Source organism: Lygodium microphyllum, chromosome 7 (assembly GCF_053477565.2).
Source record: "Lygodium microphyllum isolate KBCC chromosome 7, Lygodium_microphyllum_v1.1.10, whole genome shotgun sequence".
Classification (NCBI taxonomy): domain Eukaryota; kingdom Viridiplantae; phylum Streptophyta; class Polypodiopsida; order Schizaeales; family Lygodiaceae; genus Lygodium; species Lygodium microphyllum.
This window is the reverse complement of record NC_141141.1, coordinates 153,326,912-153,471,090: the sequence shown is the minus strand read 5'-3', so window position 1 is coordinate 153,471,090 and position 144,179 is coordinate 153,326,912. Positions and strand designations below refer to the sequence as shown.

Here is a 144,179-nt window from a genome sequence, read left to right as displayed (position 1 = left end):
TGAGAACCAGTCTGGGTATAGGCTAAAATGCCTAAGGACAGATAATGGGGGTGAGTATGTCTCACGTGATTTTATGTGATGAGAGGGGTATTAAGCGTCAGTTGACCACCCCCTACACCCCCCGCCCCCAGAATGGTTTGGTTGAGCAGATGAATAGTACCATCCAGGAGCGTGTACGCAGTATGCTTAGCCATGCAGGCCTACCATAGAGCTTTTGGGATGAGGCAGTTAGTACAGCTGTGCATGTCATAAATAGATCACCTTCTAGTGGTTTGGATTTTCAGGTTGCAGAGGAGGTATGGATTGGAAAACCCCCCTCTTATGCGCATCTCCGTGTCTTTGGATGTGAGGCATTTTGCCATGCGCCCAGGAACAAGAGAAGTAAGCTGAATCCCAAGAGTGTCAAATGAATTTTCCTTGGTTATGGGGATGTAGGCGAGATGGGTTACCATCTCTGGGATCTGCAGGTGCGGAAAGTCATCCGCAGTCATGATGTAGTCTTCCATGAAGATAAAATGCATAGGCAGAGTTGTTGAGATCCGCAGGGTCATATTTTAGGAGGAGCCGAGAGCTCCCCCACAGCCAGTTGGACAGTCTACAGCTGCAACAATAAATGCTCATTGTCAGGGTGTTGGACAGGTAGTTGGGCAGGCAGCAGAGCCTGTCGTGAGACGGTCTACTAGAGACAGACGTCCACTAGATAGATTTCAGCCCTTGATGCATTATGTCTTGGTTACAAATGCAGGAGAGCCTTTCACTTATGATGAGGCTATGCATAGGGGTGACAGTTAATCCTGGGAGAGGGCTATGTAGTCCGAGATAGACTCCCTGCATAAGAATGACACTTGGGATTTGGTTTCCTTGCCTATGGGCAAGAAGGCTTTGCCATGCAAGTGGGTGTACAAGCTAAAGAGTATCCCTGGACACCCCAAGCCGGCATACAAGGCTAGATTGGTAGCAAAGGGTTTTAAGTAGGAGCATGGTGTGGACTTTGATGAGGTCTTTTCTCCTGTGGTTAAGATGACCACCCTGCGCTTAGTCTTTGGCTTTGGTTGCTCAGCTTGACTTGGATTTATACCAGATGGATGTCAAGACGGCTTTCTTACATGGGGACTTGCATGATGAGATTTATATGGAGCAGCCTAAGGGCTTTGCAGAACTTGGCAGGCAGCACCTAGTGTGCAAATTGAAGAAAAGTCTTTATGGCTTGAAATAGGCACCTAGGGAGTGGTATTATAAGTTTGATGCCTTTATGCAGTCACAGGGCTACAGCCGGAGTGCTATGGATCCATGTCTTTACAGAAGAAAGTCCGTGATGGTTCTTCATTGATTTTGGTACTCTATGTGGATGATATGCTGATAGCAGGGAAATCTCATGATGAGCTAGATGCTCTTAAGGCTTAGCTCAAGAAGAGCTTTGAGATGAAAGATCTGGAACATGCCACTCACATACTTGGTATGCGCATTAGACGCAACAGGCATTAGGGACTCCTCTACTTGTCATAGAGGGAGTACATTCATAAAGTCCTTGAGCGCTTCCGCATGCAGGACGTAAAGCCTATTGGCTGCCCATTGCCTTCTTATGTGAAGGTATCACAGGCTGATTGTCCGCAGACAGATGAGCAGAGGGCCGAGATGGCCAAGATTCCCTATGCATCCGCAGTGGGCGGTCTTATGTATGCCATGATAGCCATTCGTCCAGATATTGCCTTTGCAATTGGTGTTGTGGCATGCTATATGGCTACACCTAGCAAGAAGCATTGGGATGCCGTGAAGGGTATCATGAGGTACTTGAAGGACGCTGCAGATATGTGCATATGCTATGGCAGCTAGGATACAGGAGTCGTGGGGTACACAGACTCTGATTATGCAGGACATGCAGATAGTAGGAAGTCCACTTCCGGCTATGTATTCACCTATGTTGGAGGTGTTATTTCTTGGATGTCCAGGGTGTAGAAATGTACGGCCCTTTCTACTACAAAGGTTGAGTATGTTGCAAGCCATTGAGGCTTGCAAGGAGGCCATTTGGTTGGGTCGTTTAGTTGTTTAACTTGGTATTGATGCTATCCCTACACTGCATTCGGATTCTATGAGTGCTATTCAGTTAGCCAAGAATCGGTCTTTCATGCGAAGACGAAAAACATTGAGGTGAGGTATCACTTCATACGTGGGGTCGTTGAGGACAAGTCTGTTGATCTTGTCAAGATCTCGATTGACCAGAATCCTGCAGATCTACTCACGAAAAGCCTCTCTATAGAGCGCTTTGCCTTCCTCAGGAGGTTGATGGGCGTGGGATGAGATGATGTCTTTCCTCATCCTGTTGTACATGTGTACATGTTGTACTATCTTTTTTCTTTTTCTTTTCACTCCTCACTGGGGTAGATTCACCTTTAAGTGGGAGGTTGTTGGAGGTAAAGGCGCCTCTGTCTAGCCGCCCATGTATTACTCCACTGACAGTCACTGCCACTACACATTGTAGGTGGCGGGCACCCGTCACCGTCACTTTATTCTTTATTCTTTTAGTGACAGTTTGAATAAAGGAAGGCCTGGTCACACGTTGTGACTATTCGAGTTCCCATTTCTAGTCTCTCCCTTTCTTGCTCTTGCTCTCCCGCCATAGCTCTTGAGTCCAACCTTCGATCTATCGCTCCCTTTCATCTCTTTCCTCTTTTTTTAAGATCTTGTTTATTCGTGAGAGACTTTTTAAGTTCTTTGTGGTTTCGTGATTAATGAGAGAGCTATACACATAGATTTTGTGTGCTTTGTCTCCCTGGTTTTCTATACAGTTTATGCCATGGGAGGGCTGCCTTCAAGTAGACTTGAAAGAGTGTGAAAATGATGGGATTTTTAAGCTTGAGGTTAAAGAAGGTATGGAGGATTAGGGTTTGCAGATAGGGACCTAGTTTTTTACTGATTTTAACTCATAGAGATGATTATTTGGGGAACCCACCGAGTGGGAGAGAGCTTATGCATGACTCTTCAGTGGCCCCATGGTAATCATCACGATCGTGACCTGCACGCAACACGACAACAATACAAATAGCAATGTGCGTAGATAAGCCAACGAGCTTTAATTTCTACAATGCTAGCCTCTAGAGTGCTCAATGTTGAGGTTTAAGGTAATAGGAAGTTTCCCTATGCGTAGATCAAGAGGTCCACAGAAGGAAGTTCAGTGAGATATGCCTAAATTTGAGAGATATGAAAGCTCCAAGCAGGGTAGGTGTAGGTTGGGCTATGGCTGCCATGAAGGAATAAATGTAGATGAAGTTGAAAATGAAGTTAACCACTTGGATTGAGCTGGATAGAGATGAAGAGGAGCTGAGAAAAGATCTTTCAGAGCCGAGCCATGCCCACCATGGCTCTAATACCATGTTGAAATGCATGGATCTAAGTATGGCTATGGTGGCTTGAACACATAGAGTGAACTCATGAAGACATAGAGATGAAGATAGAATGTCACACAAGTGAATTAGGTTCCAAGATTCAGACTTGGACTCATAAACACAATCTTGTGTATGTAGACAATGACACAGACACTTGAGTGGAAGGACAAAAGTACTATGACATTGCATTCAAAATGAAAGGAAAGTACAATGCTTTATAGCTTTAGGATAGGTCCACCTTTCTGCTTTGTGCTTATGGGATTTTGGATAGCTTGTATATCCTTTACCCAAACTACTCCTTACAAAGAGCTACACTAGGTGCGATTGCCTAAATCTCAACACCCCTTCTCAATCACAACCTAAAAGACACAAAGTGTGTAGAGGCTTTAGTGAGTCACCACTTGTAAAGTGTGGGCACACCATAAACATAGAAAACACCAAAGGCTGTAGTAGAAAAGGCTAAGTGTGGGAACAAAAAACATGGTGGACATCTAGAGGAGGCTGTAACAGGGGCCTCACAAAGTGTACAGAGGCTGTAATGCTAGGTTACGTGAGGAGTTTATAAAGCTTATGACAAAAGCATTAGGGCAAGGTTTGTACAAGGCTTCAAAAAATTCTATCAGAAAATTGGGAATAGAAGGATTGGTGAGGCTTGTCCTTTTGCTCATGACGGTCTTCTTCTTCTTCTTCCTTTGCTTCATGGTCTTCTTCTTCTTCCACCACTGCAAGATAGGCCTTTTGAGACCTCTTTTTGGCATGATAGAACTTCTTTGTATGTCCAATCTTTTTGTACAAGTCACAAATTAGTTGGTTCCTTTTGCCTTTGTTCCTATTACTAACATACAACAGCTGTCCATCTTTTGCAGTTTCTTCTTTTCCTTTAATCTTCTTTTCTTCTTCTAATAAAGAGGCCTTAATGTCAACCAATTTAGGGTTTGGCATGTTGATTAAGGTGGTTGAGAAATTGTCATGATTTGAAGGCAAACTTTTTAACGAGATACCAATACATATATCTTCATCCATTTTCAGAATTATTCCAGCAAGGTCAGGGATTGAGCAGACATATGTCTAAAGAATTCAATTAGCAATCCATACTTAGAAGACTTTGAATGGGCACCAAAAAATGTGTTCAATCTATCCCATGTATCATGGGATGTGTCATAGGCATCCACATGATGGATGTAGCTGTCATCCAACTCAAGATTTATGATGACTTGAGCCTTGTCATTATTTTTTTTCCAGATTGGTGCAAGGGTAGCATCCTGGGGCTTCTTTTCTTGTCCATTGGTTTATGCAAGTTTGCCAGGTGTGAAACACGACTCCTTTGAAGTGACATGTCGAAGACTCTTTGCCCATGTTGGAGTGACTGGAATAGCAGCTAATCAATACTAAAAATTCTCAAAAATGAGTTGACTTTGGTTCTATCAAGAGACACAAGTAATGGCAGTGATAAATAGTGCCAAGAGAGATACTAATTGAACAAGATTGATGAGCTTGAATCCTTTAAATCATCACAAATCTTCCCCTCCTTGCTAGTTTGATGCCCAAGTGTTTGTTGGGAACTAAGTAGGAACTCAGATCAAAGTGACAGGAACTCTAGTAGACTTGGAAGAGTGAGAAAATGATGGGATTTTTAAGCTTGAGGTTAAAGAAGGTACGGAGGATTAGGGTTTGCAGATCGGGACATGGTTTTTTTAATGATTTTAACTCATAGAGGTGATTATTTGGCTAAGTGGGAGAGAGATTAGGTATGGCTCTTCAGTGGCCCCTTGGTAATCATCACAATCGCAACACCTGCACGTAGCACGACAGTAGTACAAATAACAAGATACGTAGATCAGCCAACGAGCTTTAATTTCTACAATGCTAGCCTCTAAAGTGCTCAATGTTGAGGTTTAAGGTAATAGGAAGTTGCCCTATGCGTAGATCAAGAGGTCCATAGAAGGAAGTTCAGTGAGATATGCCTAAATTTGAGAGATATGAAAGCTCCAAGCAGGGTAGGTGTAGGTTGGGCTATGGCTGCCATGAAGGAATAAATGTAGATGAAGTTGAAAATGAAGTCAACCACTTGGATTGAGCTGGATAGAGATGAAGAGGAGCTGAGAAAAGAGCTTTCAGAGCCGAGCCATGCCCACCATGGCTCTAATACCATGTTGAAATGCATGGATCTAAGCATGGCTATGGTGGCTTGAACACACAGAGTGAACTCATGAAGACATAGAGATGAAGATAGAATGTCACACAAGTGAATTAGGTTCCAAGATTCAGACTTGGACTCATAAACACAATCTTGTGTATGTAGACAATGACACAGATACTTGAGTGGAAGGACAAAAGTACTATGACATTGCATTCAAAATGAAAGGAAAGTACAATGCTTTTTTTATAGCTTCAGGATAGATCCACTTTTCTGCGTTGTGCTTATGGGATTCTCGATAGCCTGCATATCCTTTGCCCAAACTGCTCCATACATAGAGGCTACACTAGGTGTGATTGCCTAAATCTCAATAGCTTTGAGCTTGTTAAGAGCTTCCCAAGGCTTAGTTGAGCCTTGCTGTGAGTGCTTATTGAGATGAGGAGCATCCATTTAATCTATTTTTGAGTGGATATAGAGCATGTTGTAGATGTCATGGACAACTTTGGCAGCTTGGCAGCACTATCATATTTTGATCATAACTTTTGCATATGGTATCAGATTTAGGCATTCTATAGCTAGAAATGAAGAGCACGACGAGAGCTACAAATCAGAGTATTCACAAAGGTGATTCAATCAAGTTTTCTATTTCTATTTCACATAGAATAGAATTGTTCTAGTTTGAACAGTAAATAATAAATTGTGTATGCATGTTTGATGCTTCGAGGATGCTATTTTGGTGTCCGAGTTGTATGGTTATACTTTTGGGCTGATTTGAGTATACATTTGGCTCAATTTTCTCGGAGATTTCATTGTTGTGATAATATGGTTGAATATAATTTATTTGGAAAAAGCATGTATGTCTTGTTACTTAATGCTTTCCAAGCTTGTTATTGATGCCTGAATGTTCGGTTGACACTTGAGGGGATGCTTGACACATGTCTTAGAATGCTTTTGGGCTTTGATTGATCTCACATTCACTTAGTTTTGATTGTCATATCCCTACTATTCATAGTGGATATCAAGCAAGTATTTGATAAAGATTATGTTCATTATGCTTTGAAGCTACTCGGGTACCACATATTGAATGTATTGACACTTTGGTTGTCATATATAGCTATGGGTACATTTAGGACCATGATCCTAAGCTAAGATTGGAGCTTGGATGCTTTGACATTGGCTGCCATTCCTATCCTTGGATGCTACGGCTAGAGTTTTGTGGACTACTTGGGTTCTATGCCTCCAGATGTATGCTCTATGGATCTTGGATACTTGGATGTCATTCACGTGATGTTTTGAGCTTTGCTTGCTCATTTGGCATTCGACTTTTGTTGCAGTGGGAGGTACTTGGCTTTATGTACTGAGCCACATTGGCACTTTGATAAACTACAAAGCATTTGGTTTATGTAGTTGAGCTTGAGCTTATCACACAGTGAGACAATGGGATTCATTGTGACATGTACATGCTCTCTTAATATTTATTGGATGCAGTTATCCTATCGTGGGCTAATTTGATCTCTTGGCTTTGACCTAACGTATTTATGTTTATCAGGGTGTTGTCAATAATATTTATTATACATTGGGGTTATGTATTGAGCTTTGCACAGTGGGTTATGCATTTGGTAGTTCTCTTCATTTACCCTTGAGACCTCTACCATGTGTATGACGTCTATGCCTATTGCGTGTTTATTTTGTGACACACTATAGTTGTGATAGCCTTTTTAACTTCTTTCTTCTTAGTTTCTCACAATTGGTTATTGGCATATTGCTCCAATTTATTACAACAGTATGTCATTTTAGTTTTATGCATTCTATTTGAGGGTAGTCACTTGGACTTGATAGTCTTTTACTTATAGGTTGTTGTCAGCTCATTACTTTGGCAATATCTCCTATCTCCCACTTAATTTATGAGTGGTTTTGGTGCTGATTTGCAAGGTATTACAGTAACCTGTCTTGCCCTTCTATGTACTTTCTTGGTCTCATTATGGCTAGTGGTTCTTGCGACAATGCTATCTTCAATATTGAGAAATTGGATGGGACTAACTATAGCTATTGGAAGACCCATATATGATAGGTTTTAGTGCATAAATTGCATGTTAGACAATCTAAAATGGGGGTGCCAAACCCAAAAATATTGTGGCTAAGGATTGGGATGAACTAGATGAGTTATGCAAGTTCACAATCATTTTATCATTCTCTAAGTAGGTTTACTACAATGTTGTAAACTGAAAATCAGACTATATATATGAGCTTTGGACACAAATTAAGAATCTTTATGAGAAGCAAAGTCCTACATCTCAAATGTACTGGCTAAAATAGAAGATGGACCTTCACATGAAGGAAGGGACTTCTATGTCTGCACACTTGAATGCATTTAACTCCATCATCATCCATTTAGCTTTGCACAAGATTGGATTCAAGGATACTTTGCATCCTTTGTTTCTGCTTGATACTCTACCTGAGTCGTGGGTCACTTTCTATATGGCTCTCTATGCTAAGGATGTGAAATTGCAAGATGTTGAGAGTCCCCTCTTGATAGAAGAGGTGAGTAGAAAGAATGTGGATGCTTCCCATACATCACATCATGCATTGACTATGAGAAGCTGATAGGATGGAAATGGCCATGGTAGAGACTCTAACAGGTCACCGTCTAGGACATGCGGATGGTCTCACAGTACGTTGCATGGTTGTAAGTCTGGTCTTACTTGTCATTATTATCGAAAAGCAGGTCATATTCAGCCACAATGCCATAAAATACATGAAGACAAGCGCAAGGAAAAGGAAAAGGGTAAAGTATAGGAGACAAAAATGATGATTGTAGCATTGTGCCTAGTAAGTCTAGTGTCAAGTTTGAGGAGATTAATGTGGTCTAGCATGATATATATGATGATCTTATCTTGGGAGCTTGTTCTTTGGATGCTTCACAGCTAACTAATGCTTTGTCAAGGTATACACAATATTGGTTGATAGATTCATGGTCCCTTTCATGTGACCCCTCCTAAAGAGTGGTTTCACTCCTATCACAGTATGACTAGATCTGTCCATTCGAGTAATGACCTGGCATTAGAGATCATTGGTATTGGTGATGTTGAGCTGCATTTTCATTCAGGCACCATGTTCACTCTTCATAATGTACATCATGTACCAGCTCTCATGAAGATCTACCGTGAGAGTGAAAAAGAGATGTCAACTATGACGACTATGATGGCTATGATGACTATGACGGCTATGCCGACTATTTCCCATTCTTGCCTCTTTACGGCCCGAATTGAGGTGGCTAAGTGATTTAACCCTTTCTCTCTAATGTGATATTGACTCCTAAGAAGCAATTGCTTTGTTGCTTTAAGAGATTATCAAGTTGTTCAAACACCAAATCTTGTTGGTTTGCTTGGGTAAGGATTAGAAGTCCGTCATTTTCTAGGGAAAGGGGAATACCTATCCTCTTTTGCTAGAGATCCTCTATCAAGTATGCAAGAAGAACTATTTCGTGAGAGGCTAATATACAGGAGGAGAGCAACCCCCCGTGATACCAATTCCCCCCGGACTTCCTGTCTAGTTCTTCTTCTACCCTCCCGTAGTATGGCAGTACACGGGAGGGTAGATAGATCCTTTCTCTCTTGTTTAACTACAACTAAAATAGAGCAAGCTCTTGAAGAATGGGATGGCGTAAAACCTTTGTAGATAAGAATCTTTTTCAGACTCGTCTAAATCCATACAAAAATCCATCACTTGTTCTCGTATGGCTCTGATCTCTACTAGCACCTTGGATGTTGCAGGTTATGTTGTCTCTTTTGGTGATTCCTATGAGAGATTTCACATGGGAATCTTGTTATTACATGTGGTGGTGTTAAGTCTAGTACCCTCTATCCTTTTCTTGTATCTGGGGGTCAGTTGACCATGTTTTGATTGTGGCTGCAGTTCCACGTGTATCTCTTTGGAATCATCGCCTTGGGGACATGTCTTTGAAAGGAATGAAAATGGTTATGAGTTTGCAATATCTTGTGCCTCTAGACTATAAGTGTTTTGAGACTTGTGATCATTGTTTATATGGTAGGCATACACATAGTACATGTATAAAAGTCTATCATGAACGCATGGGTGAGATTTTGGCTTTTGTTCATTCGGATGCATTTGGACCCATGCCCTGTCAGCATCTAGACTATAAGTGTTTTGAGTCTTGTGATGATTGTTTATATGGTAGGCAAACACATAGTACACGTATAAAAGTCTAGCATGAACACATGGGTGAGATTTTGGCTTTTGTTCATTCAGATGTATCTGGACCCATGCCCTGTCAATCACTAGGTGGTGGGAACTTCTTTGTCACATTCGTTGATGATTACTCACATAAGGTTTGGGCTTTTCCTATTAAGTAGAAATCAGATGTCTTGTTGTCTGCCTTTCACGTTGGCTTGCTCTTGTTGAGAACCACTTTGGGTATAGGCTGAAATGCCTAAGGTCAAATAATGGGGGTGAATATGTCTCAAAAGCTTTTGAGAAATTTTGTGATGAGCGGGGTATTAAGCATCACTTGACCACCTCCTATACCCCTCCCTAGAATGGTATTGTTGAATGCATGAATAAGATGATTTAAGAGAGAGTCTGTAGTATGCTTAGCTAGACATGCTTACCCTAGCACTTTTGGGCTGAGGTAGTTACTACTACCATACACTTGATTAATAGGTCCCCTTGCAATGCTATTGATTGCTAGGTTTCAGAGAAGGTGTGGACTGGGAAACCTCCCTTCTATGCTCATGTGTGCATCTTTGGATGTGATGCATTTTGCCATGTTTCCAAGGACAAGCACAATAAGCTAAATCATAAGTTCGTGAAATGTATCTTTCCTGGTTAGGGCATACATGCGAGATGGACTATTGCTTATGGGATCTGCAAGCTCACAAGGTTATCCGTAGTCATGATGTTGTTGTCCATGAGGAAAATATGTATAAGTAGATTGAGCAGGTGGTTGAGGTACGCATGGTGATCTTTTAGGAGGAGCATTGTGCTCCCATACGGCCAGCTAGATAGCTTGCAGCAACAACTAATGCTCCAGTGGCATAGACCTTGCATATTGTGTAGGATCAGCTTGCTTTGAGATACTCTACTAGAGCTAGCCTAAGCGCTTCACACCCTCCATGGATTATGTTATGGTAACAGATGTAGCTAAGCCTCTCTCTTATAATGAGGCCATAAAAAAAGATGATAGTCACTTATAGGATAGGGGTATGTAATCAGAGTTTGACTCCTTACAAAATAACCATATGTGGAATTTGGTTTCTTTGTCTAGTGGTAAAAAGACGCTGCCATACAAGTGGGTATACAAGTTGAAAAGTGTCCTTAGATGCCCCAAGCCTGCTTATAAGACCAGATTGGTAGCTAAAGGTTTCAAGCAGGAATATGGTGTTGACTTTGACAAGTCTTTTCTCCTATGGTCAAATGACGACCCTACACTTAGTACTAGCATTGGTTGCTCAACTAGATGTGGATCTTTATCAGATGGATATAAAGATAGATTTTCTACATGGAGACGTGCATGATGAGATCTATATGTAGCAACCTAAGGGCTTTGGAAAAAAAGACATGGAGGAACACCTAGTATGCAAGTTGAGAAAGAGCCTTTATGGCCTTAAGCATGCACCTAGGAAGGAGGAATGATACCATAAGTTTGATGGTTTTATGCATTCAGAGGGATGTAGCTGTTGGAGTAAAAGGTCCTTGGGCCTGCCCGTGTGTAGTGACCACCCATATTCTTTATTCATATATATATGAAAGTGCAATAAGGCTATCATAACATTGTTGACAACACCTACATTGTGTGTGCTCTTCTCTCCTGCGTCTCCTGCATTCCTTTCAACTGGTATCAGAGTAGGTCCTCTGCGAGCGCTTCTCGGCCTTCCTCGGCATCTACACGAGGTATGAGAGCTTGCTTCTCACTCAGTTCTCAGCCATTCTTTGACATGAACAACAGGGTTTCATGAAGAAGCAGCCATAGCTTCCATCATTGAAGCTTGTTCTCTTCACCTCTTGCTTGGACTTGTCCTAGGCTTGTGTAGGCCTTCATCGGGTTCTTGCTTATTCCCTACCCACCCTACTTTGGCCCCTTAAGTATAGCAGCATACTCATGTTTTATTTGCGCATGTTTGCAAAATGGCTCAAAAATCACTATTTTTGTCATATCTTGGGCATTCAAAACCCAATTCAGGCAAGGTAAGAGTCGAAGTTGGGGTTTTGGCACGCTCCGGACACGATGGTGATGTTGAATTTTTCAAATTTTGATGACAAAATATTCTGCAACAGATTTCAGGTCTGAGATAACATGTATTTGTATGCCTATGCCTTATATGATGCTTCTATTGATGTCTATTGATACCAGATCACTTGTGGATGTTATGCCTCTTATGTGAGACACATTTGGAGCTGATTTAGCTCAGCCATTGACTGTTTTGAATAGTCCTAGATTTATCCAAAACATGGCAGCCACCTGTTACTTCAATTTTATGCTTATAGCTCTTGGCATTTGATGCCCGATCATGCCCGATTGGTGGCTATACATACGGGAATGTATGCCTATGTTTTGCCTATGGATTTGAGCTTGGATTGAGCACTAATTTGCTCAGTTTACATAGGTTATTTATTGCTAGAAACTTCAGGGCTAAAGCTATTTATGCTATAGTTGGGTTATGCCTATTGGTCATGAGGTGCTCCCGGCTACTCGGTATGATATCATGATGTATTTGGACTATGCCACATGTCTTGTTTATGCTCCGGAATGCTTTTGAGCAGACTTGTCATGTTACTCTGCATAGAGCTTGGTTCTCTTCTTACAGGGAGTTTGACAGATGTATTTCTTTGGGCCTTAAGCAGGATTGTCATGTTATTGGTACATGGGATATACAATTGGCTTTGCCAAATGGATCTTCTCTTATGCTTCGTGATGTCTTGCATATACCTATGCTCAGTAAGAGCTTGATCTCTGTTAGTCAGTTGCATGGTGCAAGATATTATGTCTCTCTTGGGGATACTTCATGGAAAATCCATTGTGGTTGCTTGGTATTGGCTAGCGGTGCTAGATATGGCAGTGATTATGTAGTGCATGTCTCTCATGTGGGAGATTCTATGGTTGCAGTTACACAGATACCACATGCATTGTTATGGCATTGTCACCTAGGCCATGTACGACACACTGAGATGGATGCTTTATGTGATATGGGCTTATTGCCTGCTCTTCCCCATGCTACTTGCCCTCATTGTACTCATGGTCTATGCAGAGCCTCTTTGGCTTATGGCGATCATGTGAGGCATTCTCCTCTAGATCTAGTCCATGTTGTAGTATATGGATCTTTCAATGTAGGAGTCACACACACAATGGCTCTTCTCTCCCATAGAGTGTTTTGCCTTCTTTAGGAAATTGATTGGCATTGGATGAGATGATGTCTTTTCTCATCTTGTTGTACTTATGTATATTTATAATTTGTTACTTTTTCTTATTCTCTTCTCACTAGGGACACATTCAACTTTAAGTGGGAGGTTGTTGGGGGTAAAGGAACTTGTGCCTAGCCTCTTGTGTATTACTACATTGACAGTACCCACATACCTGTACACTACATGTGGCGGGTGCCCATCACTATCACTTCATTCTTTATTATTTTAGTAACATTTGAATAGAAGGTCAGACACACATTGTGACTATTGGAGTTTCCACATCTTCTCTCTCTCTCTCTCTCTCTCTCTCTCTCTCTCTCTCTCTCTCTCTCTCTCTCTCTCTCTCCTTCCACCATAGCTCTTACTTTCACTCACGCACTTCCACTTTGGGCTCACTCCCTTCATTGGGTATATGTCCTTGAAAGGAATAAAAGTCTTGACTCGTTTGCAATATCTTCCACCCTTGGATTATTCATGTTTTGATACATGTGTTCATTTTTTATATGGCAATCAAACTTGTAATACACATAAGAGGTCTAGTTCTATGTGCATGGATAAGCCTTTGGCTCTTGTTTACTCACATATTCATGGTACCATGCCCTCTCAATTATTGGATGGTGCTAAATATAAAATTTATCATGTTTCTTGATCATTGTTTGTGTAAAGTTTGGGCCTATCCAAATTAACCACAAGTTATAAGTGTTATCCATTTTTCAATTCTTCCTATGATTAATAAGAACAAGTTTGGATATAAGTTGAAACACCTATTATTTGACAATGGGGGAAAATATGTCTCATGTGCTTTTGAGTAGGTTTGTGATGATGAGAGGAATATTAAGTGTCAATTGACCATCCCTTATACCCCACCCCAAAATGGTGTTGCAGAGTGCATGAGAAGGACTATTTAGGATAGAGTTCACAGTATGCATAGTCAAGGAAGCTTACCACAATATTTTTGGGTTAAGGTAGTTACTATTGCAATTCATTTGATTAATAGATCCCCATGCATCACTACTCTTGGTAGTATTTTGGAGAGGAGATATGGTTTGATAAACTTTCCTTACATGCACACTGCGAGCTCTTGCTAGTATTTAGGTGGGATTGCTGATGCATAAAAGCAAGATACTAGCAAAAATGAGACACTAATCATATCAAAGTATCCTCAGAAGCATGTGCTTTAGCAAATTGTAGATAAGAATTGGAACATTGCGCTGAAGTGTCCCAAGAACCAAGAATGATAGATCAATTAAACATTGGTCCTATCAAAGAATCATGTAACGTCCACACTGTCGTTGATAGAGGATATCACTGTTATACCCAAGAGTATCGATAACCGATTAGGGAGGAAGATTAATATAATTTGATAGAGATGGTAAAGAGATAATAGGAGAATAGTGAAGAGGGGGTTAAGATAAATCATAGAATGAAGGTGGAAAATAAGGAAATGAAAGTATGAATTTCTGAAGGGATTCTACAGAAAAAACAAAAGGAATAGGTTGAACAACAAAAGTAGTTTCAATAGGAGTAGGTGAGGATATAGAATAAGCAATAAATGGGCATGTAGTAAAAACTAGAATGTGAGGGGAAATAACAAGGGTAAAAGATAAAAGAGGGATACTATTTGGATTAGATTGGCGAATGGAAATTACAACGGTAGTTGATAGGAGATTAAGGAATATGATGAGATATCATGAGGATCATAAGGATAAATGGAACAATGAAAATCAAAGGATGTGAAGAAATCTTCATTAAATAAAGGATTGTTAGCAATATGGTTTAACAGTTGGGATCTCAAGGGTTGAACATTAGACTTGTGAAATACACTTTGTCGGATGGCGAGGCTCCAGAACATCATCTTCCAAAGGAGGATGCCAAGCATAGCCTTTACACCATAATGTTTGCTAATGATAAGTCTTCCAGCCATCAACCAAATTCATTTAAGCTGAATGGACATACATAACTGCCTGTAAAATCACATCTCCTACATAAAAGTTCATATCCTCCTCATCAGGAATATGCAAATCTCTTGAGAGATACATAAGAGATAAGAGTTGAGTTTCATGAGAGATCAAGTCATCTACAAGTATGTCAAATATTTCTTTTAGTAAATTTGACCACATATTTTTCCACCCATCCTTTGGAGGTTCTAAATCCACATTGCTCAAAGAGATACACAACGCAAAGTGTTGCTACTAATTCTGACTCCAAAAAGATGATGGAGGTGACGCCAACTCAGCATAGTGGGCAAAATCCTCCTGAACACAATTCATGCGCTGATAAATGCATTCTACCGTTGCAGAAAATTCATCACACAATTTAGCCTTTTGGTGCAAATGGTCTAGTTCTTCTTTACACAACAAAGAATACATCATGGGAGCTGGAGGAGGGATAGAAAGAGTGGCAACTTTCTAATTAAGTTCATCACAATAAACTTCTTCTGCGACTCTATAGTCTCTTGAGAATGTTGCAATTGGCCCTCACAAACACCAAGCTTGTGAGCTGATTCAATCATTTCCTCAAGGGCAGCATCCTTCTCTTTACTTAAGGACACATTTGCTTCCTCTAAAGTAGCAACGTTAGCTTCTAACTCTTTAATCATGGCATGCAGGGAATCCATCAAAGTCATAGCTACAGTCATTTGGGTATGGATGCCACTTAAAGCAGTCTTTTCTGAGGATAAATCTACAACAATAGCTTTACTAAGCTAACTCGTCAAAGAATCCACCTTATCGTGCAAGGAAGTATACACTCCTGTATAAATGGTCTGAAGACATGAAGTCATGGAAGTCTCCAAAGAATTTTGAACACTCAAAACTAGCTGTGACAGCATAGATATAGAAAGGACTGTTTGTAATAACGAAGAAGGAATCTGTGGATCCAATTGTCCTTCCCTTTGTGCAGCAAAAATATTGGTACATGACATGAACGAGGGAAGGGAGATACCAGACACCTGAGGGATCAGAACCTGTGTACCATAGGGGTTGGAACAGGTAGAGGATCAGAAGGACCTTGTATGGGGCACTTCCTACGAATGAATTTGGTAGGGGGTTCATCTGCTAGATCAGAATGGACTTCCATAGGAGGAGAAGGAACATGTGGAGGAGACTGTTGTGGAAGGGGAATAGGATTAGGCACTGGAATGCCACATGGGGGAGGTAACAAAACTAAATGATTTTTTGCGGGAAAACTCCATAGGACACATTACTAAGTTGACCTTTCGTGACTCGCTCAAAATGTTGATCCATCTTAGCCAATAGAAAGGTTGTCCAGTTAAGTTTAACCCCTTCCAAGGTTCTGACAAAGGCTGTGAAGAGTTCTCTGGACAAACACTTTGAAGCATGCTTTCCCGATATGAATCCATCCTGGAGGAATTGCCATAAATTTTTCCATAATGGAGAGGTAATATGTGCCATCGATACTCCTGAACTAGTAATAACTTTATGTGCTACCAACGGAGTAGAGGTTTCCTTTTGTAACAAGGCAAGGATCTCCGTGGTGGATAATAATTGATTGCCATTGGGCAGCACTAGAAAAGCTACAAAAGCAAGAAGAGGGCTTCATTGACAATAACAGGAGTTAGGCATAACCGACGGCAGCCATAAACCAAGCCTGATTACTTCTTGTAAGTTTCCAGGAAAGAATGACAAAGCTTTACATCCACTGGAGGGAACTTCAAGGCCACAAAAAGATGAAGGCCATCTTTGTGGATACATTCACCATCCAGAAGAAGGGAATAGTCATGGATCGATAACATTCAACATCCAAAAGAAGGGAATAGTCATGGACCGATAACATTCAACATCCAAAAGAAGATGCCATTTAGACCAGATTAGAGTATACACACACACACACAAAACTAGGAAAAGAGGAAGGATTTATGCAAAACCCACATATAACACCACTAAGATAAATAATAGGGGAAAGAAAAATAGCAATAACAACACATTGACAAACTTCCCCAAGTATTTCACATCCTATGAAAAATTTGACATGACCTACGCACATATGCGACCTAAAGCTTCATGCAAGGCAGACAATCACACACCTTGAAACTGTGTATCAGACACTCAAAAGAAAATAAAAGTCTGTGCATTCCGTATCCCAGACAGAATACACAAATCAAGACTAAACCACTATAGACTATGACCATCAATAAATATAGATAGACAAGATCTTATCTTTAACCAAGAAAAATCCCAATCCTCGTAAATGTAAGGTGTATACCTAGGGTGCAGTGAAGTGGGTGAGTGAAAAGTACACAATTTATTTTATTAGATGATCAATTAAGCTTAGTTCATTATTAAATTAATTTGTTAATGCATGGTGAGTCGTTTGCGTAGCCCAACCCCATGACTTGACTGGACTAGGGATCTCTACAAATGCAATTCATTTTTAGAAATTACATGATCTTTGGCACAAAGCGCATGCATGTATGACTTTGGCAAGTTCATTATTAATTACATATTAATTGTGTATATAGCATGTGTGCATGTACACATGTGAATGGATTTTAAGTTACCAAATTAAGTGAGTTATGGTGCAATTGTGCTCGTGCAACAGCGGGGTTCCTTTTATAACTTAACATCCAGTTCATTTTAATTTAAAATTTAGGATGTGCATTCTGTTAATTTTGTGGGTGCAACGGTCGGTGGTTTTTACTACAATTACTTGTGTGTGATGATGCATGTGAAGGAGGAAAATAAGAAAAACTTGGCGGTATGTGGACATCCGCAAGGTATGTCATGCAAAATCCCACTTGTAAAAAATCCAAAATACAGGAAAATCCTTATACACAACCAACAAGGTGACCAAGGAGCAGTCGGCCTCCTGGCATTTACAAAAACCACATCCTAATATAAAAATGAACTGGGACAAAAGAGGGTTTGACATTTAGGTAATTATGTGTTAGGTTTGCGTGTTTTATTTTGTTTTTTAAATAAAAAGATTTAAGTGTGTATTTTAAGTTGGATTTGGTTTTTTTGTCTTTAAAAAAAAAAGGGTATCTGTTTGTTTGTTTGGTTTTGATGAATAAATAAGGATGACTACTCACATGGCAACAAATATGAGAAATATAAAAAGAAATACGATTGATATGTTTCAAGGCATAAAAACAAACATTTTTTAGGGGAAATTTTCACAATGGCTTATTATTGAAGTTGTTTACTTTTCAAATAAATCATTTCAAATATATTTACTAATTTTTATGTAATTGTAACAAGGCATAATCATAATGAAAATGTAATTGTAATTTCCTTTAAAAATTTGATTTTTAAAAGAACTTTCAAATTTTTAGAAAATTTATATGACATAATGAAGGTTTGCGAATTTTTGTCCTTTTTGTTTAATAATATAATAATTACTTATTTACTATTGGCATTTTTCGTTAATATAAAATATTCTAAAATTTTCAAAAAATTACAAAAATTTATGTTTTTAAATAATGTTTTACATTTTAATTGATTTTTTATGATTTTTAAACAAAATTTTAAAGTGTTTATGGTTTGTTTTTGAAAATTAAAAAGGTCAAAAATATGTTACCTGATCACAAACTACATGGACTATGTGTGAACAGCTGCAAGCTCATCGCCATGCAAACAAAACCACACACGTGTCCTCGCCTGTGAACGAGCGCGATCCCAAAAACGCATAACGAGGTCCAAAACCCCACACGCAAACAAGACCTAAGGAGGCACATGCACACAAGATGGTAGGAAGGATGGTCACACACACGAAAGGGGGAAAGATATGTGGGAGCCAAAAACAAAAGGAAAAAAATAGGAGAAAATTTGGTGTGATTGGGGTGTGTGTTGATTTTTTTGTTAAAAATAAAAATAAAATCGTGTTTGTTTTTGTGGGGTTGGTTTGCTTGTATTAAATTTTAGTATTGTGTGTTTTGTTTTTTGTGTTTTTTTTTTTGTTTTTAAAAAGTTTTTTTGACGTGTGGAAAATGGAAGGAAAAGTATATTGGTGTCTTAAAAAAAAAAAATCTAGGGTTGTGATTTTTTAAATAAAAAAAATGGAGAGGGGAGAGTGGTATTTAGTAATGGTTATTATTATGGTAGGTGTCGTTTTAATTTTTTTTAAAAAAGGGTGGGTACCTTTACAAGCTAGGTGGACATGGTCAATGGGTGGAGAGGGTGGTTGGGGCAGGTAGGGTAGGGGAGGGTGGTGCTGGGCGGGTGGAAGGGGTGTGGTTGAAGCATGCCAGGTGGGAGGTACGTGCAGACGGCAACGACCATTGCGGGTAGGGCGCCCAAGGCATTGAGCGGCGACGACCGAGGGTGGCATCCAACAGGGAGGGTGGGCAATGACCACTGCGGTGGGGCGGGGGGGGGGGGGGGCGAGGGAAGGGCCGATGGAGAAGGAGGGAAAAGGAAGAGGGAGAGAGGAGAAGGGAGATGCAAGGGGAGAGAAAGAGAGGGGAAGGAGGAGATGGGGGAGGGAAGGGGATGGTTGGGGGGGGAGGGTGGGAAGGAGGGGATGGGGGTGGGGGGCACGTGGGTGGGGGGGGGGGGGGGGGGGGGTGGAAATAGGGTAGGGTTAAAAAAAAAAAAGATCATCATCCCCTATTGTCCCGCACGTGGGCGTAGAGCAAGGGTAAAAAAAATTTGCGTTCCTGGGATTGAGAGGGCTTGTGGGCACACGCACGACAGAGGACGGCATGACGAACGTGGCGACGCACCTAAGAAGCCGATGGAGATGTTTGTGCACAAACACGCATAATATCAAAACGAAAATTCATAGGAAAAATAATTCCAAAAAATTCGATCGCCAAAATGAAACAGAAAAAGAAGAAAAAGTATCCAAAATGACGTGCCAGACAGGCTCTCGGATGAGAACACAGTTCCAATAGGGATAGGACTCATTCACATGGAAAGAACAAAAAAAACACACCTAAAACGAGGAATAAAAATTAATATAGAGAGATCCGTCGTGTGAAACCCGGCCAGGTGAAAACAAAAAAGGTTGAGCAATGAGGATTCAGACAAGATGGGTAAGGTAGAACGCAGTTCCGGGGGTGGCAAAGTGCATTCACATGAAAAAAACAACAAAACACACATGAAAAAGAGGTAAAACATTAATAGAAGAAAATTCGTGCATCGAAGTAGAGCACCACAAAAGGAAAATATGTCAAGGGAAAGAGGTGGGATAGGGCTGTCAAATCAAAACGCAATTTCGAGGCTATTAGGGGGCGTTCACATGGAAAAAATTAGAAAAAAGGAGCACAAAACACATAAAAAGTAATAAATTAAAATCAATGGGCCAAAACAAGAGGTACAAAAAGGAAAAAGTATGCAAGGGAGCAAGCCTGATGGGCTCAATAAATTAGAATTGAATTTTGAGGTGGTTTAGGTAGGTTCGCATGGAAAAACGGTAAAAAATGCACACGAGATTTCTCAAAAATATGAAAAATTTAATAATGGGTAAATCATACATCAAAATGAAGGGCAGCAAAAATAAAGAATCTCAAAGGAAAGATGTAGGTTAAGTCTGTATCAACATAGTGCTATTCTGAAGTGATAAAGATGCGTTTGCATAGAAACATGTGAAATTTACTGAAAATTCGTTAAAAATTAATAACTCATGATCCGTGGCTCCGAATAGAGGGTGATAAAAAGGAAATGTAGCTTGTTCAAAAGGACAAACAGGATATGAGGTCAGATTTAACTTTTGGTGTACATAGAGTGCATTCACATGAAAAAATGATAAAACAAAGGAGAAAGGCAAATGATCAAGAAACAACCCAAGACGGGTTTAAAAGAGGATGAGTGGGTGGGGAAGGGACCCCTTTAAGGCCAGATCAGGACTTGGTATGCTTAAATTTTCCAATAGGAATGTGTCCATGAGGGTATACAAAGCGAACATGCAGGGATGCGTCTCCACACTTAAGACCTTAATAAATTAGATTTACAACGCAATAGGGTCTTAACACAAGATCATAACCCATACACATACATCCCCACACTTAAAACATGACTGACTCTTACAATCAAAAGGGGTGGGGTTAGAAAAACTCTACCCGATTTTTGCAGATAATTGAGGAAAACCATCGATGTTGCATGAAGGATCATAGTCGTCGTGGCAGGAGGCACCAGGGCTTGCCACAACAAAATCGTCTAGCATGGCAAGGACCATGCAGTAGCACCACCTAGAGAGGTAGCTTTGTTGATGAAGTGTTGGTTAGGTTGTGAATGGCGAGGTATACAATACTCAATCTCGACAATCACTCATGTTGAACTGATAGATCAGTTGCTCACCCCATGGCACATGTCACTCAAAGAACAATGATTGAAATCCATGGCTTGCATCCAGTTTAGAAATAAAAAATGGGAATGGTTCAGAGGGAGTATACCAATGTGCACAGTTGATGGTGCATTAGTGTGTCCCAACCCATTTGGCATAGGTACAAGAAGAAAGGCCAAGGAGCCTTATCGTGCAATGCGCCAAAGAGAATGAGTTGTAGGGTGATGGCAGAGGAGGCATGTCCCGTGTGTGCATAGGGAAACGAAAATGCACCTGTCTCCAAGTGTCGAAACATCCCTCAACCTCACCTCTCAGTTAATAAAATGGGAAATCCATCACACTCAGTCCCCCCCTCTATCTCATGTTCTATTGATGATTTCAGGGGGGCAACCAACTTTCTCATATCTCATTGATTGAATCCTGACAGATACTTGTACAAATGTTGTATGCCTTCTGTGCAATTGATGGTGCAACAGTGTATCTCACCCTGTGCCAGCATACGGTGCGAGAAGGAAGGCTAGGAAGCCTTATAGTGCCATGCACAATAACAATTTTGTGCTTTGTGCTTTGAGAGATCCATCGTGTGCATGCAACACTCCATTCACACATCTCACCTCTCTGTTGGATAGAAAAGCCAAGGACTGGTTACTCACCCCACCCTCTGTCTCACGCTCTGTTGATGATTGTAGAGGGCAACCTATACTCACATCCCCATTCGATTAGGATGAAATCTCTCATCACTCTAGGTTTGTCGATAAAGGTTGACTTTAGCTATGGTTAGCTGTGGTGATGATGTCATCGGAGTATTGGTTGATGAAGAGGCATACCCAAGAAGGTAGCCAACAAGTTTGGTACTTTGATTTCATATTGGAAATATTGTCTGTTGGGGGAAGCAAAAGCACTGATAGGGTTACAAGATTTAGCGTAACAATGGAAGCAGCTCAAAAACTTCTTCTGGAAGAGTTTTGCTAGTGATTCAATTGTCTTGGACTGTGGGGTGTTACCACCTTTTCCACAGCCAACGTCCCGTCCAAGGGTGTGTGCCACCTTTTCTTGGAACGAGGCATATTATGACGCATAATTTCTTCCATTTCTCCCATAACAGTTTTGTTTCTTTTTCTTTTTCTTTTCTTTTCTTTTGCCCTATTCTCGAGGGTGTTTCTACCTTTTCTTGAAGAATAGGTCGGCATGACAGGGTTTGAAGTCCTTTTCTTCCATGACTGATATATATATATATATATATATATATATATATATATATATATATATATATATATATATATATATATATATATACACTTTATTTTTCTTCTTTTGAAAGGGGAGAATGGTAGGAATGCCATGTATCAGAACCATCCTCGCCACGTCTGCTGCATCAAACAGAAAGGAAGACAAGGAGGGGGAAAAGGTAGCTGTGAGGGGCTAACAGAATAAAGCCACATCATCACGATCAGCAAGAGGGCTATTAGGAGCATTAGGTAAAGCCATATTGAGTGTTATGTAAGGAATGAGGAGCTATTGACAATGCTTCTCAGGATCCCTAGGGAGGGTAATACATGTTAAGGCGATAGCCATTAATCAAGAAGGGATCACCTGAAGCATTGATAGTCTAGACTTGGACAGGAGTCATTAGGGTTGATAGCAAGTACCTTATAGGGGCCCATCCATCGTTGTTGACGCTTGCCTGGAAACTTGCCAAATTGCGAATCATAGGCTAAGACTAAGTCACCTTTCTTGAACTCCTTCAGCTGCTTGATGAAGCTATTATGATAGGCCTTTCTGTGAGCTTGCATGGCTTCCATGCACTGTAGGGCCATCCAACACATCTTCAGAATACTTTCAACACTATTTGCCTTCCTTGTACAAAGCACTATTCCAATCTCTTCTCCTCCAACACATCTTCAGAATACTTTATCTTTGCCTTCCTTGTACAAAGCACCACCTAATAGGGTGTAGGGGTTGATTCTAACAGAAGCTTCTTCTTCTCATAGCTAGAGATACCAGGGGGGTACTGTTGGGTTGCCAAGAGGTTGGCTATGTCTATGTACCATGGGGTTACAATTTCGATTAGAAATAGGGAAGCATCAAGAAGGCCTCGAGGATCATCTTGGTCTTCCTCACTCATTGCTCTCAGGGATTTGGGACAGATGATCAACCAAAACATGGGAACGACCAGATTTAGTAACCACTTCAAAGTCGAACTCCTAAAACAAAAGGAGCCATTTCATCATTCTTCCCTTCACATCAGCCTTATTCATCACATGAAGGACATGGCCTTATGGTCCACATAAAATTTGAAGTGTGTCGACAATAGGTAATGTTAGAATTTCTCTAAGGCAAACACCATTGCTAGGAACTCAAGCTCTGTCACTATATAGTTCCTTCCTCTATCAGTTACTTTCCAGTTGGCATACTAGATAGGTTGATCTAACTTTGAGGGTCCCTTTTTGGCCTAAGATTGCACCTAGGCCTTCAACAAATGCATTAGTGTGCACATGGAACTCCTTCATCCAATCAAGAGACTACTTGATGGGTGCCTCAATTAGGCATTGTTTCAGGGTATTGAATGCCTTGTCACAATCTGCGGTCCATGTGAAATCTGCTTTTCTTAGGAGCTTATCCAAGGGAGCTGCCTTTATTGCAAAGTGTGCAATGAACCTTCTATAATAGCTCACATTGCCAAGAAAGCTCCTCAACTGTTTGAGGTTGGTTGGCATTGTTAAGGCTGTGATCTTCTCAATCTTTGTAGGATCTGTTGCTATTCCTTGTGCAGATACAATATGGCCCAAAAGAACTCCTAATTAATGAGACTCCAATGACGCATTTGTTGGGATTGAGAGAGATCCCATACTCTCGACATTTATCAAAACACTGTTCTAGGTGTCCCCAACACTCACGAATTAGGCTATGGACACATAAGTCATCTAGGTATACCTCAATGAAGTCATGCAGATGGTTTTGGAATGCGTCCATCATCACTCATTGGAAGGTAGCAGGGGCATTACAGAGCCCAAACGACATCACTCTGTAAGCATAGGTTCCCCATTCTATTGTGAAGGTTATTTTGGATTGATCTTCTTCTGCGATCTGGACTTGATTATATCTGTTGAATCCATCCAAGAAGAAATAAAGTTCATGGCTTGCCACTATATCCAACAGTTGGTCTATGAAAGGAATAGGAAAATGATCGTTCTTAGTCTCGGAATTCAACTTTCGGAAGTCCACACATATTCGCAGCTTTCCATTCTTCTTGGATCCACACATATTCACAGCTTTCCATTCTTCTTTTGGGTACTACCACGATGGGTGAAACCCATTTACTATTGGCCACTAGATAGATGAACTCAGCTTCAAGGAGCTTTAGCAATTCAGCCTTCACTAGGGTAGATTAATTTGGATTCATGCACCTCTATCTTTGCCTCACCAACTTGGCATCAGACTCTAACTCAATGAGATGTTGGCACATTGTGGGATCAATCCCCTTCAGATCTTTGTACGACCATGCAAACACATCCAAGTTCTCCTTCAACGGGTCACACAGGACCAATAGCTCTTTTTCTGGAAGATTTATACCTACCTTCAAGTGACATTCAGTACCCTTAGTATCTATGAAAGTTAATTGCTTTTCACATTCCACTTCTTGGATGAATGTCCCACAGACGGCTTCTAGGTAGAGATCTAACTCCTTCAAGGGAGCAGTCTTCTCCTATGATGATCCATTGGAACCAACTTCCTCTTTCAGTGGAGACTTGTCTTGCTTCTTATGTTCTACTTTGCTTATATAACATAATGAAAAATTTATGTGGCTAACCTTTATTAGCTTTGCCTCCTCTTTAACAATTTCTCCCATAGATCTTACATATTCCACATTACCATTTGCCTAACAAGGTTTCAACCCCTCTTTCTTTCCCTTCTTAATCTTTATGTCCACATAGCCAACCCTCAATGCCCTTTTAAAGAACAAATAATGATACCAATTTAAAGTGACACATAACAGTATCAAAGAAACAAAAAGCTAAAAACATCCAACCTAAGCACATATTCTACAATTTTAAAACACACCCTTGTGATACCTATCACTCGCAATCACAATGCAAACCCTTTTGCAAGGGGATAACTAGGTTTAAAAAAATTATCCTCATAGCTAACAATGCTAACAAAACTTCTAGTGTGTTGGGAGCTACATGATGGGATAATCTTTCTTTCCCCATTGGACACAAAAGTTGTGCTCATGATCCCTTCTTGAAGATAGAACCCTATCTTTCGGAGAATATAATTTTTTTTTAGTGTGGGAGTATAATGGAGGCAGGAGTTCCCTTACTCTAGTGGTCATGGATTTGGAGTCCCATACCCTACCATGGCTGGGCCTTGTAATCGAAGTAGTTTCACTAACAATTTTGGAAGTGTTTTGTGTTAGACAGTGGTTCTTCTTTGAAAAGGTTCACAAGGACACTTCACATTTCACTGTGGGAGGAAATGATGATACCAAAAGAAGCACAAAAATAGTGCACAAAAATGTCCATGCATATATCACAATTTCATCTTTTGTAAAGGGAGTAATATTTATATTGTTGCAAAATCACTAAAATACACCCTTACACATGAGGGGGCCACATCCACATCCATCATTAATAAATGATATGCATAAAAGTGTACGTGCATGCATTTGTAAAAGGTTCTCCTTTGGAACTGCAGGTTCTCCTTTCTTTGCATGTGTTATTGCAACAATCTCCAATTCCACCAAATTGGAAGCAAGTTCTATGTGGCCTTCTCCTTTGCATCGACTGCATAAGGGCTTGTAGTCCATAGTTCTTTTAGGATTTGGACAGTTTGGTGAGATATGACCCTTTTCTCCACATCTATAATACTCAACCTTTGATCTCTGGCCACCACTAGACTGTCATCCTCTGAAACTTTAAGAGGGAAACCTCCTTGGACCGAAATTAGGGCCGAACTCCCTAGGCTTTAGTCCAACATCTTGCGTTGTCATTTTGGATTCCAGCAAGTTGAATCTTGCTTCTTCATATTTCTTCCTTCTTTCGTGCATCTCCTTAAGAGAACAAATATCCTCTGTATGGTTCTTTCTCAAATAGTATGAACATAAGGCTCCAGAAATGGTTGGTTTTCGTGTACATTCAGTGGTTAAATGCCCCGCTTGATGGCACTTTTCACACCATGTGTAAAATAGCTAATTCTCACAACAAGAAAAATAATTGGAAATACAAAAAATACACCATAGGCCGAGAATCATAGATCAATGTTGCAACATGAATACTCACCTCATGTCAAGGTGGGACATGGTATGCACCCCATGATCTTGGTGGCTAAGAGTATACACCCTCTTAGATAGTGAGAAGAAGGAAACCTCAAATCATGTATTCTTCAAAATGACAAAAGATCCTTCACATGTTACATCTCCACCTTTTATACTTAACCCTAGACTAAGACATTTATACTTTATTACACTTAACCCTAGCCTACCCTAGACTAAGGCATTTATGCTTTATTACAAGCTATCCTGGGGGCTAAAAGAGCTTTGTTCTCAAAGCTGAAATAGGAAAAATTAACAAGGATGATTACAAGGATAGCTTAAAGCATTTGGGATCATGTTGAAATAAATCTCTATGTTGATGAAGAGGAAAGAAGTAAATGAAGAATAACCATGTACATAGAATAGACTGGTATAAGTTGTCAAAAATAGAATGTAGTACAAAATTGGTCATATCTTGAGCTAGAAGTGGTCGATTTTCACTTACAATATATAGAAACGTAGAGGACAACATGTAGTATTGAGTCATGCCTTCAAACTCAAATTTTGATAGAAGATAAGACAATTACTTTCTGATAGGAAATTATTACAGCAAGATATTTATTTCCCTATTCATGAATTGTCCTCTTGTAGAAGCCATGGAAATTGTTCCAAATATTATGCTTGTTGCCAAGAAGATTCTTCAATAGGAAAATCCTTCCATTTGGCAAGATATTCCACAAGAATGTGGTTCCTTAGAACCTTCTTCTGCTTTTGCCAATAATCTTTTTAGGCTGATAGATGATCAAGCCATCATCACCCAAGGGAGGTAGTTCTTCAAGAACTTGTATTTGAGTACCAACATACTTTTTGAGCTGAGACACATGAAAGACATTATGGATTCTTGTGTTTGAAGGTAAATCTAGTTGATATGCAAGATCCCCAACTTGTTTGACAATGCAATAAGGACCATAAAACCTATGATCAAGTTTGTCATGTCCTCCTTTAAGAGAAGCATAACAAGACTTGGGAACCTTCAAAAATACCTATTTATCTTCATCAAAATCCACATGTCTTGTTTTCTCATCTGCATAAGCCTAGGCTCATTGTCTCTTGAGCTTTCCGAATATTGTCCTTGCATTGCTTCATAAGAGTCTCCATATTTTCCAACTCCTCATGAGCTTGCGGATTCACCTCTTCATGAAACAATGCGGAGGGTACTTGCACTTTGTAGCCATATAAAGCTTTAAAAGGAGTTAGTCCAATGCTCATATGATAAGTATTATTGTAGCAGAACTCCGCAAGATGAAGCCAATGGTCCCATGCATTTTGTATGTCATGGGAAAAGCATCAGAAGTAGACTTCTAACCATTTGTTAACTCTTTAGGTTTGCCCATCCGTTTGTGGATGGTATGCCGTACTAGGAGTAAAGAGTCCCCATTGAAGAGAATAAAATCCTCCAAAAGCTGCCCATAAACTTAGTTTCGCAATCGGACACAATCTTCATTAGCATACCATGAAGCTTAAAAATACATTCCATCAATTGTTCAATCACTTGCTTTGTTGTAAATTGAGCATTGGTAGGGATGAAATGGTCTGATTTAGTCAACTCTTCTACCACCATATAAATGCTATTCCACCCATGCTTTGTTGTAGGTAATCCCACAATAAAATCCATCATAATATCAATCCACTTGCCTTGAGGAATAGGGAGTGGCTAAAGTAAGTCATCGGCGGGTAGAAGAGAGGAGTTCTTATTTTGTTGACATGGAAGACATTGCATATCATAATCCTTGACGTCCCTCCAAAGGCGAAGGGTGCATCTCATGCAAGATAATGTCTTTGAAAGTATCAAGCAGACTCTACCATGACACCATAAAAGACCATTGTGCCATTTGAAATGTATTGCTAAATGATATTTAACACATTTTTTATCTTAGAGAAGATTACTGGTTGGCAATCCTTGCAGCATGGGGTCAAAATGATAAGAATTTTACAGGTTATGAAGAGGAATTGTTAGCAAGTCTTGACGTTGAGGGAAAGAATTTTCAAGACAACTCAGTAGCCTTACATTCATGTATTAATCAGATCATGGAATATGAAAAGGGGGAGATACCTACAGAGGAAGAGTTCTTACAAATTCAGCTTAGACTTGGTATTGATAATATGGGGTATGAAGAGAAATTGAAGTCTCCATTAGAGGAGAAACCAAAAAGTTCAATAGATCTTTATGATGATAGTCTTCTTGAAGAAGATAAAAACCTTAAGGTATGAAAGATAATTCTAAGATATCCCAATATTCAACATACGCAACTCTTTTGAAAGTATGGAGTCTTCAAAAGGTTCATGAAACAATTGATTCTCATCATTGCCAAGTCGTACACTATGAGCATTACCAACACTAACACCTTCATCTCGTTGGTCTTGATTACAAGCTTCATTGATGTTATTTTGATCATTGACATACTCTCTAATATCCTCTTGAATGGTTTCTATTAGAATATCAAGCTCCTTTTACTCTTCAGTCAATCTATCTTAATATGTATGACCGACATTAGCTAGATACAGTTGTACATGTGTGTAACATCCAATAAGTCGGTGTAGTCAGTGACTTAACCACAGTTAGTCTTGGTTAGTCATACCTATGTGTGTAAGTCTCTTTCAGTTAATATGATGGAAGAATAATAGAAGACGAACAACAATGAGATGAGGCTCATCTTCCGCTCCACTCTGTCTCTCTCCCTCTCGTCCGACATCAGAGCTTGAACACCTGAAGCCTGAAGGCTTGGTAGTGGCCATTTGACATCAAGACATCAGATCTGAAGAAAACGTCATCCAAGGAGACTATGCCTGCAGCCCGTTTTTTTGTAGAAGCTATATCGTGCTATAGAAATCATTTTTGGAGAAACGGCCCATCATTCTTGCCCATTTCGACGTGGTCTACAACTTTGAAAAAGATTTTTTTTTCAAATTCCTCACAGATTTTGAGATATTCAGCACAGACATGTGCAAACTGGCTGTTTACTGTAGTAAACAGTAGGTGATTCCAGGGCATTGGTGGCTTTCATTCTAATAAAATATATGCCCTTATTATCATGCATTTGAGCATGATATTGGAGTGTTAAATGCTCAATTTTGGAGCTTATTTGCAGGTTGGAAACAGTGAACTGGTTGCTATCTTGAATTTGGAAACAATATAAGTACACTGTTGAAGTATCTGTGATGCTTATCTGCTAGTGACAAATGCTTGGATCATACCACTTGAGTGGTAGATGTTTTTTGGGATATTGTGAGTGCTGAAAGTCCAAATTTTGGACTGATTTTTTGTTGGTTATACTAGGGTATTGACAGGTTATCGTCTGCAGGAAGGATACCTATCAACTTCACTTGACATACATGCAATATATTCTGACCGGTTGGACATATATCAACTCCTGCATAGAGTGGCAACTGAATGAGATGTTTTGGGGCTGATTTGAGTTCTGAATATTTTTGTTTTAACAGAGAAAATATTGTTGGTTATAGGAGTGGGCTGGCTGTATTTGGTACTACTACTTGCATACAGTACAAACATTGATACTTGTATGGACATAGTTTGTTGCTGGGATGTTTTGCCACTACCATAGAATGTTTTGAACTGATTTGAGCTTGGTTTATGCTTAGTTGATTGTGTTTTTTCATTGTTGGAATACAGTTTATAGCGAGCAGGTTGTCAAGAAACTGTCTTGAATAGTAGGAAACTGGTCCTGAACTGTACGAAAAGGAGTCAAATACTTATAGGTTGTATACATCAATGAATACCTAAGCTACAACTATGGCAAATGCTAAAGGCACTGACAATATCACTCAAATTGTGGGAGAAAAGCTGGACAACAAAAAATTTGCTTCATGGAAGTTCTGTATATGAAGAATTTTTTGGTTGGCAAAGGTTTTTGGGACTTATATATAGGTGACGAGGCTGAACCCGAAATGCATGAAAGGAATCTGACAAATGATCAGAAAAGGACTCATAAGCTATGGACTGAGAGAGTATACAAGGTGTTACATTGGTTTTCCTTATGTATATCAGATACTATGGTTATATAGATTAGTGGATGCAGTTCTCCAAAGGATGCATGGGACATACTCATGAAGAATTATGGAAATGTAACACATGCAAGAAAGATTCAACTAAAGCAACCGTTCAATAACATGTCTAGGAATGGTAAAAGAATTCAAGCCTATACTACAGAGATAAAAAACATAGCAGATCAGCTTGCCACCATTGGATCTTCAATGTGTTAGGATGATATGATTGCAGTGACATTGAATGGACTTGGCAAAGAGTATAAAGCTTTTGATATGTCTATTTCTGTGAGAGCTGAATCCCCTGATTGCTTTGCTACTACATGAGGAAGTTAAGCTTGGGCTGAATACATGTTCTAGTACGTCTCAAAGTAGAGACACTGTTCTTTACTCTAGCCAGCGTGGTAGAGGCGGCAGATGCCGTGGCTCTTTCCAGGTCAAGGAGACACTCAAAACACTTATGGACAACATCAACAGAATGCCTGGCATGGCACAAATACACAAGGCTAGCATGGATTTGGTGGCTTTAGAGGCAAGGGGAGATCACCCCATGGTAGGGGTGGTGGATCTAGTTCATGGCAGTCAAATGATTAGTCAAACAGAGATAAGGACTGTCATTACTGCGGCAGATATGGACACATTGCAAAGGATTGTTACAAGAAGCACATAGATATGAAGGCAAAGGGCAAACAATATGGACACTATGCATCTTCTAGCGATGCTCATGATGAGCAGATTGACAGATTGTTTGCCATGTAGCATGTGTCTAAGAATGCATCTAGGCAGAACAGAGATGAGAGATGGTACATTGATTCAGGGGCTTCAAATCATATGACACCCCATGGAGAATGGTTTGATGGGATGGTTGCAGGTTCACATGGTCATGTGTGTATCGGGGATGACACCCAACATGACATTTAGCACACAAGCATTGTTCCGTTGTTGATGCCTGATGGCATGTAACATCCCCCGTGTACTCCTGTGCCTTCCCCATGAAAACGACCCCCTGATCAGCACGCCCCCTGGCCGTGTTCAAGGAGAAACCCCCCCTTAATTTATTTATTTTTTGAAAAATTTTTATCCCTTTCTCTCTCCCCGTCGACAGCACGTCGAGGAGAGAGAGAGAGGGAGTGAAGTGAGAGAAGGGGGGCATGCAGCCCCCCAGATGGCACGTGGCACTGTCCTCCCCCCCATATACCTCCCTCCCTCCCCCATTATAAGGTGGACAACACAGCCTTCCCCCTCCCTCGGCAAGTAGCGAGTTCCCCCCTCCCCTCCTCCGTCTGGAGTACAGCGGGCCCCCCCTGGCCGTGTTCAGGGAGAAACCCCCCCTTTTCTCCATCATCAGCAATGACCCCCCCCCCCCCCCCCCCCCGGATCAGCGCGCGGAGGGAAAGAGAAGAAGAGGGAGAGAGAGGGAGAAGAAGAGAAGAAGAAGAAGAAGAGGAAGGGAGAGAAAGAAGGAGAAGAAGAGGGAGAGAGGAGAAGAAGGAGAGGGAGAGCGAGGAGGAGAAGAAGGGAAGAAGAAGAAAAAGGAGGAGAAAAATGAGAGGGAGAGAGAGGAGGAGAAGAAGGGAAGAAGAAGAAGAGGAAGAGAGAGAGGAGAAGAAGAGAATAAGGATAAGAAGAAGAAGAAGGAAAGGAAGAGAGAGGAGAAGAAGAAGAAGAAGAAGAAGAGAGAGAAAGAGAAGGAGAAGAAGAAGAAGAAGAAGGAAAGGGAGAGAGAGGAGAAGAAGAAGAAGAAGAAGAAGAGAGAGAAAGAGAGAGGAAAAGAAGAAAAGAGAGAGAAAGAGAAGGAGAAGAAGAAGGAGAAGAAGAAGAAGAGGGAGAGAGAGGAGGAGAAGAAGGGAAGAAGAAGAAGAGGAAGAGAGAGAGGAGAAGAAGAGAAGAAAAAGAAGGAGAAGAAGGAGAGGGTGAGAAAGAAGAGAACTTGAGAAATCAGAAGGCCAAGCACGAAGACTCTTTCGCGGCCATTGAGAAATCAAGGGCTCACAATGTTACGCGGATGCATGGGACCGGAAGTCCGTGGATGGCTCGTGACTCCTAGCAAGAGGACATTGACTACCCACTCGAAAAGGGTGTCCTCTAACCCTCCCACTATTCTTATTGCTTATTGTTCATGGTTTTTCTTCCATACTTAAAGTGCATGATTATGAAAAATCAGGTGCATGAGTTGCATGAAATATTGACTAGCCTAGTGCATGAAATATTGCTGCATGAAATATTGCAAATACAGGATGATTGCATGGGAGTCAAGTGGACAAATAGAATGGATTCTGCATGGATTGATGCACATGAAATGATAAGGTTTTCATAAAATTTTACATAAAATGATAGACCTTTGCGTAGAGCAATGCTTAAATTAACCAATAAAAATCATGATTTGCATCTGCATAAAAATTAAACACATGAAATGTTAGTTTCCGTTCATAAGATGCAATTGCACTGATGGATAGAAACCTAGACTTTCATATACGCAAATCACATGAGATCCCTTGCATTAGGAATAAGTATTCGTTGCCATGAATAAAGAGAGTTAAACGTCAATTAGGATGTACTAATATATTAAACGCACCATGTGCATGATGGGTAAGTTTGATTGGAGAATTATGCATAGTACTGCACTAAGAGAGATGGAAGGGACGCATGCATCTAGACTGTATCCTGAAGGCCTAGGTGAAAAGTCTTGTGTTGCCAAGTGTGTCAACTTTACTTGGTTAGAGAGAGATGAGTAAAGATCTGGAAGAGTAAAAGGCCTTTGGATGGGTTGTGAATAAGGCTTGTCCGTTGCCTTGGTTGACCAGTCAATGCTTTGAGTTAGGACTAAGTTACCACAAGGAAACGCCCAAGGGAAAGAGAGCTTCAAAAGAAGTTAAGAAGTCAAGTATAATTGCCTGCCAATTGTTTTATTGATCTTGCTATAGACTATCGCAAATGGATACGCTCCTAGCTTAATAGAAGCTGGTGACCTAACTCTAAATGGATTGTTGACCCAAGTTATGCTTGGTTGTTTGAAAAGGGTATCTCCAAGTGAATATCGACTGGTTGTGTTGATAGGAGGAGAGAATCTTACTAAGGATTGGTGGATCATAAGCAAGGTGATTGCTTGATGTCGTTTTGGATGAATATCCAAGTGATTATATTTTCATGGCAGGAACTGTAAGGATAAATTGCCATGGGAACAAAAGGGATGTTTTCCCTAGTAAATGAATCTACGTCGGGAATGTGGACCGAACCCATCGCGAGAGGTCTCTCAGTGGAAATTACTTGGTGTAGGAGGATGCTTAGGTGCCAAGGGGGCTCTCGCCGTAAATTCCAATGCCTCCGGACCCTGCACAAGTGTTCTATGTGACTCGAGATGGGATCTCAAGGCCTTGATACTAGTTACAAGGCAGAATCTTGGTAGGATAAACCTTCGGGTTTTTATTGCTGAGAGACGGAAGGATTTTTTTGCGGAGCTAGAAAGGGACACTTAATTCTCCTGTATGGACGGGAGGCAAACATTAATCTGAAGATAAGTTAAGGAAGTGTTTGATCTTGTTATCTTGTCTTCGTGCCTGTGCCCTAAATTACGTAAAGGAACCTGTGATTAACAGGTTAATGAAGGAAGCTGCTTTTATGTGTCAAACATAATGTGGTAGGTAATTAGATAACTAAAACAACCCCCGAGGGAAGCGTGGTGGATGTGACCAATGGGTCTATCCTATGGAAGGGTGGTCTCGATTAACCGAGAACTTTCCTAAAAGGAAATGTTAACGAGAATTGTTAGGAAAAGTCGGACAATGACCTTAGACAATGTTGGTTAGAACCCTTATTCATACCATTTTAGGGGACCAGAATGGGACTATGCCCTACGGGTAGAGAGGTCAAGTGATGCATCCCTCTCGTTTCCCATTCTCTTTGAACCAAATGCGGTATGAGTCTGCTTGGGTCCAGTTGCATCTGCGCAAACTGAAGCAGTTGTAGACCAATGCTAGAAGACTATTAGGAAGACCCAACTACGAGGAACTCGGACTTTAGGTTGATCCTAATGGGAATGGCCGGATACTTCCGTTGCGTGGTAGAATCGGGAAGACCTAGATTGCAAACCCTGTGACATTCCTTGCGAGTGCCAGGCGGTGCTTTCTAGACTCTCTTCTCAATGGGCTACTAAGACGTGTCCCTCAAGTGGATACGTTATAGTTGGTATTAGAGCAAAACTTCATACTGATACATGATTGATTAATGTTCGGTTCATAGGCATATCCTAAACAGAAATAACCTAAGTGGTATGGCTTGATTGTCAGGCACCTTCTGCACCCACGAATGATCACAAGTAAGGAACCAAAGGAAAATCTAGATAGGTGCAGGAAGCAAAATGATGCAGCATGTGTATGAGTTGCAATTGGCTCATCATTGCATCTTGCGAGTGGTGGTTGGGCCTCCTTTGAGATAGACTTTGTAAGTGTATTTCTCCAACTTACATTTGTTCTAGATTTATATTATAATTTTTTTCCAATAATTTATCCATTTTCTCTAATATTTATTGTGTTGGTATGGGGAAACTAGTATAATGACCAAACTGGAGAAAGAGTATGTGACATGTTATGAAATTGTGGCACTATTGGGTAGGCTACAAGCACATGGAGGAGATATATGCTCGCATTTTATGTTCTCTTCAAGATTTCCTATAATCCCTATCTCTTTCTTGTGGCAGCATTGGGAAACGAAAGGATTATGGGAGGATGGGAGCCTTGATTAGGGATATTACATTTTTTTCTTTACATACAGACATACATTCAATTGTACCATTAGTTAGAATTGGTAGTTTCAATTACTACATAGATTTACTTATATCACTTGTATTCTTGTCATTGGAAATTAAGCCTATTCAATTGTTATTCTTGTGTCACTTCTACCTTCAAAATGCTTTCATTGGAGGGTTAATACTATGTTCATTGTTTTATACAAAGCCTAAGTACTTCCTTTGTTATGATAAGTCAAATTTGTTTGTATATTTTGATGGGTTTAATACATAGTTATATAGTATTCCATATATGATAAGATAGAAAACATGAATACTAGGGACATGGCCCTTATAGGGTCTTATCCCTATATTTTTTTGTGTATAAGCATTAGTATATGTATTAGTATAAAAACCCTATATCCGTCAGAATATGCATTGAAAATTTCTATACACATGCTAAAAGGAGAAACAGTAAATTTTTTATTGGCGCATATTCCAGTGCATATACCAATGGACATGCCAATGTACTCATATTGATGCTTTTACTAGCAATTATTCCATTAGGGTTGATGCCTAATATTAGAAACAAAATTGCATGTTTTTCATCTTAAATATCATCAATATCCCCTCATCCCTTGTAGTGGAAATATATCACCATACTTCCAAGTGTAGTATGTAAGTTTCATGTGCATGTTACTTTCTATAGTATAATATTTATAATGGATGCATCGATGGCTTGGGTTGCTCTTCTCAATCTTCAAATATTTTAAGGGTGTTATCAAGGTACTAATTTTTCCTTCACATGCATCATAACTTAAAACATAACTTGCATATGTCAATTCTCCCTAAATTAACATGAATTATTTGCTAATTTTAACATTTCAATAATCAACTTGTGTGAGGACTTAGCATGCACATACACAAAGATAGAGCTTACTATTATATGACTATCAATGAACATACACTTTTTCAAAATATTATTATTCTAAGAGGATGATATACCTTTATGTTGAATTTTAATCAACATGTACTCCCTCTTCATATTTGTGTGTTGTTTTGTAGTCTATGTCAGTCTTTACAAAGATTGGTTATCATACTTGCTATTCTTTTAGAGTCTCTTTCAAAGGCACTATGGCTAATTACACATCCAATGTGGTGTGACATATCCTATGCTAGTATCCCGCTTTGCAGCATCCTTTAGTGCATTTTATTGTTTGGTGTGGGAGCCACCATATCCTATGCTAGCCATTCATTTTGTAGGATCATTTAGTATACTATGGTTAATTACATCATCCAATGCAATAGTGTTCAGATTTGAGTGTGTTTCATCATAGAAGATCCATGTTAGTGTGTCACAGAATAAAAAATGAGTATAATTTAATAGCTATTTGTTAAACAAATATGCATACAAGTATTATTTATATGTCTTGAACACCATAATGCAAAAATAAGAAAAAGAAGATCAAGTAATCTTGACACATTGGTCCCAAACCAAATCTTAAAAGACTATGGTAATAAATATCATACTATAGAAAAAGGTAAAATAGGTATATAGTTTTAGGATTAACTAATAAGAAAATGTATTTCAAAGTCAACTTCGATTATAAATTCAAAAAGTAAGTTCAAAGTTACCACATTTAACCAAAGAAACGTGCCCAAATAGTATTTTTCATTCAAATAGAGTGATGAAATGTTTGTGGATGTATATTTTATTGCAATTCAAAGTGGATTCCCACATACTTTTGTCAATAACAACATATATTTTAAATGAAGATAAAGTAAGCCATGCACTATCAATTTAATAGAGATGATTCCTCAATACTTTTCAAAAATGAAAAATAAACAAATGAGCTTATTCATATCTATAGGCATACAAGCACACCCCTTTGGCCTATTCAAGGAGAAAAAAGTAGACTACTACACTAGATCACATAGTTGAAAAAGGAAGCTTTTCTACACTTAAGGATATCTTAATCAAGTGATTCTAAGAAGTTGGCCATGGGGATAACCTTTTAGCCATGCTCACGAATGCAAAGCAAGGAGAAGTAGCTAGTAACTTTAGCTCAAACTGAGATAGCTTGAGGTGATTAGAGTTGACTACTTGCATTAGAAAAGGAGTAGGGGCAAGTAGAACATTGCATCCATAAATCTATGCTAAATCAATAGGAGTGAAAGGGATTTTGGCCTCTCTGAGATTGCTAGTCTTAAGTGGCCAAGTTTGACTTGATGAAGTTGGTTGAGAGCTCTCATCTAGTATAGATTTGGGCCATTGGGCTTATGTGAGAGCTAGCTCATATTCCTCACACAAAGGCATATATATATATATATATATATCTAGCTAGAGCATTAGTTAGTTAAAGCCTTACTTTGATCTACAATAATTTTTTTGAAGATGCTAAATTCTATTTGGATGCCTCTTGATATATTTATAACAACTTAAGAAGCACCCAATTAAGTAGCAAAATCAAAGATATGGGATGCGTTCGATTATAGATAAACATGTTATTTGAGCATCCAATATAAAATAAATTATGTATCCTAAGGTTAATAGAAATAAATAGATTTGGTTAGGTAATGATGTAGGGTCCATAATGCTGAGGACTCTATTTCTCATTCTTATCAAGTGATAGAGAGCTATACTTAGATTAGAAGTTAAGGAAGACCACGTCTCCTTCCTTTAACATGCATTGATAACTTCTTTATGCAATATTATACCTTTTTCCAATTTAATAGCTTTATGAATTTCTTGGAGCTAGTAATCCATATGGTTCCACTTTAAGTGTTGGATCAAAAAAGTTAAAGGTTGATAGATAGTTTTGGCCATAGAGGGTAAGGGAGCCATTTGTGTTGATTTGTTGGAAAGCATAGTTATATAAAATCTCCACTAGGAACTAAATGTTGTCCAAAATTAAGGTTCCTTCATGTAGATTCAAAAACTTTATTCTATCCCTTTATGTATGATAGATTAGAGTTAGCGCTAAACCATTATGGATGAGTCCCAATATATTATTAAAAGGTTGTTCAAAAGTTTGAGATGAACTTTAGGTCCTTGTTGTTTACTTTTCTTATGGAAATATGTGCAAACAAAAACTTTCTTTAGGGGAACCAAGATAATGTCAATATTTTTGAAGTTCTTATTACTTAAAACTCATAATGCCACTTTGGTTAGTCAATCCACCACCACAATTGCAACAACCTTGAATCAAGGGTGGGCTACAATGACACCCATATTCCTACTTTTCAAGTTTATTTGTACAATATAAAATGGAAAAATTTTCATACGAGTTTGACTTTGTGTGCCTAATCCTTTGACATGAAACACATTGAGTGATATCCTACTAGTCCATCTTTAGAGAAAACCAAAAGAAAGTTTGGCCGATTTCATTAGGAATTTAAGATAATTGGGTTCTCTACAATAGTGGGGTTTTAGATCTATGGAACATGAGTATAAGCAAATACTATTGACTAAAGTTTCAATTCTCCTCTTCAAAGGTTAGAATGACTAAAACTTAAATAATTTCTTAAAATATTTGCTAATGTCTTCTTTAGGCATTACAAAAGTACCTTATTAGATATTGAACAAAATTGATATTTTCTTTTACATCTCCAAATTTAGTGAGTAAATGCTAATAGTCAATCAACTTGATTGTCAAGTCATTCCTCTCAGTGATCTTGAACTCTTGGATTTCATGGTCAAGATCGATATGTTGGGTATGATCATGAAATGCAATTGGTCAATTCAACGTATCCAACACTTAGATGTAATATCAAAATATTGTCATTGTTGCAAATGAAAGTCTAGCATGAGATATTTTATTAGCTCTAAAATAATGTGGCATTTTCATATTGTAAGAGCAGAGTATCTTTTATGTAGGCGAATTGAGGTCAAGTGGGGTTCCAATTGCAATTTAAGGTCCCACAAATTGTGTGTTTAAAATATGCTACATTAGATTGCACCAAGTTCTAAGTTTTATCACTACATGCATGCTTGGCCATGGTCAAAGACTGGATGAGGGAGGTGTCTACTGGTTGGATGGCATTGAGTAGGCTTATGGTTTACTAGGGTTACATGTGGCACGAGATTTTGTGACATGGTGGCTTTAGTTGTTTGCCTTGAAGGTGTTTGCCTAGTATAGATCCATGTGCCAAAAGGTGTAAGATGGCCCATTAGGAATTGGCATATTAGCAAGGCACATGGTCATGTGAATAATTTGACAGGATTGATTTGTCTAGTAGTGGAGCTCCCACCACTATTGTACCTTGACCACCTAGCTAAGGGATATGATTGAAACCTATAGGATACATGCCTAATAGTTTGGTACCTTGATGTGGTGAATTATGGAATAGATGAGTGTGTGTATGCATCAGAAGAAGTTTGAACTGTGGAATGGATGGGATGGATGGGAACTAAACTTGTGTGATTTAATGATGAAGAAGCATAGGAAGAAAAATCATTAGAATGAGCATGTGACATAGGGACACTGCCTAGCCTTCTACATATATAATCACCTCAGGATTACTATATATTCACCTTCAATGTCAAAATACATTTACCTTGGTGGAAGCCTTTCTATTTGAGGGAGACTTGCCTCTTTCATATTGGAAATAGATTGAGGGTAGCAATCGCTTATAGCCAATGAAATCGTACATGAGGAAGATTTCTTCAATGAAGATGTATGGGACTCTTGGAAATAGACTGAGGGTAGAAATCCCTTAGAGCCAATGAAATAGGCTATGAGGAAAAATGATTGAAGATGAGTGGCATATCTTTTCATGCATTTTGGAATGCTAAGCTTTCAAGATAGTCACAATATCCTCTTTATAATAGCTTCAAATCACGTGCCATGTAAAGAAATGACATTGATTGTTGCAAAGACTGGTGTGGGATAAATTGGGATGCCCACAACATACTCTTTTATAGGGGTTTTGGAAATTTTTCCTATTGCTCAAAATAATCCTTTTATTCTTGGAAAATATCTCATTGCTATTTTGGTGCTACTTTAAGGAGTATAAATTAGATTAATGCACACTAATTTGAGTCAACATTAGGCATTATTACTTTTGTCTTGGTTAATGTACTTGACTGATGATTTGGTAAAATTTGAGAATTTGTAGGCCTCGAGCATGATTTAGATACAATCTCTTGCAAAACCATTTTGCACTTTTATTATCCTTCATTTTTCATCATTGTCAAGTATTAATTCTTAAGCGTCATTTAGACACCATGTGAAGAGTTGGGGTCTCTCATGGTGTCTATTGATAGCTCTAAAGCATTTACTACACACTATCAGCTTGTCCTTCAAGGAGGACATTGTAGAGGGCACCATTGAGTATGATCATCTTCTAAACATAGAATTGGAGGCAAATATCACTTGGCTATATCTTTCCTTATAGCTTGGATGCATAGGCAAAGACTCCTTCTAGTCCTCCCATGGTGCACACATATGCATGACGTTTTTGTAATCCATACATGATTGGATGATCAATGCAACACTATTTCAAATGTACCCACATAGTCATCACTTGACCTTCACATCAAGAGACTCATGTAGTCTACAGCACAAGGCCCCACTACCACTATATAGAGCGACCCTTAGAGGTATGAGTCATATCTACTTTTATTCCTTGCTACTTTGGGCAAGGTTTCTTAACTTACTAAATATTGCAATTTTATTATAGGAAAAATACAAGGGCACCTACCATCCCACCTACTACAATTGATCATACCCCCTATCACACTTGCATTGGGGATCTTGGAAATATATATGACATTGACATTGAGGGCAATGTAGTTCCCATTTCAAGTGGTGATATCTTTCAATGGTGCCTTGGGGATTTAGTAGACCTGTATATATATCTTGTACGTAAGCCTTGGGAGTGAGCATTAGTGTTTAAGACATCATGTCTGCAACTATTGCTCACTTCGGATCTTTAAGAATCTTATCTTGGATTTCAATATAAGGACCAAGGTGAGATGAACAAGAAGTATGTGCTTATGCAACTAGAGTGAGAGTTTGGGAGAAAATGGAGGCATCATGCCCTATTGTAGGAGATTGCTACAATTTTATGCCATCATTAGCATAATAATGCATACTAAAAACAATTATTGGTTCAATAAAGTTAAATTTCTTGTTCCATGGTTCTTCTGGTTCCTAGGATAGAATGGGTTATGTGTTATTTTTTGCTAGGAAAATATAAGCTATGAGCTGTGTAGTAGGCGTGTGAATCCTACACTCCATGAACCCTAAATTCTAAATCAAAAGAACCTAATATTCATAATGCAAAATAGTATGTAGAAGAACACAAAATTTGAAAAATAGAATACAATACTTGAATAGGACACCATATACATGAGCATACAAGCCATGAATAGAACACAAGAATACTATAAACATTAGAACACAAGCATGGGGATGGGAATGAGTAGCTAGTAGAAGATAATTATTAGAGCATAACATTGACCATATAATTAATAGGTGTTCTAAAATAATTTTACTTTGTAAAGATGAAGACAACATCCTTGAGATAATATCCAAGCAAGTAAAATCGAGAGCCTAAAGTTTATACCAAAATATTTACAATATGTCCTCAATATCCTTCTTTGCATCATAGAGTTTCTCTTCAGTTATGAACCCATCTAGTCTAAGATTCATAGGAGAATTGTTTTATTGTTCAGGGTCTGTAGAAAAATCAAGTTTGAAGTGAGAGGGAAGCAATTGTGGGATGAGAGGTAGAAGCTATGGAGCATGAGAGGGTTGAGAGAGAGAGAAAAACATAAGAGAGCTTAGTTGGTACAATGAATGGTCCCCTTAGTTGATACATTCTGTAATTATAAAAGGGTACTCACCCCTTGTATGCAATTCTCCTTTACCCAACAACCTCCCACTTAAAGGCAAATGTGCCTTTATGGGAGTATAAGAAGAAAGTACATATACTATCCAATCCCTATCAACATTCTATAGTGTGCAAAGTGCTCAAAAGGTAAACTCTTCATGAGAAGATTTGTAGGGTTATTATCTATATGGACCTTGATAAGCTCAAGGTTCTTGTCCTCAAATGCCTCCCTAATGAAGCGATCCTTCACCTCAATGTGCTTTGTCTTTGCATAAAAGATATGATTCTATGCCAATTAAATGGCACTTTGACTATCATTGTGAAATGTAAGCATCTCTTCTGCAATGTCCAAGTCTCCCATTAGATGAGTCAACCATGTAGTGTCCTTGCAAACCTCAATGGCTACAACATACTCAACCTCAATGGTACATAAAGTTTTACATGGCTAAAATATATAAACCCAAGAGACTAAATCATGTATGAAAGGGAAGACAAAACATGATAGTAGACCTCTTAGAGTCTCCCTACAAAATCAACATCTACATATCCAAGAACAAATGTATCTCACAATACTCTGTTTTAGCTCCTAATGCTTCTTGCTATGCTTTTCTATACACCTAGTAACCACTTTTATTGCATAGGCAATGTCTAGATGTGTAGTAACCATGGTGAACATCAAGATGCTAACTCTAGATGTATAAGAAACGTTGGCTATTTCAATCTTCTACTAATCTAACTTTGGGTTTTCCTCTTGTCTAAGTTTCAAATATGGAGGCAATGAAACAATGATTGCCTTTCCTCTCTCCATTTGAAATGCTTCAATATCTTCCCAATGTATTCCCTCTAAGATAAATGGAGTATCTTTTTGCCTCTATTCTATATAATGCACATGCCGACCAACATTCCCTAAGTCCTTCATGTCAAAGATCTCATGCAACCATTTCTTTAGGACATCCACATATGTGACTAACTTCCCAGCAAATCAATAAGTCATCCACATGGAGAATTGAAATCATAAGGCTACAATCCATAGCTTTCCTAGTGTATAGACACTGATAAGTCTCACTTCTAGTGTACCCCTCAGACTACATGAAGGCATTGAATATATGATATAATTCTATGAGAGCCTATTTCAAACCATATAAGCGCTTATATAGCTTACACACCAACGATTCCTTACCTTCCACAACAAACCTATCATGTTGTTGAATATAAAGATCCTCGTGCAAGTCTCCATGCAAGAAAGTTGTCCATCTAAACAAGCTCAATGTCTTGGCAACCAATGCAAGGATTGTATGACTAATCTTGATCAGGAGAAGACAATGGTGGTTGTAGTAAACTACTAGGCTTTTGAGTGTTGTTCTCATTTATTAACATCAAAGACAATTCCCATTGCGATCATCACCAATTGATTGATTGTCATTAATGAAAGAGAGCTAAACTACCCTTACACTCATAGAGACTATCAGCATGATTAAACTCACAGTAGTATGAAGAATAATAATCAACAAGTTGAACTCCTCCATTACATGGTATAATGACAAAGCCAAGAAAGTCCACCATCACTTTAAAGAATGGAATGAAATTTTTGAAAATTTTAATGTAGGTCTTGAAGACGCCTAAATGACTCTAGCCATAGGTGAAGAGTGCATTTCTTCCATATCTTTTGCTCAAAAGTTGAAGTGTGGGGCATAATCAGCTTGCTATGTAGCCCATTCTTAAGTTGGTAATGGGAGTTATCTTTAAGAAAACTATGTTGTAATTTTTGAAATATGTGAGTATAGTCTTCATCCAATAGATAGGCTTCTTGTTACTCCCCAATTAAATAATTATGTAGCTCCATGATAGAAGAAACTTTACATGCAGTCATTCTGAAAAGTGAATCTAAAACCATATTATCATTGTCTTGTATGAGAGATTTAAAAGTCATAATTTTATAGTATAGCCACCTATCTTATTTTCTTTGGAGTAAGATTTTTTTGGGAGAGAAAATACTTGAGGATTCTATCACTCTTAACTCTAAAATAACTACCATAAAGATGGTGATACCACTTTTTCAAAGCATGAAGAATGGCGATAATTTGTTGATCATTGACATTTATTTGCATCTCTTTATCACTCAACTTATAACTCTCAAAGGTTATGACACCATGTCTTATAGTAGGACAACACCAATTCATCTTCCACTTGCATCACATTGGATAGTGAACTCCTTGGAAAAGTTGGCAAAAACCAACATAGAGGTTGAAGTAAGCAACTCCTTGAGCTCATTGAAGTTCTTATTTGCAATAGCATCCCTCATGAATACTTGTTTCTTCATCCTATCAATAAGTGGTAATGTAATTGTAGCATATATTGAACAAACCTTCTATAGAATTAATATAGCTGAAGGACACCCCTAAGAGGAGTTATGTTTATTAGTGTAAGCCAATCCTTAAGGCATTTGATCTTCTTTGGATCAGCCCTTGAGACACCCTCATCACTTATTGTGTCCCATTGTTTGTATAACAAAGCATTTGGTTTTCTTGGCAAAGAATTGAGGTTTTCAAAAAAAAAAAAGTTTCTTGTATGCATGAGATGCTCGTCCATAAACTTACTATAAATAAGTATATTGTCAAAGAAAACCAACACCAACTTGAAGGATCATGTTTATGAGACTTTAAAATATGGCATGGATATGTAATGAAGCATTCAACCAGGAAAAGAAATCTAACTAAAACTGAAATAGACATAAAATAACAAAGAACTATTGCACCAAGACATCTTGCCATGTATTAATGATGAGAGTTCCAAAAATACATGACAGACATGGCTAATGCTTCATCTAGCAAGAAGGAAGCTAACATTAAGAAAGTGAATAGTAAAATTTTGTGAATGTATAACGTGTCCGCTTGTCCACATGTGGGACACGTCTTAGCAGCCCATTGGGAAGAGAGTCTAGGAAGCACCACCTGGCACTCGCAAGGAATGTCATAGGGTTTGCGATCTAGGTCTTCCCGAGTCTGCCCCGAAGCGAAAGTATCCGGCCGTTCCCACTTAGAACTGACCTGAAGTCATGGTTTTTTTCCTATCAGCCAAGTCTCTAGGAAGTAGCTAACGTCGAGCTCCAGATGAACCACCTTGCATAGGAACAACAGAGTCGAATGGGATTTATGATGCACTTGGTTCATGGAGAATGGAAAACAAGAGGGATGCGAAGCTTAACCTTTCTGCCCATAAGGCATAGTCCCATTCCGTTCCCCTAAAACAGCATAAATCAGGATTCTAACTCTATTGACTCTAGGTCTTCACAGTTTTGTTATCATGTCTTTTGAGAACAATTCCCAACTAACCGGGACCACCCTTCCGTAGGATGGACCCAAGTCACGTCCACCGCACTTTCCTCGGGTTGCTTAGTTATCTAATTACCTACCACATTATGTTTGACATGCAAAGACAGCTTCCTTAATTAACCAATTTAAGCACAGGTTCCTTCACGTAACTTAGGCACTGACATTAAAAAAAACAATGTCAAGCAAGTTCCTTTTTCAAATATTTGATCTTTATTTATCATAGTCTTGGAATACATCAAGTATCTTGGCCCAAGGCTATCCCAGCAATCATCAGGATTGCTGCTCCAAGTTTCGCCCGTAGGCTAGTACATGGGCCTCGAGATCCCATCTCAAGTCACGTCAGTCTCTTGTGCGGGATTCGAAGGCAAGGAATTTACAGCCAGAGCCTCCCCTGGCACCTAAGCGTCCTCTCGCTCCAAGCAGCACCCACAGAGAGACCTCTCACGAGGTAGGTTCGGTCCATGTACCCGGCATAGCTAACAACCCCATTGGATAGGGCTAGGCAAGTAGTCGGAGGTAACTGAACGTGCCTCTCCCTCCAGGCTATTAACCTGAAGCATTAAGTGTTTGGCCTTGAATTAGTTCCTTGAGCAAAGAAGTTTAAACAATGTACCTAGGTGTACAATCACGATCATTTCTGTGGTCGTTCGTACGACCAGCTGCTAAGGTGTGATTCCTTCTTTCCGAATACTCCCAGCATTCGATCCTGGATTGTTCGCGACTTGGCAAGATTCCAAGGGCTTGGCAAGCTAGGTTGCTTGTTTACACTTTTTCCTTGGGTTAGGGTTTATACCCTGCCGACCCCAATTATCATTACCTTAGGTCTCCTTGTACTATAGTCAAATAGATCTTGGGTAACCCCGTCATCCTTGGTTGGTCAATTTGCTTCTTAGCCAAATCAATCCAAGGCATAGGCCTTGATTGATAATCCAACCTAGAGTTTAACCTATCGATTTATCTTGGACTAGGGAAATGTCCTTGTTCCATAGTCTAAGGTCGTAACGATAGTTTGCAAGCAACTCGCTTGGTCACTTAACATCCTTTGTTTGTCGATATTACTAGTATTCGTGTCCTAAGGCCTAGTACCCTCTCTTACTCGCAACATAGAACGATCTAAGTACGAGAATGCTGGATTAATTCTGTACCGTAATACTAAGTAACATATTAACTTAGCTTAACCTATCTTTTCATATTGAATGTAACTATCATTTCATGGGTATTGCATCCTATATGCTTTTCATCAAATAAAATATAACCCTTTTTCTTTTCATACATTTACTTATGCATGCAAGTTATGCTATGTAAATTTACAATGCTATAAAAACATAATCTTTTATTTTCCCATGCAAGTCATGCAAATAAGTATGCAGTTGCTTATGAAAATTCTAAATAAAATATAACTCTTTTATTCCTCTCTATAGCAACTAAAACATCCTTCTATGAATTAACCTATTTACGGTCATCACAAGGGATTTTTATTGCACAAATGCATTGTACACAACATAATTCATTCTTTCCAACGTAAATTACCCAATGCAAACCTTTCAATGCACAAGAACATCACAATTTATATTTAACCTATATGCGAGATGAAACTAGGACATTATTGCATAAGTGCATCTTTTAACACATGAACCATATATTGAAAAATGCAACAACCTGAACATCCGTAGGAGGGGTATTATCGATTCTTTCGCTTCGGGTGGGTTCTCCTACACTTGCTCCCGTGCGTGCTCCTCTTGTGTGGCGCTTTGGGGCCATCACAATTGGGATTTGGGAATAAGTCAGGCCGGCGGAGGGTGTGCTGAAATTTTCTGCAAGTTGGCAAACCTCCCTTCCCGCAAGGAAACTCCCTTCACAAACAAACTATGTCCTTTACGTGATCCGCGGGTGAAGCACCCTTAAGGAGCTTTTTGAGGAAGCTTCTTTAGCTTCTTTCTTTCTGTCAGTTGTTGGCCTGACAGTGACTCCTCCTCCTCAATCGTGCTGGAAAGACAAAGATGTTGGCAATGACGATATGGGGGCGGCAATCGGATGGCCTGGCATTGTGTAGGCGGATCGGGGGGGGGGGGGGGGGGGGGTGTGTGGCATTGCGTGTCAGGCGGAGCAAGGGGGGTGGCACTGAAGATGACCTCCAGGGGGGAGGGGGGCTCCCCTTATATAGTGGGGAGGGGGTGGTTCATTGGGGGGGGGGGGGGGGGGAGAGACGACCGTTTGATAGGCCGCCACCCCTACACCTTGGGGGGTGCATGCCCCCTCTCCCACTCTACTCCCTCTCTGTCTCTCTCTCTCTCCCCGACATGCTGTCGACAGGGGGAGAGAGAGAGGTAAAAAATTTTGAACTAAATTTAAAATTAAAAAAAAACCGGGGGGGGGGAGGTTCTTATGGGTGAATGTTACAGAATGAGCCAAAAGATGTCTTCTCTTATCCTCTTGCCTTCTTTATCCTAACTCCTCATCTCCAAAGTTAAGGGTACATTTACATAGGCAAGGGCTGAATTTACAAGGGCCGAAAATTACAAGGTATGGAACTAGCATGATTCCAAAGTACAAAAATATCAAGGTATTTTCTTTTATGACAAACCATCCCATCCTAAGATGGTTTTGTCCTCAAAACCAAGGAAAAATGGACCAAAGCCAAGACAAGGATGATAGTAATCATGTCCATGTAGCTGCGATATGATAGGAAAGCACTTTCCATATAAGAGAGACCTTTATGTATACCAAACTGTGAGTAAACTGGCTGCTGTCCAAACAGGGCTGATTTACAAAAACTGTCATAACTTTTGATAGAGTGGTCCAAATGACACATATGAAGTATAGAAATGAAGTATACAATCCTTACTATCACCTCATAACGTCAAAATCAATTTTTGATAAAGTCAGGACAGTTTTATTGCCAACAATAATATCTCACAGCAAGCTGTTCCACAATCTGTCATGTATCATCCTGCAATAACCAAGGAAAATCATTCACATAAGTGGATGGTTGCCAAGAAGATTCCTCTATAGGTAAGCTCTTCCACTTAATAAGGTAATCAGTAAGAGTACGATTTTTGAGCACTTTTTCTCTCTTTCCAATAATACTTTCAGGTTCATATATGACAAGTCATGCTTCATCCATTGGTGGCAACTCTTCCAATACCTGCACATCAGGTCCAACATACTTCTTAAGATGTGAAACATGAAATAAATCATGTATTCTAGTGGAAGAAGGTAGCTGGAGCTTATAAGCAAGCTCTCCAACTTTGTCCACTACCAAATATGGTCCATAAAATCTGTGAGCAAGCTTATTGTTCCCACCCTTCAATGAAGCATAGTGTGTCTTGGGCACTTTAAGAAACAGCCAATCTCCAACTTTGAAGTCCAAATGTCTTCTCTTCTCATTGGCATAGGCTTTCATTACTTCTTGTGCTTTCCTTATGTTGTCCTTGCATTGTCTCATGAGCGTCTCCATCCTTTCCAACTCTTCCTTTGCTTGGGGGTTGATATTTTCATGAAACAAAACTGATGGGATTTGGACTTTGTGCCCGTAAAGTGCTTCAAATGGTGACATACCTATGCTCATGTGATACGGGTTGTTATAGAAAAATTCAACAAGGTGGATCCAACAATCCCATAAAGCTTGTGTGTCATGACAATAATGCCTAAGGTACACTTCCACCCAGTGATTGACTCTCTCCGTTTGCCCATCGGTTTGGGGGTGATATACTGTACTAGGAGTGAGAAAAGTACCCATAGAAGAGAATATACTTCTCCAAATGTTGCCCATGAATTTTGTATCTCTATTAGATACTATTCTCATTGGCATACCATGCAGCTTGAACACACCTTCCATAAATTGCTCAGCCACTTGTCTTGCTAAATATTGTATTTTGGTTGGAATAAAGTGGGCTGATTTAGTCAATCTGTCAACAACCACATAGATACTATTCCATCCATGACTAGTAGTAGGTAATCCCGTTATAAATTCCATGGAAATGTCAATCCATTTGCCCATAGGAATAGGCAAAGGCTAAAGGAGTCCGGTTGGTAATAAAGTGGAGTCCTTATTTTGTTGGCACTCTAAACACTTGGATACATACTCCTTGACGTCCTTCCATAAACCCTTCTAATAAAAACTTTTATGGACCTTGTCAAAGGTCTTGAAAAGACCCAAATGACCAGCCATTGGTGATGAGCGCATCTCATGGAACACTTTCAACTTGAATTTACTGTTAGGAACCAAGTACACTTTTACCCTTAAACCATAAGAGTCCATTATGCACTGTGAAATTTGGAAATTCTTCATCATGTTCTTGCTGTAATTTCTGTAAAATCTAGACAACATGCTCATCCAGCACATATTCTTCTTGGATGTCATTTATCCAATCCTCATAAATTGTAGACACTATAGATAAATTGCATGCCCACATTCTAGATAACCCATGAGCCACAACGTTATCCTTTCCAGCCATGTATGCTATTTCAAAATCATATGACTGCAAGGTAGCCAGCCATCTCTTTTGCTTGGGAGAAAGGTTGGGTTGTGAGAGAAAATACGTCAACACCCTATGATCGCTTTTGACTTTAAAATGTGTTCCATCGAGATAATGATGCCATTTCTTGATCGCATGTAGAATAGCAAGCATCTCTTGCTCTCATACACATGCATCTCCCTCTCTTTATCATCGAATTTTCTGCTCTCAAATGCAATGACACCATGCTCTTGAACCAAAACATCCCCTAAACCTCTACCACTAGCATCTTGTAACGTGTCCGCTTGACTACTTGTGGGACACATCTTATAAGCCCATCGGGAGGGGAGTCTAGAAAGCGCCACCTGGCACTCACAAGGAATGTCACAGGGTTTGCAATCTAGGTCTTCTTGAGTCTATCCCGAAGCGGAAGTATCTGGCCATTCCCACTTAGGACCGACCTGAAGTCAGGGTTTCTTTCCTATCATCCAAGTCTCTAGGAAGTAGCTAGCATCGAGCTCCAAATGACCCACTTTGAGTAGGAATAACAGAGTCGAAGCAGATTTATGCTGCACTTGGTTCATGGAGAATGGGAAACGAGAGGGATGTGAAGCTCAACCTCCCTACCCATAAGGCATAGTCCCATTCCATTCCCCTAAAACAGCATAAATCGAGATTCTAACTCAACCGACTCTAGGTACTCACAGTATCGTTATCACGTCTTTTAAGAAAAGTTCCCAGCTACCACCCTTTCATAGAACGGACCCAAGTCACGTCCACCGCACTTTCCTCGGGTTGCTTAGTTGTCTAATTACCTACCACATTATGTTTGACATGAAAAAGTAGCTTTCTTAATTAATCAATTTAAACACAGGTTCCTTCACGCAACTTAGGCACTGACATAAAAAAAAACAATGTCAAGCAAGTTCCTTTTCCAAAATATTTGACCTTTATTTATTATAGTCTTGGAATACATCAAGTATCTTGCCCGAAGGCTATCCCAGCAATCATCAGGATTGCTGCTCCAAGTTTTGCTCGTAGACTAGTACACGGGCCTCAAGATGCCCATCTCGAGTCACGTCGGCCTCTTATGCGGGATTCAAAGGTAAGGAATTTACGGCCAGAGCCTCCCCTGGCACCCAAGTGTCCTCTCGCTCCAAGCAGCACCCATGGAAAGACCTATCGCTGCAGATTCGGTCCATGTACCCGGTGCGGCTAACAACCCCCTTGGATAGGGCCAGGTGGCTAGTCGGAGGTAACTGAACCTGCCTCTCCCTCCAGGCTATTAACCTGAAGCATTAAGTGTTTGGCCTTGAATTAGTTCCTTGAGCAAAGAAGTTCAAACAATGTACATAAGTGTACAATCACGATCATTTCAGAGGTCGTTCATACAACCAACTGCTAAGGTGTGATTTCTTCTTTCCGAATACTCCCAGCATTCGATCCTGGATCATTCGCGACTTGGAGATATTCCAAGGGCTTGGCAAGCTAGGTTGCTTGTTTCCCCTTTTTCTTTGGGTTAGGGTTTGTAGGTAGTTTAAGATCTCAAGTAGTCTAAGCTAAGGGCAAACAATCCATAGTGTCCTACTTGATTGAGGAGTCTCTTTCAAGTCGAGAGGCCTACATGGTGAGAAGAACCACAAAAAAAGTGTGCCTTCAAGATAGTCCCAAACAAATATGGGTAAGGAAGAATAGAGATCATATGAGAGCATACATGTTGGTTATGTACCCAGAAGAGATGAACTCCCTTCAATTAGTTATTGACTCCTCCTAGGTCTTCTTTTCCTTCTTCAGTGTGAACAACAACTAGCCTACTACTTCACTCTTCTCCTCTCCTCTCTCTCCTCTCTATACTCCTCTTGTGTGCAATTTTAATTTGTGCAATTGGGCCGTCAATTTGTGGTTGAAGGATCTATTCAATGACATTGATATTAGAGTAGAGGTTTAATTGGTGGAGTCATCATTATTAGTCCATGGGTTCCATACATGCATAAGAATCATCATCATCAAAAATTCATTCTTTTATCTATCAATTCAAGTCTTTATCCCTCACTTTGTGGTTCCAAACTTCTCTCTCATATTTAACTTAGAATTGCACTCCTCTTCCCAAGACAAACAAACATCCTTTACATTCATAAAATCAAAGGCTTATCTCTAGCCTAGTAATTAAGTTTATATGGGGGGGGGGGGGGGGATTGATTGCATATCTATCCACATAGAAGGGAGAGGTATAAAGTCCCTTTCAATTTTAAAAATATTTTTTTTAAGTGAGAGCAACCAATGTAGATGTACTCTATGTGATTTATCCAAATAGGGAGGGGTTTATCATTTTCAAACCCTTCCCTACAACCATCAATACTCGTGCCATCAAACTATTTCTAAATACACAACCTTTCACATAGAGGGTGCAGGAATTATAAGTACCGTGTGAAGCGATTTAAAACTTTCCCGAACATTCCTATGATCTTTTTAAAACAAAGCGTTCAATCATAGTAAATTTTCAATACAATTAAGACTACCCTATGTGAGTTTATACTTATTGTACCCATATCATGCGGAAATGAAGAAGGTGAATTTGATGGAACCTGAACTTCCGTAGGAGGGGTATTATCGGCTTTCATGCTTTGGGTGGGGACTCCTACATGTGCCCCTCTTACTCCCGCGTGTGCTCCTCTCGTGTGGTGCTTTCGGGCCATCGCAATCGGGGCTTGGGCAGGTGGAGGGTGTGCTGAAATTCCCTGCAACTGGCAATCCTTCCCTCCCGCAAGGAAACTCCCTTCGTGGACGAATTGCATCCTCCCGTGGTCTACGGCTGAAACACCCCCTAGGAAGCTTTTTTTTTTAAAAAGCTTCTTGGAAGCTTCTTCTTTTTTTTTCTTCTTGTCTCTGACAGGGGTCATGCTGGGAAAAGAGATGGAGGAAGGCAAAAAATGATGATGATGATGAGGGGGGCGGTGTCTTGGTAGCCTGGCGGCGATGCTGATCACAGGGGGGGCTACGTCCGAGCCCACGAGGGGTGGGGCTCTCCTTTATAGTGGGGAGGGGGTGGTATATGAGGAGGGGAGATGGCCGTTTAACAGCCGCCACCCCTCCACCTGGGGGGATGCATACCCCCTCTCACTCTCTTAACTCCCTCTCTCTCTCTCTCTCTCTCCCCGACATGCTGTCGGCGGGGAGAGAGAGAGAGAGAGAGTTTAAAAAATTTTAAAAAAAGGGGGGGGGGGGGGGGTTCTCATGGGGGCAGCACGGGGGGGAGATATCACACATCTGCATAAATGGTAAAAGTCTTGGAAAAATCAGGGAAAACTAGTATTGGTGCTAAAACAAGCAATTGCTTCAGCTCATTAAAGCTCTTGTCAGTGATTTCGTCCCAAAAGAATGCCTCTTTTTTTAGTTGATTGGTAAGAGGAGCTGCAACATGAGCATAATTCTTCATAAACCTACTGTAAAAAGATGATAACACAAGAAAACCTCTTAAAGAAGTAGCATTAGCTGGGGTAGGCCATTCTTTGACGCATTGCACCTTCTTAGGATCCACTTTGATTCCATCTTCTCCCACTATATGACCCAAGTATTCAACTTCCTTTGTCATTAATGAACACTTAGTTGCCTTAGCAAATAGTTTGTGCTTCCTCAATATATCGAAGACTTCTTTTACATGCTGTAAATGGTCCTCTTTGCTTATCGAAATGTCATCAAAGAACACCAAAACTGTTCAAAATAACAAGGGCTGAAGTATCTTATTCATAAGAGATTGGAATGTGGCTGGAGCATTGGATAAAGCAAAAGGCATAACCATGAATTGATAGAGGTCTCTTTCCGTCCTAAAGGCTGTTTTAAACTCATCCCCTTCCTTCATGCGCATTTGATGATACCACGATCTCAAGTCAATCTTGGCGAACACCTTAGCATCCTTCAATTCATCTAGGAGGTCATCTATTCTAGGTATTGGATACCTATTCTTGATAGTGACCTTGTTAAGATCGCGGTAGTCGATACACATGCAAAAAGAGCCATCTTTCTTCTTTATAAGAAGGATCGGAGAGGCAAAAGGTGATTGGCTTGCCTTGATGAGACCCATTTCTAATAGTTATTTCACTTGGCACTCTACCTCTTCCCTTCCTACTTTGGAGAGGTGATATGGTGGTTTGTTAATAGGCTTGGTGTTGGGCAGCAAGTCTATAGGATCATCCACTTCTCTTTTGCGAGGAAGAGAAGTAGATGGCTGAAAAATATCATCATAATCCTTCAGATACTTGCAAAGACATGGGTCTATGTCATTGGTAGGAGGAGAGAATCCTCATCAATTTTCAAAAGAAGAATAGTGAACATGCATGCCTTTGCATTTATCTCCTTTTTTATCTTCTTGGGGCTGATCACCTCCATTTTCTTCTTCTCAACACCATGTAGAATTACCTGCTGTCCACACCATTGAAATTCCATTTCCATCTTGTTAAGATCCATAGTAAATCTGCCCAAAGATTTCAACCAATTGCAGCCAAGTATAATGTCAATGGGACCCATTTCTAATGCGATCAAACTCACTGATGTAGTGCACAATGGAGATAGAACAATAGGAACATTTGGGCAGCATTGATTACTATTTTCAAAGTCTCCATTTTCCACTTGGATCTTTAGGGAAGAAGGCATATCATGTGTACTCAATTTCAACCCATTGAGTGATTTGGAATTAATAAAGCATGTGTGCTGCCCGTATCAATGAGTATGTGAGCGGTCCTTCCATTGATTTGGCCTTTGAGGCATAGGGTATTGTCCCCTCTTGAACCACTCCATGCGCCATTTGATATGGAACATAGCGAGGGATGTAAACCAATCCAAGAATCATCCATATAATGACCGTCTAGATCAAAAGGAAAGCCATCCATTGGCTCATAAAACTCGTCATGGATACTCTCTTCATTTTTATGGATCTCTTCTTGAGTAGTAGAGCCTTCAAGCTATGCTAGACTTCCCTCAATAGGTTAAGCATCAGAATCATCTTCAAAAATCATACTAACCTTCAAATTCTTAGCCTTACACTTGGACTTATGGTCAGGTGACCATTTCTCCCCGCACTTGAAGCATAGCCCTTTGGCATACATTTCTTTGAGCTTGTCATTAGACACATGCTTGCCTTGGATAGGGGCTAAAATTTTGGCACTAATATCAGTCCATTTTCCATCAAACTTATTTTCAGCATTAGATCTAAAATTATTGCTCTGCTTTGGTCCATAAACAGTGGGGAAAGTTGGTATCTTGCTGTAGGTATTGTTGTGAACATTTATTGGCTTCCCACCATTCTGAAAATCAATCCTTACATGCCCATGATGGCTTGATGTCTTTGGGAACTGTGTACGCTAAAATAAATGCCATGTTTTTGGCTAAAAACTCTTGTATTTCTGCCCATAATTCTCAACCAATTGAATGGCAGCTTGCAAAGATGTAGGCTTCATGGCTCCAACTTCGGATGATAAGGTAGACTCCAAACCAAATATATACTTATTCAATTTGGCACTATCGGAGACTCCATGAACATACATTGAGAGGTTTAAAAGCTGATTTGAATACTCTCTAACCGAGAGACCACATTGCTCAAGGGCATACTATTTCTTTTCCAAGCGCTCTTTTTCAATGGGAGAGATGAAGACTTCAATCATAGCCTTCTTTAGTGCTTCCCAAAATAAGAAGTCATGCCCAATTCTTGTCATATATCTCCACCAAGTATGTGCATAGCCTTCTAAATGAAGGGCTGCAAACTTCACTTTGGCATTTTCGGGCCTTGGATAAAGGGAAAAGTACATCTCCAATTTATCAAACCACTCCTCCAACTCCGTGGGTTAAGGATTCTCTCCTTTGAAATTTGAGATGAAAATTTTCTCTTTATACTCTCTCTCATATTGAGGTGGCTGCCCATTGTGGTGCTGCTGTCCATTATGGTGTTGTTGTCCAAAAGAGTTACCAAATGAGCCTTGCCTAGGGATTTCATTATTCCAAGTTCCTTGTGCATATGGGGTTTGCTGTCCATACTGCATACCATAATCTTGTGGCTGGAAATAATGTCCTTGAGGCTAAAAATGAGTGTTACCCATATTGGAAGGTTGCCCATGGTACCCTTGATGTTGTCCATGCATAGGAGTATTAAATGGTGGTTGATGCCCACTATTTTGTTGAGGCCAACCATGATTGGATAAAGGGCTTGGCCTATTAGGCTGAACTTGAGTATAAGGATTGTGTTGTTGCTGTCCATAGGAGTTTGGGGCTGAATTCGCATGCCCTTGTTCATGCCCACCAATATTTAGTTGAGGATAGAATTGTTTATAAAATGGATTGCAACAGTGGATGTCCTCTTCATGCCTAGAGCTTGCTTGAACCCTATCGTGTGGATCTTGTCCATGTGGCTGAGAATAGGCCTTTGATTGATGGGGCTGAGGCAGAAATGAAGTGGGCTGTATAAAATCTTTAGCCTTTGATGATTCCCCAATCTCAAATTGTCCTATCATTGTCATTACAGATACTTGCCATGCATTTACCATCAAACACAAGCACTTGGAATAATCATCCAAACCACAATCCAACGATCACTTGATTGTAAAAGCATTTAGCATGTTGTTCAATTAACCAACAAAACAATGGTATTTTTTTCCAAGCATTGCAAGAATAGATGCAATAACATTTCCATTACACATTTTCTCTCCCCCTTGGGACCTAAGAGTAAAATTTACTTAACATTTAGTTCTTTCGGCTAAGGCATATGCTAAGGGTTCAAATATTGTACACGACATAAGTCCTATCATTTCAATGTGAATTAATCAATCTAGCAAGAGCATTTATGCCTCTTCTCCAAATGGAATTTATCTTTTAGCCTTTTCCTACTATGTAGCATTTTATCTTGGCTTTATCATCCTTTATTCTAAGACAAGGAGTCGTGTGTCATTGATGTAAAGTTCACATAATCTCTCCCATGTATGTACCGTATATGTGCTTTGGAGTAGAGGGTTTGGGTTGCTCTTCAGTCAAAGGAGGGTTTGGAACATTGCGACCAGCTGTAGGCAACCTATTTTCACTAAATATAGCCACTAACTTGTCAATACCCATCCTCATACCATCAAAGCCTGATTTCATCTCTTTAATATCATTTGAGAGTTGTTGTAGGCTGTTAGAGTTCATGGAAGCATGGGACATCTCAAATCCTTTCATTGGTTGATTGATAGGAGAATGAGTGGAGCTTACATCAACCTCTTCATTCTCATAATGCCTGTGGTATATAGCTTCTTGAGGGGTTTCATGTTCATGCTCATGTTGGTATTCTCTTAGCTCTTCATTGATGGTCTCCAAAATAGGATCATTTTTCTTCTTCCTTGCCATGAGCCTATCCTGTATATACAGCAGAAGAAAAACTCAAATATCTTGAGTTCTAGTGCTCCGAATAACAAACTCTTTGGCTCTGATTGAAGCTTGAGAAGTCCGATTTCTAACGAATTATCAAGTGTTGAAAGTAGTTGAGTACAGAAAATTCTATAAACAGTTTATTGTAGCTGTCTGGAAATTCATGCAACATGTGAATGCTCTGTTTTGATCATTTAATGACTTGTACCTTCAATTTTCATGCATGTACCAACTATGTAGACAACTCCATACATTGCCAAAGCTGAAAATACCCTCTGCAATAACCAAAATGATTGAATAATCCACTGTAGACTGCAAGATTAATGGGACCTTGTTTGTATACCCTGTCCCAAAACCTCAATGTTGATCCAATGTCAAAAATACCATGTTGAAAAGTGAATTCTTGTTCCCTTGAGTGGTACCTACACCTGAACTTTAAATGCATGGGATCCGAGACTTGAGGGGTGTGCAAATTTCCCTCTCAGGCCGGTTTGTGCTCCCTTTCAGGGTCCTTATCAGTAGGGGAGGGTCACCTCTCTTTTGTCCTACCAACTCGCCCAGCATCCACTTTTTCTCGTGGGTATATACATGGCAGTTCAATGCTAGGCTCTAAAAATCAGCATGAAATGCATGAAATGAAAAGAATTTGATTGCCCCTTTTATGATATGCAAGAACTTGAATGGAATAGGCTAAAATTGAAATGGGGATAGGTAAGGGATAACCTCAGCAGTGACTCATTGCTTAGCAATTCTTATTCCACTTACCATTGGGTAAAATTTTACTCATTAAATGAAACAAAAAGAGCAAACAATTCAATATCAGGGTTAGGTAAATGAAATGAGAATTTGAGGCACTTGGAAGTGACTATTTCAGTGAATAAGAGTGATTATGCAATGATTAATCACTAAAATAGCTCTATGGATTTCCCATGAAATGCATTTGATAGAATGGATGGGGTTCTTTATCATTTTAATCCCTCTTTCATCGATTGTACTTAGCTCAGTAAGAGGATTTAAAGAGAGATTAAAAATGATTAGAGTACCTCTTAAGCTGGTAGGAGAAGAGTGTTGTTGTTGATGAAGGAATCTCCCACAAATAGAACTTGGCTTCATCAAATAGAGCTTGACTTCAGCTTCTATTAATCCAAGAAATCCCCATCTTAGCTTTCCAATGCTAATATCTAGCTTCTTGATCAAGAATTTTCATGAAGAGTGCTCCCATGAACCATTGGACCCAAAATTTGATGAAGAAGGCTTGAATAGAGATGCCACTTGAGTTGAAGATGTTGATTACTCTTAATTGTATGAAGTAGGCTTCAAAGAAACTTCAAAATTTGAAAGAGAATCCAATAATTCCCTTCCTTCAAATGACATTTGCTTCCCCTTCCATGAATCCTTCAAGGATCCACTCCATTATTTCACAATGGTGGAAAATCCATACGATGTTGGTACTATCCTTTGTGTAGAGGCTTCAAGAAGTGAAATTGACCAAAAGCCCCATGATCTTGATAAGAAATTTGTGAAAATAAGCTTGTTGTCCAAAACTGTCAATAACAGGGTTCCACGGGAGAGAGAAGAGTCCACAATAGAGAGAAATGTTGCCAAAGCTTGAAGGAGATCACTTGCCAAGTGCTATAGAGCATGAATCATAAGCAACTTGAGCTCCATAGCTCATCTTTAGCAAGAAATAGGCAAGAATATGCAACAGGCGCAATTCACGCTGATGCCTACTGTTGTGCTCCTGGACAAAAATGAAGCATATGGTGCCATTCCACCATTCCATTGAAAGCTTGAGGGATGGAGGAGGACAAGGCTATGAAGTCCTTTTGCATGATAGAAGTCACGGGCAAGAGATTTTTCTCAGCCTTTGGCCATGGATTCTTGAGAGAAGCTTGAAGGAAAAAAAGGAAGAAACCTCTGTTCTTGAAAAGTAACTCAAGTTTGAACCAAACTAAGTCTTGTAACCTTCGTTTTGTCCAACTTACCCCAATTTTTGGTCCAAAACTTGGTCAGGAGTTGCCAAATTGGTTGGAGCCCGCCATTGTCCACTAGTTCATGCCAAGAACCTCCATCTTAGTCATGGTTTGTAAGAGTTCTCCATGTCAGAACACGGTTATGGAAGAACTAACTCTTATGACTGAATTTAACTGCGGTTTTCACTCCCTAGTCATTGCAATTAAATCTATTGCATGAAAATGACTTCTTACATGATCTAAGCTAAAGCTCTTATACCAATATAATGAAACATTCAACCAGGAAAAGAAATCTAACTAAAACTGAAATAGACATAAAATAACAAAGAACTATTGCACCAAGACATCTTGCCATGTATTAATGTTGAGAGTTCCAAAAATACATGACAGCCATGGCTGATGCTTCATCTAGAAAGAAGGAAGCTAACATCAAGAAAGTGAATAGTAAAATTTTGTGAATGAGCCAAAATATGTCTTCTCTTAGCCTCTTGTCTTCTTTATCCTAACTCCTCATCTCCAAAGTTAAGGGTACATTTACATAGACAAGGGCTGAATTTACAAGGGCTGGAAATTACAAGGTATGGAATTAGCATGATTCCAATGTACAAAAATATCAAGGTATTTTCTTTTATGATAGGATATCAGTTAACCCAAAAGTCATAGTCAAGAAACAATAAAGGCCACAATCAATCCTAAAGGTTGTTGAATTTATCACCCTCTCATATCCTTATTTGATAATAGCTAGATGTAAAGGCTATTTCAACTTCATCACCCCCTCATATCTTTATTTGATGATAGCCAAACTGCAATTCAATCTTTATAAAGGCCTATATCCAAAGCTACAAGGTTCACCGATATGGCATAAACTTCATGAACATGAAGACGAACATTTGAGTGCACTTGGTTGCTGATATTTTATTACCATTCGCTACTTGGACCTTTATTGGATAAAATAAATGAGTAGGAAAAAATTTGAGTGATCCATGGATTTCTTATTGATAAGATTATGGATACTCCTTATATATACCAAAATATAAACCATCTTTTGAAAAATGTTGACTTAAATCCTCAAAGTGTTTGGGCTTCTAGAACCTATCCATACATCCAAAGAAATATAATAGGGTGAAGGGAAGCCACCTAATAGCACATCATGTATATTTTCAGATATCTAATAATTTGAGCACCACAACACAAAACACATTAGTATCCTTTCATCTATCTGCTAGGCATAATGCAACTAGTATCACATGTGCACACTCGTGTGATAAGTCACAAATCATGTGGCAAATAAAAGAAATCCACAATTGATAGAATCAATGTGTTTCATAGTAAGCTTTGGTAAAATGGCCTGATTAATATAATTCCATAACATTTCCTAAGGTCATACTTTCTTATCATGATGGTTGGATTCTTATCATGATGGCTGATTTTGTAATCATGTATAGTAGCATTATTTAAAAATCTAAATTCTAAGATGGACTTCACCTCAGCTTTTCACCCTGAGAGTAATGGCCAGTCCAAAGCGACTAATAATACTTTTCTTGATCTTCTTAGATCCTACAACATTGATAGACCAAATAACTAGGATCAACAATTACCTATCATCCAATTTTCTGATAATAACACCCCACATTTTGCTACTAGTAGAGCACCTTTTGAGGTTGTTTATGGAAAGAAATTACCCATCCCTACTACGACCACAATTGCTACTGATGTTTGAAGTACTGACACACTTTGGCTACTAACCATAGGAAAATTCTAGAGAAAGTTACTAAAAAGATTAATTGAGGTATGCATCTCATAATAAGACTAATACCACACATGTGTACTCATGTGATAAGCCACAAATCATGTGGTAAATAAATAAAATCTATAATAACCAAAATAAAATCAACTTATTTTCATTGTGAGTTTTGATACAATACTGTGCTTATTATAATTTCATAATGTTTCATTAGTACAATATGGGATGTACATGCAAACTAGAGAATAGGCAAGGATCAGAAAGTACGACCTTAGGATACCCGTGATAAACAAAATAGAGTTAATGAAAAGTTTAGCAGCTTGTGGAGCAAACAAAGACTTTTAGCAACAAGGAATAAAATAAGGATGTTTATTAATTCTATCCACAATTATCCAAATCATATCATGGTATGCAAATGTTGTAGGAAGACTGCTAAAAATCCATAGAAATTTTTTCCCATGGTCCATTATATACATGTAGGGGCATAAACAATCCATATCGTTTACCATAAGATGATGGCCAATGAGTTGATAGACAATGCATTCAAACAAATTTTGCAATATCATGCTTCATTACAAGCCACAAAATTTTTAAGTTGATCAAAATCAAGAAAATGATGAGATATAATATTTTTCATTAGTCTACGACTCAATGCTACAATCACATTAACATGACCTAGTTGATATTGAGTCATTGGATGAAAATTTTGAATAAAAGAAGTCCATTTAATGTGTCGGTCAAAAATGAGAGATTGGTTCAATACATGTTTTATGGCCAATTAATCAATTTTTATGAGAACCTTAGACCCCATAAGTTAATGTTTCCAAATATCTAAATTGTGAACTACATGAAATAAGTCTTTATCATAACTATTGTAGTTTTGTTTAGAAGGTTTTATTTTATGATTTTTATAGGCAATATGATTATCATTTTGCATTAAAATTGCACCCATACCTAGACCATTAGCATTAGTGTGACTATAAGAAAGAAAGGCCAAGAAAAGTCGGCAACAATTGAAGGATAGGTGCATAGCTTAAAAGGTATTTCAAAGTGTTAAAGGACTTTTGTTGACTAGAGCCTCAATGAGAAACAATATTTTTACGTAATAGCATATTCAAAGGCAAAGCAATCAATGAAAATTTTCTGATAAACTTGTGATAAAACCTTGCTAATCCAAGAAAAGATTGAACTTTATACACACTCTTAGGATTAGGCCAATCTTTTATGGTTTGGATTTTCTTAGGGTCAACTATGATATCTTTAGCAGAAACTATGTGTCTCAAATATTCAACTTGGTTTTGAAAGAAAGAACTCTTATCAGGATATGCATATAAGTGATTTTTATGCAATAAATCAAACACAATACTAAGATATTTCTTATTTTCCTACTCTGATTTACTAAAGATAGGTATATCATCAAAGAAAATAAGTATAAAACTTTGATAATCTAGAAAAATTATATTCATTATATGTACAAACATAGCTAGTGCATTATGAGACCAAAAGGCATAATAGATTCATAGTGACCAAATTGTGTCCTCTATGTAGGCTTAAAATACATAGGTTGAATCCATACAAATTTGATGATATCTTGATTTGAGATCTATCTTGCTGAAAATTTTGGCTCCCCTAAGTTTATTAAGCAAATTATTAGCTCTTGGAATAGGGTACTGATTTTTAATAGTTACCTTATTTAAAGCTCTAAAATCAATGCATATCCGATACATTTTATTTTTCTTTTTAACCAACAAGACATTTGCATCAAAAGGAGAATAACTAGGATAAATCAAATCATTATTTAACAATTTAGCTACTTGTCTTTGAATGTCTTTTTGATGCAAAGGACCGTGTTTACATGGAGATTTATGTAGTAAAGAAACTCTAGGAAAATGTTCAATTTTATGATCTAATTCTCCTCAATATGGTGACAATTCACGTGGGTATTCATCCCAAAACAATGCTTATATGAATCTATGTATAGGTATCAATGTAGAAGATTCTGAATTTTCTACTTCAATCCCAAAAATCATGCATGCCTTGTGTTGCTTTCTAAGTGCTCTCTTAGCTTGCATGTGACTAATCAGTGGAAACAATTTAGTCTTAGGATGTCTAGTTAAAGAAATTGTTTATCCTTGGAATCCAAACATTATCATGTGAGTATGATAATCAATGTATTAGGCTTTTGTGCTCAAAACACATTGAATGTAGCTTTTTATATTCTTGCTTTTCCTTTTCAAATAAATCTAACACAACCTATTCTAAATAGCTTCACATCCAAAAATAATATTTTAACCTTTTTATTTTTTATAATCAATACTTCCAAAATAAATCAATTGTGCACGTGTGTATGCAAAGTCCTTGCGCTTATGAGTGCCTACAAGAGTATAATATATTCCATGCTATGTGGCTTACAGTTTCCAGTTATATTTTCATGCTATAAAGCATATAAATTTGACTCATTAAAATGCACATCCCAAAAGATTAATTCCACGTAACTCTGTTTAATAATCTGCTCATCACCACAAAATAAAACATGTTACTATCCTTCACTCTATCTGCTAGGCATAATGCGACTAGTGTCACACATGTATACTTGTGTAAAAAGTCACAGATCATGCAAAAAAAAAAACAAAATCCACAATAAATAAAGTCAACTTTTCCATAGTGAGTTCTGGTAGAATACCATGATTAATATAATTACGTAATTACGTAACATCATATGTTGGGATTCTTGGGTAACTTGATTGCGAAGCAGATCCTCCTAAAGATCCCCAAATTGCCCATATTTTATAGTAATTCTTTGTTGTCTGTACCTAGGCTGAATAGTAGATTCCTTCTTGTAGTTTCTTGCATATGGTTCTATAAGCTCAATAACTTTAAAGAGGGTGGAAGGTGATTGTGCCATGACATTAAAGCTACAATCCTAGGCCCTAAACAATAGACATATTTATGAAGCTTGAAATCATCACTTACACTCTCAATATATATCGTAAGGTTAAGGAATTAATTTGTATACTCATCCACGATGAGTCCCCTTTTTTCTAAACCGCAAAGTCTATGCACAAGCTTCTCTTTTTCCACCAATGATACAAATACTTGCACCATAAGTGCCGTAAATGCCTCCCATATCACTTAATGAACTAAATTTTCATTTTATCTATCTTCATCAAGTATGAGTAAACCCTTCCAAGTGCAAAGTAGGGAAATGAATCTTTTTCTCATCACTTCTTGGAAATATCCCAATATGCTAAAATAGAACTTTAGCTTAGAAGTCCATTCCTCTAGATTAGATGGAGATGAGGATTGACCATTACACTTTTATAAAACTAAGCTCTCAATTCACACTCATTGAAGATTGGTTGTCTCTGGTCATAATGCCCACCACTTTGACCTCCATTATGTGAATAAATCCTCCCCAATGGTGGCTGAAATCTTGAGGTTGATAACGAATCCCTTCATCCCTAAGAACTCAATCTAAGAACATTGTGAACATTCTCCTCATGGTGTTGTAAAGATTCCTCAATTTCATAGTTTTTTTTTTGAATTTCATATTGTTTTTGTGGAATTCTTCTTTATCCATTAATTTTTGGAGAGTTGGGGTTTATTGGCTAAAGAGGAGCATGCCCATCTATGCTTGCTTAAGCCTTATCAATATTTTCTTTTTCCCTCATTTGGTAGGCTGTCCATTGAGCTACTTGAGAAGTAAATTGAGCGTTAGACTCCACTAACTTTTCAATTGATTCCTTAATTTGGGTGCCAACCAATACCATTTGATCCATCTTGCTCATCAATTCATTATGCCTAATTGTGTGCCTTGTCTTATGTTCAGATAATGTAATATTGAGTCCATTGATCTCTTCTTGGATATGAGTGCCTTCATGAGGCCTATGTGGACTAGTTTCCATTAGGGAATTCTTGATTTGGTTAGATAATTCCTCATGGGCCTCACTCTTGTATTTATTTCTTCTCATGGTAATGTGGTCCTACTAGACCACCTATCAATAAAATAAAAATGTCTCAAGCTAGACAAATCTGATTCCCAAACCTTTTAACTCAAATCAAATCTAACAATGCCCTCTATGAATACAATATATAACCCCTATGATTATATCAAAAGAAAAAAGTTTATAGTTGTTGTATCCAGATTGATAAAATCTATCCACTATCTGTTTTAGCCCCGTTTGACTTCAAACTACCTTGTTTTGATCTCTTTACTTATAAAATCAATCTGAGATGAATAGTCCACACATGAATGTACCTATGTAAGGGGGACATATAAGCAAGTCAAGGGAACCTATAGGAGCTCCAAATCACCAAGAGTAGGCAAAGTCCCTCCCTGGGTTAGTTTGTCATCACGCCTTTGAGCTCTTTAAGAGCGAGGAGGGTCACCTCTCTTTTTTCTCACTCTCTCCCCTAACATCCACCTTTTTCCTTGAGATGGAAATCATAGTTTAGTGGAGTTCAATGGTAAGCATTCTAAGAAGATAAGTATTGAAATTGATAGAATGGAAAGAAGAATTCAATTGCAATGAGTTCGAATTAGAAATTCAAATTGGCTAGGATAGAATGTACCTTAGTAAACATTCACTAATTTACTCACCTCATATTATGAATGGATCAGTATAGAAGAGAAACTCAATGATCAATGTTAGATAAATTCTCATAAGCATGAATGAATGATATTTGAATGATTCTAGCAATCCAGTGATTTCAAGTAATGGAACGATTCAAACAATCCAATGATTTTTGAGAGAGATTTGGATATATTTGTGGGAAATACCTCTTATAATGAAGTGGATTGAAGCTTGTAAATGCACAATGCCTTGCATAGTATTGATTTGATAAACATGAAGTTTCAAAAACATCTTCATTATAACCTACAAATGTTGCTCCTTAAAAGCTTGAATGCTCTAGTGATAGAGAATGTGAGATTTCCCCCAAATATTTATTATTCTTGCAATGTTAAAGCAATAGGCCTTCAATTCAATGAATCTTGATGCCTCCTTCAAGGTGTTTAATGTAGAGAAGCCTTTTGATTAGTAAATGAAGCCTTCTTACAAGATCTTGAAGCTTGGAAAGTAGAATCAATTGTTGTCTCTATTGTACATTAGAGTTTCTAAGAAAGAGAAATGCTAAGAACAAGGTAAATGTAGATCAAATATATAAATAAAGCAAAGTTGAAGAATAATGCTAGAGAAAATGGCCAACTAATGATCAACTACTACAAGGAAGTAGGGATGAATATTGATGTGAATCGCACTACAATTTATGTTGTTCCTCCTATAGCAAAAATTAAGCAAATCAACTTCAAAATGGTTGCCTAGTTGTTGTATTTGATACCTAGAATGCTTCTTTGTAAGCCATGTGTACCATAGAAGAAAGAATGAAAAGGTAGGCCTTGAAGAATCCATGGCAGCTTGAAGGAAGAGCTAAAGAAGAAGACAATTGAAAAGGACTAAAGTCCCCACCAAGTTTTGGTGAACCTTCTTTTGCCAAAATACCGTTAAAAAATACTCAAAATGAATATCGAGTTGCTAGATTCATCCTTCCTCCACCATATTTGTCTATTTCTACTTCCAAGTGTTCCAAACTTATTCATTGCTCTTTGAAAAGGATCCTCCAGTCATACATAACAATAATAATAAATTGTATAACACTCGGGTTTTCTTGGATTAAAACTGAAAATGGAATAAGAAGATTAAAGATGTGAAAAAGAAATGGATGAAAGATCATGCCACAATACCACTTGTAAGCAACTAGGCTAGAGAAGAGAGAAACACTAGAACATGAGAGAGAATAGAGAAATAGGAAAGAGAAAGAGAGAGGAAGCCATACAAGCTTGACTAGAAGTTGAAGAACTTGATCCTATATTATGCTATGATAAAAATAAAAACTAAGAATTTGTACATCTTTTATATTTGGCCTAATATAACACCAAGTATTTATAAAATATTTTTCAAAAATACAATCTAGATGCACTTCATTATGCACTCTAATATCTTCATCACATCTTACCACTATTTTATAAACTTTTTCCTTTAGAGACACTTTTTAACTTTTTATTACTTGTTTTACCTTTATGTTGAAAATGTGATGAATATAACTTTTTCCATCACTAGTTGCATCCTTACATCTTAATCTCTTCCCTCCTATAGCCTTTTTCCTTTGATAAAGTTACTCTTTTCCATGCACAATCATTGGCTTTTCTTGAAAAACCCCACAATTATTTTGCTTATTTAACTCATGATATATGTATGAGACCTAATGCATGCCATTTTGGATGTTCATCATACTTTATCAAGATCCACTATTTATCATGTGGTAAGAGACAACTTTTGACTTTTATTGAAAAACCCCACAATTCTTTTGCTTCTTTAACACATGATACATACATGAGACCTAACGCATACCATTTTGGATATTCATCATATTTATCAAGATCCACTAAGTATTTATTAGGTGGTAAGAGAGCTTTATAGAGTTGTCTTGCCATCCTTTGATGGCATTAAGTGTGTCATGCTCATCTTTTATGATATGCATAAATATCTATGTAAAGAGTCTGTCTCTAATAATTTTCATTAAAAATATTATCTTTATTGTTTGTTTTGATATTGATGTATGTCAATATCATACTCTCATATATATAGCACCAAAAAGCATCTCGACTACCATGACAAAGAATATATCTAAGAATTCTCCAAATCCTATATTTAGTACCATAAGAAAATATACATTATTAGATTGACATGCAATTCTTATGAAAACAAAATAACAAATCTTGAATATTCTATACTTGCAATGTGCTTGAAAGGAGTTGAATTTAACCCCAAGAGTTCCTTAGGCCTTACTCTCCATGAATTATGCAATCTTTCAAAGCATCTACATTTTTTCTAGACTACCAACCATGGTCATGTGTAGTACAGAAAGCTTGAGAGATGTCTATCAAATCAACCCTAGTCATAATCATTGAAATACCCAATATCTTGGCCAACAACCATATCAAATAGAGGATGGTATCACTTTTGTATACAATGTGTTGTCTCATCATTTTTTGTTTGCACTATCCATAATCCTTATTAGAGTACATAAATATTCTAAGAACAAATTTGGAGCCAAATTTTACTTGCAATCTAATATACAATCTAAGGATAAGTCAAAGCCATAGAGTTAAAGATTATCTCCACAAGCATGATCTACTAGAAAATCCTACCTCTTTCGATTTCTCTTCTTTATTTGCTTGAGTATGAATTCATTCGTCATAGTCAACGAATTAAGCATATCATTTGATACTTTCACTGATATATATCTCAAGCAAGTTCTATTTTTCTCAAAAAAGTAATATCTTAAGCTTTTATTCTCCAAAATGTATATTTCTTTATCTCTATGATATCAAATTGACCACGATCTTTGAAATATTCAATGTTATATTTAGCTAAAAAGTCTCTAATTACTATCATTTGCATACTAGGTGCAATGAATATTTTACTAAGAGAATTTCCATGTTCAACAATGTGTGAGTAGATAATGGAAATCTACTTCAAATTCATCAACCCATAGACATTTCAATTTATCTATCAACGGTTGCATAAAGACATAAAAGTGTCTACTCAAGCTTTCAATCACTTTGTTTTAATGAAATGGGATAACTAAAACTAGTATAATTCTAATTAAAAACTATTTCTAGTATTAAGAATCTTGGCTTCAACAACTCCACAATTCTTTTGTGTTGCTTTTACAATATATTACCAAAAACACATTATATACTATAACTACATACATAAAACTCTATTAGTTTGTATGAAAAACAAATAAACACGATAATGAAGTGTACCTTATAGAGGCTTTTGTACCATATATGTGAATTCAACATGTTTTGCAAATAAATTCATATATTTAGTTAAGTCTCATTTCAAAACTCATTTATTTTAAAATCACTACTCGTATTACCATGTGTTAGCTATTTATTTATTTTTATTCACATTTTTAACAATTCACGGCATAAAGTTCTACTTCTAGTCAATAGGTGTAATTGTTCTCTAATGGAGACGTAATCAAAAGAGAGCATATCCTACCTTGCTAATGAACACTTAAAACACTTCTTACAATATTTTGAATAATCGTGCTTATCTTTCATTTTGCCAATGAACACTTGGAACACTGTTCACAATATTGTGAACAATCGCACTTTTTTTCCTTCCTCCAATTTTGGTGTTGCATTAGCATTCGACAATATCCCTAATATCATTATCTTTCTTGCTTGGTTGATAAGTAATGGTGCATGAACTAAATTCCTACTTCCTTGGCATATCCTATAACATTGGGAGTTAAGCATACCAAGCCTTATAAACATGGTCCTGAGTTGCTCCCAACAAGTACGATTACTTATACCATTTAAGTCTCCATCCCCATGTTTTCTTAGAAGAATGCAAAGAGTTTATATTGAATAATAATTGGCTATTTACAAAGTTGTTGGATTGAGCATTGCCCAAAGCTTCTCCCACATCTTTTGGTAAAACTTGAGAGCCATGCAAATCTCAAATCTCTACTCAATTTTCATGTGCTTTGCATAAGTTGAAGGAGAAATCATGTGTCCACCCCCACAATATGTTTGGCATCTATGCCATAAACATCTATATCTAAGCAACAAGTGAGATGATGGTTGACCCATAGGAGGGTTATCTTCACTCATAAGGATATTAGTACCCATAGACTTTTTTACTGGTTTGATTAGTCCCCAACTTATGGATATATGAGAGGTATAACTTTCCCATCTGTCTTGGTGACTGTGCGTAGAAAGTCTGTCCACTAGTATCTTGACAATTTAGAGTTGAATGTCTACGCTATCAAGCCAAGAATCACAACCAAGATGACTGTCACCAAAGTTTAGAATGGTCTTTTTTTAAAAAATCACAAGATCATCCCCATGACGATCTTTAATTTAAACGACTAATATCCATATAGCTTTTGAGTCACTTCGTTTACACCCACTGAGGTAAATGGGCGGCCAATAAGGTGATGCCTTGCAAAAGCAAACACAGCCCAAGCCAATTTAGTGACAAATTTATGCAAAACTTAAAAATATAACACTGAGTCTTGAGTATTACATTACATATGTAAGCTTTTCTATACCTTGATTTTTGTAAAATCTCAAAAAAAATGCATCCTTCAGTTCGAGGGACAAGAGTCCCAATCATACATACTCCATGTGAACATGATGCACCTTGTATGGCTCCAACCCCCAATCTCTACGTTGCTAGGCCATCACTTTGGGGACAATTTTAGCATGTACTTCTTCCCATGCTCTTAAGAATTATATCAGATCCAAACAAGGGAGATCTCACTTTGGTGCTAATAGCATCCACCCAGAGATAGATAATTAGCCCCAGCTATTATCCTGTACAGCGGTTGAGAAGTGCATGATGCTCAGCCCCAAAGCATATCTAGCTCAAAAGTACATACCCAAGAGATCCCAATTTTTGGCTTGCCAAAAAGGCTTTCAAGGCAAAAAAAATCACACCCACAGAGACACAGAGAGAGAGAGAGAGAGAGAGCATTCAATTATCTTCACGAAAAAAAATAGAAGCATAGCAGAGAGCCATTCATGCTTCATACAGAACCATACATTTTGGTGAGAATCACTCTGCTAACCGGTTATATCCTTGAAAAACCAGAAGGTGAAAGTGCCTGCTTGTATTCCAATATTGCTCTCAATCAATTTCCTTTACTTTTAGGGCAACCCAGGATCCAGTACTGGAAGCCGGTAGTGTAAGCTTATGGAATTGTCCATTTGATGGCTCCCAGGGACGAAAAATTGGAAAATCATTGTTAAGGATGAATCATTCTGCCCAATACCTGAAATGCAAAGAGGAGTTCAAAATCAGATTGCATGAAGCCCCCTAATAACAAGCACAATTGATTGAAAAAGGGGACATTCGTACCATAAAATGATGCATCTGGCTTTGTGAGATAGCACTGCAAGCTTTTCACAAAATGTTTCATACTGACTTGCTGTTCATTATTAAAGAAATTGAAAAGTTGTCTTAGTGTACAACATTGCAATGGTATAGCCTTGACAAGACAAAACTAGTTACTCTAAACAGATCAAAACCAAGATTGCAAAAGCCCTGTAATGAAACTTTACTTCTACAGTTGGTTTTCAAAGAGGATCCTTCGATTGGTTAAACATAGTCTCAAACAGCAAAGGTAGATATAAGAAAAAGTCCTCTGAGAGGATGATTGACAATGCAGCCACTTCAAGGTCATTGCTCTAAAAGTGGTCATGCTGTGCAACAGCGAGTGAGATAAAGAGCCATGATAAGAGTCTACAGCGCCCTTATTAGATTTGTGTTTTTCTTGACAGACAGGCCATGAATTCTAAGTTACACTTTGAAAAGAAGTCCAGTTTGTGTTCTCTCATTCAGTCAGAAAGTATCTGCAATGCGATTCTGCTAGTCTGTCAAGGAGAGTGGATGATGTCCATCCATGTCCCTGATGGTTGTGGTTGTTTCTGTTAGTCAAAGACCTCTTCCTTCCAAAGTAAGGAGCTGTTGTGATTTGTTCTCCAACAGGCTAACAGAGTTGTTTAGTGACCTCACAAGGTGGCATTGGCCACATTTTGCTCCAAACGGTCAGGCTAAGATGCATTTTGGGCTATAGCAGCTTTGTTTTACAAAAGTGCAGCTGATCTTGGCTGGTCATCACAAGTTGGCAATATAACTCTCCGCCGACATGGAAGTTTTCAGCTCTCCCAGCCAGATTTTTCATCCCACAAATTCTCATTAGCTGTCCTACAGCTTGTATATGGTGCTTCTTGTGGCTGCTCATACCTGGCCATGCAGCTGTTTAGTGCTTGATGCCACTGTGTGTTGGGGTAAAAGGCCTTTGGGCCTGCCCGTGTACACTGTGACAGCTCATTCTTTATTCATATATAATATGATAGTGCAATAAGGCTGTCAGTTTAGTTGGACATCACCTACATTGTGTGTGCTCTTCTCTCCCGCATCTTCATCTTCTCCTTCTCCACTACCATTGCATCCCATTCAACTGGTATCAGAGCTTGATCGTGGAGCTTGGCCCAGCATTACTTCAGCCCGGATTGAAGACCTAGAGCTTGGAGGTTCAATACCATCCATGGCTTCTTCCCCCCGAGGTAAGATTTCATCTCCCACCTCTCCCCGGCCCTCGTAGGCTCTTTGCAAGTGTTTCTTGGCTTCATTGGGTACCATGTATGCCCCCATTTGCCCCCTTATCCTTGGCATAACCAACAGGCCCCAAAGTAGTAGCTCACGTTTTTTTGCGCTTGTTTCAAAATCTAGCTCAAAAATCCCTTTTTTTTCATATCTTGAGCATCCGGAACCTGATTTTGACAAGGTAAAAGTCTAACTTGGGGTTTTAGTACGCTCCGGACACAATGGTGATATCAAATCTGCCAAATTCTAATCACAAAATTTTTTGTAACAGATCTGAGTTGATTTACAGCAAGAAAATGTCATGCTCTTAGCTTATGTGATGTGCCCAAGGCCTGATATTTGATGCCCAAATGCTTTGGGGATGTTTACCCAATGTTTTGAGATGCTTTGAGACTTGGCTTGAGCTTCCATAGCTCGATTTATGCAGGGATTTATTGCTGTACATTGTTTAGGCAGCAAGGTTTTATCAGAGACGGCTTATGCATAATACTCTTTGTTGACATTCGGGTGTCCTCTTGGATGTATTGATGCTTGGTCATCATGGTTTATGCCCGGACATGCTATTTGAGAGCTATTGAGCCTTGATTTGGATGCGGACACTTTGTTCTTGGTTGGGATTTATGCTACCTTGGTTGACAGGTTATTTTACCTCCAGTTTGGTTATGCCTATGGTCTACAGGTGTTCCCGACTACTCGTGATGATATGCTGATGTATTTGGATGATGCCACTTTGATGTTTATGCTCCCGGATGCTTCTTGAGTAAAGAGTAGGGCTCAATTCTTGGTTCACTATCATTTTCTTTGAAGCTGGCATTTCACTTGGCAAGGCTTATACCCCGTACTACCCATTATGGAACTAACGTCTGATGTAGATGCTTTTGGATTCGGCTGCAATATGGCAAATGTTTGGGCTTGAAACGAGTTGCATTTGAGAATTTTGTGGAGCAATTTGTATTTGGTTGGCTTATCACTTATACAGCTTGGATGCTATTTGGTCCTTAATACCCCAATTATGGATCTTGGATTTACTTGGATGTAAATACATTCTTGAGCAATGCTTGCTCCATTGTCTTGGCAATTGGTTATTGAGCTTTCATTGCTAATTGATGCTTGGTTCTTCGTGAGTTACTCCTTGATCAGTGGACTTCTTGATAGTGCTTGGGCTTAGCAGTTATGGCTTTGTTGCTTTTGTGTTGCCTAGCTTCTATGCTAGTTGGGTTGCTTTTGCCCATACAGGTCAGAGAGCAGTTGCTCTTGATGCTTACCCAGCTATGCACTGTGTCTACTATCATGTACTTTACAGAGCCACTTATTTGGATGTTGTTGTACAGATACTTGGGCTTCTCCTGGAGCTTGACCATTGCAGGATCTTATGCCACTTACCGGTCTTGCATTGACTTGGATGTTACTATGTGGTCTGATGTACTGCAAAGTCATGTTTGCCATTATAGTTATGGGTTGATTTCATGGCTGAATACCATATGCTCTTATGGCAAATGTCTTATGCTTTACCGTACTGTGGTTGGTTATGTCATGCAGTTAGCTATGACTCTTCTTCATGTGGGAGCTTTTGCATCCTTGGTTGATGTCTTTATGTCCTCTCATCTGTTGAGGTTTCATGAGCCTTTCCAACATGCTTCTACCAATGATATACTTGCAGATGATTGTCTTTATGAGCAGATTCCCTCCGTTGGGATAGCCCTCAAGTGCTTGAGCTCCATGGATGCTATGGATAGCCCTATTCATGATGACTTGGATTCCTTGTCGTCTTCTACAAGTTCTACTTCAGATATTGTTTGCTTCCATTGTGGGAAGCTTGGGCATGTTCAAAGAAAATGCTTTAGATGGATTAGAGAGCAGCAGAGACAGAGACGGACTCGACATGAGCAGAGAGTCAGAGATATAGCAAATGCAGTAGGTGTTACCACTCTTACTAGTGGTGAGGTATATGCAGTTATCCATGATGATACAGTTGACCATATACTCTTGTCATCTTATTTCCCTACAACTTACTTGCTCAATGATCAGGCCTATGCATTTGATTGGCTTTTGGACTCTATGGCATCTTGTCATGTTACCCCTCATAGAGTCTGGTTCTCTTCTTACACGGAGGTTGACGGATGTATTGATTTGGGCCTTAAGTAGTCTTATGTTATTGTTGGAACAGGGGACATACACCTAGCTTTGCCTAATGGGACTTCTCTTTTACTCAGGGATGTTTTATATGTTCCCATGCTCAGTAAGAGCTTGATTTCTGTCAATCAGTTACATAATGCAGGATATACTATTTCTCTTCAGGATAGGTCATGGAAGATCTGCCGTGGTTAATTGGTTTTGGCCAAAGGTTCTAGAGTTGATTCTCATTACCCAGTGCATGTCTCTCATGTGGGAGATTCTATGGTTGCAGTTATCCGGATACCACATGCATTGTTATGGCATTATAGCCTAGGCCATATGCACCACAGAGATATGGAGATCTTGTCTCGTTTAGACTCATTGTTGCCTCCTATGTCACTTACAAATCTTAATGCTTGCCCTGATTGTACTCTTGGTCCTTGTAGAGCTCCCTTGGCTTATGGCAATCATACGAGGCATGCTCCTCTAGATCTTGCCCATTGTGCAGTATATGGACCTATGCCTTCCCAATCACTTGGTGGAGCGTCGTACTTTGTGATCTTTATTGATCATGCTACCCACCGTGTTTGGGCTTTTCCCTTGGTGCAAATTGAGGATGCTGCAGTTATGCTTGACAGGTTTATGGATTCCGCTAGTAGCAGGCCTAGGTGCTTGCAAATGGATTATGAGAGTCGTGCTCTCTCCCAGCTTTTGGACCTCTTGTCAACAGTATGACATTGATTTCTTATGCCCACGGTATTATGGAATTACTCATGGCATGTGCCTGACCTTACAGACAAAGGTTGCTTCTATGCTTACCATAGTTGGGTTGTCTTATGGCTTTTGGACTAAGGCCCTTATGACAGCAGTCTATTTGGTTAACAAGACGCCTTGCTTGACCTTGGATGGTATTACACCCCATGAGACATGGAGTGGCATGCAGTCCTCCTATGATTACTCGAGGATATTTGGCTGCCAGGCATCTATACATATGCCACATCAGCCTATGTCACATAGATGTATCCTCCTTGGTTATGGAGATGGTGACTTTAAGGCCTACAGATTATGGGATTTGGATGCCCAACAGGTCATACGCAGCTGTCATGTTGTCTTCTATGAGACGCAGACACCTCTCAGGCCTCTTGATGAGCGTTCAGTACGCTTTATGGCTGATTTTACAGCAACTATAGTGCCATTACAACAAGCTGTTTATGCTGAAAATGAGGCACTTATTGGCCCAGATGACATAGCTATGCATAGCAGTCATCAGGGTCAGGATGTTGGTGATCAATTGCTAGACCCCTTGCAGGCTCATGAGAGTCGTTTTCTTGTAGTTTTGCAAACTGAACAGCCACCCATATATCAATCTTCCGCTTCGCTGAGGCCACATGTAGTCTTGAGACCCCGTTGGACGAGTGTCCGAGATGTTGACTCTCTTTCAGTGATTGACTCTAGAAAGTTTGACTGCTCTCCACTGTCTTGTATGCGCCACGCTGATGCTATGCGTGACTCTGATGCTTTACAGCCGTGCACTGATGAGTTATGCTTGCTTCATGAGAAGCATTCTTGGATTGCTCCATTGTATGGAGCTGTGGGATCGCTCATCTCCTGGATGTCATGGACTCGGGGATGCTTGACTCTTCTTCTGCAGAGGTTCCTGACACTTCTTGCACAGCTCGCTTTCCCATTGGACGTTGGGTGAGATGTCATGATTTCTCACCTCATCTTTTTTTTCTTTTCTTTGTTTTCACTCCCCAGTCACATTAGCCTTTTAGTGGGAGGTTGTTGGGGTAAAAAGCCTCTGGGCCTGCCCGTGTACACTGTGACCGCCCATTCTTTATTCATATATAATATGATAGTGCAATAAAGTTGTCAGTTCAGTTGGAGAGCACCTACATTGTGTGTGCTCTTCTCTCCCGCATCTTCCTCTTCTCCTTCTCCACTGCCATTGCATCCCCTTCACTGTGAATTAGCGGTCGTATTTGCATTTTCATGGCTATTCTAGATAATTCTTGCATTATGTCACTAGAGACAACTTGGAGCTCATCAAAACCAATTTCTATTGTTGAGATGTCAAGCTCAACACAAGCCGACACTCATGTACTTGGATGACCATTTCTACATTCACATCATTGTGGCTTTTAATTCTGGTGATACTTTACAATTGGACATCAGCTAATCCACCTACCTAAGTTATGGCATATCTATCTATTCATCTTGCTAGTTAACGAGTTCACACTATGGACTGCTTCTATATTATATATGTTGTATTTTTCCTTTATTTTTTTATAGACAATGCATTAGCTTTATTAAAACAGCCCCAAAACTCAATATATAATGGAATTTGACATTTTATTAAAAAGAAATTGTTTCTAGAGAGTGTCTATGTCCCATAAGCACAAACCCTGATTGGGAGGACCCAAACTTTCTATAAATAGGCATGTTTCCCTCCATCCATCCTTAATCTCATTTTTGTAGTTTGCAAGTGCCATATCTATGCGGTCCACACCCCACCTGCAAAGGATATCTCAGCCGGAGCTGTTCATCATTGTTGTCTACCAACTGGCGCCTATTGTCCAGCCTTCCACTGCTGATTACAAAGGTTTCACAGCCTATTCTCCACCATATCCAGCTGGCAACTGCAAACAAAGACTGGAACAGCCTGTGCTTCATGCATACACACCCTGTCTTGCTACCATACGATCTGCTCTGACATCGCCTAGCTGCCACATGGCAATCCACTCCTGCATTTTGCTTGATTGTTGCCATACACCCTGTTTTCAACTGCTGCAGATTTCTGTTTTGCTGCTAGACTGATCCGTCCAGCTGCTATATCATCATTGTTGGGTTTTACTCACGCCTACGCTTACACAAGAGTGTTAATGATCCACACATAGGACACTAGGGCACTTTTTACTCTCTATAAGAGTGGATTTTTCCCCCAGTCACATTTTCTTTATTTGTGTATTTATGTTACACAATTCAATCACTTACTGCACATTACACACTTTCATGTGTGAATGCACCTTAAGCCACTTACACAACCCTAAAGTCTAAGGGTTGTACTTTGTACGTTGAGTTACACACTTCCCAACTAATCAAGTGTCAAGTAGTGACCACACACTCTCTCTCACAACTGTTTACACACTCTCAAGCTGACTTGAGCTGCTTGCTGCCATCTTCCGACCAACAAGTGGTATCAGAGCACAAGGTTAACCTAGTAGCTACCCAAGCTCTGCCCTGTCTGTCAGCATTTGCAGCAGCCACCTGCCTCCCTGTAGCTCCATTGCTCAGCCAACATTGTAGCAGCCACCTCCCTGCCCAGCAGGCTGTGCCGCCTACAGCCTATCCCATTGCTGTTAGCAACTAGCTGTCACACTATCAGGCAACGCCAGTAGCGCCACATACCCTACAGCCTGTCCAGGTTGCCGCCTGCAACCAGACTGCGCCACCCGCCAGCCTGGGCAGTCCTGCCTACAGCGCCAGCACCCGCAGCTTGTTTGCCTCCAACCTCCAGTAGCTCCGCCAGTCCAGTGACAGCTCCGCTCCGACTGCCACGTCAATATTCATACGGCTCGTCCTCGACAACTACCGCAGGTATATCTTATTATTTTATTCCAAATATCAGAGCCAAAGCAAAGGGCTTTAGTAGGGAGGGGTCAATTTCTTCTTCAACGAGTGCTTTAGTGCAAAATCGCAAAAAATTGTTGGAATTTAGGTCAAGAAATTTGGGGCTTTTATATGTTTGGCAAACATTGGCATATATACTAAAGTTTCAATCTGAAATTGACTGAGATCTTGGACCTTAGTCAAATTTTGGGGCTTTTGTGTTTTTAGTGCTGCTGAGCACTGTTCTTGCATTGGGCAACATGTTGCTAGCTGAAATCTGGAAAATTTTCAACATATTGAGACAATAGTGGTCAAGTGTGACACATTTTAGTTTATTACAGCTTGGCATTCGCTGTAATTTCTGAAAGTTTGCAAATTTCCAGGTCAGGCCAGCTTTTGTTAGTGCTCTTGTGCATTTGGAAGAGTAACATCTATCATGGCAAATCAACGACAGAGTGATGTCTTCAGGTATGTATCAAAAGAGGATAGATTGGATGGTAACAACTATTCTCCGTGGTCCTTCATGATGAAGAATGTGCTTGTTGCAAAAAATCTTTGGGACTATGTCAATGGGGAAGAAATCTATCCTAGTGATATGGCTCCTACAACTCCACAAGGAGGCCGTGGTCAGAGGCAACCTGTTCAGCCACCACCCCAAAGAGCAGTTGCACAAAAGGCTTAGGACACTAGGGATGTCCTACAACTCCACAAGGAGGCCGTGGTCAAAGGCAAGCTCCTGTTCAGCCACCACCCCAAAGAGCAGCTGCACAAAAGGCTTGGGACACTAGGGATGTCCAAGCATTGTCACTTATTGCATTGGCAATTCAGCCATCTATAATCCCACATATCCGGTCTCCTACTAATTCACGAGTAGCATGGCTTACACTTGAACATATGTTTGTTGGAACAATGATACTCGCATTTCTTTTTTTAAGGAGCTTGAAATTGTGAAGATGGAAAAAAGTGATACTATGTAAGATCACCTTAATAAACTTCAAGACTTACGCGAGCAGTTGACGAGTGTAGATGAGTATTATTCTGATGTTCAAATGATCTCTACAACTACGGCATTTAACCTTACAATGCGAATTTCTACCTTTCCTCAATTGGTTAGCTTGTTACTGGAAGAAGAGCAAACAAGGAAAAATAGTGGCCCGTGGGGTAGATGTTGAAGCTTCTGAACAGACTTTTATGGCAAGACAGAAGGGCAAATGCAATCAATCCAAAAATGCTCCGCAGAGTTTTGGAAGTTCACATTCTTCACAGAATAACAAGAAGCAAGGGGTCACACAAGCCAAGAAAGGCAAGTGCCATTATTGTGAAAAGCCGCGTCATTACATCACAAAATGCAAAAACACATTGCCAAGGAAAAAAAGGAGTTTGAGATGTCTATTTCAAATGCACCTTCTACTACTGCTGCTATAAAGTCTGCGTCATTTGTCATTGACCGTGACTATTGTTTTTACACTTGCAATACTAATTATTCTTGGGCAGATAGAGCATTCAGCTCTACAAAGGATGTTACCACTTGGTTCTTTCATAGTGGTGCTTGTAAGCATATTACGTCCTAGAGAATTTGTTTACCTTTGTTGTTGCAACTCCTATTGGCAAATGAGTGCAATGTGTCAACAGTGCATCTTATCATGTTAGAGGTGTCAGAGAAATTGTCTTGAAAGCCATTGATGGCTCTACTCTCCATTTGCAAGATGCTTCATATGTACCAAGGGTAAAGAAGAATTTGTTGTCCATTTCTTCTTTAGCAAAATGTGGAATGCAAGTCACGTTTGATGATGACAAATGCATGGTCAAGGAGAAGGAATTATTGACTTTGGTACTCACCGGCACATTATGTCATGGACTTTTATGAGTTACATGCTCATTCGATTGATCAGTTGGTTTATTTGGCATCTATTATTACTCCTGCTATATCACAGATAAAGTTATGGCATGCATGCATGGAGCATGTGAACTATGGCAATTTGATGCTTATGCAGCGTACTTAGATGTTGGAAGGCTTACCTCTCTTGGAGAGACCTCCTGAGCACATTTATGAGCGATGCATTTTGGAAAAAATGCATCGGTCTTCTTTTCCTCGTGATTTTGCTTTTTAAAGCTACGGCCAAGTTGCAAATTGTGTATTCAAATGTATATGGATCCGTATAGACAAAGTCATTGGGTGGATGTTATTATTTCTTCAGCTTCATTGATGACTTTACTCGGTTTTGTTGGGTTTATTCATTGGTGAAAAAGTCAGAAGTGTATGATGCATTTTTAGCTTTTACTGAACTTGTGGAAAATCAATCTGGCTATCAAATTAAGACTCTCCATTCCAACAGAGGGGGGGATACATGTCTTCCTTGCTGAATAATTTTTTAAATCAAAAAGGCATTGCACATCAATATATTACTGCATATACTCCACAGCAGAATGGGGTTGCAAAAAGGAAGAATCGATCACTCATGGAGATGGCCAAATGTTTGCTGAAAGCTGTAAATTTGCCACATGGATTTTGGATGGAAGTAGTTATAATGAATTTGTCACATTTTGAATAAGTGCCCTACTAAAGCATTGAAAAATATAACGCCTTTTGAGGCTTGGAACAATCGTAAACCTTCAGTTGGTCACTTTCATACTTTTGGGTATTCTTGCATATGCTCATATTTCCAAAGTATTGAGAAAAAAGTTGGACAATAAGGCTGTCAAGTGCATATTTGTGGGCTATAGTAGTGAAAGCAAAGGGTACAGATTGTACGATCCTGTTTCCAAGAATGTTCTCATCAGTAAAGATGTGATTTTTTATGAAAAATCAGAATTATCCCTTCCTGGTTATGACACATATCAGTCTGTAAAAGATGTGTCTGAAGGGCTGCTGCCTATTTCTTTTGGTGATACAACTAGAGCTTCATTAAATGAACAAAATGTTCAGCCAACTGCTCCATTAAATAATGTAGAAATTCAACCTATGGCTGATGTAAATATTCAGCAAGATGTTGAACATGAGGTTCATCAAGAGCATGTACATAATCAAGAGGCTAGACATATACCTAGATTGTACTTGCAAACTCTACAAAACAGCCATTTGAATGCTCCTCTTGCTGGTCATACTTGAAAACAAACATGTCTAGTTGATCATGCTGATACTATGGAGTTTATTATGGCAGCAAACACACTAGATGATGATGAGCCTCATTCTTTTGAGGATGCACAACAGAGTTTGTAGCATTGGATGGCAAAAATGCAAAGCTGAATATGATTCTATCATGAAGAATCAAACATGGGATTTAGTTACATTGCCTGTTGGAAAGAAAGCCATTGATACTAAAAGGGTCCATAAGCTAAAACAAAAAGTGGATAGATCCATTGATAAGTACAAGGCCAGGCTTGTGGCAAAAGGCTATACGCAAAAGAAAGTCATTGATTATGAGGAGACATTTGCTCCTACATCCCGTATAACCACTATTAGGTATTGCGTTGGCCGCCCATTATGGTTGGATTGTGCACCAGCTTGACATTAAAACTGCATACATAGGAAACTTCAAGAAGAAGGGTATGTTCTGCAGCCCATGGGTTTTGCAGTTGAAGGATCCGAACACTTGGTATGCAATCTAAAAAAGGCTTTGTACAGTTTGAAGCAAGCTCCATGAGCTTGGGGCACCTATCACATGAGCCCCATTTAGGACATTTTTGTTTCCCAAGCCCCTCCAACCAAGAATGTCCATTGTGGAAATAATTGCTCAATCAAGATCCAATGATCTAGGCCTTGTCGAGTTTAATACTGATGAGGTCCAGGATCTCACTTGACCAAACAATGTATATTATCTCCCTCAACTTGGGATGAACTTATTGTTCGTTCAATAGCTTTGCCAATTGGGGCGGGATAGTCTTCTTTACAGTGATCACAGTCAAGGTCATAGACACTCATATCAGTTTAGTGATTGCTCAAAGCGAGGCACAGCCTAGGGGCCTCTACAACATGACTTTATTCTTTCCTAGCTAACTACCATGGACTCAGAGTTCACCGCTTACAAGCCTTGGTCATGTGGAATGCCTTTAACACTATCGCTTAGGACACCTTGGGTATAACTCACTCTATGAGCTATCACGCCATCAAATGGTTGATAGCCTTCCATGCCTAAAACTGTCCAAGGATATCTACCTAGCTTGTTAACTCCTAAAGAAGCATCACATACCCTTTTCTCAACAAACCACACGTAGAGCTAAGGCACCTCTTAGATTGATCAGTGTTGATCTTAGCGGGCCAACATCCACTACTGCCCTTAATGGCTGGTTATATTTCTTTTCCATAGTGGACGATTTCTCTTGATATATGTGGGTGTATTTCTTGAAGCATAAATCTCACGCATTCACCTACTTTTCTTGAAGGGCGTTGCTTATTCATAATCAGATTGGTCGTCGTGTAGAATATACGAGAAGTAATTCTAGTGGTGAGTTTATCTCCCATGAGTTCACCGAGTTCTCAAAGGAGGATGACATCTCACGCCAACTCACCTCTACTAACTCTTCTCACAAAAAAATCATAAAGCATAGGAACCTAAACATGACATGCTCTATATTTTTTGCAACAGAGCTTCATGAGCACCTTTGGATCGAGGCTGTTAACACTTCAATGTACATCCTCATCCGGTGCCCAATTGCGATGGTCCCGCAGATGACTCCCTTTAAGGCATTTTTTGACATTGGGCCTATCGTTTTCCATTTTTAAGTCTTCGGGTGTCATGCATGCAAGCATACTCCTGATGATAAGATAGGAAAGCTCACTCCTTGAACTGATCTCCTAATTTTTATGGGCTACTTTTCTAAGGTGAAAGACTATCGTTTGTTCAATCCTTGGGCAAACAAAGTGATTGTCCAAAGAGATGTCGTTTTTTATGAGAGAAATATTATATATAGCACAATACCGGCCTCTGAGCTAATCCCTACTCCTTCCACATCGAAGATAGTGCCTTCTGAGCCAAGTCTGCTATCCACTCCTAACCCATCTACAAAGTCTTCAACACTCTGGCCTCCTCCGCGAGACTAGTTACTTCACTAGTACCACCACACCATGCGGAATTGGACACCCTATTGGCCCCAAAACTGATGCCTCTTTCAGTATTTCCTTAACTTAATTGAAGAAGAAGTTGATATACAATGGGACTTTTCCAATCCCTTTCGGTATTTCAACTCCCCTTGCTATCAAAAATGGCCAACAAGTCTTCAATCTGATTTGCCCTTTGATTCAAGTAGTCGTTTCCAAATTCTGACACGCTTCCCAAGGATGCTGCTAAACCCTCATTTTTGTTGTTGCAGATTAGGATTTACATTAAAGAAATCTGAAATTTATCAACCTCTGGTGATCTCAATGCTGTAATCTTCGGAGCAAGGGTATAGAAAGGCTAGGGGATGGGAAAGAATGCAAAGAAGAGAGAAATTTCTATTTTTCTTCGTGAAGAACTGAAGAAAATCAGTCATTTACTGTTCTTGCCTTGTCTCAACAACTTGTAGATGGTGTTGCCTGCTGCAAATCAGTCTTCTCTTGCCCCTGGCTGCCTCAAAAGGTCCTCCAATGGCTGCAAATCAAACCAACAACATCTCCTCTCTCTCTCTCTTGCAGGCTGAATGCACTAAAATGCCTCTCTCCAACCTCTAAAGACGTTTTTTAGTCTTGCATGGGCATCTTTAATAAGTGGCAACCTTCCCAAATGGTTTTTTCAAGATTATCCTAATTAAATATTAATTTTCAGCCTTTAAATACTACAAGTTAATCTAATAGTTATTTCGGTTTCCAAAAAAGTAATATGACTAGCAAATATTTAAATTGACTGGGCAACTTATATTCCGGAGTATCTTTACGTCATCTTTGACCATCAGATTGGCCTAGGTCATTCATTTGACCATCAGATTGGCATTATGAATGACCTAAACCAACAACTAGCACCAAATACCACGAAGTACCTATGCAATATAACTTATAGTAACTTTTGCCTTTGACATCCTGTGATTTCCTCGAATCCCATACTCATAAATTTACTCTAACCCCAGTTATATCTCATATGTGTAACATTTACTTAACCATGTGATTAAAAAAATTTAATCCACATGTTAAGTGAGGTTTCAAAAATACATGTTCTCATGACAGTCCTCCCCTTTAAAATCCTTGCAATCATCCTCGATTGCACTGCCAGATGCATCAAAAGTAAAATAGTGGACTGAAATTTTTACAAGGCATCATAGTTAACACAACATTGCGCACTGTTACTCAACCATTCCATATGCCCAACACATGTTGAAAATTACCAACCAACATAACATAACATAAGACTCACAAAGAATCTCAAAAACATTACCAGATTATCGTGTGACATGTCTTTTTCTCATGAGCTCAACTCATCTAGCAAAACCAAACCATAGCATAGCATGAACCAAGCATAAAACATGGCTAAAACATCAATGGCATCATGACATATGTTGTTGTCCACAAAATGAGCTCAATATCATTGAATATTAATGATCATACACTAAAAACCAGCATTTGTTAATCAGTTTCCGACGATCGTTAATCAATGCAAATGTACAGTTTTAGGGCTGCAGTGAAAACCATACTTATCTACATTCCAAACATAGTGACTAGTATACTAAATAGTGATCTCCTGGCAAACATACTGTCAACTAAAGTACCCTAAAGGTATGCTAAATACATCCAAGATCCACTATATCTAGAGTTGTCCATCATTGAGAAGCAGAGATACTACCTCCCTCATAACCATCAGGTAATACTCTGGACCCCTACTCTATTGAACTTTTGAGCCCGAACTAAAGTCGGCCTTAATTGGAAGGCATCAAGGTAAAGTTGCAACAACTGAAAATGGTCTGTCAAGTCATACTCCTCCATCCATTTAGCATCCATTGGTGAATAATTGTGAAACTTCACCAAGTACTTTTTGGAAACCTTACCCCTAATTGTCTGCTCTTTGTGTGCCTCTTTCCAGCCCTATTTTCATATTTGCCCTAATTTTCAAATTTACCCTTTTTCTCCACCTTGGCCTCAATGACAAGTGGCTTGGCATCACTATCTTGTATCCTTTCCACATAGCAATGTGTCAGTTGTAGTAATAGTTTCTATAAGCTGAGACATGCTGGAAACAATGGACTTGAAGCAAAAATCCCAAATCCCAAATATCCTTTGGCAAGCCACAAATATACTTCTCCATACTAATCCAAGTTCTTGCAATCTTCGAAATTCAACTAATTCCACTCTATCATAATGTCTGCTTCAAAGGTACTTGTCAACCAATTTGAAACAAACATTTACGTGAACTGGACCCAAGTGGTAGGTGACTTCCCTTGAATAAGAAATGTAGACCACCATTACAATACATTTCACTTCAAAAATGTAGTTGCCTTTTGTATCTTAGATGTCTCTATGAAGTTGCCTCTAGAGTAGGCTGCATCAAACTGCTGAATAAAAACAAGTGCTTTCAACCAATCTTGTGCATCACTAAAAGGCTCAAACTTCACACTTTTGCCACCTTTTTCATAGTCCTTTGGCAAACCTATGGGAGTCAAGTTATCATGAATAGGCTGCTACAAAAAGGGTGCATTTGCTGTATTTACATGATAGCCAGCACTATTAGATGTTCCTACATGACCAGCACCAAATCCTTCTGCCCCAACAGTCCCTCGAGGTGCAAATACATACCCATATGGCCCACTTTATGCCCCAAGCATCATGCCTATGCCGCCATACATGGAATCAGGCATTCCACTTGCATTACCAAAATATATTGGGTGTTGTGAGCCATACATTGACTGCCACATACCATAGGGATTTGAGCCATACATTCCCATATGCGGTGCCTATCCAACCATAGCATGAAAAATGATACCACCACCAAAGTATCCTTGTTGTCCCATGCTTGCATATGCATAATTACCTTGCTACCCATGTTTCCATGGATTGGCACTACCAAGTTGGCCATGCATTTGCACTTGCCACCCCACGAGTACCAACTGTTTGTGCTCATCAGGCATTTTGGGCTCTTCCAAATAAGGCCTAGGCATTTCCTTCGGTTCTCTTGTGGTTGTCTCAAAGCTGTAGGTGTCTTCTTCTCTTTGCCTTTGTTGTCCTTCCTTGGGGCATTCATAAATCGAGAAAACTGGGGATCCTTTGTCAATTCAACAAAAAAAATTGCTACTATATGCATTCAATCCTTGAAACTATCATCGATTTCTTCAACCCCTTTCATCAACCCCTTTCATCAACCTCTTTATGCATTGTAAGTATCAACATTTGGGTCATTTCACACATTTTCAGCTTATTGTCTGTGCTAAGAACCATGCCCGATATCAGTCATTGAATTTCCCCCTTCACCACATGACTGACCAAGGAGTGATGCATCCTCTCCACTTGATCCCAGATCACCATGTGAAGACATGCTTGCTGTAATTCACTGTTGAGAGAAATTTCAAAACTAATGCAATAGTCCCAAGCTGCAATCAAGTGATATGGGCCCACCAATTCAAAGGATTTGATGGTATCCAAGCAATGGATCCATGAAACCAACCTTCCTTCCGTGGATAGGTGGTAATTCCCTAATCTTAACTTAGTAACAATAGTAACATTTATTACTAAACTAAGAAATGCAAATTAACTCACAATCTTGGACAATGGACACTCTATTGGTCCGAAAACTAGTGCTCCTTTCGGTATTTCTTTAACCTAATTGAAGAAGAAGTTGATGTACAATGGGATTTTCCCAATCCCTTTCGGTATTCCAACTCCCCTTGATGTCCAAAATAACCAACAAGTCTTCAATCTGATTTGCCCCTTGATTCGAGCAGTTAATTGGCCTTCACCTGCTTTGATGTAGATGAAAAATGCCCCAAATTCATTGATTCGTTGGTCCTTCCACTTGAATTTGAATGAAAACAGCTTCAACTCTATTGAATCCAAGTCTTCCAAATTTTGGCACACTTTTTGAGGTTGCTACTAAACCCAATTTCTACTGCAAATTAGGATTTACAGCAGAAAATCTGAAATTTCTCAGCCTCTCGTGATCTCAATGTTGTAATCTTCGGAGCAAGGCTGTAGAAAGGCTAGGGGATGAGAGATGATGTGAAGGAGAGAGAAAGTTCTAACTTTCTTCGCGAAGAACTAAAGAAAATCAATCATTTAGTGTTGCTGCCCTATCTCAACAACTTGTAGATGTTGTTACTTGCTGCAAGTTAGTCTTCTTCTACCCTAGCTACCTCAGAAGGTCCTCAATGGCTGCAAATCAGACCAACATCGTCTCCTCTCTCTCTCTTGCAAATTGAATGCACTAAAATGCCTCTCTCCAACCTCTAAAGACGTTTTTTAATCTTGCACGAGCATTTTTATTAAGTGACAGCCTTTCCAAATGGTTTTACAAATTAATCTAATAATTATTTCGATGCCCAAAAAAATAATTTGACTAGGCAATAATTAAATTGCCTAGGGAACTTCTAATCCCAAGTATCTCTGCATCATCTTTGACCATCAGATTGGCATTATGTACCAATAAGTGTCTCTCTAGTGTCACCAAAGCCAACACTTATGGCCAAATGAATGACCTAGGCCAACAACGGGCACCAAATACCACCAAGTACCTATGCAACATAACTTATAGCAACTTTTTCCTTTGACATCCCATGATTTCCTCAAATCCCAGGCTCGTAAATTTACTCTAACCCCAGTTATATCTCACATGTGTAATATTTACTTAACCATGTGATTAAAAAAATTTAATCCACATATTAAGTGAGATTTCAAAAATACATGTCCTCATGACACATTCCACTCTAGAGAGCCCTAGATTATCTACCCGACTTATACCTAGTGTTTCATTTGCTTTTATCTTTACGACAGATAATATAGTGTATTCTAAGCCGGAAAGTTGACAGAAGGATCTAAAGTATCCTCAATGGTGAGAGGCAATGGAAAAGGAGCTTATGAGCATTAACCAAAATGACACTTGGACCTTGCTAGATTATCCAAGCCACAAGAAAGTCATCGGAACTGAGTGGATCTTGAGGACTAGACTGAAAGTTGATGAAACTTTGAATAAATACAAGGCTCTCCTTGTGGTGCAAGGTTTTTGACAAAAACAAGACATAGACTATGAGGAGATCTTTGCATGTATTGTGCAACTGACATCGTTTCGATTTTAAGTTGCGCTGACTATTTATCATAGTTGGCCAATCTATCAAATGGATGTCAAAAGTGCATTTTTGAATGGTTATTTGAAGAAGGAAGTCTATGTGGAGCAACCTTCCACTTTTTTTTTTAATGACTATAAAGACAAGGTCTTTAGTTTACAGAAAGCTCTTTATGGACTGAAGCAAACACTGCATTTTTGGTTCCATAGGATGGATAAGTTTATTAGAACTCTTGGATTTCATTCTACCCTTTATGACCCAAACTTACATCTAAAAACCACTTCAAAGGGGGTCAACTACATTCTCTTATACGTAGATGATTTACACATTATAGACTCAAATTCTACAAACCATAGCAAATATTAAGCTCCAGCTTTACTCTACTTTCAAGATGATTGGCCTTGTTCTGTTATCCTATTTCTTAGGGATGGAGGTAGTTCAATCTAGGGATAGTATTTTTGTGTCATAGCAAAAGTACACTCTTCAATTATCCTATTTCTTAGGGATGGAGGTAGTTTGATCTAGGAATAGTATTTTGTGTCATAGCAAAAGTACACTCTTCAATTACTAAAACAGTATTGTACTAATTAGACACATCCTGTGGATATACCACTTGACCCATTGTCCACTTATCTAAGGATTTCCTAGGTCAGCCCTTCAATGAGCATACCTATAGATCTATTGTAGAAAAACTTCTATGGTTGATTTATACTAGGCATGATCTTGCATACTCTGTTTCTTTACTTATTTAGTATTTCAACGCACCTAAAATGTCACATTGGATTGCTTGTATGCCCATGTTGAGATATGTTTAGTGTACCTTTTCTTATGGTCCCATGGTTTGGACTAGGCTAGAGATCTTAACATCTATCGATCTCACAATGGATACATGTTCTCATTCGGCATGGCTCCTATTTCTTAGTTAAGTTGTAAGCAAGAAACAATGGCTGCTTCCACATCTAAGACACAGAATCAAGCCCTCTTTAATGGCACCACAAAGGCTATCTACTTGTGTGACTTTCCAACTATCATATACTGCAACAATCAGAGTGCCATAGCACTTGCTAGTAACCCGATCATTACACGACGCACACGGCATGTTGAAGTTCACTTTCACTTTACTAGAGAGCAAGTTGAGCTAGACACCATCCACCTAGAGTTTATGCTGAGATGTCAAGCTCAACATGAGCTAACACTCATACAATTAATTAATTTTCAAAATTTAAATTCTAAAAAATAACTAATTAAAGCTCAAAATTATGGTTAGAAGGCTACAAAGTAGCAAAACAAGCTACCACTTGTCAAAATTACCTGGCCAACCGGGGTGAGAGCTGTTTCGGGGCTGGTTAAGGGACATTCCAGCCATTCTGAGCTCTATGGAGACTGTGAGGGATAGAGAGAGTGCTGATACAGCAGGCACCAACAATCCCAACGCATTTCCAGACAGTCCAGCAGTGATTCAACCCTGCTACATCCATCAAGAGGCCAAAGCAGCAGGTGACAGCTTGGCTGGCCTCCCCTATGCAGGGGGGCAGCCATCTAGGATTCTAGAGCAACAGGCAACAGCATTACATGTTGTCCCTGATCAGGGCAGCAACTAGTACAAGCACTTGTGCACCACAGAATTGAGAAATTTCTCTCTCTATAGCTTTCTCTCTCATCCTCTGACAATCCCTCAGCATTTCTCAGCCATGGGTGAAAAGCAATTGCAAAAATTGCTGCTGAAACCCTAATTTACAGCAAAAATTAGGATTTCCACAGCCACCTCAAGATCCATGCTCAATTTCTCGATGTGTGAAGACCTAGACACTCGGTGTAGCAGCTGAAGGCATTAATTTGCAGCTGATCCAAGGGGCAGCATATTCTCAAATTATTGTGGCCCGCATGCAAAAGATTGAAGACCCAAACTGAGCCTAGATTGTTGTATAATCAAGGGGCAAATAGTGCCCAAGAAATGCCCGTTATTTATGACAACCATTTTATTGAAGATTCAAGGAGATCAGCCCATATCTTAATGTACTTCAACCTTATAGCAATACGTACCACAAGGGGTAATAGTTGTTGGGGCCAATCAAGTGTAGCCTATCCAAGATTAAGTGGTAAAGTGTGTATTTTCAGATTTGTGTATTTTAATGCTTGTTGTAATTTGAGTTAAATCAAGTTGTCACCACCCTTGCAAAGAAAGAAAGTTGCTTTCAACATCAATTAGTCCACCTACCCAAGTTACGGCATATCTACCTATTCATCTTGCCAGGTAGTGTGTTCACACTAAGGGACACTTGGAATTATGTATGTTGTATTTTCCCTTTTTTTTGTAGATTGTAGTGGTGGAGAAGAATAAAAGTGCATTCTTTGTGTGTTTTTGTGTGTCTTGCAAGAGCACAAGTTCCCTCTCTCTACCCCTATCTTTTTAGCTGTTGGTTTACTAATTGCTATTTGTCATCTGCACTAACTTTGTTTCTGAAAAAGCCCTTGCTGCTGTAGCAGTCTCATCGGCCCTTCAAAAGTTGTTTGCATGTGTGTGGCTATTGTTCGCTGGAGGACCAGCATCACAATTGTGAGCAACCACATTCATTTGTTCTGGTGTTTTGAGTATCTTGTTGTTTTGGAGCCACTATCAACTTTGGTACAATTTTTGTGCACCATACTTTGGAGGCATCAAGCTGATTGTGCATCTCAAGGAACGTATCTAGAGGACACTAAATTCTGCGGGTAATTTTGCTGCATTTGCATTTTAAAGTCATTTGAGCTGAAGGCAGCAGTGACCATGGCTGTTGTTGCTAGAAGTGCCATATCAGGATCAGCTCTGTCTTATGAGGCCATGTGAACATGCTATGGAGTGCTATAACTAGTTCAGCTTTGACTCACGAGTTCCAAACCACACTGGCAAGGCATTGCTGGAGTTATGTAGGAAGGATGCATAAACTGTCAAGACCTTCCTACTTGTTAAACAGGTTCCCTGATCCATACAAAAGTCACACATAACCTTAATGACAATTGCTGATCCCTTTGGTTCTTAGTGGGACATGTAAACTCTTGTACATCCAGGCATGGTTTTCATCACCAATTAAAACAGCAAGTGTGCATAAGGTCTTATACCCTCAAACAATCATGGGTTACCCACAATGGCTAGTCATCTGAAGTTCACTCTTCCTTCCAGCATCAGCTACGACATCCAGATTCCACACAGGCCAACCAGCCAGCAGGGTGAAGAAAAAACACAATTCTTTCTATCTGGCTATCCTCTGATCCATTACTCTCATGGGAAATTAGAATATGCAAACGGATACTAATATAATTGCATTCAGATGCGCCTGAAACCCTTGTTTCAGATGTCACCTTTGTTGTCTTTTGGCCTACCATTTGGCTCCTGTTTTACACCCAAGCAGCCCTGAAATTTCACTGATCTTAAGCAAGAAAATGTGAAAACAACTCACCACAGCAGTTGCCTCTTCTTTCTGCAAGGCCTGCTCTAATCTAGCTGATGAACTTGTAATTCCATCCAAATATGTACCATCAGCTGCAAAACCATGGCATCCATTTGTTAACATGCAAGAACAGACCTCAGACATAAGTCTATTGCATGTGCATGTACAGCAAAAGAAACACAAAAAAGGCTATGACATCTGGGAGGCCTCTTTTAAATGAGTACAGCCACAGTTTGGTAACAGACTTTCTTTTTTCAAAGAGTTTGGTAACAGAGTTCAGACATGAGTCTACTGCATGTGCATGTACAGCAAAGAAATAAGAAACAATGGCTGTTCAAAGCAGCGGCTTTACTCATCTGTGCCTATATCAAAGCCAAGAAATCTTTTGAAGTCTTGTTTTAAATGTGACAGCAAAAGCAAACTGTACTAAAACAGGTGCAGAAGAACACAAGAATTACCAAGCATGACTTTTGTATGATGTAGACATCTCAATTAAACCAGCATCAATAGGTTGGGGAGCATGGTGCAAAATCTAGACTGTGAAGCATTTGTGAAATGACCAATGTAGACCTTAGCACTCACCTCGCACACCGAGCACTCTAAGTTTTCTAAACTCAGAACCTATAGTCACCATGCTAGTTGTGACTTGTAAGTGAAGGTCTCCATGCTGTGTGACAGCAACTTCAAGTATTTCACCCACATTTTTCAACCGGTCTGCCAGAGTCTGCAGTTGGTGTAAATCTGGAACTTGAACAAGTGTCTGCATTAAAATATGGTTTACATAAACATCAACCCTGCAAGGTAGTGGGCACCAATTGTTCATCAAGCTTATTGAAACATGTAGCTCATAATACCAACCCTTGGTAAATCCTGAGCCATGTCAAGGGCAGTTTGGAGCTCATTCACATCCACTCTTGACAGAGGATTAGATATTGGCACATCCTGAACAACAGCTGTCCTGTGACCCTACAGATATTTTTCAAAGCTATAAAATTGCGTCACAAAGATTCAAAGCCTGGCAAATTGGAAATCCTTTTGATGAGACTCCAAGAAACTACTAGTATAAACTAAGATCATATGGTTTCTGGACAAGAAATTAAGGAAACTATATTATTGGTTAAGAGAACCTTGAATTGTTTAATGTGTTAAAAAAAACCATCCTCTAAAACATACCATGCTTTCAAAACTCAAATATGGCATGGGACGTTCTACAGCAACAGCTCTCTTCTTAACAAGTTTGACTTGCAACTTGTCCCCATCCATACTTATGCTGCTCTTCAAGGCTCTTGAAAGCAGAGTAAGATCAATTGTGAAAGCAATTCTGTCCTCATTGAAACTTGATATCCGATAGTCCTCAAAAAGCACTTCCTGCATAATTTAGATGAACACATTGAGGAGCAAAAACTGATCGATCATAGAATCCTGTTCTAGATTAGTGTCAATTTATGTAAGACTTTGAAGTTTGTCCCAAAACAATTGCACCTATGGAAGAAAACATGACACAATAAAGCAATGGATATAAGGAGCAAAGATTTCTGCAAGAGAGAAGAGGGAAGCGATTACCAGACAACATAGTGGAAAGTTCTGCTAGAGAAAGAGTTTGGAAGACAAGTGTTTTATGAAATAAGGCACATTTTTGTAGTGATTATCACTGCACTGCTATTCTAAAAACTCTCCCCTCTTTTTAAAAAGAGACACCAGGATTGTTGCAGCAAAATTCTGTTCCTTCTGAACCTTTGGAGAGTATTACTATGGATTTCATTATGGGATTACCGAACCACAATAGAAATAATGCTGTAAGGACTATCATGGAAAGGTTTCAGCAAGATGGCACATTCCATTTCAATAAAGAAGGCTATTAAGACACTTCATAATGTGACACCTTTATGGTGCAAATCTTCTCATTATATGGACTTTCAAAGTCAGTAGTTGCAGACACCAAGACTACCCAATTTATTGCCGAGAACACTATTTGATAAATTGAGAACAAGACTAAGTGTGTTCTTATCTTCAAATACTCGCTTTATTGAAATGTTTTTCTGATGATGAAAAATCCAATGGGACAAGTACTTGCTTAACACTACCCATGATAAGGAATAAGAATTATTGGTTCATATTATCATGATAGACTACTTTGGACATAGGTCTCCAAGGGACCTAATGGAATTTTGAAGGAGCGTTCACTTTGGATACAGAAAGCCTTTGTGAGAGATATCATGGAATTTTGAAATATCATTTCCATAGAGTGGAAAATGACTTATTGGACCTAGTATGTGAGGACTGATGTCACCAAATCGACATCTGCATTTTCAGCCAGACAGGTCCCTACACTACTAACATCTCCATTTTTATCATTTCCATAGAGTGGAAAATGACTTATTGGACCTAGTATGTGAGGACTGAAGTCACCAAATCAACATCTGCGTTTTCAGCCAGACAGCTCCCTACACTACTAAAATCTCCATCAATGATCATCAAACACTTTCAAACTGCTGCTGCTGTGTTTTGGAATCCTAACCTGTTCGAGTACAACACACGCCGCCCACTCCTTTAACAACCTTTAACCTGGTCCTAGAAACATGAAGGTTCGTGACCCTCTGATGTATCTTCATACTCATTATTCATTAATGAGACTTCAGCATTCTACAAATTGTGTTCACCCAATTGTCGCACATTTTGCATTTTCTATGTCTGCCATACAATTTCTTTACACTTGGCAAAAAACCTATGCATTCTTGATCTCCCCCAGAATGGCACCATCAACCTCAAGCTGCCATCTCACCTATCAATTACCCAAGACATACATGATTTACCTTCATCAAATCCTTGGATGGTTCAGCCATGACTTGGTGGCTACACCTTCGCATCTTGTCCAACATAGAGACACGTACATTGTCTTATCTCGAGGTCCAAGATTAGGCATGCCTTCACATTCTCACTAGCATGGATACAAAGCTGGTGGCTTCTCCCCTAAGGTTGAGTTTCCAAGTACCTTCATCCTCTTAGAGTGGAGTTCTTGGATTACATGTGCTTTTATTTCAGTCTACTACAGCCGGGGTTATATTTGCCATACATTTAAAAGGTGTATATGGGTGGAGAATGTGTCTCTCTCCTCCTAGGGAGAAGCCCAAGTGGAAGCACGAGCAAGCGAAAGTAAGAGAGGTGTGAGCTATAGCAGATGGAGCAAGAGAGCGAGAGAGAGAGAGAGAGAGAGAGAGAGAGACTCAAGATGTGGAAATTCCAACAGTCACAATGTGTGACCAGCCTTCCCTTTATTCAAATGTCACTGAAAGAATTTAGGATGAAATGACAGTTATGGGCGCCCGCCGCCTACAATGTGCATATACGGGTACTGTCAGTGTAGTAATACACAGGCAGCTAGGCAAAGGTGCCTTTACCCCCAACAACCTCCCACTTAAAGGCGAATGTGCCTCGAGTGAAGAGAAAACAAGAAAAAAAGTGACAAAGTACCCTGTGTACATAAGAGTACAACAGGATAAGGAATAGAGGTCATCTCATCCAATGCCCATCAACTTACTAAGGAAGGCAAAACGCTCTGCTGAGAGACTTGTCGTGAACAAATCTGCAAGATTTTGGTCAGTTGAGATCTTAGCAATGTCAACACACTTGTTCTCAATGACCTCTCTAATAAAGTGGTACCGCACCTCAATGTGCTTCGTTTTTGCATGGAAGACCGGATTCTTGGCTAAATGGATAGCACTCATAGAATCCGAATATAGTGTAGGGACCACGTTAGTCATACCAAGGTCTGCCACCAAACGACCTAACCAGAGAGCCTCCTTGCAAGCCTCAAGAGCTACAACATACTCGGTGTCTGTGGTAGAGAGGGCCGTGCATTTTAGCACCATAGACATCCAAGAAACAACACCCTTAGCAAAGGTAAACATATAGCCAGAGGTGGATTTCCTATCGTCTGTATGTCCTGCATAATCAGAGTTAATATATCTATGACTCCTATATCCTAGCCATCATAACATATACACATGTCTGTTGTGCCCTTTGGGTACCTCATGATACCCTTGATGGGGTCCCAATGCTACCTCCCAAGTATAGCCATATAGCATGCCACAACTCCTGTGAGATGGAAGGATCGAGGTGCAGCCAGGATTCAGTAGACAGTGTGAGAGTGAGAGACAGAGTTGAAGCACGACACCCAAGAGAATAGACTGAATGAGTGTAACCAGAAAGTACAAAGTACAACCCTTAAACCTTAGGGTTGTAGGGGATGTTCACACCCGACACACACTAAGTGCCCAAATGTGTGTAACATAAGCACATAAGTACATACGACAATAAGACCATAAGTCTGGGGGAAAAAACCTCTCCTACCGAGAGTAAAAAGTGCCCTAGTGTCATACTAATCACCACACTCCCATATAAGCGTAGGCGTAAGTGAGGCGTGAGTCAAATACCCAACAAACCCCCCTGGAGTGAAGAGTAATCAAGAGTACAAGGATCATCAGCCACCAAAGGATATCAAATTTAAAGTATCGCGAAATGCTTCAAATTTGTCACGAGGAAGAGCTTTGGTGAAGATGTCTGCCACATTATTGGTCGTAGGACAATAGACAAGGCTGATATCACCTGCATGTAGCCTCTCTCTGACAAAGTGATAGTGAATCTCAATGTGTTTTGTGCGAGCATGAAACACTGGGTTCCCTGCCACTGCAATGGCACTCTGACTGTCAGTGAACAAAGGAGTAGACTCAGTAACAGATACATCCAAATCAGCTAGCAAGCGTCTAAGCCATACGCATTCAACTGTGGTAGTGAAAGCTGCCTTGTATTCAGCTTCACATGACGATGTGGCAACAGTGGATTGTTTCTTGCTAAGCCAAGAAATGCAAGAAGAGCCAAGAAAGAAACAATTGCCACTAGTGGAGTGACGTGTGTCATAATCACCAACCCAATCAGACTCACTGTAAGCATGTAACTGCAGTGGTCCCCCCTTGGCATAAAGCAACCCAAGAGAACGAGTACCCTGCAAGTAGCGAAAAACACGCTTGACAGCTTGCCAATGTGACATACGTGGCTGATGCATATACCTGCTCAAAGCTGAAACTGCAAACTGTATGTCCGGCCTAGTATTGCATAGATAGATAAGACATCCAACTGCAGGAGCATATGTATGTATATCAAACAAATCACTGTCATCATGTAATGACAGTTTCAGTCCAAGTTCCATGGGAGTACAAACTGGCTTGCAATCCTGTAAGCCAAACTTCTCAAGAAGCTGCCCAATATACCTTGACTGTGATAGCCCAATACCTCGAGCATTATGTATGAACTGGATGCCCAAGTAGTAATGCAAAACTCCCAAGTCAGACATGTCAAAAGTTTGCTGCAAATTTTGTTTGAATGCTGAAATCTGATCAGCATGTGTTCCAGTGAGCAAAAGGTCATCAACATAAAGACATAAAATCAGCATAGATCCCCCTTCTTTACATACGTAAAGGGTAGACTCAAATGAGCTGTTTAGAAACCCCTGACCAAGCAAGAAAGCATCTATTTTTTCATACCAAGCTCTAGGAGCTTGTTTCAAACCATATAGTGCCTTTTTGAGCTTGCATACCAAATGTTCTGAGCCTTCAACTGCAAAACCAATGGGCTGCTGTACATAAACTTCCTCCTGAAGTTCCCCATGTAAAAATGCAAGCACACATGACTGCTTCCATCCAAAAACTATGAGGCAAGCTCTTTGCCTTCAGCATACATCTGGCCATCTCCATGAGTGACCGATTTTTCCTCTCTGCTACCCCATTCTGCTGTGGAGTATAAGCTGTAGTATACTGATGGACTATGCCCTTCTGCTGCAAAAAAGAATTCAGCATAGAGGACATGTATTCCCCCCCTCGGTCCGAACGGAGAGTCTTAATCTTGCATCCAGATTGGTTTTCAACAAGTGCACTGAAAGCCAAAAATGCATCATACACTTCTGACTTCTTTTTCAAACAGTAGACCCAGCAAAAACGTGTAAAGTCATCAATGAATGTCACAAAATAATAACAACCGCCCAATGACATGGTCTGCATAGGCCCACGAACATCTGAATGCACCAACTGCAATCTCGTTGTTGCTCTGAAAGCAACATCACGAGGAAATGAGAACCGATGCATTTTCCCCAAAATGCATCCCTCGCATAAGTGCTCAGGAGGTCTCTCCAAGGGAGGTAAGCCATCCAGCATCTGAGTACACTGCAAAAGCATCAAGCTGCCAAAGTTTACATGCCCCAAACGAGCATGCCATAACTCCGTCTGTATCATAGCAGGAGTAAGAGTGGATGTCAAGTATGCTGACTAATCTACTGAAAGAGCATCCAACTCATATAAACCATGACACAAAGATCCTGTCAAGACCAAAGTCATGCATTCTTTTTCTCTAACCATGCAACGGTCATCATCAAAGGTGACCTGCAAACCACAACGTGCCAAAGAAGAAATAGAAAGCAAATTCTTCTTGATTCCAGGCACAAACAAAGCATCCTGCAGGCGGAGAATAGAGCCATCAATGGCTGTGAGCTGAATCTCCCTAATACCACAAACAGTGTATGATGCATTATTGGCACACTATACCGATTTCCCAACGGGAGGTGCACTAATTGAAGCAAACAAATCTCTGCGAGATGTAATATGTCTAGAAGCACCACTGTCAAAGAACCAAGTGTCAGCATCCTCTGTAGAGCTAAGTGCTCTATCGGCCCAAGAGATGTCATAGCTGCAAGTATAAAAACAATAGTCCCTGTCCACAACAAAGGACGCGGACTCACTAGCAGTGGAAGGAGTAGTAGAAACAGACATTCCTGACTCCTTCTTCTCTTTGGCAATGCGCTTCCTGCACTCAGTGATATAGTGGCCGGGCTTCTTACAATAATGACATTTTCCTTTTTTTGCTTGCGTCCCCCCTTGTGTCTGATTCTGCGATGTGCCCGAAGTGCCAAAACTCTGTGGAGCATTTTTCACCTTGCTGTTTTTGCCTTTCTGTCTTGCCACAAAAGCCTGCTCAGAGACTATAGCATCCACACCACTATTTTTCCGTGTTTGCTCCTCCTCTAGAAGCAAACTAACCAGCTGAATAAAAGTGAGTGGATGCTCAGCAATCCTCATGGTGAGGTTCAATGCAGTATGAAAAGACAAGTACGAAGGAGGTAAGGAATTCAAGGTGGTGGATATCAACTGTGCATCCGAAAAATACTCATCTACATTCATGAGCTGCTCCCTCAAGTCCTGAATCTTAGTTAAGTGATCCTGCATAGAATCACCTTCATGCATCTTCAGAGTTTCCAACTCCAACTCTTTCTTCAAGAAAGAGATCCGAGTCTCATTCTTTCCTGCAAACATATGCTCCAAAGTCAGCCATGCATCTCGTGAAGAAGATGCCGAACAGATATGAGGTATGATGGACCGCTGAACTGCCACAGCAATCAACGACAAGGCCTGTGCATCACGTGTATCCCAAGCTTTTTGAGCTGCAGTTCTTGGAGGAAGTGGCTGAGGTGAAGCGGGCTGAGGTCCCCATTGTCCACGTGCGCCATGGGGAGGAGGAGTAACGGGAGCTACAACTCCCGGTCGAGTTTCCTCTCCACTGACATAATCCCATAAATTCTTGGCCACTAATACATTCTTCATCATGAATGACCAAAGCGAATAGTTGTTTCCGTCCAATCTGTCTTCCTTGGATACATACGTAAAGACATCACCTCCCTGATTTGCCATGATGACAAATTTCCAAAGACAAAATGAGCAATGTCAAAGCAGTATGAACTGGGAACCTGCAAATTTCCAGAAATTGCAGCAAACACGTTTCTGCAATTAATGTGCAAGGGAGTACTCTGTCAAAAAACTGTCTTTTAATGCACGCTTCCCAAGGTGCAAACAGTGCACTGCAACACTATTATATCAAAATCCCCAAAATTTCTGTCAAAACAGTCTTTCTGTGACTGTACCAGCAGTTCAAATGCAACTGTCCACAAAATACACAAAAGCCCCAAAATTTCTGATGATCCAGTCCAGAAATTTGCATGAAATTTATCCCCCACCTGTTCTGTGCTTGCCGCATATGAACCTCCTCTTCCAGAGCTGTGTTCTGGGCTGAAATTAAAAAAATTGTTTAAAAATGTACCTGTCGTGGAGCAGGCCACGAGCAGAGGCAGGTCGCTGGTCAGACGTGCGAACGAAACGCAGGTTGCTGACGTGGACTCGTTAGACGGCGGGAGGACAGTCGCGAGCTGCAGGCGGGTCGTCGGGCGGGCGGCACGTGTTGTGTGGCAGGTCGTCGGGCGGGCAGCAGTGACTCGTGGACTGCAGCAACGAATAGCGCGCCGGCGGGCTGTAACGCTGGCAGACTGACGACGAGACTGACGTTGCGGACTGACGCTGGTGGCGCTGGAGCTGGCGTCGCCCTTCAGACTGGTGGCGACTGGCGAACATGCTGGAGGCAAGGGGCGCCGAGGCCAGCTGGCAACTGCCCAGGCAGTTTAGGGAGAACCTGACGGGGACTGGCGAGCAGGATCAGGCGGTGCTGGCGGGCAGATGGGCTGCAGGTCGAGCTGCTGAACTGGTCGACTGGGCAGAGCTGGTGGGGGCTGCAGACAGCAGACAGAAGATTGCTCTGATACCAAATGTGAGATGGAAGGATCGAGGTGCAGCCAGGATTCAGTAGACAGTCTGAGAGTGAGAGACAGAGTTGAAGCACGACACCCAAGAGAATAGACTGAATGAGTGTAACCAGAAAGTACAAAGTACAACCCTTAAACCTTAGGGTTGTAGGGGGTGTTCACACCCGACACACACTAAGTGCCCAAGTGTGTGTAACATAAGCACATAAGTACATACGACAATAAGACCATAAGTCTGGGAGAAAAAACCTCTCCTACCGAGAGTAAAAAGTGCCCCAGTGTCCTACTGATCACCGACACTCCCATATAAGCGTAGGGGTAAGTGAGGCGTGAGTCAAATACCCAACAACTCCCACTGCAAAAGCTATGTCAAGACGAGTGGCTATCGTGGCATACATCAAACTGACCACTGTCGATGCATAAGGAATCTTAGCCATCTCGGCCTTCTACTCATTAGAATGCGGACAATCGACCTAGCTCACCTTCACATGAGAAATCAAAGGACAGCCAATAGGCTTAACATCCTACATATGAAACTGCTCAAGGACCTTCTAAATATACTCCTTCTATGACAAGTAAAGGAGCCCTTGAGAGGGGTCACACATAATACGCATCCCAAGAATATGTAAGGCCTATCCATAGTTACCAGGAACGGGAACGGGAACGGGACCCCCTAGAACGAGGGGAACGCCCAAAGTGAGGGAACGGGAACAGAGGGAACGGTGTGTGTGTGTGTGTGTGTGTGTGTATATATATATATATATATATAGAGAGAGAGAGAGAGAGAGAGAGAGTCAACACTTGTCTTAGAATCTAGAGAGAGAGATCATATCAACCATAATTCATGAAATTAGACTCTAGAGACATAATAATCAAGTTTCAACAATAATAAAGATTCAAAACATTGTAACCAGCAATGAATTGTCACATTCATAATTCAACATTGTAATCAACAATATTGCATAAGTCCAACTGGCAACAAGTGTGCATTGCAAAAACACAAAATATGCACTAAACAGTAAACTTTAAAGCCTAAATACTAAAGATCCAAGTTACAAGAGCTCCAATTTCCAAGTCAATACTCTAAAGTTCCAAAAGGCTAGCTACTAAGTGCTCTGATTCATGGAAGATGGCTCCACTGTGCCTGAATGCTCATCCTGCTGAACAACATCCTGCCCATCATCATCACCATCATCGTCATCGTCATCTTTTTCCCAACATATAAAAGAATCAGCCTTTGCAACTGATGTACGAGCTAGCAAGCGAAGATTGGAGCTCACATAAACTAGGTCATTCGTCTTCATTGTACCAAGACGATTTCTCTTCTTTGAGTGAATGTGATTGAATGAGCTCCATAGTTGCTCTAAACAAGAAGAGCTAATTGTTTGGCTAAGAATACGAATAGCCAAACTCTGCAACTCTGGAGCTTCTGCCCCGTAGTCCTCCCACCATAAAGCAGCCCCAATATTTGTCATGTCCTCTAGTGCATCCTCTGTACCAAACATCCCTAATGTTTGCCAATATACAGAGAGCTGATTTTTAATTTTGCACTGCATTTCATGGCTAGGATAAAGCCTTACAAGCAATGTGTTCCAAGCCTTGACCACCTCAAGGTCTCTTTCTTGCATCTTTCCTTGAAACTCAGGATCAAGCACATATGCTGCAGCATGCATAGGAGAGTCATACTCATTCCATCTGTTGATACATAACTCCTTGATCTGCTCATACCTATCTGCATTTGGTTCCAAACTCTCCAACCTCTCAATCATGCGATCCATACCTTCATAGATCTTCCCAATGCATGGATCCATGCCATCTGCAAGCCTCAACATGTGCATAATAGGATCAACCATTTGGTTGGTGCGATTAACCTCATCCCAAAAATCTCTATCAGAAACATATGCATTACATAACACAGCAGTAGCAGTGGCAGCCCCAGTCCAATTTTCATACTCATCACTAGCAAATAGCTCCCTAATTGCACCTTTGCAATAGTGCAATCGACCAAGCATAAAAAAGTTATATGCAAATCGTGTATCCGAGTATTTAGGAAGTTCTTTGTCACTTCTCTTGCGAAACTCAGCATGCAAGTACTAATGATTACATATAAATGTGATAATCTTGTTGCCTTTTGCAACAAGAGATGCAATCCATGGCAAGTCCCCAATATCCTTCAACAAGTTATTCAAGCAATGCGCCATGCATGGACTAAAGGTGATATGTGGATATATTGCCATTAAAATGTTTCCTACTGCCCTGTTTGTAGGTTCACCATCTGCCACAAACTGCACTACATTTTCTGCCCCAACAGCCTGCACTGCCTCGCACCACTCGGATGCCAATACATCTGCACTCTTTCCAGTCTCTGAAGCATCATGACTACCAATGAAGTATACATCTCCACGAGAATATACAACAACACCATGTATGGACCTATGGCGTGTGTCACTCCATCCATCTGCTATCAATGTCACTCCATTTCTTGCCCATTGATTGCGAATATTTGCTGTTGCAATCTCTATGGCTACTTTCTCCTTTTGAAGCAATGTAGTCCTGATAGTTTCTGATGAAGGGGGCTTATATGTAGGTCCATACTCTGCAATCTTTGTCACCATATTTAAAAAATAAGGTGACCTGGCTGATTTGAATACAATATGGTCATGGTAAAAAAAAGCGTGCCACTGCTACATCTGTTTCCTCTTTTTTCTTTGGTTCCCATGAAGTGTGCAATGAACTCTGTTTAACACCACGACCTGTTGCCATTGATGGCCCACGAGAAGGCTGCGTAGCCACTAATCCTGGTGGTCTTCTGCATGAAGCACCATGCCCTGCTGGCCTTGGAGTCCATGTTGTTGGATCCACTGCTATATTTGGCGTCCTCCTGCCATGTGAATTCCCCATAGAAGTGGCTATGCACTCAAGTAACTCCTGCCTTTTCTCAATTGATACATTGGTGCAAAAACGCACCTCTTTCCGGGCAACAGGCAACAAACGAGCAGTCGGCGCAAAACGGGTCGGCGCAAAACGGGCAACAGGCGTCAAACGGGCAGTCGGCGCGAAACGAGCCTGCTCAAATAAAGGTAAAAATAAAAAATTAAAAAAAAGTCTTGTGCTGGAATGGCTGTTCCAGACAGGGAACGGCCCTGGAACGAACAGGGAACAGACTGGAACGGGAGGGAACGGGTCAAGAAACGGGCTGGAACGTTCCGCCAGCGTTTCCTCGGCTCAAACCCCTCGAAACGCGTTAATCCGTTCCGATGTGCCAGAACGGGCGTTCCCTGTCTCTATGGGCCTATCCCATGTCTTTCATCTCAAAGCTGAATTGAGCTTACTTTTCAGCACATCCAACTCATTAGGATCTCTCCGAACAATCAACATATCATCCACATAGAGTATCAAAATCAAAAGACTGCCATCACGAACCTTCTCGTGTATAAACACAAATCCATATCACTGCGTGTATAGCCCGATGAATGCATAAAAGCATCAAACTTGTGGTACCATTCCTTAGGTGCCTGCTTAAGGCCATAAAGACTCTTTCTCAATCTGTACACTAAATGTTCCCTGCCTTTTTCTCAAAGCCCTTAGGCTGCTGCATATAAATCTCCTCATACAAGTCCCCATGTAAAAAAACCGTCTTAACATCCATTTAATAAAGGTCTAGATCTAACTGAGCAACCAATGCTAGTACTAGGTGTAGGGTAGTCATCTTGACTACAAGAGAAAGGACTTCCTTGAAGTCAACACCATGCTCCTATTTAAAACCCTTAGCAACCAAACTGGCCTGATAGACAAGCTTGAGGCATCCAAGGGTACTCTTCAACTTGTACACCCACTTGTATTATATGCCTTTTACTAGGTAAAGGAACCAACTCCCACGTATAATTTTTTCTATAGAGAGTCAAACTCTGACTGCATGGCCCTCTGCCAAGAGTGACTATCACCATGGTGCATGGCCTCATCATAAGTGAGAGGCTCACCTGCATCTGTTACTATCACATAATCAACGGAGGGCTCAAACCGCTCACAAGAGGACGTCTAGCTCTAGCAAAGCGTCTCAAGGCAGGCTAATAAGCCTGCATATTCTGTCGAACATCATGGTCATGGGCCACTGGAGCATCAGCTCTTGCTAGTACAAGCTGTCTAGCTAGCTGTACCAGAGCAAGAAGCTCCTATTTAAATATAACCCTATGTATCTCAACTATCCCCGCAAGCTACTTATGCAACTTTTCCTCATGGAAAACTACATCATAACAACGGATGCCTTTTCGAGCCTGTGGATCCCATAGATGATAGCCCATCTCACCTACATCCCCATAACCAAAAAATATATATTTCACACACTTAGGATCTAGCTTTGTGCGCTTGTCCTTGGATACATGGCAAAAAGCCTCACAACCAAAGACACGCAAATGAGCATATGAGGGAGGTTTTCCAAACCACACCTTCTCTGTAACCTTAAAGTTAAAGGTACTACAAGGAGATCAATTGATCAAGTGTAAGGCAATAGTCATTGCCTCAGTCCAAAACTGTTGTGGTGGTAAGCCTGCCTGGCTAAGCATACTACGGACCCTCTCCTGTATTGTCATGTTCATGCGCTCAGCCATACCATTCTAGGGTGGGATGTACAAGGCGGTCAACTGACGCTTAATACCCCTCTCATCGCAAAACTCCTCAAAGGCTTTAGAGATATACTCATCCCCGTTATCTAATCGTAGATATTTCAGCCTATACCTAGACTGGTTCTCAACCAATGCAAGCCAACGCTAAAAGGTAGCCAAAACATCATATTTCAGCTTTATGGGATATGCCCAGACCTTATGTGAGTAATCATCAATGAATGTGACAAAGTACTTCGTGCCTTCTAACCACTGACAAGGCATAAGTCCACAAACATCAAAATGAACAAGAGCCAAAGGCTCACCTATATACAAAGTGCCAAACTTCTTGTGCATACTATGTGTTTGCTTGCCATACAAACAATGATCACATGACTCAAAACACTTACAGTCAAGGGACGGAAGATACTACAAACGAGTAAGCATTTTCATTACCTTTAAGGACATGTGCCCAAGGCGACGATACATGTTAACCCAATGCAAGACAGAAAAAAGAAAATTCAAAAATATGGAATAATGTAAAAAAAGGCAACCAAGCAAAGGAATAAAAGAGAAAATGCCAAAAGCGCAAGGGCAACTACAAAGGTCAAGTCAAAGGCAAAGACGCATTTTATAATGCAAAGGAGCCACTAAAATTTTGTAAAAGAATGCCAGACTCCCTCCTCTACGAATTGCAAAACATAGACGGGCATAGTTGAAGGGATAAGGTAACTAGAAGGCAATAGGCAAAGAGGACCTTGGCAAGATGCCCGATCATGTAAAAAGAGGATGGGCACCCAAGGGATTGAGGACTTGTATATAAACTCAAAAAGTGAATGAGAAGCTCATTCTTTGGTATGTGGCTACAGTGGTCTCTTTTTTTTCTCTTCTTCTCTCTTTCTTGCTTGCTTGTGTGTGCTTGAGAGAGGAAGTGTGAGAGTATGAGAGAGTGAGTGTGTAAGGGTGAGGGACCGTGGTGGAGAAGCTCTCCATCATCTCTTCTCTCGTGCACGGCTATGGAGGATGGAGCTCAAAGGAGAAGGCTTGAGATTGCTTGAGCTTGTATCTCAAATCGTGGAGCTACCGGCTTGCTTGAGGGAGGAGGCTACTCATTCGGGTATCAAGGTAAGCTCACTACACCCCCGTAGGATTGAAGGAATATAGGCTAGGTGAGAGAGAGCCATTTCTGCTCGCTTGAAACGCTTGAAGCAATAAGCGGTCCATGGGTCTTGGCGATTGAGAGTCTGCTCCCACTTCATTTTGGTTTCGTTGCCGGGACCAACAGATTCAAGCTTGAGCACTTGCGCGCTTCAAATCAAGAGTGAAAGTAAGGTTTCATTCCCGAATCGGTGCTTGATATAGATAGGAGATTTGGGGTTTTAATCTTCAAAACAAGTAAGTATTTTGGATTTTTTATGAGTAGCCAAGTAGGATAAATCATTTCAATATTTGGGTTTTGATTTTTGTTGCATTTAGAGTAGGATAGGATCAAGAAATCGAAGTGAATAGCTTTAGGGTTGCTGCTGTAAAACAAGCTCAAACAGGGCACAAACAAGGGAAAAATAGGAAAAAAGAGTACTTGAATGTGTTGATGTCACAAGGGGAGAGATTAGAGAGGTCAAGGCTAAGCGGGACAAGGGTTTAAGACCCCAGAGAGCAAGGGTAAAGCTCATTTTCACCTATAGCAGTGAGAGAGAGAGACCTAGGATCCTAGCAGATCGATTGTCTTCCACGGGCATTTTTCGCGCATACCAAGTATATACAAACCTTGTTCTTAGTCCATACTTGCATTCTAGAAATCCTTGTAGGCTTGCATGTTGTAAATCATTGTGTGAAATCAATTCAGTGTCATCACTGCCTTTGAGCCGTCAGAATCAGACACAGGCAACAAAGTCTGATTATGGGTAATCGAACACTCGAATCTATCTAGCCCATCCGATCGGACACTACCGACCGATTTGAAAAATCGGATGGTAAGCTCAGATTGGACACTCCGACACATATTGCCTGTCTGATCGGACGTTCGATCCATCTAAAAAATCGGGATCGGACCATTTTGGAGCAAACAAACAAAATTGGATTCAGATGACCAGCCATCGATCACTTGGACCACCTACAATTGGACGTGAAAATCGAATGAGGTAGAATCGGAGTAGTCCAAATCGGACAGTTGGAAATCAGACCATCGATGGAGAGGCCACACCCATCCCGTTACATGTTATGACCCAAGCACAGACGAAGCGAGCCGGCATATCATTGCCGGGGCCCAGTAACCTAAACGCAGCCTCGATAGGAAAGAAGAGTAGTAGGCGAAGGAAGAAGAAAACCGATACAAAGGTCACACTTAAAACCGAGAGCGCAACGACACTACCTATTGGAAAGAAAGTCATGGGCGCAGAGGCACAAACATCAGCTCCAAAGACTGCTGAGAAAGGGAGTGCTAAGGGAGGGGAGTACCCCAATCTGAAGCACCAACTCGAAGCCATAGTTTTGGTCAAGGAGTGGGTGAGAGAAGCCCAAGAACACCTAAAGGATGCTGAGCCCATCTTGGAGGATGAGATCGATGATCTCTCTAGCATAAGCACGCCAATCTCTCCCACACAACCGAGAGACACGTCTGCACCTCAAGTAGTGCCGCCTAGACGGAGCTTGAATGCCACGGGCCAGTAAACTAGTCAAGGCCATTGGCCAAGGAGCGCAAAATTAGGAGAGAAGCAAGCAGCCAACAATCTTCTGACAACGCTAGTAGCCACCCCTGTAACTCTGAGCTTAGGAGACCTGCTTAGGCAACATCCAACGCTATGGCAAGAGTTAAAGCAATGGGTAGAAGGATCCCTAGAGCAAACGGCACTTGACTTGCAAGACCACGACACAGTAACGCAAATACCGAGCCTCACGCTACTCTCAGTGCTCAAGTCCTTGCATGTTAATGCTTTCTGGGAAGGCACAGAGATGCATGCAATCTTGTCGGTCCTAGCTCTAGGTGATACCACGAGGAAAGGGATTGCAGACATGGGGACAAGAGTTAGTGTGCTTAGCCACGCAATACTCCAAGCTTGGGGTAATCCGCCTGTTGAGAATGCTAGGTTCAACCTCACACTAACGGAATGAAAATAAAGCCATTCAGAGTGCTGAAAAATTCGCCATTGAATATCGCAGGAGTCCAGTTCTCTGTAGACTTCATAGTCATGAAAGGAGTGGCTTACGACATCCTGTTAGGCCAACCCTCGATGCGCAATGCACGAGTCATAGAAGACTCGGGCAACGGTCTAATCTTCCTAGGCAATCAAACGAAAGCGGTGAGAGTGGAGATAGATATTTTGAAGACTACACCAATCGACGTAGACACCATCTCAATCATACTGAAGGGCGACGCTCAAATTAGAAAATCTTACGAGCAACTGACCAAGTATATCCCTTGCCCTAAGGATGAGCAAGATTGGATGCATGTGTTAGCCACAATCGATCTGCCATTCTCGGACAATGAGGAGTATGAACAAGCTGCCAAGGCAGTTGGTGAGTCCGAGAACAAACCCTTACTACCAGTTTGTATGATGGCTAGAAGCTCTCATAGATGACCCACCCCCGTCACATTCCATGTCCCGAACAACAAACGAGAGCTCCATGAGATCTTAGAGCACCTGACGGACAAATTAGCTGGTAACCCAACCGCAAATTTTAAACCACTCAAGGATCTCTTGGACGAACCCAAGTGGCGATGACCAAGGTGCACGATCTGAACTTGATGTACAATTGAGCCTTAGTCACCAATGACAAGGAAACGCAGTATCAAGACCTAGGGGATGACGAGCAGACAAATGAGAACAATTCAAACGAAAAGTACGAGAACTATTGTTCCTTCAATGACGAGAGCAAAGAAGAGATCGACACGACACTGAGGGACACGTAATCGAACAAATATGGGCAAACTCTAAACCGCAGAAGAAGAACGTCTTCAGAATCAAGAAAGGAGTCATACGTATGGATTGCAATCGCACATGGTTGTGTTGAGCTAAAATATACATTACTTGCTGATTAGCCTCTTAAACAGCCCCAAAACACACTAAAAAATGCTCTTTTAGAGTAAAACCCCTAAAATGAGGAGCGGTTCGAGAGAGTTCAGTGGAAACCCTAAAACAGGGAGCGGTTTGAGAGAGTTCAGTGGAAACCTTAATTTTTGGGGCGCTTTCCACATCTATAAATAGACAGGCTGCCCCCATTCAGCCTCATTCCATCTGTGCAGGTTTCTCACTCCACGTGCAGATTTCAGCCATATGCCTCCTCCCACGTGGCTGTCCAGCCCTTGAGACTATTGCCACTCCATCTGTGTTTGCTCCTGCTGCTGGCGCCTTCATCCATCTGACGTCAGCTGCTAGCGACATCATCATCTGCTGCAATCTGATCATCCCGTCATCGCCAAACACATCAGACACTGTTTCAGCCTGCTATTTGCAGCAAACTGTGCACAGTTTCCAGCCTCTGATCAGCGGTACACTGCTGCATTTCCAGTTTCCAATCTCCAGACTACTGCGTTTTGGTGACCAGTCTGCTGCCATTCACTATTCATCACTCCTACACTCCGACTCGTGGTCACAGACTTGGGATCCGTCTCCGGTGGACGTCACACTCCGACATTGCTCTGCCCTTGAGCACACTATACACTCTTACATTCATTTACAGCATTCATTCACTTCAGAGTTGTGTTCTCTATCCCCCTTCTTCTGTTTGTGTTTGAGTTTTGAGTTTTGCGTTTAAGATTTAGGTTTGCCCTTTGTGCATGTGGCTGTCTCTTTGTGTTTCTGTCGTGGTCGTACACTCTGTGTGTCCTCAGTGCAAACCCTAGCAGTTTTCTTCACATGGTATCAAAGCCGGTGCTCTTGTAAAGAGTATCATATTGTGGAGAGCTAGTCTTTGTGTGAGGCACACAATACGACTCATAATTAAATCAGAATGTCCCAAACACCTTCTTCTCCAGTTCCTATGATGTCTTATCAGGCTTCTCCATCATTGGAGGCCCTGAGAAGGCATAATGGACTCGGTGAGGAGGACGACACTCCACTTTCACCTTCACCTTCTTCTACTCCTATTCTAGATTTCACTAACATGACAAAGGAGGACTTTGAGGAGTACTATCGCAACAAGTACGGTGATGTTTACAACCCTTCTACCAGTTTTGCTACCACATTCAGACCTGTTGGTGAGACTGGCCACCTCTCCGATCATGGAGGACATACGGCATTCGGAATGTCTGGCGATCCATCTTCATCATCTCAGCCAGGTCCAATGTCAGGTTTGTACAATTCTTTTGAGTTGCATGAATCAAAACCCTCGCATGTTCTTCTTTTGAGGTACATGACCCGGATGGCTTTGCGTATGTGAACTTCAATAGAGGGGGCTCACGAACCAAACGGAATTCAAGTACATCTACAGCTTCTATTTCATTTGAGCATATCACACACACTTCTCACTCGCCTCCCATCCCACCCTCTTCTATATCACACCTCTCATCATCTTTCCAAAACCTTGGATTACACTCCACATTTGCATCACATACCCTAGGGGTTGGATCTTCCATCTCCGCTCCTAGCACCTTTTCCTTCTCCACCCCATTCTCTACCTCTTTGCACCATGGTACTTCGTTACGGGGAATGCCACCCTTTAACACAGTGTCTCTCACCTTGTAGCAAATGAGCACACCCATAACTCCTGGGTCGACTGTGATGGGCATCCCCCTCACTATCCCCAGCTTCACATCTCACATGACCACTCAAACACAAGGGTTTCCATCCTCAGCTTATGGTGCGTCTTCACACTCTCCTTCGATTACACCTACGCAAGGATTTCCATCTTCTGCTCCCCGTGTTCCCATCCCACCTCCTTGGGTTCCTCATGTAGCTCTACCATGCCCATGCCTAGTCAGCCCATCCCTACCTATGGATCCACCTTGCACACTACCCGCATGCCTGGTGGGTACTCTGGGGCCCATTCCCAAGTGTACTCTACTCCTCCATCCTACCCACACTACACTTTTTCACACTATCCATCTCCAAGCACTACCAGTCCTGTTGCAACGACCAAGAATGCCTTCACGGATAAGACACGTTTTAACGGGTCAAATTTCACCACTTGGTCTAATTTCATGCAACAAGTACTTGAGTCTTAGGATCTTTGGGACCTCGTCATTGGTCTAGAACCTATGCCGGACCCTCAACTAGCTCACCTTGATTACATCCGTCAATGGAGAGCCCGCAATGCCACAGCCAATGTTGAGTTGATGTAGGGATTGCTTCCTGAGTTTCACTCTCAGTTGCAGCACTTCCCGCTCATGTCAGAGCGTTGGAATCACCTTCTCGACCGCTATGCGGCTAGTGATCGTACTCGGTGCATCAATCTCGACTTTGAGCTTTAAGAGTTCTCTATTAAGGAAGGGAATGATCTGAAAGTCAAGCTAGCTGAATATAGGCGCTGCCACTACTGGCTCTCCAAAGTCAGATGACGATCAGGTTACATTCTTCTTGAATAAGTTGCCCGAAAAATACTTTAATTTCATTCAACACATCATCTCCCAACCTCAATTGCCAACCTTCTACGAGTTTGAGTGCCAATTCTTGCGTTACGCAAGGCTGCATGATCAAGTCCACAAGAGATCCTGATCACAGCCTTATTCAGAGCAGAGGGGGTTGGTTGCCTCTTCTTTGGGAGGGAAAATCACCAGTGGCAAGAACTCGCCGGATGCAAAGACAAGCCAATCCAAGGGTGACTCCTCTTCCTCAGATGGAACCAAAGAATCTAGACCTATCTGGCAGCAACTCCCTAAGAAAAACCGGTTTTGTACACACTGCTAGAGAGCAGGCCATGTGGATGAGAAGTGTCGCTCCAAGGCCCAAGGTCTTCCACCTAAAAAGCCTCAGCAGACCACCGCAACTGCACAGTCCAGTGGGGTGATAACCCCCAACTTTGTGCAAATATAGACACCAAAATGTACTCAACATGGAAACATCCTTTGAAAATTGAAACTTTGCTTTTGTACTCTCTTGTAAAAAATCAAATATGAAGCAATGTAAAATGTGTAGTTCAAAAGGCTCACATTAAAAAATGTTAAAAGGAAAGGAAAGGTCAAACACCTTTTGTCTCATTTCAAAAATTGAAGGGTCTTTAGACCTTAGCCAAGATGTATGCAAATTCAATTTTATATATCAAGAAAGAAAAAGAAAGAGACATGTCGGGTGATTTGAGGAGGTGGGAGGTTGAGGTGGTTACACCCTCTCTCTTCCTTTATCTTCTCATCTCACGCTTCATTTCTTTCTCTCCCATTATGGCACAACTCTCATCTTTCTCATTCTTGTTTCTTTCTCTCTTGTGCTCCTTTGCAAGATCTCATGGAGAGTGAGGAAGAGAAAGAGGGTGAGGATGGAAGAATTTCCTAATTTCTTGTGTACCTCTCTCTTGCGTGTCTGGAGAGCATGGATTCTTGGTGAGAAGAGTTTTCTTGCAGGTTTTCATGGCCAGCAAGTGTGCTTGTACCCTCTCTTGGCCGGTTTGTGGTTGATTTGTGCCGTGGCAGGGTGCTCTTCATGGGGCTACACCTTCCACTCCTGCTTCATCTGCTCCTTCAACGCCCGCCGTTGCTGCTGGACATGTGGCTTGAGTACAGGCTACAGCATCAGCAGCCCATCTCTTTCACTACCCCTAAGGGACTAGCTGATTGGTCTACAAGTTCCGATCCCATTGCACTTCATGCATCTATCTCACCTTCCTCCCCACCTCGTCAGGCATTCCCTTAGTAGAGCCCTGCTACTGGACGTACACGATGGTGGCCACCTTCTTAGACTAGCTTGTCTCTAGGTCCTTTCGAATAACCTAGGTCAGTCTGGCATTCATTTTTTGCACTCTTAGAGTCCGGCCCATAGGATTCATTGTCCTTAGCTTTTCCATTCTTTTGACTTTCGCTGCATTTCCTCATACACATACACATTCATTGCATTTCTTTCTTTTTTGTTTTGCTTTGGAGCATCTCACCACTAACCTCTGTGTTTGCAGATTCTCATCTCTTTTGTAGGGTTTTGTCTTTCAGTGTAAGGCTAACTTGCAGATTGCTTTGGTCCTACCTGGGCTAGAGACATGGGGATACGCACCATTCCTTTTATGGTTTCATCATCCTAGGAGTACTTGCTCTTCTTATAACATGGCGGTTTCCCCTCCTGAGGCGGATCGTGCAGCATCTCTCTCGATGCTATCATGGCGGTGACTTCTACCTTGCTCTTCTAGCAGGGTGCTTCATCCACTTCATCTTCTTTCATTCCTTATGGTTCTCGACACCATACGAAGACCGACATCAGACTCCTCTTTCTTCTTCGGCATCTACATCCAGGTTGAGAGGGGGTTCCTACCCTTCTTAGTATTCTACAAGCTTCACCACTTTGTCTTCGACATCGGCTCCTCCCCCCTATTGTACCTTACCCTTTGCATTGCATAATTTCATCACCTTTGTATTAGGGCGCTTGGACAAGTGAACAATTTTCCTGTGAGGGCACTGTCCAAGTGACACCTGTTGTATGAGCATTTTTCAACATGTAGCATACTTTGCATCTCATTGTGCAAAGCACCGCTTGAGCGGATCCTAAGTTGTTTCCATCGGCGCGGCTGTTGTTAACACACCACCATCCTCCATCACATGAATACCTCATCATCTATTTTCCTCGTCATCAACACCCTGAGTGGATGGGTTAGCTTGTTCTATTTTGTGATGTGTTGGGTATACCCTTCCTACTCCCGTCTTCTGATCACTATTACTCAATCGGCCACATCCCATAAAATTTACCTCAGTTATGCAACAAAAAAAAAAAAGTTCCATGTAGTTCCATCCACCTTTATAGGGCTTGGTAGGCCACTGGGCAGCCGACGTGGACCATTTGTCCAATGCCCTGTCCTCTCTGGGGTGACTACTTGAATTCCCTTGGTAAGATAACCATCGCATGCTCAAGAGAGTAGCTAGTAAAGAGACCTACAGTTTTCTAGACAACTTCTCGAGATACAATTAGGTGCAAGTATATCCTAATGATAGGCATAAAACCGCATTCGCTACCGAGTGGGGTGTCTTCGCCTACATAGTCATGCTCTTTGGGCTGACAAATGCACTAGCCACGTTTCAACAGCTCATGTGTGCTATATTCAAGGACATACTTAGGCGAGAGAAGTGTTCGTTTGACGATCTGTGTGTTCACTCAAGTTGAAAGGAACACCTAGACAAACTCCGAGAAGTCTTTGAACGGTACAAATTATATTGTCTCTCATTGAACCCCTTAAAGTGTCAATTCTAGGTGAAGTATGGATGTATCCTAGGGCACGTGGTGTCCAAGAGCACCATTGCCACCGACTTCTCAAAAGTTAGGGTTATTGTCCGTCTACCACCACCAACCGATTACAAGGGAGTTCAATGCTTCCTAGGCCATACAGGATACTATCGGCAATTCGTGTTAAACTATGCATTAATTGCTAGACCTCTATACAAACTGTTGATAATATTCGAATGGACTGAGGAATGCTAACACGCATATGAAGAATTGAAGAAGGCTCTAACCACCGCACCAGTCCTAAGAGCCCCAAATTGGACCATAATCTTTCACATTCACATTAACGCCTTAAAGTTTACCGTGAGAGCTGTATTGTGCTAGCCTGGTAAACACAATCTAGACTATCTAGTGAGCTTTGCTAGTAGACAACTCACGAATACAGAGATGAACTACTCTACAATGAAGAGGGAGGGTTTAGCCATGGTGTTTACTGTAAAGAAATTTCGGCACTATCTTTTGGGTACCCCTTTTATCTTTTTTTATTGACCATCAAGCCTTGCTTTATCTTGTTGACAAACCCTGTGCTATCGGACGCATTGCTCACTGGTTACTACTGCTATTAGAATTCCACTTCTCAGTGGTTGTACGCAAAGGGAAGTAACACTACATGGTTGACATACCACAGGAGGAAGACCCACAGGTGGAGAGTCTCCGACCTCCAAGGCAAGAAAGACGTCATCCTCCAAGGCCTCGACCATAGGATTTGGTGGAGTCTTGACGGCCATCATAAGGGAGGCTGTCATGAGACTCAGAAGATCAAGAAGAAGACTAGAAGAAATCAGTCCGAAAACTCAATGGGCACGAGATGCGTTTCACCTCCCAGCCTTGCCTAGTTCATTGCTGGCCACACTCATCGTGATCCGATTGCCAGCCGTCAAACCTTGGTGAGTCCTACTATTCTTGGACTCTCTTTAATTCTAGGCTCCCCTAAACCCCGTTCGGGCGCCCAAGACCTCGGACGGTCATGCCTCGTGCATGTTTCCCTTAATTTACCTTATAAATATAACATTTCCTTCCCCTTAAGAATCGGTTTCGTCCTCGAAAACTATACTTGGAAGGTCTAACTGTAAATTGGGAAACCTTTTCTTTAAAGTACTTACTCGCTCCCATGTTGAGCTTTCTTCTGAACAATCTTTCCACTTAACCAAACATTCTTGATAAATAGTATTCCTTATTCGTCTATTACGAACATTTAATATTCTTTCTAGTTCATGTGGATTAGATTGGTCATTTAATAGCTCCTCAATATTATCATTTAAAACTAAATTATCCAAATCACCCAACTTCTTCCTTAAGTTACTTACATGAAAAACTGGATGTATTTTACTACCAGCAGGTAGTTGGAGCTTGTAAGCCAGTTCTCCCACCTTTTTAAGTATTGTGAAAGGACCACAATACCTGGGTGAAAGCTTTGGACATTGTCCAGTTTTCATGGTTTTAGTTTGTTCAAGCACCTTAAGATAAACCAATTCTCCTTCTTTAAAGAAGATGTCTCTTCGGTGAGGATCTGCATATGCTCTAGCTCGATTTTGAGCTTTTTTAATATTTTCTTGAGCCAATTTTAACATACTATTCACATCCTCCAAAAAATCCTTAGCTGCCTGAACTTTTTCCTTATGCAGTCCTACTGCAAAAGGAGCTCTGGGCTGAAACCCATACATTAACATAAATGGACTATATCCAGTGGAAGAGTGCTTGGCACTATTATATGCAAACTCTGCTATCGGTAGATACTCTTCCCAATTAGTTTGCATTTTACTTACATATGCCCTAAGCATAGCTTCAAGGATTTGGTTAACCCTTTCAGTTTGCCCGTCAGTTTGCGCGTGATCCGCCGTTCTCATGCTAAGTTTAGTATCCAACTTCCTAAATACCGCACGCCAAAATTGACTATCAAATTTTCTATCCCGATCAGAAACTATATTTGCCGGAAGGCCATACAATCGGTATATGTTCTCTACGAACAATCTAGCCAATTCTGGTGTTTTAACATCAGTTGAAGTTGGAATGAACCTAGCCATTTTGATTAACCTATCCACAATCACCCACACAGAGTCGTGCCCCCTCTGTGTTCTGGGTAAAGCAACAATAAAATCCATGGAGATACTCTCCCATTTTCCCGAAGGAATCTCTAGTGGATGGAGAAGTCCTCCCATTTTCAATCTTTCAGCTTTATTAACCTAGCATTTATTACATTTGACCACATAGTCAAGGACGTCCTTATTCATTTCATGCCAATAGAACTGCCTTTTAATAAGACTATAAATCTTATTAACTCCTGGATGTCCCGCGCTAGGGGTATCATGACACTCAAAGAGTATCTGGAGCCTTATTTCTGTATCTTTCGGGACACATACCCTACCCTTGTAGAGTAAATAGCCATTATCAATGGTAAAATTCTTTCACTTGAATCCGGTTTGAGCAACCCCTAATGCTCCATTTCCTTGTTGAACATCCTCAGATATTCCTTCCTTAGTAGAAGCACTTTCATTTGGATCCCCATTTTTTATTGCTTCCCATATATTGGAATATGCCGGATCAACCTGGCATTTCCCTTTTAAAGATTCAAGCAAGTTGGAAGTGAACTGAGTAAAACTCAATTCATTAATGATGGCATTCTGCTGAGTGCATCAGCTACTGTATTATACTTTCCTTTTCTATATCTTATCTCATAGTCGAACTCTTGGAGTTCGGCCCATCTGGCTTTACGCCCGTGTAGATCCGGTTGATCATTAAGCCACTTAATGCTTTCATGATCCAATAAAATCAAAAGTTTGGCACCGTACAGATAGTGCCTCCATTTCTTCATTGTATGTACTATTGCATACAGCTCCCTCTCATAAACAGAATAATTCTGTTTTGCATGGTCTAATTTCTTGCTTTCAAAAGCAACTGGTAGACCTTCTTGTAATAAGACCGCGCCTATCGTCTTATCACTGGCATCAGTTTCAACCACAAATGGTTTATTGGGATCCACTATTAATAATACTGGAGCTGTAGCAATAGCTACTTTAATTTTTTGAAAACTTTCATTTTGGTATGTTCCCCAATTAAAGCTCTTTCCTTTCCCTTTAAGTTGGTCTGTCATTGGAACAGCTATTTTGGCATAATCTCGAATGAATCTACGATAAAATCCAGATAAACCTAGGAAGATCTGCAGCTCTTCCAGGTTCCTTGGAGATGGCCATTCAATAATTGCCCTAACTTTTTCTGGATCCATCTTGATTCCCTCTTTCGAGATAATATGCCCCAAATATTTGACCTCTTGTGCAAAGAATTCACATTTAGTCTTTTTCGCATAAAGGGAATGTGTTCTTAACAGTTGGAATACTAATTGTAAATGTTCCAAATGTTCTTCTCTTGATTTACTAAAGATCAAGATATCATCCAAGAAGACTACTACAAAATGTCCTAGATAGGGCCGTAGAACACTATTCATCAGCTTCATAAAGGTAGCTGGTGCATTAGTGAGGCCAAAAGGCATCACCAAAAAATTATAATGCCCGTATCTAGTACGAAATGCTGTCTTAGGAACATCTTGTGGCTTAATTCTTACTTGGTGATAGCCTGATCTTAAATCTATCTTTGTGAAGAATTTTGCCCCTTGTAATTGATCAAAAAGATCTTCCATTCTGGGCATAGGAAATTTATTCTTCACCGTTATTTTATTAAGTGCTCTATAGTCAACACAAAGTCGCATAGAACCATCTTTTTTCTTTACTAATAAAATTGGCGAAGCCCAAGGTGAATTACTGGGTTGAATAAACCCTTTATCAAGGTAATCCTTAATTTGTCTTTCAACTTCTTGGTGCTGCGTTTCACTTAACTTATAAGGTGGTTTAGAAATAGGGTGAGTATCCTTATTTGTGTCAATTGGGTGATTTATATCACCCCTATCTGGTGGAAGGCCGCTTGGTAAATCAGAAGGAAACACATCTTTAAATTCATCTAACAAACTACGTAATTCATTATTTACATTCAACTCACAAACATAAGAAAATTGTTGCTTTATATTACAGAAAGTAAAAGTGTTTTGTACAGGAAGAGACCATAACATGTATACCTCACAAACTTCCTTCTTTATCAGCTTCTAAACTTCAGTAGAACACAGCAAAGGATTATCAGATACTTCATGTTCACCTTGAATAACAAAAGTCTTACCATCCCTGATACCATTGTATCCCATATTTTATTATCTTGACCTTGCATCATACGAACAACATATTGATGCCCACTCTTTTGTTGGGGAAGTTGCAATTTTTTGACAAGTGCATAATTTATAAAATTATGTGTAGCAGAGTCATCAATCATGACTCTAACCTTCTTTCCATCTATCAATCCATGCACTCTAACTAAATCATGTGGGCCAAAGGTAGGCTGCCACATAGAAGTTGACATACAACACTTGTGTTGTACATCCATGTGCAAGACCTTTAAAGATTTATACCTTTCATATCCCGTTAATTCTAAGGTCTGCACTACGTGGATTTGTTTTTCTTTTCCCTTGCCCTTGTCCTTATCCTTTCCTTTGTCTTCCCCCTTTTTCTTTTGAGCGCAATTCCAAGCAGCATGGTTAGGGGATAGGCAATTGAAACACAGCTTTTCTTTTTTGGCCTTATCAAAGTCATCAGGACTCTCTTTAATTCTAGGCTCCCCTAAACCCCGTTCGAGCGCCCAAGACCCCGGACGGTCATGCCTTGTGCATGTTTCCCTTAATTTACCTTATAAATATAACAGAGGCATTGGAGAAAGCCCAAGGTGGAGAAAAAGTCGATGAAACACCAAACAGGTCACCACCTCACCATGAGCAAGAGTAATCCAGTGAGAGAACGGTGAGTGACGAAGAAGAAGAGCAAGAAGCACAATCTAGCCATTGAGGGACCAAGAAGTCAAAGAAAAAGACTCCACAAGAGAAGGCCGAAGAAAAGAGAAGAAACAAAGAGAAAGCAGACCTACAAAGAGCCCAAAGAAAGTCCAAAAAAGCCGAAGAAGAAAGAAAGAGAAAAGAAAAGGAGTCAGAGAGGATAAAAGAGGGCTGAAGAGAAGAGAAAGAGAACAGCAGATGAAGAAGCCGAAGAGCTAAGGAGGAAGGAAGAAGAGGACATAGCTTTAGCAACACGCATGTCAATAAAGCTGCAGTCCAAGTAGAATGAGCTAGCTACCATGAGTCCACATAGAGAGGAAAGCCCGGGCTCAAGTGCCCAAGTGCCAGAAATCACGCCACCCCCGGTAAAAGAAAGCAAGAGCGAGGGGCTGATTGATCCTATTCCACCTATCCTAGTGCCTACCCCCCAAGGCTCTACACCCAAAGTGGATATTAGCAATATCATGGCCTGGGTGCAATTCCTCGTCAATAAAGAGATGGTACACAATGCAAGTGGAGGAACCTTAGTGACTGGACCAAAAAGACCGACAGCTGCGGATGTGGAATAAAGACAAGATCCCAAGAGACAAAAGATAGAAGCATCCACAACGACTACTCCTACAACACTGCCATCGTCCGCTAACTATGATGATTACGTCAAAGAGCTCCTTTCACAGCTTGAAAGAGAAAAGGAGGAAAAGAATATGGCTATTGCTGAGCTACAAGCCGAAAAGGATACATTAGCAGCCTTCCAGCTCGAGAAAACCCGTCAAGTGGCCTTGTGTCAAAAAGAGATAAGTGAGCTGAAAGCCGAGCTCAAGGCCAAGGAAGGAGAAGACAGGTGGCAAGCAAGGCTTACCGAAGAGACACAGAACCTCATGAGCCTACAACAACATTATGACGATCTAGTAGTGCTACATAAAGACCTATAAGGGGAGATGGAAAAAGTCCAGGATGCCACGGAGGAGTTGGAAGCAACAAAAGAAGAGAGGGGCCGAAGGTATCAAGAGTACATAGAAAATTTGAAGAAAAGGGTAGCCTTAGAGCTAAAAGAGCAAAAAAGATTAGAGAGAGAAATTGAGAAACAAGAGCAAAGACTAATAATCCTAGCTCAAAGGCATGGTGAAAGCTTGGAAGAGATGAAAAACAGAGTAGATGAATGGATGGACAGAAGTAAAAGAAGAGTCAAAGACCTAGTGCGCTGTCTAGCTCTTGCAGAAGGTGACAAGGTGCTAGCAGAGAGCAGGGCAGAGACCGCAAAAGTAAGCTTAGAAGCCCAACAACACACCTTCCTCAACACTATCATGGATGTTACCCAACATAGGAGAAGGAGGCCATTGAGTCATTAGAAAGAAAGTTGGGAGTCGCCCGTAGGGCTCTGAGACAGGGGTTGCATATGCCACCACAAGCAGCAAGAGTCAGCCTAAGCCTACAGGATCAGAGGAGCTATTTGCTAAGGGCAAGCTTGATTGTACAAGAAATGGATGCCTTGGAATTCACTGAAGGAGCACCACAGGAACACAAAGAATAGGAAGGAGCATGACCAAGCTATGAGATGGGACAACAAGATGATGAGCTAGTCCCACCGCCTCCCTCTCCACAGCCTGAAGTACAACAGGAGGTGGACACCTCTGCTGAGAGAAAAGCAGAGCTCAAAACGAAGAGAATGAGAATACTAGAACACGCACAAAAAAGGCTGCAAGCTCAACCAGCAATGGTTCCAGCAGCGCCAATCCCCCCAAGAGAAGACTACTTCCCACAACGAATTGAAATGCAAAACTCATGGTCTAGAAGCAGAAGGAGAATGGCCGCAAACCATTCGACTTTAATTTCTGATTCCCCGCCACATTGAGCAGTGTGTTATCAATCAAGGTGGTGGAAGAGGTGACACTCGTCTAGGAGGGGAGTAATGTTAACCCCAATGCAAAACGGGAAAAAGAAAATTCAAAAATATAGAATAATGAAGAAAAAAGGCAACCACGCAAAGGAATAAAAGAGAAAATGCCAAAAGCAAAAGGGCAAACACAAAAGTCAAGTCGAAGGCAAAGACGCATTTTATAATGCAAAGGCACCACTAAAATTTTGTAAAAGAGCGCCAAGCTCCCTCTTGTGCGAATTGTAAAACATAGATAGGCATAGGTGAAAGGATAAGGTAACTAGAAGGAAATAGGCAAAGAGGACCTTAGCAAGATGCCCGATCATGTAAAAAGGGGATGGGCGCCCAAGGGATTGAGGGCTTGTATATAAACTCAAAAAGTAAATAAGAAGCTCATTCTTTGGTGTGTGGCTACAGTGGTCTCTTCTTCTTCTCTCCTCTCTTTTTTGCTTGCTTGTGTGTGCTTGAGAGAGGGAGTGTGAGAGTGTGAAGGAGTGAGTATGTAAGGGTGAGGGACCGTGGTGAAAAAGCTCTCCATCATCTCCTCTCTTCCTCTTCTCTTCTCTTCTCTTGTCTCGTGCGTGGCTATGGAGGATGGAGCTCAAAGGAGGAGACTTGAGGTTGCTTGAGTTCACATCTCAAATCGTGGAGCTATCGGCTTGCTTGAGGGAGGAGACTACTCATTCGAGCATCAATGTAAGCTTGCTACACCCTCGTAGGATCGAAGGCACGTCGACTAGGTGAGAGATAGCCATTTGTGCCCACTTGAAATGCTTGAAGCAATAAGCAATTCGTGGATCTTGGCGGTTAAGTGTGAGCTCCCACTTCAATACCAAAGAGATACATGTGGAACTGCAATCAAAGACAAAACATGATCTAGATGAGAGATAGCCATTTGTGCTCACGTGAAACACTTGAAGCAATAAGCAATCCGTGGATCTTGGCCATTAAGCGTGAGCTCCCACTTCAATACCAAAGAGATACATGTGGAACTATAACCACAGACAAAACATGATCTATGGAACCAGATATAACCAAAGGATATAAAGTGCCAGACTTGGCACCACGTGCTAAAACAAGGTTTCCATGGGTAATCTTCCAAGAAGAATCCCCAAGAAAACAAAGTAACCCTCATCATCCAGTGTGCCAATAGAGATAAGACTCTTCGTGAGAGCCAGTACGTGTCGAACATTATGCAAAGTAAACTGCCTGAACCAACGGATATCACTTATACCAACTATCTGCAATGCCAAGTCATTCTGCAAATGGACGGTTCCAGTCATAGTACGATAGGAGTGGAACCACTCTTCATGAGGGGTCACATGAAAGAAAGCCCCTGAATCCATCAACCAACACTAAGTAAAACCAAGTGAGACATCAGTCAGTTGTGACTCATCCAAAGAAGCTGCAAGTATGTAGCCATCATCAGAGTTACGTTGCTGCACTACATTGATCTCTTCGATCTTAACATGGGACTTAGCAAGGACAATGCTGCAATCATCAGACTTATCCTGCACTTTCCCTTTTCCCTTTTCCTTGTGCTTGTCGTTGCACATTTTATAGCATTGCAACCTGATATGTCTTGTTCTCCCACAATAATGGAATGTTAAATCGGACTTACGTCCACAAGACTTACTACGAGATTGTCCACAAGACTTAGAATGAGACCTTTGTGACTCTCTTGCCATCATGGTGACCCCGAATAGTCAAAGCATGAGAAGCATCCACATTCTTCCTATTTATCTCCTTTGTCAGGAGTGCACCCTCTACATCAGACAATTGCGGCCCATTCTCGGGCATATTTGCACACATAGCAATACGGAATATGTTCCAAGACTCAAGCAATGTGACCAACAAGAACAAAGATGGAAAATTATCCTTAAATTTTAGCTGGCCAATGATAGCACGAAACTCGCTCAAATGCTAAGAAACACTGGTACCTTCCTTCATACAAAGGTCCATAAGCGGCTTTAGCCAATATATCTGAGAAGCAGAGCTTTGCTTATCATAGAGACTACAGATTTTCTCCCAAAGATCTCATGTAGACTGCTCATCTATGACAACATTATAACAAACTTGCTTGTTGAGGAACATGATAATCGTGGACCTACAAAGCTCATCTAAGTCATCCCATACATCCTGATCTTGACCTTTAGGCTTAATGCTCTTGCATTTGATCGGCGTAATCTAAGATTTCTGCACCAAAACCTGCCAAATTTGGGTCTTCCAATAGCCATAATTGCTACCATCCAACTTTTCAATGTTGAAGATGGCACTGTCATTTGAATAACCAGCCATATTGCAAGAAAAAGAGATGTGGTACAAACCAAACCGGCTGCTATAATACCTGTAAATAGCCCCAAAACCACTACCAAAACAAGCTGAAAACAAGAGGTACAGACCAAACAATAAGTTGTAGACAAACTATAACCAAAACAACATCTAATGGAGAGGACTACTCTCATAAATAGTACAACAGTCAACAATTACAGCATGCTGAAAATGAGGTACAGCATACTCAAACTCACTGCAAATAAAATCCAAAGCTCAATGTAACATCAAAGTGTCAAATAAGCGGCTCCCACTAGAACAAAAGTCAGATGCCAGACAAGCAAACAAAGCTAAAATCCTCGTGTGAGTGGCATCCAAGCATCCAAGATGTTAAGAAACCCTTCACCCTTTAACCGCAATTTGCGTTTCTGTGTTTTGCATTTAGGGTTTGCAACCTCAAAAAGGGGCACCATCCTAGACTAACTGTGCCTGTTTATAGGCCACTCTCATTCATTCCTTATGGCTGATTCATTCAATCCGTCACCTATTCTCTCCAACCTCTCTACTACCCTCACACCCCTTCAGGAGGACATTGCAGTTCGTGGTTCGTGGTTCGTGGTTCATGGTTCATGGTTCGTGGCTGTCTTCATCATTTTCCTTGTACTACGGCACCCTTGTTCCCTTGTATCACATTCACTCCATGATTTAGAACTTCATCATTCCATTCATCAAAGTTTCTTCTCTCTTCTCTTCTCTTCTCCATGTTTGCCGAGTTCACTTCGTGTTTCTCCCCGCAAACCCTACTGTCTCGATGGTACATCATCTTTTGACACCGTAACAAAGATCGATCTGCTCAAACAACGGCAAAGAACCTCCACTCCAGTGAAGGCAAAGACCGATGGCGGATTTGACATCCACTTCTCTTCTTCTTCCGTTGCATCAAGATCTCGTTTTTGCAAGTTTCAGGTGTTTTCAACTTGCTACCCACACCCCTTTCGCGGAGGACATCGTAGTCTCAGCTATCCCTTGCTGTCATCTATAGTCTGGCGCCTGTTTCCAGCATTCCACCCACAGTTTGCAACTGTTTACAGCAAAGCAACTGTTGCTGATCACTCTCCATTCAGAAAACAATCTCGTTTTTGCAAATTTCAAGTATTTCAGCTTGTTGCCTACACCCAGGACGCGAAGGACATCGCGATCCAAGCTGGCCATTGCTATCTATAAAAGTCTGGCACTTGTTTCCAACCTATCACACACTGTTCGGAGTTGATTTCAGCATATTGACTACTGCTGCTGTTTTTTCCTGCGTTTATTGTCTTTCTCTCTCCTCATCTATGTTTTTAGTCTTTCTTTCTCCTCACCTGCGTTTTTCTACTGGTTACACCCTCTTACTGCTGGTCGCATCCTCCTCCCACTGGCAGCTCACTTCCAACCCTTCCACTACCCTCCCACCCCTTGCGGCAGACATTGTGGTTCGTGGTTCGTAGCTGACCTCTTCCTTCTTCAGCAAGGCACATTGGTGCCCATGGCTTCTTTACCAACGGATGACTAGACTACTGGGTGCTTCTACTATGGCATCACCGAACACACCACCGATGCTTGCCAAGTTCGACCCTTGCTCCCCACCCCCTGGAGTATATGCATCTTCCACCAAGCACTCCTTGTGCCACCTCTCCTTTCTGGGCCACAGAGATCGTTATGCATCAGCTATCAAAGTACTATGCTCAAGGCAATAAGACGCATCCAATGCGCACTAAGTCCTTTCGAGCACATGAAGGATCGATTGGCGCTATGACCTCCTGGAGATTGTCACAATGCCAGTGGCAGTCTTCTCCCACCTATTTTCGAATACAGTGGCTACCACGGCCCGCGGTTCTATAGTCCACTCCATCAAGAGACAACGATTGTTTGATACCGTCTCCTCGTCAGTCTACTCCTTCGAGAGACAGTGGCTGCTCAACTCCTTCCTCTTCTTCGGCTATCCAATCCGCTCCACTGAGAGACAGCGACTGTTGCCCACCTCTTGCTCATTTTCAGCCCCACTCTTCCCCACCCTCGACTGCTCAAGTTCGAGAGGCTACCTCTGGGAGGTCTTCGGCACCCCAAGTACCTTCTTCGACACAACCGGCGGCACTTCCTTCGTCATTAGACATTTCAGAGTCCGTGATCCATGAGTTTTTGGATTCCCTATCTACTTCAGAGGGGGATTCAGAGGGGGATGTTATTTCTTTGCCCTCAAAGGGGGCATCTACTTCTTCAACTTCAACGGGGGGCCCTCCACCTCCCACCTCAAAGGGGAAACCTACTCCACGTGAAGTTCTTCACCCATCCTCTACTTCTTGGGGTGGCTGACTTCGACCAATCATCTCTTCTATTGATACCCAAGATCTTCAAGTACCACCTCGATCGGGACCTCAGAGGTTCAGCCGCGACTTGGTGACAAGACCTTCGTATTCCTTCAGCATGGATGCACGGAGCAATGATATGACAGCAATGACATCAAATGAGCATCTCGGGAGCATCACATAAGCCAAGAGCATGACAGCTTTGCTATGACAGCAACAATATCTATGAGGAAACTGAGCTAAAAGAGTACTCAAATCAGTTCAGTAACATCTCAAACCAATGACGTATGATCCCCCAAGTATCGACAACAAAACATAGGTATACGGGCATCCTAGAAAGCATATACGAGCTCCAAATATTGAAGATATGGCTGTCCCTATTTTATGACAGTATGCTGCCCTATTTGCACAGTTATTAGCTGAAGCTCAATGACTCAAAACCAATGCTCAATGTTAATGGTCCATGCCTAGGAGAGTGGTAAACAATGCCAGAGCAATTGTTCAATGCTGAGGAGTGATTGAGCAAGCACAAGTGTTTGAAAATGGCCATAGCTGAAAAAACGTGTTTGTATTTCCAACCCTGAAAGTTCAATGCTGAGAAGTGGTTGAGCAAGCACAAGTGCTTGAAAATGGCCATAGCTGAAAAAACGTTTTTGTATTTCCAACCCTGAATATTGAGCTGAATACTCCCTGAAATAAGCTTAATGTAGGGCTCAAGAATGCCCTAAGATAGCCCCAGTAGGTCCTAAGAAGTGCTAAGAAGTGCTAGAGCAACGACAGCTCAATATGAACCTCAAGAGGTGGAGCTATGGCTGGCAATGGTACTGTAGGTAGCTCGAATAAGAGCTGAAACGATGCCCGATTGAACTTGAGCTCAAAGAGAAGAAGGCTCTAATAGCAGTTGAAGGGAGAAGCCCAAGTGGAAGCACAAGCAACCAAAAGCAAGAGAGATGTGAGCTATGGCGAATGGAGAGAGAGAGAGAGAGAAAGAAAGAGACTCAAGATGTGGAAACTCCAACAATCACAATGTGTGACTGGCCATCCCTTTATTCAAATGTCATTGAAAGAATAAAGAATGAAGTGACTGATGGGCGTCCGTCGCCTACAGTGCATGTGTAGGTGTGGGTACTGTCAGTGTAGTAATACATGGGTGGCTGGGCACACGTGTTAAGAAGACTGCTAGGGTTTGCACTGAGGACACACAGAGTGTACGACCACGACAGAAACACAAAGACACAGACACAGACACAGAGGGCAAAACTCAAACCCTAAACGCAAAACTCAAAACTCAAACACAAACAGAAGAAGGGAGAGAGAGAACACAACTCTGAAGTGAATGAATGCTGTAAATGAATGTAAGAGTGTACAATGTGCTCTAAGGCAGACCAATGTCGGAGTGTGACATACACCGAAGACGAATCCCAAGTCTGTGACCACCAGTCGGAGTGTAGGAGTGCTGAATAGTGAATGGCAATAGGCTGGTCACCAAAACGCAGCAGTCTAGAGGCTGAAAATTGGTAAACGCAGCAGTGTACCACCGATCGGGGCCTGGAAACTGTGCACAGTCTGCTCTAAACAGCAGGCTGAAACAGTGTCTGAGAGTATCAGGGCCTGCAATGCTGAAAACGCAGGCTGGCTGACCCTGGAGATGATGGACAGCAGGCTGAATAGCAGTCTGGGACAGTTTGGAGCAATCGCCAACAGCTGAGAGCTGTCACCTACAGCAATGGACAGACTAAAGATGATGTGGCTTCTGTCACCTACAGCAATGGACAGACTAAAGATGATGTGGCTGCAGTCGATGATGGTTGGACACCAGATGAAGGCGGGCTGCAGGCTGGAAACTGGGCGCCAACAACAGCAGAGGGTGTGTGGGCTGGTGTAACCTGCAAAACAAGGATGATTGTTGAATGGGGGCAACCTGTCTATTTATAGATGTGGAAGGGCGTCCCAAAAATTAGGGTTTCCACTAAACTTTCTCGAACCACTCCCCGTTTTAGGGTTTCCACTGAACTCTCTCGAACCGCTCTTCGTTTTAGGGTTTTACTCTAAAAGAGCATTTTTAGTGTGTTTTGGAGCTGTTTAAGAGGCTAATCAGCAAGTAATGAATATTTTAGCTCAACAACAAGTGCCTTTACCCCCCCAACACCTAGAGGACCTTTTTGGGCTTGAGAGGGGTTATTGAGCAATCAAAATCCTCACATGCACTAACAATTAATTGTAGTGTTAACTTAAAACTTAATTACGGTCTTCATAAACAGCCCCAAAAAGGCTTCATTTGCTTTTATTGGCATTGATTTCACATGGTAGAACAAATGCACAAAAATTCTCTATACATAGGGCATGTTGTGGGCATTCATTTACACTCATTCCTCTTCAAATCAGTTTATCCCTCAGCACTCTCCAATACTATCCACACCCCTACAAGAGGATAACTCAGTTAGTTGTTTCAAGTGCCACCAAAGACTGCCCAACCTACCACAACCTGTCCATGAGGTTCTTCAACTACATGTGACTTCATCAAACTATGTGTTCATTGCTATATAGGGCTTCCTAGCATATCCAGAGGCTCCCCATCTGTGACGCTGATTTCAAGTATGCCTTTTAGTCTACAAACAAGCCACCTTGCTGCCTATGGTCTCCAACATTGCGTTTTATTGCCTACTAGTCTCCTCTCAGCTGGCCACACCTTTATGTTGTTGACATGCCACGTTGCTTTCCAACTTACTTCTCCAATGGTTGCCTTCAATCTAATACTCTTCATTTACTATTTGGAGGCTTGTACTTATTATCATATCTATGTTTTCTTCTCCAAATTCACTACCCATGTCTTGATAGCAACCACCATTTTGAGAGATCAAATCATCTTCGTCACCTACAACTCTTGAGGATTGGTCAATGCATTTCACTCCTATGTCCATCATCATCCAATACCTAATCAACCAAGACAATGTAATCACGTCTAAGCTCTAATCGGCATCATCAATTAGACTCTACAACCTTGGTACGAATCCTAGAGACAAGGAACCCTAAGGCTCCTCCATTATATTAGCATTGCATATGATTCATTATTTCATTCACTTTCTATGTTTTTGATATCTATGTTTCGGTATATGCAATCTATGTTTCTCCCCACAAACCCTACCATTACTTTACATGATTGCATATGGACCATTATTTGCAAGTTCACGAAATAGGCTCATTTCACTTCAATGTTGAGAAAAAAGATAACTAAGGATCTCATGGCGAGATCAATTAATCATTCATCTAACATTCTACAATTGCGTTCCTCTATTGTTGTACTTTTTGCATTTCTCTTTGTGTGCCCTAGCATTTCTTTATAGAATCCATGTGGTGTAGTTGAGAGGAAAGGCCTCTCTCTGCATCAATGATCACTTGACAAGACGTCCATAAGGATGTGCCTTAAATGAGTTGGATTAGGACGCAAGGAGTGGTATTGACCCACTTTGCCCACTTTCACAAGGCGCAACAAGTTTCTTGTCCTATACATCTTGGGTGGGTAAACATGTCTAATGCAAGCAAAGATATGTTGGACCCCCGCTCACAGTCAGCACTTGACCAAGCAAAGCATCACAAAGCCTTTTAGGTAGATGTTCTTTGGTACAATTGCTAGCTAATGAGGGTCTTATTCTTTACTTGGCTTGTTGCTCAGAACATACTAGAAGCATATAGTTAGTGAACACACATGCAAGAGCAAGGGGCATATCAATGTGCCCACAACAATGCTTGGAGACCCCAAAGCACTACCTTTGGACATGTACGGGGCCCAAGTTGCCTCTAGGATTCTACAAAGGTGAAAGTATGCCTGGGTTGCATTACATGGGGTGCTCCTTACTGGTAGTCAATTAGCCTACGTCATCACCTACTCTACTAGGCACAAAAGGAAGGCACTATTTTCATCATCAACTAGATCATGTGGGATGAGCCTTGAGAACCTCCTCAATTGCTGCGTACTACACCCTACTGAATGAAGATCAAACATTTGAGAGCTCACTAGGGGTCTTAAACTAGCATATTTGAAATTCACATTGTGAGCTAGCAGTTAACAGAGCAAGCCCTAGAATCTGTGGCACCATTGGGAATCTTAGGTCTTTTATCGTCTACTTGGTGGGGGCTTTAGGAGCGGCTCTAAGGTGATTGTCACCATCGGCAAAAATAGAGATTACTTCACACTTAGGACCACCCCAGCCTGTTCTTCGTCTTACAAGGTAGCAAACCCCAGCGGTGCTATTGCCCCCTTCCGTGGATTCTCTCTCCTATCCTTCCCAAACCAGCTTGAGAGGTGTAGATATATTTAGATGCAACTCTTCAGCTCCAGCTGCGTTGTTGAGCCCTTTTACTTCTTTGATTGAGTATATAGACACAACTCTTTATGCAAGTTTCCCACGTTTTAAGTCGCTAGATAGGTAGCTTGGTGTGGCGTGCAAAATGGAGCTTCTACTGCCTAAAGCAGGTGATTTGCCCGCTTAACGGCTCTCACATCTTCTAAAAGAAGATTGATCCTTGGGCTACCTCCTAGTTACTTATTCACTATAGTCCACTCCATGCCATGCGGTTGACATCTTCTTGTCGTACAATTATAGACGGGGAAAAAACGAAAAATGGAGATTGAAAATACATTTTCCTTCATACATAAATGTAGGTGGCCGAATACGTCGATCCGTGTAAAGATATATCCCCTAACCTTTTTGAACTGTGCCACTGCCTGCACTCCGTTTGAGTTCAGAACGTTGTGTATCAAAATGACATGCTCCGGAGTGAGATAGACGTGGCAGGACTTCCCAATTTTCTCAAATGCAGGAACAAACCCTGATAAAACATCAGAAGACAAGGTCACCCCCATATCAGCCAAAAGAGAGAAGAACTGTACGAAGGCTTGTCGATCATTACGGCGTTCGAGCAGGGAGACGCCATGATCTGTGAAGAAGGCCTTGAATTTCATTATCAGGAACCATGCCACGCAAATGCCGCCGTATCGTAAGTCAACTGGGCACGGGAAACCGAAAAGACAAAAGACGACTGTTTTTGTTGGATCTATTTTACCTGAGGGGGTGTGTATAATCAAGAGTCCATTTTAACGATCTCTATCTCTAAATCTCTAAAAGTTTTTATAATCCTAGGACGCTTTGTGACACGTCCTACGTCGCAACGTTGCTTCGTAGGGAAAATGAAGTTGCCGTGCTATTTATTCCTTTGCCTCACTTCTTTCCGACCTATTATAAAGTTGTTTCACAATGGTCTCCTCCAAGAAACGATTTCCGAGTCCAAAACTAATCTTCAATTAAAACTGGTCACTTTATAGATTTTGAAAAAAAACCCTCCCTTGAAAAAAATAAAAAATTATTTAAAAATAGTTGTTTAGAAAAAATGCAGCTTGAAGAACTGCTCCTTATTTCCATATTTGGGGACATGGCTCTCCTTGAGCACCTTATTTCCCAAGAATAGAAATAGGTTTTTTGTTGAGAAATGGGGGGTAGGGGATTTTCTAAGAAATCTAGTGGTTTTTTTTTAATCTTGGAAACCCCCATGTGGCCTTGGAGGATTTTTTATTTTTCATGGAAACTTTTCAAAAACACCCCTCAAAAAACCCTTGCAATAATAGTTATATGCATCTCTCTCTCTCTCTCTCTCTCTCTCTCTCTCTCTCTCTCTCTCTCTCTCTCTCTCTCTCTCTCTCTCTCTCTCTCTCTCTCTCTCTTTATATAATATATATATATATATATATATATATATATATATATATATATATATATATATATAAAATCTCCCTCTCTCTTACTTTCTCTCCAATTTTTTTCTTTTCTCAAAATTTTACCCTTTCTCTCTCTCTACCCCCATCTTATTTCTTCTTTGTCTCTTTCCCAAACCAATAAGCAAAACAATAATATAGTATACACAAAAGAGTAACAATTGTAACTTAAAAAGATGCAACAAGGTCTTAGACCATAGTAGCAAGCTTTTTGGCAAAAAACTTAAAGATCCAATGCATCCTATTTAAGAACTTGATCACTATCGGTTGGAAGATCATTGTGCAAAGCTCATTCTAAAGGCCAATTGCTATTAGCTCTACCAAAGACAATATCATTTCTTTTGCTCCAAATAAATTTGAGAGTCGCTACAATAATAAGGGAAAATTAGTTGCCAATTGTTTTTATCCAATGAACCTCGATCACCAAAGAGAGTCACTACAATGATAAGGGAAATTAGTTGCCAACAATTATCACCCTATGAGCCCCGATCACCAAAGAAAGCAACTATCATACCTAAAGATTGGCCACCTTGTGCTAGGACCTGATCTTCCTCCATGTTGCAACAAAGTGAGGGCATTCCCAAAAGAGGTGTTTCTACGTTTCCACAACTCTCTTACAAAGCAAATATATTGGTTTTCATCAGCATGAGTCTCTACCCGAAGACATTAAGTCTATAAGAAGAAGTAAACCCTCAAACATACTTAAGTCTCATTTTCCATGTGGCAACTTTTCCGTGTGGCAATAGATGAAAAAGGGCATTCCTTTCTCCACTTTCATAGGGATAATAAGAGAGGCACCTTTGAAATCCCCTAATGTCCTACAATTCCAAAGCACCTTACCATTAGGACCTTCAAGTGAGTATAGGATAAGATTAACACTGGTGACAATAAAGGTTGACCAACCCTCTCTAATGTCATTGAGTTTGTATGATCATTCAACAAATCTTGGGGTGAGTGAGGTTGTAAGCATCTGCTATTGCCTAAATGCCCTTCCAATAGAGATAACCACTATCCTAGAAGTTCAATCACTTAGTCAAACCTCTCAAATGTAAGAGTTAAGCCATCTTGGGGTCATGCTTAACAAGTGCTATCGGGGAGTCAACCACATATTCCTATTTAGAGAGGAATCTCCTTCTCTAGAGTTTGCAACAATTCATTTGAAGTTGGCTAAGAGTTGTTACCATGATTGAACCAAGGTTTGTGCCACACTAGAAGTTGGTATCTTTACCTCGAGTAAATTGATCCTTCAAATCTATTATTCCATCCTAAATAGGAGAAGATACAATCCAATGTTCCACATAAAATAGATCATGGTTGACTTGAATTCATTGTTTGCATAATATCAAAGGCTAATCTTTGAGTCAAATAAACTTTAATAAATGTGTCTTCTAGCTAGAAAAAGTTTGAATCGTTTGTTCATTTTAAAAGTGAAATTCTTGTAATACCACAATCATTATTGTTTGTTGGTTTTAACGAGTCCTCCAACTCTTTCAAAAAGAGGAAGATAAGCTTTGTCTTGGTATATTGGACGTAGACAATTTGAAAAACTACATGTAAGTCTCCATTAGTGTATCAAGTGACTCGTTTTTTTTACCACCATTGTTGCATTATCATTAGCAAAGAAATGAGATAATGCACTACTCCCATCATGTTGGGGAATAAAAGCAAATGGCAATGGAGCGAGTGGACATCCCTAGCATATTGACCACCTCAAAGCAAAGGGATTAGAAAGACCACCATTGATGATAATCACTATTGAGGTATTCTTCACAAGCTGGCCACCAATGATATGAAAATAGGCCCAAACCTTAATTCAATAAGTACATTTAAAATAAAAGACCAACGAACATGATCATAGGCTTTATCTAAGTCCATGTTGACCAAGACATAGTTAGTTTTGCGACTACAAGCATGTTCAATGGTATCTTGAAATTTTCTACCAAACACAAACCCATATTACTTCTCATGGATAATCTTAGAGAGCAAGATCTTGACTCTCATTGCCAAAGCTTTGGCCAATACTTTATAGCCAAAATTTAGCATAGTGCATAGCCTCCAGTAAGTCACCTTGGTCTTGATTAGAAATTTCAAAATTACCTTGATCATCCCCCTATTAAAGGTTTGCAATAAGCACCCAATCTTTCTTATGTGATTGAGCATAGATACCATCTTCTCATAGCAGGTTTTCCAAATACACCAAAAGAGCTCGATAAGAAGGCCATCAAGGTCTGATGATTTTCTTGGTTTCATTTTCATCACACCACTTTGATTTCATCAACTATAGCTGGACTCTCAAGCAACGTGACTTCATTGGGGGGTCAAGATATAGACATCCTCAAAAAAGCTTTCCAATAGGGGATTCAGTGATAACAATTGCAACAATGTGGTGTTTAAAGACAATAACTATATTTCTCTCATGAATCACTAAGTTGCCACATGAATCCTCTATGCACGTGAGAACTCTCCTTGCTACTTCACTTTTAAGGCTTTGAAGAAAAAGTCATTAGCTCCATTTCCAAAACAATCCCACTTGGCCTTTAGCCAGACTCACGTAGCCTACAGTCGATCTTAATTAAGTCTTTATGAAGATAGGGATCATTTTGGTTTGCATTAAGAGCCTTCAAGAGATTATCCTTGGCTTGGATTACATGCAAGTTTTCCAATCTCCTTCTTACTATAACATTTCTCCCAATTTTATTGGCAAAGGTAGTAATAGTTTCCATAATTTCACCCATTGGAAGTTGAGGGTGATGTAAGAAGTCACTTTGTCGGGGGTAAAGGTTCCTATGCCTAGCCGCTCGTGTATTAGTTACACTGATAGTATCCGCATACTCGCACACCTCTACACTACAGGTGGCGGGGGCACATCACTGTCACTTCATTCTTTATTCTTTCAGTGACATTCGAATAAAGGGAAGACTGGTCACACTTTGTGACTATTGGAGTTCCTGCATCTTCTCTCTCTCTCTCTCTCTCTCTCTCTCTCTCTCTCTCTCTCTCTCTCTCTCTCTCTCTCTCTCTCTCTCTCTCTCTCTCTCTCTCTCTCTCCTTCCACCATAGCTCTTACTTCTGCTCTGTGCTCCCACTTTAGGGTCACTCCCTTCAATTGGTATTAGAGCCATTGCATTGACACTGAGAAGCTCAACCAGACATTTATTTAGCTTGCATTCGAAGGCTTCTTCATTGGCAGCCATGGCTTCTCATTCAAAGGTATGCTTTTGATACTTTGTGTCTTCCAGGCTACTTACAACTGCATTGGATCACTTCCACGCCTTCCTTGGCAACCCCTGGAGCTTTCCTTGCCCCCCATTTGCCTTAGCACACTATGCAACACCCCCAGGATAGGTAGCGTGATTTGCACCTATTCTTGGTCTGATCTCTCTTACTTAGCTCAATCACTCTTTTAGCCTCTAACAAGCTCATGGCACTCTTGGCATCCCTAGTGATCATTGGCAACACTTGTATTCGACATTGGGCATCAGTTGGAGCTCTTGGGATCATCCATTAATTCACAATTTGTGACAGTTTGCTGTCATACACTTCAGGATAGCACTTCATTCATTGTCTAGAGGTCATTCATGCTTCCTGAGATGTCCATTTGATGTCGGATCATCTAGGGATGTTGTGCCAATGTATTGGAATGTGATGGGACTAATTTGAGCACTCTTTTGCTCAGTTTTACAGAGGTGTTTTACTACTATAATAAGTAGGGCTAAATGATATTTTATCAGTGAAAGCATATGCTATTGCTCCTGGGTGCTTAAAATTGACTACTTGGGTTGATATACCGATGCTTATGGTTCATGTTACATGATTTGTCGTGCTTCTAGATTGCTTTTGAGCTAAGATTGGAGCTTTGAATCTTAACATTGATTGTCATTTACTATTATGTATGGTTATTTGATGCTCTAGTAAGCTCTTTGCAAGTTACTTGGATTGGATGATCCCAGATATATACTACTTGGATCTTGGATGTATGGATGCCTTCCACATAATGTTTTGAGCTTTGTTTTCTCATTTTCATTTGACTTTCATTCTAGTGGGATCCACTTCTTGACATTTGGATATTACATTGAGCATTTGTTTACATAGTTGAGCTCGAGGGTCTCGTAGTGAGACAGTGGGACTTGTTGATATGTACATGCTCTTGTCATGCTTTATGTATGCAGTTGATACTTAGTGGACTGATTTGACATTACTTTTGGGTCAGCACCTATTTCTGTTGTGATGTTGTTAGTGATGTATGCATCTTGTTTGGTTATATGCCAAGCTTCTATTACATTGCTCGGTCCGTTGTGCCTCTAGTTGGTCTCTTCTATTACTCGTGAGACTCACTCTATGCATGATGATTATGTCTATGGGATGTATATATGTTTGACACACTGATTTTTTGATAGGGCAAAATATCATGGGAGTGCAGGTCAAAATGTCTGGAGCCAATCTTAAGTCTAGAATTGGATCATAGAGTTCCTAGAAAAAACTATGCAAGATGGATAATGATTGCAAACAATGATGATGATGATGATGAAGATAAAGATGATGATGATGAGGAGGAGGAGGAGGAGGAGGAGGAAGATGATGATGATGATGAGGATGAAGAACAAGTCAAATATGAAGAGCATAAGACCAAGACCAACAAAGATCGAAGACTGAAACAGAAGACCAAGAAAAGATCGAGAAAAGCGAAGAATGCCAAAGAAGTGAGAGGAAGAAGATACTTTCTGTACTACAAACAAATTTTTTTGCAAAAATTTTCCATCATGGATCATGTTTTCCCAAAGTGGGTCTTTTCCATAGTGGATCTCAAATTCCCTTAGTGGATTTGCTTCCCATAGTGGATGTAACAAACCCTACCAAAAATGTAAAGTTTCAAGCTTGACCTAACTAAGGTTTGCCAAAGAGCTAGTCTCTTGGTCCATGTTTGCATGTAGGGGGGGGCAAATGCCAAGAGGTGTAGAAACTCATCATTTGAGGGGGGTTGTTGAGAATAGCAAATGATGCTTGATATAGAGGCTTGCCCATAAGTGGCTTTGTATGCTCTAGAAGCTCTAAGAAGAGATGTCCAAAATCCCATAAGCACAGAGAAGAAAAGTGGTACTATCCAAAAAGCTATAAAGGCATGTACTTGACACTCATTTCAATGTAATGGTACAATCAGTTTGAGCCACTCAAGATTGTGTTTATGAGGCCAAGCTAATCTATATTGGAACCTAATTCACTTGAGTTACAATTTCTCATTCTAATCACGTATCATGTGTTACCATAGCTCACCTAGTTTTAGATCTGTGTTACTCAACATTGATGGCATGAAGAGACCCGTGAGTGCACTCGATTGTGGTGTACTCTTTCTTAAGGGGTGTATCACTCGAGTGGAGTAGATCAGAGTAATCACTCAAGTGATAAATGGCTTTTAAGTTGCACTTGAGTGCAGTTAGCTAATTATTTCAATTCTACTTGAGTACTAAAGCAGTACTTAAAGTACTCCTCTTTTCTTACACTCATCACTTTACTTCTCTTGAGTTCTATGGGCCCAATGCGATTAAAGCATTATCCAACTAAATCTTTCTGGCAATACTAAAAAATCATCATTCAACTATTTCTTTAAAATTTTCAAAGCTAAATTTTTAGTAGCTTATATTACAAGGGCGATAGAACTTGGCAAGGACAAGGATTTTCACCTCACAACTTACAAGGAATTAACTTGAAAAAGAGGAAGAAAAGAACAAGAATACATTGATTCTTTATTGCGAGTTAAGGAATTACAATAGTATATTTCTTGATACAAGATTGATACAATGGTGTCTACAACAAGGTTAGATCTTGATACATGACTAGATCAAATACATTACAAGGCTAGACAAAATAAGAACTAAAGATACATGGCTTAAATTCGAACTAGGAATGACTTACCTTGTAGGAGCCTCGCAATTGGTGTTTGGCAAGACTGAAAAGCTTAGAGCCTAAGACCCCTATTTATACTGGAGTTAAGGAGGTTAGGGAGAAGCTTTTAAAATATGATGATATCACTAATGACATAAGCATCGCTAACATTAGCAATGCTGATGTAAGTATTCTTGAAAGCATGACATTATCCTCTCCTTTAGTGACAAATTCTACAAGAAGTAGTGGGGTTTCTCGTTAAGACTCTTGGCTTCAATGGTAGCTACTTGGTAAAGTGGAAGGTTGTTCCCGTGTTTGCTCACTAGCATCATAGCCCTTTCAATAAACAAGGTACTCAAGCCTTTCGTTATAAAAAATAGTCTCAACCTCATACTTTAGGTGACCCTCATTTCAACAGATAGAGGTGGTTGAAAGTTCCTCCCCCTTATATAAGGATGTATGACAAGACTCTAAGACTGAGACATGGAATACCAGGTTAATTCTCTCATGGGTTGTGGTAACTAGAGATAGTAAGCAATTGGATTCACTTAGCCAATGATCTTGAATGGCCTAAGTATTTGATAATCTAGTTTTTTGAAGGACTAAAATAACATAAATATTGTCATAAAAGCCAAAGTCAATCTCCAATTTTGTAAGTTGGATGTTGCATCCATTGTTAATTTGCATTGTCTTTATATCTTTCATGTGTGAAAGGTAGAACCCGAGTGGAAGCACACAAGTGAAAGTAAGAGCTATGGTGGAAGGAGCAAGAGAGCAAGAGAGAGAGATATTGTATGTGGGAACTCCAACGGTCATAACATGTGACCGGCCTTTCCTTATTCAATAGTCACTGAAAGAATAAAGAACAAAGTGACAGTGATGGGTGACTACCACTTGCAGTGTACATGTGTGTGATCATAATGTGTGAAGTAAATACATGGCAATGTAGGCACATGCACCTTTACTCCTAACAACCTCCGACTTAAAGGTGAATGTGGCTCTAGTGATGAGGAGGGGATAAGAAAAAGTGACAAAGTACAAATGTATATAAAGTACGATAGGATGAGGAATAGACTTCATCTCATCCTATGCCCATCGTCTTTTTAAGGAAGGTAAAACGTTCCACTAAGAGACTTTTAGTGAGTAGATCTATAGGATTCTCATGATCTGGATAAGCTCAACGGACTTATCCTCTACCACCTCCCTAATGAAGTGATAGTGCATCTCAATGTGCTTTATCTTTGCATGGAAGATTGGATTCTTGGCGAATTGAATAGCACTCATTGAATCTAAATGCAACATAAGAGTAATAGCAATACCAAGGTTTATCACCAAACTGCTTAACCATAGGGTGTCTTTGCAAGTCTCAATGGTTGCAATATACTCTACCTTAGTAGTAGATAATGCAATTTATTTCTGCACCTTGGACATCCACAAAACAACACCTCCAATAAAAGTGAAGACGTATCCAGAGGTGGACTTCCTACTATCTACATGTCTTGCATAGTCAAAGTCAGTGTAACCCATGATTGTAGTATCCTGACTACCATAGCAAATACTCATATCTGTAGTGCCTTTTTTTAATATCTCATGATATCATTCACAACATTCTAATTTCATCGGCTAGGTGTAGCTATATAGCATGCCACAACTTCCACTGCAAATGCAATGTCTAGATGAGTGGCTATCATGGCATACATCAAAATGCCTAGTGTAGATGCACAAGGGATCTTGGTCATCTTAGCCTTCTTCTCATCTAATTGGGGACAATCTTCCTAACTAACCTTCACATGGGAAGATAAGGGACAACCAATAGGCTTAACATCTTGCATATGGAAGCACTCAAGGACCTTTTGTATGTAGACCTTCCATGACAAGTAAAGGAGCCCCTTAGAATAATTGCATGTGATGTGCATGACAAGTAGATGATCTTTTGTATGTAGACCTTCCATGACAAGTAAAGGAGCCCCTTAGAGTGATTGCGTGTGATGCGGATGACAAGAATATGTAGGGCCTATTCCATGTCCTTCATCTCAAAGCTCTTCTTAACCAGACTTTTCAAGGCATCTAGCTCATCATGAGCTCTCCCATCAATCAACATATCATCTATAAAGTACCAAGATAATAAGGTTGCTATCATGAGCCTTCTTTTGTAGAGATACAGATCCGTATCACTACATGTATATCCTTGTGAATGCATGAAAGTATCAAAATTGTGATACCATTCCCTAGGTGCTTGTTTACGGCCATAAAGTCTCTTTCTCAACTTGCACACTAGGTATTCCCTGCCTTTTTCCTCAAAGCCCTTGAGCTACATCTCATCATGCATGTCCCCATGTGAGAAAGTTGTCTTCATATTCATTTGATAAAGATCAAGATCTAATTGCATAACCAAAGCCAGTACCAGGCATAAGGAAGTCATCTTGACCACATAAGAGAAGACCTCATCAAAGTCATCATTGTGCTCTTGCTTAAAACCCTTTGCAACAAAACTAGCCTATAGATGTTGACTTGGGGCGTCCATAAGCACTCTTTAACTTGTACATCCACTTGCATGGCAAAGCACAATTTTCACTAAGCACTGAAAGGTAGCCAATACATCCAATTTTACTTTATGGGATATACTTAGATCTTATATGCGAACAATCATCAATGAAAATCACAAAGTATTTCATGCCACCTAGTGATTGACAGGGCATGGGACTACATGTATCACAACAAACAAGAGCTAGAGGCTTACCCATGCGTGTAATGCCAGACTTCTTATGAAAATTGTGTGTCTATTGCAATAAAGACTGTTAACCATTAGACGAACAAGGTGGAAAATTTAGAAAAGCTAAAGCAGAAGACAAACCGTCAGACGAACAATGTGAAAAATCTGAAAAAGCTAAAGCAGAAGACAAAGACCAAGGCAAAGTGAAATGGAAGACGAAGGCATGCCAAGAAAAATCTAGAAACACAAGAAGCGTAGAAAAGTCCTAAATAAGGGAAAAAGACATACAAGGAAAAGTGCAAGTCAACACTTTTGTAAAAGAGCGCAAGCGCATCATGATTTAATTTAAGGAGCATCAGGCTCTCACCCGTGCAATTTGTAAATGTAGACGGGCGATGGAAAGAAAGCTAGGAAGATAGAAGGACAATGGGAAAAATGGCCTAGGCCATAGCCAGCCATGTAAAAAAGGGGATAAGGGGATGACCGCCCAAAAGGGATTTAGGGTTTTGTATATAAAGTTGAAAAGTGAATGAGAAGCTCATTCTTGTGTGTGGCCAAAAGTGGCTCTCCTATTCTTCTTCTTCTTCTTTTTCTTGCTTGCTTGCTTGCTTGAGCTTGTACTTGAGAGAGGGAGTGTGCACGTGTGAGGGAGTGAGTGTGTGAGGGTGAGGGACCGGGGAGGAGAAGCTGTCTATCTTCTCCTCTCTTCTTCTCTTCTCTTCTCTTCTCTTGTCTTGCTCGCGACAATGGAGCTTGGAGCTTGGAGCTTGAGGATGGAGCTTGCTTGAAGCTTGCACTTGGATCGTGGAGTTACCGGAGTGCACGGGAGAGGAGATAACTCGATCGGCATGGAGGTAAGCTCACTACACCCGCCGCAGATATGAATGGTGCGTCGGCTATGTGAGAGGTAGCCATTAGTGCCCGGCTTGGAATGCTTGATGAAACAATAAGCGGTCCATGGGTCTTGGCGGTTGAGTGCGAGCTCCCACAATGTGATTCCGTTGTCGGGACAACGGATTCAAGCCTTGAGCACTTGTGCGCTTCGAATCGAGCATTGAAGTAGGGTTTTCCTTGAACCGTTGCTTGAGGTAGATAGGTAGGAAGCGAGGGAGTTTGAAGAGGTATTCGATCTCCTTAGCAAGTAGGTTTTTGTTGTTTTGAACTTGGGAAAGTATGATGGAGTAGTGCATGTATTTTCCTTATGATCTTTTCTTGCATTTAGAAAGAATAGGAGCAAAACATTGGAGCAAACAATAGGGTTTTATGTTGCTGTATAACAGGCTAAAAAGGGAAAAAGAAGGGCAAAAAATGAAATTTTGGGTTAAATGTTAGTAAGGGAAGCAAGACTAAGGTGAGTACAGGCCTGGGCAGGGTGATAAGGGGCCAGGAATGGCAAGAAAGGCCACATTGTGCATTGCAGGGTTTCACGAGAGCGGGAGAGAGGGAGAAAGCTTCATCGTGTGGATCCGCTTCGATATGGCCATCTAGAAGTTATTTGCTCAGCCTAGGTAATTCCACACCTTTCCCTACATGAGTAGGTTGGATATGGAGGTGCTCAGCAAGTAGGAAGCCCTCGATCGCTCAGTGCGACGAATTCTTTGAAGTTCGACAAAAATCGTGCCGCGCTCGGTCCGTCCCAAAATCGGCCCTCGGACCGCTTGGCCATTCGGCTCTCGACACTTGGACGCCTTTCACTCGACCTGCCCGAGTGAAGGATTCGGACCAACTTTGAAATTCGGCCCTCAACCCTCTCAGCCCTGTCGACTCGACCCACTTGACTCGGCCCTCGGACAATCAGACTCGAACTGGCCGAATTTGATATTCGGACCAGTTACATTCGGCCCTTTCTACTCGGCCCTCGGACGGGCCGAATCGGGCATTTCGCCTTGCAATTCGGACTTGTTGGACCGAATTTGGATTTTTTTCAAATTTTAACTTGTAGACCCTGAAATTGATCGAGAGACCATATAGAGCCGAAACCACATCATAGATCTATCACTGGGCTGAAATCTAGAGCAAGTAGTTCAAAACTTGGCTATAAATGGTCCTTCAAATTGCGCATGGCATTTATCATAATGGCCCTGCGGGCCGGGGGGGGGACTGCCCCCCCCCCCCCCCCCTCTCCCCGGGACCCCTGTGGAGGGGGCCTCCGCACCTCCCTCGAGTAGGTTGGAGAGAAAATGTGCGCTGTGACAGGTCCTCCAAATTAGACCCTAGTGTAGTAATGGCTCTATATGAGCATGGATTCTCACTTGCAAAAGAGCAACCAAAAGCCCATACCCGAGCAAAGACAAACAAAGACCCTAGAACCTCAATGGGCCAATCTAGCCAACAAGGGCAAAAAGACCACACTGCAAAAACACGTACGTGTTGCATTCAGACTGCGTCTAGTCAAAGTGGAAAGCAACAACATCAAGCTACAACAACGAGGATGACTAGATATGATAGTCCTGATGATAGATACTCCTTGAATAGCACTGCACAAACGACCCAAGACATTAGTGGAGAGTCCACACTTGATCGTGCAGTTGGGGACTCAAGGGCATTTGTCAGAAGTCTTAAATTTACAAGCCAAGATCCAGAAGACGAAGACATAGTACCACCTGCTTATCTTAGGGTCAAACTCACCTCGAAAAGAGAGCAAAATATCGATGCTCTGATTGATGAAGGAGTAGATTTTAATATCTTGACCTATGAAGCATGGACCCTACTAGGCCAACCAGAGCTCACACCGACTAATGCAACTCTTAGCCCTTACGGGGGACACCCATAAGCACTCATAGGGAAGTGCAAAATCGTTGCGACAATTGAAACTGAAAGCTTGCCTATCCTATTTCATGTTCCTCCAAATAGTGCTAATTGCAGGAATGAAACCCTCCTAGGAAGACCCTTCAAAAGGGCGACCAAGTGTGAGGCCGACTATGTAGCACAAAGGATACACCTGACACTACCGGGTATGAGGATAGTCACAACCTTTAGCAAGGGTGACCTCATCAAACCTCGAAGGAGAGGCAAGGAGGGTGCTGACATAACAATCAAGCCTACTAACAAGAGTAAGGACTTATTGGAAGAGTTGATGTAAGCACAGGTTGAACAATGAGAACCAGTGAGTGAGGCCATGCCTGAAACAAGAAGGTCAAGAGAAAATGCCAAGGACGGTCTTTGGACTTACAAATATCGTAGAAGACCCCAAAAGAAGCCTAAGCCTTATAGAAGAAGGCATCGATGGAGAGCCAATACAACATCGAGATGGATATCCAAAGCGTTGCTACGTGCTCAAGGGTATTATGTAGGTAACCGATGGATTTGGGTACCAAAACCCCTTGCTAAACCTCCTTTGACTGAAGGCCGGATCGTATCAAGAGCAAAAAAGCGTAGGAGGAGATCTAAACGAAAAACCAAGTCTTGAGTCAAAAACATTGGAGTGACCAAGCCCCTCACAATCGAAATCAAGAAACCAAATCGGACTAATCGGAGGGTAGACCCTCAGCCTAGCGTGCTTGACAAGTAGATATCAGATGTAATCATTGAGGATACACAAGCTGAATGCTTAAAGGGCAACAAAAGATACGACCACTTTCGATCGCCCTAGAGACTTGACACCGCAATCCACCAAGAGTAGCCATCCCACTGGACTAGCCACTACTACTTCGAATCAGGGATCACAGTAGTCACAGCCCTTGGCCATGACAATGCCCCTTGTGGAACGTATCCTTAGCAGTTCACCTGGGGAGGAGGTGCCGCAACTAGCATCCTTGACAACTCCAACACTTCCAAAGTACCTAAAGCCTAGGCTTGGCGCATTTGACCAATCAACCTAGCAAGGCTGTCTAGCAGGGTGCAGCTACGTCCCATGAGGACACACCAGAGAAGGGGAAAGTTGAGGCCCAACCAAGCATATCAACGGCTGACCTAGTTCAAGGTCCTGAGTCGTTAAGTTATGCACCTTCATTGACCAAGAAAAAGAGGAGAAAACAACGAAAACAATAGCAGGTGGTTGTGGACCCCAAGAACATTGAGACCAAGAGTGCTGGAGAGTTTAGGAATAAAGCATCGAGTCCATCCACCAATGAACCCATTGATGTCTTTCCTAATAGCGGTGAAACCTCAGACACATCTGTGTGCTCTGAAAAATCAAAGCAGCCGTTACCATCAACAGTTGCTTGCAACACTCAATCCACTGACAACAGAACTCGCATTGATGAATCAAGAGTGGATACAACAATGTCACAACAGGGTGACAAATTTACACCAGTCATATCCAAGGAGAACCATGACGCAATAACAAAGCCTCAGGAGAAACATGGAAACCCCGAGAGCATAAGCAATCCTAGCATTGACCAATCTTGCTCATCTAGGCCTGAGCCCCTAGCTATGCTAAAGCCTAGGCAAACTCCTTGAACCTTGCA

General features: G+C 40.6%; 1 protein-coding gene across 4 annotated transcripts; it reads right to left on the bottom strand.

The window, feature by feature from the left end:
* Positions 1–69,431: 69,431 nt before the first annotated feature.
* On the bottom strand, positions 69,432–130,486 carry LOC148034098 (Hus1-like protein). 4 transcript variants are annotated; one of them, XR_015691430.1, is made up of 9 exons: positions 130,319–130,485; positions 130,113–130,237; positions 92,639–92,833; positions 92,324–92,431; positions 92,048–92,225; positions 91,475–91,557; positions 70,887–70,956; positions 70,078–70,800; positions 69,441–69,967 (listed from the first exon to the last, which is right to left on the bottom strand). XR_015691430.1 is itself a non-coding variant. In XM_087682098.1 (8 exons), exons 1-8 carry the CDS (start codon positions 130,368–130,370, stop codon positions 70,676–70,678), a joined length of 936 nt encoding a protein of 311 aa, XP_087538224.1. In that variant the 5' UTR covers positions 130,371–130,485; the 3' UTR covers positions 70,059–70,675. The 4 variants fall into 4 exon arrangements, 2 of the variants coding, with proteins under 2 accessions (XP_087538224.1, XP_087538225.1); XR_015691431.1 differs by lacking the exon at positions 70,887–70,956 and having other exon boundaries at positions 69,432–69,967; positions 130,319–130,486; XM_087682098.1 differs by lacking the exon at positions 69,441–69,967 and having other exon boundaries at positions 70,059–70,800.
* Positions 130,487–144,179: the final 13,693 nt, after the last annotated feature.

Bases quoted from the DNA above. Each gene is read 5' to 3' on its own strand.
- LOC148034098 (XM_087682098.1), bottom strand. From the start codon at position 130,370: ATGAAATTCAAGGCCTTCTTCACAGATCATGGCGTCTCCCTGCTCGAA. The intron at 92,834-130,112 runs GTTAGGGGATAT...TAAATTATGCAG, and splicing joins CAGTGGCACAGTTCAAAAAG to GAAGTGCTTTTTGAGGACTA. The intron at 92,432-92,638 runs GTATGTTTTAGA...AAATATCTGTAG, and splicing joins ATTTGAGTTTTGAAAGCATG to GGTCACAGGACAGCTGTTGT.